The 144179-nt window shown below is 41.3% G+C and overlaps 7 protein-coding genes and 1 long non-coding RNA gene across 14 annotated transcripts; 7 read left to right on the top strand and 1 right to left on the bottom strand.

Moving 5' to 3' along the window:
- The first annotated feature begins 19004 nt into the window (after window positions 1-19004).
- LOC142656664 (uncharacterized) lies at window positions 19005-26044 on the top strand. Its single transcript, XM_075831589.1, has 8 exons — window positions 19005-19276; window positions 21929-22014; window positions 22148-22275; window positions 23026-23172; window positions 23830-24017; window positions 24604-24692; window positions 25676-25788; window positions 25958-26044. The coding sequence occupies exons 1-8, from the start codon at window positions 19005-19007 to the stop codon at window positions 26042-26044; spliced, it is 1110 nt and encodes a 369-aa protein (XP_075687704.1).
- A 253-nt stretch (window positions 26045-26297) lies between these two features.
- Window positions 26298-29186, top strand: LOC142656517 (uncharacterized). The gene is made up of 3 exons (XR_012849705.1): window positions 26298-26407; window positions 28864-28984; window positions 29075-29186. It is a non-coding gene; the product is annotated as an uncharacterized LOC142656517 (long non-coding RNA).
- Window positions 29187-29196: 10 nt separating this feature from the next.
- LOC142656663 (mesothelin-like) lies at window positions 29197-35731 on the top strand. The gene is made up of 11 exons (XM_075831588.1): window positions 29197-29290; window positions 29380-29547; window positions 30473-30610; window positions 30725-30774; window positions 31743-31863; window positions 31946-32031; window positions 32846-32969; window positions 33080-33264; window positions 33527-33617; window positions 33693-33813; window positions 35460-35731. The coding sequence occupies exons 2-11, from the start codon at window positions 29503-29505 to the stop codon at window positions 35729-35731; spliced, it is 1233 nt and encodes a 410-aa protein (XP_075687703.1). The 5' UTR covers window positions 29197-29290; window positions 29380-29502.
- Window positions 35732-36082: 351 nt separating this feature from the next.
- Window positions 36083-44704, top strand: LOC142655909 (mesothelin-like protein). The gene is made up of 6 exons (XM_075830586.1): window positions 36083-36232; window positions 36396-36529; window positions 38361-38497; window positions 38675-38769; window positions 41072-41258; window positions 43638-44704. Exons 1-6 carry the CDS (start codon window positions 36134-36136, stop codon window positions 43733-43735), a joined length of 750 nt encoding a protein of 249 aa, XP_075686701.1. The 5' UTR covers window positions 36083-36133; the 3' UTR covers window positions 43736-44704.
- Window positions 44705-54809: 10105 nt separating this feature from the next.
- CIAO3 (cytosolic iron-sulfur assembly component 3) lies at window positions 54810-65197 on the top strand. The gene is made up of 11 exons (XM_075830584.1): window positions 54810-55021; window positions 56841-56936; window positions 57875-58018; window positions 59222-59354; window positions 59799-59933; window positions 60422-60540; window positions 60627-60756; window positions 60849-60921; window positions 62452-62589; window positions 62718-62875; window positions 63441-65197. The coding sequence occupies exons 1-11, from the start codon at window positions 54956-54958 to the stop codon at window positions 63677-63679; spliced, it is 1431 nt and encodes a 476-aa protein (XP_075686699.1). The 5' UTR covers window positions 54810-54955; the 3' UTR covers window positions 63680-65197.
- A 3183-nt stretch (window positions 65198-68380) lies between these two features.
- On the top strand, window positions 68381-85714 carry HAGH (hydroxyacylglutathione hydrolase). 2 transcript variants are annotated; one of them, XM_075830583.1, is made up of 10 exons: window positions 68381-68465; window positions 74326-74513; window positions 75038-75102; window positions 75641-75758; window positions 76176-76284; window positions 76868-76971; window positions 77047-77148; window positions 78667-78746; window positions 79961-80045; window positions 85366-85714. In XM_075830583.1, the coding sequence occupies exons 2-10, from the start codon at window positions 74409-74411 to the stop codon at window positions 85384-85386; spliced, it is 789 nt and encodes a 262-aa protein (XP_075686698.1). In that variant the 5' UTR covers window positions 68381-68465; window positions 74326-74408; the 3' UTR covers window positions 85387-85714. The 2 variants fall into 2 exon arrangements, with proteins under 2 accessions (XP_075686698.1, XP_075686697.1); XM_075830582.1 differs by lacking the exon at window positions 68381-68465 and adding an exon at window positions 68922-69045.
- A 3791-nt stretch (window positions 85715-89505) lies between these two features.
- FAHD1 (fumarylacetoacetate hydrolase domain containing 1) lies at window positions 89506-95350 on the top strand. 2 transcript variants are annotated; one of them, XM_075831449.1, is made up of 2 exons: window positions 89506-89590; window positions 94283-95350. In XM_075831449.1, exon 2 carries the CDS (start codon window positions 94320-94322, stop codon window positions 94977-94979), a length of 660 nt encoding a protein of 219 aa, XP_075687564.1. In that variant the 5' UTR covers window positions 89506-89590; window positions 94283-94319; the 3' UTR covers window positions 94980-95350. The 2 variants fall into 2 exon arrangements, with proteins under 2 accessions (XP_075687564.1, XP_075687565.1); XM_075831450.1 differs by lacking the exon at window positions 89506-89590 and adding an exon at window positions 89659-89968.
- Window positions 95351-97068: 1718 nt separating this feature from the next.
- On the bottom strand, window positions 97069-136285 carry MEIOB (meiosis specific with OB-fold). Of its 5 annotated transcripts, none has more exons than XM_075830577.1 (14): window positions 136214-136285; window positions 132343-132419; window positions 123825-123882; window positions 121405-121536; window positions 115610-115682; window positions 113965-114160; window positions 111434-111534; window positions 107229-107281; window positions 104810-104905; window positions 103332-103433; window positions 100867-101020; window positions 99516-99702; window positions 99281-99367; window positions 97069-97362 (listed from the first exon to the last, which is right to left on the bottom strand). In XM_075830577.1, the coding sequence occupies exons 2-14, from the start codon at window positions 132409-132411 to the stop codon at window positions 97255-97257; spliced, it is 1416 nt and encodes a 471-aa protein (XP_075686692.1). In that variant the 5' UTR covers window positions 132412-132419; window positions 136214-136285; the 3' UTR covers window positions 97069-97254. The 5 variants fall into 5 exon arrangements, with proteins under 5 accessions (XP_075686692.1, XP_075686693.1, XP_075686694.1 ...); XM_075830578.1 differs by having other exon boundaries at window positions 136217-136279; XM_075830579.1 differs by having other exon boundaries at window positions 136248-136271.
- Between the last annotated feature and the right edge of the window lie 7894 nt (window positions 136286-144179).

Here is a 144179-nt window from a genome sequence, read left to right as displayed (position 1 = left end):
TTGCCAACAAACATTTCTTGCGAGTCCTATCAAGCCATGTAAGTACCATGCACATACATAGACAAAATAGGACATATATTATCTCTTGATCTTTAAATGAATGAAGAAAGCTTTCAAGATTCCTATATTATATCCTGATATAACATTCCAATATTTGATTTGTCACCCAGAATAAATGGATTCACCCTTGCTTCTGACATGCTGGATGATGGCACTGGAAGAGATATCTACAAGTACTTTATCAAGATATACATGACTCAACGGGCAACTTCTACAGGTATGAATCCTCGTGAGCTAGGCAAAATTTGAAGACACAGATACACTATCTTATGCATATAATGTCATTCTTCTTTTCATGCCTAATCTTTGTTCACTTGTAACAAGCCGTGATTTGTTTCCATTCTTCCTTTTCAGATATTGCTTGCGATACAGTTGACTATCAAACCTGGACTTATATCAACTTTGGCTATTTTATCAAATATTCCACAACAGAAGACCTCACCATCTTCAACAAAAACCTTACACAGGTGGGTGAATGCCTAAAGGGAGGTTAACCCCCAAAATGCACCTCCATTTTCTCTGGACATATTTTTCGTATGGTGACTTTAGGGTTCCCCATCATTACCTGTTTTCACTAGGTCCAAGTGTGAGCATTGGAACAAATCTTAAGCTTAGAAGTTTATGGTGTTTGAGGAGGAATTAGTGGCATCTAGATAAATTTACCTCTACATTGATATTGTGAAATAAAAGCAAAGGAATAAAACACCATGTGTTTTGAGAGGAACAGTCCGGTTCAAAGAATTTAACGGTCCAAGAACTAAGATAGTTTTAGTCGGTCCATAGTCCATGAAAAAAAATGATGTAGAACTATATCTCATAAGATATTTTTTTTCATACAGTTATCGATATAAAACATTATATTGAGGCTTTGTCATTCACAAACTCCAAGAGTTGATTCTTGACCATGACTTTTTTTTTCCAGAATGCTCTCACGCCTGACATCACAGCTGACCTTGTGACCAAGACAGATGTTCTACAAAATGAAACCTTGCTCATTTCATATCTAAGTAAAGTGGAACTAGAGAATATCACAGTCTTTTTGACTGCCCTGAAATCTGCAGCAGAAAAGGTAAGCAAATCCGAACCTCAAAAAGATGTCTGTGAAATTAAATATAATTACATTCACAATTCTAGTAGGGGACCAACATAGATTGGATCCGGTTTTGAACAAATCATACTGAAACCTCTATTATTTCCATAGGCAAATGTGTCTCAGGATCAGGTAGACATAGTAAAGGAAACTCTTCTGGCTGTGGAACTTCAACAACTTCAGTCCAACTTCTCTACTTATACCACCAAAGAATGGAAGGTTTTGTTTGAGACCCACTTGACTTTCTTGATCGAGTATTTTAATCAAACCCTTCTTCAGCTCTTGCCAACAAACATTTCTTGCGAGTCCTATCAAGCCATGTAAGTACCATGCACATACATAGACAAAATAGGACATATATTATCTCTTGATCTTTAAATGAATGAAGAAAGCTTTCAAGATTCCTATATTATATCCTGATATAACATTCCAATATTTGATTTGTCACCCAGAATAAATGGATTCACCCTTGCTTCTGACATGCTGGATGATGGCACTGGAAGAGATATCTACAAGTACTTTATCAAGATATACATGACTCAACGGGCAACTTCTACAGGTATGAATCCTCGTGAGCTAGGCAAAATTTGAAGATACAGATACACTATCTTATGCATATAATGTCATTCTTCTTTTCATGCCTAATCTTTGTTCACTTGTAACAAGCCGTGATTTGTCTCCATTCTTCCTTTTCAGATGTTGCTTGCGATACTGTTGACTATCAAACCTGGACTTATATCAACTTTGGCTATTTTATCAAATATTCCACAACAGAAGACCTCACCATCTTCAACAAAAACCTTACACAGGTGGGTGAATGTCTAAAGGAAGGTTAACCTCCAAAATCGACCTCCATTTTCTCTGGACATATTATTCGTATGGTGACTTTAGGGTTCCCCATAATTACCTGTTTTCACTACGTCCAAGTGTGAGCATTGGAACAAATCTTAAGCTTAGAGGTTTATGGTGTTTGAAGAGGAGTGGCATCTAGATAAATTTACCTCTACATTGATATTGTGAAATAAAAGCAAAGGCATAAAACACCATGTGTTTTGAGAGGAACAATCCGGTTCAAAGAATTTCACGGTCCAAGAACTAAGATAGTTTTAGTCGGTCCATAGTCCATGAAAAAAAATGATGTAGAACTATATCTCATAAGATAATTTTTTTCATACAGGTATCTATATAAAATATTATATTGAGGCTTTGTCATTCACAAACTCCAAGAGTTGATTCTTGACCATGACTTTTATTTTCCAGAATGCTCTCACGCCTGACATCACAGCTGACCTTGTGACCAAGACAGATGTTCTACAAAATGAAACCTTGCTCATTTCATATCTAAGTAAAGTGGAACTAGAAAATATCACAGTCTTTTTGACTGCCCTGAAATCTGCAGCAGAAAAGGTAAGCAAATCCGAACCTCAAAAAGATGTCTGTGAAATTAAATATAATTACATTCACAATTCTAGTAGGGGACAAACATAAATTGGATCCGGTTTTGAACAAATCATACTGAAACCTCTATTATTTCCATAGGCAAATGTGTCTCAGGATCAGGTAGACATAGTAAAGGAAACTCTTCTGGCTGTGGAGCTTCAACAACTTCAGTCCAACTTCTCTACTTATACCACCGGAGAATGGAAGGTTTTGTTTGAGACCCACTTGACTTTCTTGATCGAGTATTTTAATCAAACCCTTCTTCAGCTCTTGCCAACAAACATTTCTTGCGAGTCCTATCAAGCCATGTAAGTACCATGCACATACATAGACAAAATAGGACATATATTATCTCTTGATCTTTAAATGAATGAAGAAAGCTTTCAAGATTCCTATATTATATCCTGATATAACATTCCAATATTTGATTTGTCACCCAGAATAAATGGATTCACCCTTGCTTCTGACATGCTGGATGATGGCACTGGAAGAGATATCTACAAGTACTTTATCAAGATATACATGACTCAACGGGCAACTTCTACAGGTATGAATCCTCGTGAGCTAGGCAAGATTTGAAGACACAGATACACTATCTTATGCATATAATGTCATTCTTCTTTTCATGCCTAATCTTTGTTCACTTGTAACAAGCCGTGATTTGTTTCCATTCTTCCTTTTCAGATATTGCTTGCGATACAGTTGACTATCAAACCTGGACTTATATCAACTTTGGCTATTTTATCAAATATTCCACAACAGAAGACCTCACCATCTTCAACAAAAACCTTACACAGGTGGGTGAATGCCTAAAGGGAGGTTAACCCCCAAAATGCACCTCCATTTTCTCTGGACATATTTTTCGTATGGTGACTTTAGGGTTCCCCATCATTACCTGTTTTCACTAGGTCCAAGTGTGAGCATTGGAACAAATCTTAAGCTTAGAAGTTTATGGTGTTTGAGGAGGAATTAGTGGCATCTAGATAAATTTACCTCTACATTGATATTGTGAAATAAAAGCAAAGGAATAAAACACCATGTGTTTTGAGAGGAACAGTCCGGTTCAAAGAATTTAACGGTCCAAGAACTAAGATAGTTTTAGTCGGTCCATGGTCCATGAAAAAAAATGATGTAGAACTATATCTCATAAGATATTTTTTTTCATACAGTTATCGATATAAAACATTATATTGAGGCTTTGTCATTCACAAACTCCAAGAGTTGATTCTTGACCATGACTTTTTTTTTCCAGAATGCTCTCACGCCTGACATCACAGCTGACCTTGTGACCAAGACAGATGTTCTACAAAATGAAACCTTGCTCATTTCATATCTAAGTAAAGTGGAACTAGAGAATATCACAGTCTTTTTGACTGCCCTGAAATCTGCAGCAGAAAAGGTAAGCAAATCCGAACCTCAAAAAGATGTCTGTGAAATTAAATATAATTACATTCACAATTCTAGTAGGGGACCAACATAGATTGGATCCGGTTTTGAACAAATCATACTGAAACCTCTATTATTTCCATAGGCAAATGTGTCTCAGGATCAGGTAGACATAGTAAAGGAAACTCTTCTGGCTGTGGAGCTTCAACAACTTCAGTCCAACTTCTCTACTTATACCACCAAAGAATGGAAGGTTTTGTTTGAGACCCACTTGACTTTCTTGATCGAGTATTTTAATCAAACCCTTCTTCAGCTCTTGCCAACAAACATTTCTTGCGAGTCCTATCAAGCCATGTAAGTACCATGCACATACATAGACAAAATAGGACATATATTATCTCTTGATCTTTAAATGAATGAAGAAAGCTTTCAAGATTCCTATATTATATCCTGATATAACATTCCAATATTTGATTTGTCACCCAGAATAAATGGATTCACCCTTGCTTCTGACATGCTGGATGATGGCACTGGAAGAGATATCTACAAGTACTTTATCAAGATATACATGACTCAACGGGCAACTTCTACAGGTATGAATCCTCGTGAGCTAGGCAAAATTTGAAGATACAGATACACTATCTTATGCATATAATGTCATTCTTCTTTTCATGCCTAATCTTTGTTCACTTGTAACAAGCCGTGATTTGTCTCCATTCTTCCTTTTCAGATGTTGCTTGCGATACTGTTGACTATCAAACCTGGACTTATATCAACTTTGGCTATTTTATCAAATATTCCACAACAGAAGACCTCACCATCTTCAACAAAAACCTTACACAGGTGGGTGAATGTCTAAAGGAAGGTTAACCTCCAAAATCGACCTCCATTTTCTCTGGACATATTATTCGTATGGTGACTTTAGGGTTCCCCATAATTACCTGTTTTCACTACGTCCAAGTGTGAGCATTGGAACAAATCTTAAGCTTAGAGGTTTATGGTGTTTGAAGAGGAGTGGCATCTAGATAAATTTACCTCTACATTGATATTGTGAAATAAAAGCAAAGGAATAAAACACCATGTGTTTTGAGAGGAACAATCCGGTTCAAAGAATTTCACGGTCCAAGAACTAAGATAGTTTTAGTCGGTCCATAGTCCATGAAAAAAAATGATGTAGAACTATATCTCATAAGATAATTTTTTTCATACAGGTATCTATATAAAATATTATATTGAGGCTTTGTCATTCACAAACTCCAAGAGTTGATTCTTGACCATGACTTTTATTTTCCAGAATGCTCTCACGCCTGACATCACAGCTGACCTTGTGACCAAGACAGATGTTCTACAAAATGAAACCTTGCTCATTTCATATCTAAGTAAAGTGGAACTAGAAAATATCACAGTCTTTTTGACTGCCCTGAAATCTGCAGCAGAAAAGGTAAGCAAATCCGAACCTCAAAAAGATGTCTGTGAAATTAAATATAATTACATTCACAATTCTAGTAGGGGACCAACATAGATTGGATCCGGTTTTGAACAAATCATACTGAAACCTCTATTATTTCCATAGGCAAATGTGTCTCAGGATCAGGTAGACATAGTAAAGGAAACTCTTCTGGCTGTGGAGCTTCAACAACTTCAGTCCAGCTTCTCTACTTATACCACCGGAGAATGGAAGGTTTTGTTTGAGACCCACTTGACTTTCTTGATCGAGTATTTTAATCAAACCCTTCTTCAGCTCTTGCCAACAAACATTTCTTGCGAGTCCTATCAAGCCATGTAAGTACCATGCACATACATAGACAAAATAGGACATATATTATCTCTTGATCTTTAAATGAATGAAGAAAGCTTTCAAGATTCCTATATTATATCCTGATATAACATTCCAATATTTGATTTGTCACCCAGAATAAATGGATTCACCCTTGCTTCTGACATGCTGGATGATGGCACTGGAAGAGATATCTACAAGTACTTTATCAAGATATACATGACTCAACGGGCAACTTCTACAGGTATGAATCCTCGTGAGCTAGGCAAAATTTGAAGACACAGATACACTATCTTATGCATATAATGTCATTCTTCTTTTCATGCCTAATCTTTGTTCACTTGTAACAAGCCGTGATTTGTTTCCATTCTTCCTTTTCAGATATTGCTTGCGATACAGTTGACTATCAAACCTGGACTTATATCAACTTTGGCTATTTTATCAAATATTCCACAACAGAAGACCTCACCATCTTCAACAAAAACCTTACACAGGTGGGTGAATGCCTAAAGGGAGGTTAACCCCCAAAATGCACCTCCATTTTCTCTGGACATATTTTTCGTATGGTGACTTTAGGGTTCCCCATCATTACCTGTTTTCACTAGGTCCAAGTGTGAGCATTGGAACAAATCTTAAGCTTAGAAGTTTATGGTGTTTGAGGAGGAATTAGTGGCATCTAGATAAATTTACCTCTACATTGATATTGTGAAATAAAAGCAAAGGAATAAAACACCATGTGTTTTGAGAGGAACAGTCCGGTTCAAAGAATTTAACGGTCCAAGAACTAAGATAGTTTTAGTCGGTCCATAGTCCATGAAAAAAAATGATGTAGAACTATATCTCATAAGATATTTTTTTTCATACAGTTATCGATATAAAACATTATATTGAGGCTTTGTCATTCACAAACTCCAAGAGTTGATTCTTGACCATGACTTTTTTTTTCCAGAATGCTCTCACGCCTGACATCACAGCTGACCTTGTGACCAAGACAGATGTTCTACAAAATGAAACCTTGCTCATTTCATATCTAAGTAAAGTGGAACTAGAGAATATCACAGTCTTTTTGACTGCCCTGAAATCTGCAGCAGAAAAGGTAAGCAAATCCGAACCTCAAAAAGATGTCTGTGAAATTAAATATAATTACATTCACAATTCTAGTAGGGGACCAACATAGATTGGATCCGGTTTTGAACAAATCATACTGAAACCTCTATTATTTCCATAGGCAAATGTGTCTCAGGATCAGGTAGACATAGTAAAGGAAACTCTTCTGGCTGTGGAGCTTCAACAACTTCAGTCCAACTTCTCTACTTATACCACCAAAGAATGGAAGGTTTTGTTTGAGACCCACTTGACTTTCTTGATCGAGTATTTTAATCAAACCCTTCTTCAGCTCTTGCCAACAAACATTTCTTGCGAGTCCTATCAAGCCATGTAAGTACCATGCACATACATAGACAAAATAGGACATATATTATCTCTTGATCTTTAAATGAATGAAGAAAGCTTTCAAGATTCCTATATTATATCCTGATATAACATTCCAATATTTGATTTGTCACCCAGAATAAATGGATTCACCCTTGCTTCTGACATGCTGGATGATGGCACTGGAAGAGATATCTACAAGTACTTTATCAAGATATACATGACTCAACGGGCAACTTCTACAGGTATGAATCCTCGTGAGCTAGGCAAAATTTGAAGATACAGATACACTATCTTATGCATATAATGTCATTCTTCTTTTCATGCCTAATCTTTGTTCACTTGTAACAAGCCGTGATTTGTCTCCATTCTTCCTTTTCAGATGTTGCTTGCGATACTGTTGACTATCAAACCTGGACTTATATCAACTTTGGCTATTTTATCAAATATTCCACAACAGAAGACCTCACCATCTTCAACAAAAACCTTACACAGGTGGGTGAATGTCTAAAGGAAGGTTAACCTCCAAAATCGACCTCCATTTTCTCTGGACATATTATTCGTATGGTGACTTTAGGGTTCCCCATAATTACCTGTTTTCACTACGTCCAAGTGTGAGCATTGGAACAAATCTTAAGCTTAGAGGTTTATGGTGTTTGAGGAGGAATTAGTGGCATCTAGATAAATTTACCTCTACATTGATATTGTGAAATAAAAGCAAAGGAATAAAACACCATGTGTTTTGAGAGGAATAATCCGGTTCAAAGAATTTCACGGTCCAAGAACTAAGATAGTTTTAGTCGGTCCATAGTCCATCAAAAAAAATGATGTAGAACTATATCTCATAAGATAATTTTTTTCATACAGGTATCTATATAAAATATTATATTGAGGCTTTGTCATTCACAAACTCCAAGAGTTGATTCTTGACCATGACTTTTATTTTCCAGAATGCTCTCACGCCTGACATCACAGCTGACCTTGTGACCAAGACAGATGTTCTACAAAATGAAACCTTGCTCATTTCATATCTAAGTAAAGTGGAACTAGAAAATATCACAGTCTTTTTGACTGCCCTGAAATCTGCAGCAGAAAAGGTAAGCAAATCCGAACCTCAAAAAGATGTCTGTGAAATTAAATATAATTACATTCACAATTCTAGTAGGGGACCAACATAGATTGGATCCGGTTTTGAACAAATCATACTGAAACCTCTATTATTTCCATAGGCAAATGTGTCTCAGGATCAGGTAGACATAGTAAAGGAAACTCTTCTGGCTGTGGAGCTTCAACAACTTCAGTCCAGCTTCTCTACTTATACCACCGGAGAATGGAAGGTTTTGTTTGAGACCCACTTGACTTTCTTGATCGAGTATTTTAATCAAACCCTTCTTCAGCTCTTGCCAACAAACATTTCTTGCGAGTCCTATCAAGCCATGTAAGTACCATGCACATACATAGACAAAATAGGACATATATTATCTCTTGATCTTTAAATGAATGAAGAAAGCTTTCAAGATTCCTATATTATATCCTGATATAACATTCCAATATTTGATTTGTCACCCAGAATAAATGGATTCACCCTTGCTTCTAACATGCTGGATGATGGCACTGGAAGAGATATCTACAAGTACTTTATCAAGATATACATGACTCAACGGGCAACTTCTACAGGTATGAATCCTCGTGAGCTAGGCAAAATTTGAAGACACAGATACACTATCTTATGCATATAATGTCATTCTTCTTTTCATGCCTAATCTTTGTTCACTTGTAACAAGCCGTGATTTGTCTCCATTCTTCCTTTTCAGATGTTGCTTGCGATACTGTTGACTATCAAACCTGGACTCATCTAAATTTTGGCTATTTTATCAAATATTCCACAACAGAAGACCTCACCATCTTCAACAAAAACCTTACACAGGTGGGTGAATGCCTAAAGGGAGGTTAACCCCCAAAATGGACCTCCATTTTCTCTGGACATATGTTTCGTATGGTGACTTTAGGGTTCCCCATCATTACCTGTTTTCACTACGTCCAAGTGTGAGCATTGGAACAAATCTTAAGCTTAGAGGTTTATGGTGTTTGAGGAGGAATTAGTGCCATCTAGATAAATTTACCTCTACATTGATATTGTGAAATAAAAGCAAAGGAATAAAACACCATGTGTTTTGAGAGGAACAGTCCGGTTCAAAGAATTTCACGGTCCAAGAACTAAGATAGTTTTAGTCGGTCCATAGTCCATCAAAAAAAATGATGTAGAACTATATCTCATAAGATCATTTTGTTCATACAGGTATCAATATAAAACATTATATTGAGGCTTTGTCATTCACAAACTCCAAGAGTTGACTCTTGACCATGACTTTTATTTTCCAGAATGCTCTCACGCCTGACATCACAGCTGACCTTGTGACCAAGACAGATGTTCTACTAAATGAAACCTTGCTCATTTCATATCTAAGTAAAGTGGAACTAGAAAATATCACAGTCTTTTTGACAGCCCTGAAATCTGCAGCAGAAAAGGTAAGCAAATCCGAACCTCAAAAAGAGGTCTGTGAAATTAAATATAATTACATTCACAATTCTAGTAGGGGACCAACATAGATTGGATCCGGTTTTGAACAAATCATACTGAAACCTCTATTATTTCCATAGGCAAATGTGTCTCAGGATCAGGTAGACATAGTAAAGGAAACTCTTCTGGCTGTGGAGCTTCAACAACTTCAGTCCAACTTCTCTACTTATACCACCGGAGAATGGAAGGTTTTGTTTGAGACCCACTTGACTTTCTTGATCGAGTATTTTAATCAAACCCTTCTTCAGCTCTTGCCAACAAACATTTCTTGCGAGTCCTATCAAGCCATGTAAGTACCATGCACATACATAGACAAAATAGGACATATATTATCTCTTGATCTTTAAATGAATGAAGAAAGCTTTCAAGATTCCTATATTATATCCTGATATAACATTCCAATATTTGATTTGTCACCCAGAATAAATGGATTCACCCTTGCTTCTGACATGCTGGATGATGGCACTGGAAGAGATATCTACAAGTACTTTATCAAGATATACATGACTCAACGGGCAACTTCTACAGGTATGAATCCTCGTGAGCTAGGCAAAATTTGAAGACACAGATACACTATCTTATGCATATAATGTCATTCTTCTTTTCATGCCTAATCTTTGTTCACTTGTAACAAGCCGTGATTTGTCTCCATTCTTCCTTTTCAGATGTTGCTTGCGATACTGTTGACTATCAAACCTGGACTTATATCAACTTTGGCTATTTTATCAAATATTCCACAACAGAAGACCTCACCATCTTCAACAAAAACCTTACACAGGTGGGTGAATGCCTAAAGGGAGGTTAACCCCCAAAATGGACCTCCATTTTCTCTGGACATATTTTTCGTATGGTGACTTTAGGGTTCCCCATCATTACCCGTTTTCACTACGTCCAAGTGTGAGCATTGGAACAAATCTTAAGCTTAGAGGTTTATGGTGTTTGAGGAGGAATTAGTGGCATCTAGATAAATTTACCTCTACATTGATATTGTGAAATAAAAGCAAAGGAATAAAACACCATGTGTTTTGAGAGGAACAATCCGGTTCAAAGAATTTCACGGTCCAAGAACTAAGATAGTTTTAGTCGGTCCATAGTCCATCAAAAAAAATGATGTAGAACTATATCTCATAAGATCATTTTGTTCATACAGGTATCAATATAAAACATTATATTGAGGCTTTGTCATTCACAAACTCCAAGAATTGACTCTTGACCATGACTTTTTTTTTCCAGAATGCTCTCACGCCTGACATCACAGCTGACCTTGTGACCAAGACAGATGTTCTACAAAATGAAACCTTGCTCATTTCATATCTAAGTAAAGTGGAACTAGAAAATATCACAGTCTTTTTGACAGCCCTGAAATCTGCAGCAGAAAAGGTAAGCAAATCCGAACCTCAAAAAGAGGTCTGTGAAATTAAATATAATTACATTCACAATTCTAGTAGGGGACCAACATAGATTGGATCCGGTTTTGAACAAATCATACTGAAACCCCTATTATTTCCATAGGCAAATGTGTCTCAGGATCAGGTAGACATAGTAAAGGAAACTCTTCTGGCTGTGGAGCTTCAACAACTTCAGTCCAGCTTCTCTACTTATACCACCGGAGAATGGAAGGTTTTGTTTGAGACTCACTTGACTTTCTTGATTGAGTATTTTAATCAAACCCTTCTTCAGCTCTTGCCAACAAACATTTCTTGCGAGTCCTATCAAGCCATGTAAGTACCATGCACATACATAGACAAAATAGGACATGTATTATCTCTTGAACTTTAAATGAATGAAGAAAGCTTTCAAGATTCCTATATTATATCCTGATATAACATTCCAATATTTGATTTGTCACCCAGAATAAATGGATTCACCCTTGCTTCTAACATGCTGGATGATGGCACTGGAAGAGATATCTACAAGTACTTTATCAAGATATACATGACTCAACGGGCAACTTCTACAGGTATGAATCCTCGTGAGCTAGGCAAGATTTGAAGACACAGATGCACTATCTTATGCATATAATGTCATTCTTCTTTTCATGCCTAATCTTTGTTCACTTGTAACAAGCCGTGATTTGTCTCCATTCTTCCTTTTCAGATGTTGCTTGCGATACTGTTGACTATCAAACCTGGACTCATCTAAATTTTGGCTATTTTATCAAATATTCCACAACAGAAGACCTCACCATCTTCAACAAAAACCTTACACAGGTGGGTGAATGCCTAAAGGGAGGTTAACCCCCAAAATGGACCTCCATTTTCTCTGGACATATTTTTCGTATGGTGACTTTAGGGTTCCCCATCATTACCTGTTTTCACTACGTCCAAGTGTGAGCATTGGAACAAATCTTAAGCTTAGAGGTTTATGGTGTTTGAGGAGGAATTAGTGGCATCTAGATAAATTTACCTCTACATTGATATTGTGAAATAAAAGCAAAGGAATAAAACACCATGTGTTTTGAGAGGAATAATCCGGTTCAAAGAATTTCACGGTCCAAGAACTAAGATAGTTTTAGTCGGTCCATAGTCCATCAAAAAAAATGATGTAGAACTATATCTCATAAGATAATTTTTTTCATACAGGTATCTATATAAAATATTATATTGAGGCTTTGTCATTCACAAACTCCAAGAGTTGATTCTTGACCATGACTTTTATTTTCCAGAATGCTCTCACGCCTGACATCACAGCTGACCTTGTGACCAAGACAGATGTTCTACAAAATGAAACCTTGCTCATTTCATATCTAAGTAAAGTGGAACTAGAAAATATCACAGTCTTTTTGACAGCCCTGAAATCTGCAGCAGAAAAGGTAAGCAAATCCGAACCTCAAAAAGATGTCTGTGAAATTAAATATAATTACATTCACAATTCTAGTAGGGGACAAACATAGATTGGATCCGGTTTTGAACAAATCATACTGAAACCTCTATTATTTCCATAGGCAAATGTGTCTCAGGATCAGGTAGACATAGTAAAGGAAACTCTTCTGGCTGTGGAGCTTCAACAACTTCAGTCCAACTTCTCTACTTATACCACCGGAGAATGGAAGGTTTTGTTTGAGACCCACTTGACTTTCTTGATCGAGTATTTTAATCAAACCCTTCTTCAGCTCTTGCCAACAAACATTTCTTGCGAGTCCTATCAAGCCATGTAAGTACCATGCACATACATAGACAAAATAGGACATATATTATGTCTTGATCTTTAAATGAATGAAGAAAGCTTTCAAGATTCCTATATTATATCCTGATATAACATTCCAATATTTGATTTGTTACCCAGAATAAATGGATTCACCCTTGCTTCTGACATGCTGGATGATGGCACTGGAAGAGATATCTACAAGTACTTTATCAAGATATACATGACTCAACGGGCAACTTCTACAGGTATGAATCCTCGTGAGCTAGGCAAAATTTGAAGACACAGATACACTATCTTATGCATATAATGTCATTCTTCTTTTCATGCCTAATCTTTGTTCACTTGTAACAAGCCGTGATTTGTCTCCATTCTTCCTTTTCAGATGTTGCTTGCGATACTGTTGACTATCAAACCTGGACTTATATCAACTTTGTCTATTTTATCAAATATTCCACAACAGAAGACCTCACCATCTTCAACAAAAACCTTACACAGGTGGGTGAATGCCTAAAGGGAGGTTAACCTCCAAAATCGACCTCCATTTTCTCTGGACATATTTTTCGTATGGTGACTTTAGGGTTCCCCATCATTACCTGTTTTCACTACGTCCAAGTGTGAGCATTGGAACAAATCTTAAGCTTAGAGGTTTATGGTGTTTGAGGAGGAATTAGTGGCATCTAGATAAATTTACCTCTACATTGATATTGTGAAATAAAAGCAAAGGAATAAAACACCATGTGTTTTGAGAGGAACAATCCGGTTCAAAGAATTTCACGGTCCAAGAACTAAGATAGTTTTAGTCGGTCCATAGTCCATCAAAAAAAATGATGTAGAACTATATCTCATAAGATCATTTTGTTCATACAGTTATCGATATAAAACATTATATTGAGGCTTTGTCATTCACAAACTCCAAGAGTTGACTCTTGACCATGACTTTTTTTTTCCAGAATGCTCTCACGCCTGACATCACAGCTGACCTTGTGACCAAGACAGATGTTCTACAAAATGAAACCTTGCTCATTTCATATCTAAGTAAAGTGGAACTAGAAAATATCACAGTCTTTTTGACTGCCCTGAAATCTGCAGCAGAAAAGGTAAGCAAATCCGAACCTCAAAAAGATGTCTGTGAAATTAAATATAATTACATTCACAATTCTAGTAGGGGACCAACATAGATTGGATCCGGTTTTGAACAAATCATACTGAAACCCCTATTATTTCCATAGGCAAATGTGTCTCAGGATCAGGTAGACATAGTAAAGGAAACTCTTCTGGCTGTGGAGCTTCAACAACTTCAGTCCAGCTTCTCTACTTATACCACCGGAGAATGGAAGGTTTTGTTTGAGACCCACTTGACTTTCTTGATCGAGTATTTTAATCAAACCCTTCTTCAGCTCTTGCCAACAAACATTTCTTGCGAGTCCTATCAAGCCATGTAAGTACCATGCACATACATAGACAAAATAGGACATGCATGGGATAAGAAAGCTTTGAAGATACCAATATTACATCATGATATGTCATTCCCATAATCATTTTTAACACAGAGTAAAGGGACTCAGCCTTGGTTTCGACACACTGGGCGAAGCTAAAAAGAGTGATATCTACAATTATTTCATCAAGATTTACATGACTAAACAAGGATCCTCTTTAGGTATGAATCTCAGTAATTTAATCAGATGTTTTAGTCACTAAGAAATATTTTTTGTGGTGAATATAATAAATTAAAAGTACCTCATATAAAGTATTAAAAGGTATAAGATAGCTGTAAAGCAGCTCTGCATAACTGTTTAAAATATCAGCAAATCTCTAATACCATAGTAAAAATCGAAAATATTTTATATACAATCATGATATTAAATAATAAATCAAAATGATATACAGATAAAATCTTATTGACTTATTCTGGAGTCTCATCAAAGAAGGAATATAAAATTTATTTCTCAGTTGAGGTGCGGTTGATTTGGTTAGGTAACTGTCTGTACTTTTTTTTTTACAGACGTTTCTTGTTCTGCTAAAAACAGAGAGACTTGGGCTGTGATTAACTTTGGGAAGTTTATTGTCTATTCCTCAAGTGAAGACCTTGCTTTGTTCAGTAAATATCTAACTCAGGTGGGAGTTTGTACTGATTGTTTTTTTTTTATTAGTCAAATTAAAAAGATATAAAGTTTAAAAGGATCCGAAAAAAATCGGCAATAAAAAGAAAAAAGTATTATCAATCTTTTTGGACATTGTATGCCATAACTGTATGACTTAGGCTACACCGAATATATAATTAATTATGAACATTGAGTTTATTTATTATAGGGTACTGTGTTTTTGAACTCCATGGCTTACGTTGTAACCAGATCTGAGGTTCTTGCTAATGAAACTCTGCTAATACAATACCTAAGTGAGATAAAACCGGAAAATATTACATTCTTTGTGACAGCCCTGACATCTTCATCAAAAATGGTATGTGTCAACCAGGATTTTCGACCTACTTCAACGTAATGCGATCATGATTTACATATTCTAAAAATGTATTGATGTTTTGCAACTTTACTCATATGAACAATCTTCAAAAATACTTGGTATAAATATTTGTGTATCTAAATAGGCAAATCTAACTGTGGCTCAGGTGACCACCATAAGTACAACGCTTTTGACCGTGCAGCTTCAGCAGCTTCAGTCCGGCTTCTCTTCGTATGGCACACAACAATGGACAGACTTGATTGAGGTCAACTTGGTCGTCTTGATTCCGTATTTTAACCCAACAACTCTTCAACTCCTACCTATGAACATCTCCTGCTCGTCTTTCCAAGCCATGTAAGTATTATAATTAGTTTGTTGGTTAGTAAGACATGAGATATTGAGGAATCTAAAAAAAGTGGCATAAAATGTAACAATACGCCTATATACTATTTTTTGTTCAATACAGAGTGAAAGGATTCAGCATGGTTTTCACATCTCTGCCATCAAACACTCAAAAGGAAATTTATGATTCTTTTATTAAGAAATATATGAGTGATCGGTCCACTCCTACAGGTACATTTCTATGCTATGTTGCTTCTCTGCTGAGCAATCTGGAAAATAAGACCCTTATGTGTTGAATTCATCACCCTAAAAGCAAGTCAAAGGGAGAGGCCTGGAGAATCTTTGTTTTAGAACTCTGTGTTGTGCCGTTCCTCTGTTATTCCTCTTAGAAATTTATGAATAAATTAAGAATTGGGTGTTACCAGTTGGGAGCGTATCACTTCATACTGACACCCTCTAATCAGTGCTGACTGTGCCAGATTGTGTAGGGACATGTTCTCAACTGGTAACACCCAGATATCAATTTATTCATACATTTCTAGGAAGAATAATGCAGGAACAGCATTACGAGAAGAAGAAACGAGAAAGAAAATAAGCTCCAGAATTGTTAGTTCATGGGGAATACAAGTAGCTCCAGAATTATTAGTTCATAGTTCATGGGGAATAGAAGTATCTAATAAAACAGACATGTCAGGAGAGGCGACAGCTCCTCTTCAATTGCTATATTTTTTATGGTCTTAACATTTGTTACTAGAAATGTCAGAAGGTTCTAAACAGATTTTAACTAAGATCCTGGGGTAGGCGAGTCTTTCCTCCCATATTACCATGTCAGGGAAAGAAAGTCACAACCAATTAGAGTTGTTGTAAAGGATCTGCCAGGCACAACTTCTCTGTATACGCCCATAGGTAATCAGTCTGCACCTGAGTCTATGCCTCTGAGACTGACTCCATCTTCCACCACTCAGGATGGCAGGCTTAGGAGTGGGAGAGCCTATCGCAGCCTGGCCAGACGGAGCTAGCTCCCGCCCTCTGTCTATTTATACCTGCCTTTCCTGTTCCTCCTTTGCTTGTGATTCTTCTCGTGTGGTTTCCTGGCCTTGCTACAGCTTCTAACTATTTGATCCTGCTCCATACTGACCCTGACTTACTGACTACTCTCTTGCTCTGCGTTTGGTACCTCGTGCACTCCTGGTTTGACTCGGCTCGTTCACCACTCTTGTTGCTCACGGTGTTGCCGTGGGCAACTGCCCCATTTCCCTTTGCTTTGTGTTCCCTTGTCTGTTTGTCTCGTGCACTTACTGAGCGTAGGGACCGCCGCCCAGTTGTACCCCGTCGCCTAGGGCGGGTCGTTGCAAGTAGGCAGGGACAGAGTGGCGGGTAGATTAGGGCTCACTTGTCCGTTTTCCTACCCCCGTCATTACAGTTGTTGCTTTTTTTTAATCTACTTTGCACTGTTCTTGAATAGTACAGTCTGTATTTGGGTGGGATTGCATTTTATTACAATTTAAGCATTCAGCAAGAACTATGTGCTTATTAATAGTGCCTAATGGAGGCATCATTGCAGCGGGTTTATTTCCACCAATAAAACTCCTGGTATTTCCATCTTTCCCAGGTGTGGTCTGTGATACTGGAAATTATAACACTTGGCTTACACTAAACCTCGGAAAGTTTATTACGGAAGCAACGTATGAGGAACTAAGTACGTTTAATGCAAACCTGACAAAGGTGAGAATGTCTACATATTTTAATAGACATGTATCCATTTCCTTCTTGTTAATTGTGCATCATAGAACATTCATTATTTGGGTTTTTGTTGCGGGGATTTCGTTGCAGAAAATCCACAGCATAATACAGTAGCAAAGGAGTGGATGAGATTTCAAGAAATCCCATCCACACGCTGCGTACGTGATATGCGGAGATTCTGAACACTAATTGACCTGCGGTGTGGCTTTTTAAGCCGCAGCATGTCAATTGTGGTTGTGGAATCGCTGCTATTTTGTTGCGGGCTTTCCCTATTGAATTCAATGGGGGATGTAAAACCCACAACAAACATTCAAGTGTTGCGACATTTGCAGCGAAATTGCAGTGAAAATCGCAACTTAGGAAAAAACAAAAACCTTATACTTATCTCTGACATTCTGCAGGCCTGCCTCCTGGGATGACGTTTTATCCCATGTGACCGCCGCTGCAGCCAATCACAGGCTGCAGCGGTCTCCTGGAATAAAACGTCATCCCAGGAGGCCGCCCTGCTAGCTAAATGCTGCAGTTTTCCGCAGTGGATATTTCGGGCGAAAAACTGCACCACAATTTGGTGCAGTTTTTCACCCGGAAATTCACTGCAGCCACCGGGGTGGATACACTGTGTACCTGCGTATCCCCCCGTGAACTTAGCCTTTAAGTCTAAAAACTCTGCTTTAAAAAATGTCTTGGTCATTACTAGTAAACACTTTAACTAGTAGTACTCAGGCTATTGTCCCCCCCAAAAAATTGTATTGTATTGTGGGAAATTTTCCCCAAAGGAAAATTTCTTGCATGGGATCAAGGAGAAGGTGTCCCGCGTATGGCTAGCTATAGTGAACCGATCCACAAACTAATCAATGTGGAGAAGAGAGAGGCAGATCTTCCGGATTTTCTGCTTCTCTCTTCTCCATGCTGATTCTGGAAAAATTCCTGATCCAGACCGGAGCCTAGGCTGCAAATCTCCAAAACCGACAACTCATCGAGTTAATATACTCTCCGCTCCCAGCACAACACAACCAGGTCAGCAGATTTTACCACCCTTTAACACCTTCACCTTTGTTTCGTTTGATGCACTATGTGCGCTTTCTGTTTCTTTTTTGTTTATATATAACAACCTAATCAATGGCAGAGAGGAGGGTCTACGCTGAGCTAGTAAAAACTGAGCCCAATAATGTTAGGGAAAAGGGTCTAAAATATATACATGTGCAATTGAACCTAGCTCCATCTTATGGCCCAGTGAATCCTATAGGATGATAAAGTGGTAATGATTTCCAAGTCAGGTATTGCAAAGACCTTGACAAATACTGATTTATATTCCTTTTTCCAGCTGGATACTGCTACCACCATAACACCAACCAAACTTGCAGACTTGACGATAACAGCGGAACTCATACACAATGTAACTCTGAATGGAATTGTCATCACCAACATCAATAAATTCAAGTCACTGATAGAGTTAAACGAATATATTGTCCAATTACAAAGCTATGTGTGTGCAGTAAGTATTATCTCACACTATCGGGCTCAAGGATAAACGCCATGCATAGGGGAGAATGAAAAATGACACAATTTTTTCCCCCGAGCAGAGCTCCACGTCATCTTCTGGCACATCCTTGTGTGCAAATTCAGCGGTTCTTCAGGACAGCACCAAGTTGACCCTTTTCTCAGCTGTTTGGCAGCTTCTTCTGACGTACTGGAGTACCAGCAGTGAACCACAATGGCTTGAGAATTTCATAATAATTGCCAATATGTTTGCCCTGGAGATGACAGAATTAACCATCTCTCAGCTCCCTACAAACATTAATTGCAAAACTGCCCAGGGAATGTAAGTAGCAATCGAAGCGGATGGAGTTTACAGCAACATAATGTTGTAGGAACCTTTGGTCACAGACTTAAAGAGGCTCTGTCACCAGATTTTGCAACCCCTATCTGCTATTGCAGCAGATCGGCGCTGCAATGTAGATTACAGTAACGTTTTTATTTTTAAAAAACGAGCATTTTTGGCCAAGTTATGACCATTTTTGTATTTATGCAAATGAGGCTTGCAAAAGTCGAAGTGGGCGTGTTTAAAGTAAAAGTCCAAGTGGGCGTGTATTATGTGCGTACATCGGGGCGTTTTTACTACTTTTAATAGCTGGGCGTTCTGACGAGAAGTATCATCCACTTCTCTTCAGAACGCCCAGCTTCTGGCAGTGCAGACACAGCCGCGTTCTCGAGAGATCACGCTGTGTCGTCACTCACAGGTCCTGCATCGTGTCGGACGAGCGAGGACACATCGGCACCAGAGGCTATAGTTGATTCTGCAGCAGCATCGGCGTTTGCAGGTAAGTAGCTACATCGACTTACCTGCAAATGCTGATGCTGCTGCAGAATCAACTGTAGCCTCTGGTGCCGATGTGTCCTCGCTCGTCCGACACGATGCAGGACCTGTGAAAGACGTCACAGCGTGATCTCTCGAGAACACGCTGTCTGCACTGCCAGAAGCTGGGCGTTCTGAAGAGAAGTGGATGATACTTCTCGTCAGAACGCCCAGCTATTAAAAGTAGTAAAAACGCCCCGATGTACGCACATAATACACGCCCACTTGGACTTTTACTTTAAACACGCCCACTTGGACTTTTGCAAGCCTCATTTGCATAAATACAAAAATGGTCATAACTTGGCCAAAAATGCTCGCTTTTTTTAAATAAAAACGTTACTCTTATCTACATTGCAGCGCCTATCTGCTGCAATAGCAGATAGGGGTTGCAAAATCTGGTGACAGAGCCTCTTTACTGTAGTATTACACGGCCTGACGTGGGCCGTGTAAACGAGCACCGATCAACGAGACAGGACGTTGATCAGCGCTCGTTTGATCCTTCCACAAGAAGCTAATATACACTTCTATCATGTCGGCAGCACGTCTCCGTTTACACAGGGAGATGTGCTGCCAACAACGATAAAAGTTTATGCATTTAAAATTATGCAATCAGCCGATGAACGAGTGTTTGCTCGTTCATCTGCTGATCGTTCTATGAACAATCGTTAGCTCGATAATCGCCCAGTGTAAAAGGGCCTCTAGCTTCTTGTTGTTATCATTTGTCCTCTCTTATTTTCTTATCTTTACACTCTTTGCACTGGGTGGGGATGGAAAATCCTCTTAGTTGCGATGGAAATAATGACAGCAGCAGGAGAGAAGTAAGTTGATCTTGTGACAGTCAGTGACCAGTATGATCAGGGGCTTATGTAACTGAGGATCAGGCCGTGACAGGGTGAGTGTTATGATGTAAGGGGATAGAACACTATTGCTCTATCATTATAATAGTCATGGCAGCATTGTGCCTCATTCTCACAGTGCAGTGTTTTACGCATTTCCTTTCGCCAAAACAGAGATTGGATCAAAAAATTAGAAGATTAAATCTTTCCCATACACTTCTTTGCTTTTATGCTTCAATCCTGGTTTTGGCTAACAAAACTGCAAACAAAAACTGCATAAAAAAAGGCACTGTGTGAGCAAGGCCTTAGAAGAGTGTGTTTACCTTGTAGGAGGCAGTGACCTGTATTCCCATTCGGAGGATTTATTAAGACGCATTTCATACGCCAGTCTTAAACTGAACTGCACTGGCCAAATTTATTAAGGGGGAATGACTCTTAATAAATTTGGCACATCTTTGTCAGAGATTCAAATATAGATTTGCGCTATAATTTATGCCAATTTCTGGCATAAGTGATAGTTAATCTGTCGGCCGGCAGGAGGCCTTACCCCCTTCCGCCAAATGCCACCAACTTTCAAAAGTGGCAAGAGAAGCATAACATGGCAAAAAGTCCCAAATTATTGTGCAAATATGGCCTGTAACCTAATTTACGACGTTCCACAAAAGTGTCCTAAAGCTGTTATTAAATTTCCCCCGTGGACTTATGTTAGTGAGGATGAGGCTGTGACAACGTCAGTGCCATGAATCGAGTCAATGAACACTATGTGACTAATGATTCCAAAATAATAGCAATTGAATACGAAAGGAGTGTGTTGATCTTGTGGGAAGCAGTGACCCATACACTCATGGACTTGTGTTTGTGAGGATCAGGTTATGCCAAGGCTAGTGTTATGATGAGTAAGGGAAAAGTGCATTATAGCGATATGAGTTGGGATAAAAAACGTGTAACTAGTCAGACAATGGTAATGATTACAGCAGTAGAAGGGGAGTATGTTAAATTTGTTTGAGGCAGTGACCTGTCCAATTATGTAACAGTACTGTCAAGGGAAGGACAAGTGAAGAAGGAAATTAAAGCAACTAGAAAATTTAAAAGAACAAAGTATCCCACAGTAGAGCAAACTAGTTATGGCAGAATTTTTTCATATTTCGGTATAATGACTGGGACTTTAAGTACATCTAAATTTGGAGGAGTTACATCCATCTTACAGGGAATATTCTCAGTCACAGCAAACACGAAGTTCTTATGCTGAAATCTACATCTCACTTTGTCTTCTTTCCCTTAGAATCACATCAATGAATTCCTCCTATGGCCTTCTGAAGCCTACTATCCAGAAAGCTATATATCAGTACCTGCTGGATTACCACACAAGTGAGTTAATTTACTCTAATGTCTGCAAAAAGGTAGACTGTAATATACTCAGTTTTATAAGGCTGATCAATGAAACATGAGCAGACTTCTTCTTCATAGAAATGACCCTATTATGTTTTTGTTCTCCTAATAGAGTCCAATTTGACATGTGACACATCTGATGACCTTCAACTATTCATTACCACATACTTTGGGGCTTTCTCAACTCTGATAAGTCCTAAGGACTTAGTGTCTCTTATCCCAAGTGATCAGCTTTCCACAGTAAGTAGGTTTTATAGAGTAGTCCATGAACTTTCTTCTAAAACTATAGACAGGTCGAACACCGAGATGATCTGAAGCATGCTCAGGGACCTAACATGACGTCCCATAGCAGGACAGTAGTGAACATGATTCTTTGCTTTGTGTCTTTTCCTTTGTTCATTGGTTTCTTGCTGCTCCACGTGCCATTATTCACTGTTTTGCTTTCCTTTTGCGCTATATCTCTCTTGATCGTCTCCATCTATCTCTTACTGCCCATCACCTTTGAGGTTTTGTTAACTCTGAAGGCAGGTCATCTCAACTTCTGCTTCCCATGCCAGATGTTATGATTGATACTTTGGTAGTTACCACCTTAGGTATGGTCAACTGGTAATTGCCAATTGTGATTGGATGCCGTTGGAAACAATGCTGCTATTTTTCGAAGACATTATTTGATACCTACCTTTGTGCAACCGAATGTGTTGAAGCTATAAGCAATTAATATGGAAACCATAAATTGGTTGGATGTTTTGGGACCCAAATCGGGTAACCTGTACGTGGTTCGCCGGTATACAGAAAGGGTGATTGCCCACAAATAATGCTCTTTGACACTAAACTCACTAGATTTTCTGTTAACACGTAAAAGAAAACTGTGCCTGAAATTGCCAGTGAAAAGCTCAGAAACAAACTGTTATCGATACAGGACTCCTACACTTACAAACTAGTCTATTTAGGAGACATACTTGACACCTGTTCTGACATCTTTGCTTTCAGAAACTAACCTCGCTTAAGCCGGAGGACATGATCATCTATCTACAGCCTGACACGAATATGAACAGTACTGTATGGTCAATAATGCTTTCACATTACACGAACATTAGCAAGTTGGGACAAGTCATGGATCTCCTCAATATTAAAACGGTAAGGCTATAAACCTATAAATTAATGATAGGTAAAAAAATAAAAATAAATACTCTACAGTATTCAAACCACGTGAACATCTCATAACTTTAGGCAAAGTGTCTCAGTCTCCTAATCAGACTGATGAAACTTAACAGGAATCGTTTACCTGTCAAAGTTTATGGGGTGACCAAAAACTTACATGGTCTATAAATCATTATTAAATAAATGTTTAAGTGATGATCCTTACACCCAAAACTTTGGTGGAAATCGGGTTGAGGGCTCAAAAAGTAAAATATGTTTAGACTGCACCTTGTCACTCTTTCTTACGCTGCGGTTCAGGGTAAGGGGCTTTTCCAAGCCCAACAACATACTTAGCATAGAGATTGTTAACCAAGCGCCTATGGAACTTGTAGAAAGGGGGCTGCAGATTAGGTTGTCCAATTTCCCTTCCATAGAAACCACTATCCCTTCACAGCAACACAACATTGGCAAACAAGGGGAAAGGCGGACTATGGGTCATGCCATCATTCTTTTCTACTGCAACAAGTGCTTGGCCTTCTTGTGCCAGGATGAGATGGTAGGGTGGTACACCAGAACAGGGTGTCCCATTTTGACTAATAATGAATTGATACCTTCAGAATGATTGTTTATTCTGCTATCTTATCTTTGGTGTAGGAGGATATCACTGTAACTGTGTTCAAGACCGTGTGGCCAACCTTCGTGTCAAAGTCCGGTTTCCTTAATGACTATGAAATGGATAAATGGTTTAACGTCAGATTCAACAACACTATAAAACTAATAACGTTGGAGCAGTTGAACATCAATGAAGTTATCACTGCAAACTGTCTCTTCTACCAAAACCTGTAAGAATAATATACTAATCTACATGCAAGAACTTCCTTATAGTATACAATGTAGACCTAAGACCGACACCAATATGAAATGTCACAAAATGAACTCTACATCAGATATAGCAGAGCTCAATATGTAATTGTCAGTATACAGTCATTTTCTTTGAGAAATATTAGGCACATCCATTAATGGAGAGCTTTCGAAATACTGTTCTGAAAGTGTAGGGCTTGGTGTAAAACCAAAGATGATAGCCATGCTTTTGTATGGGCTCCATAACAACTCTAGTGTCCATGTAACGGTCTATCCAACCAGGAGTATTGGATGCAGGTACCTATTACCATCCACACTTTCCATTCTGATATAGATGAGGTTATCACAATTGGCTGACCTAAAGGGGCCTAGCTCGTGAAAAGGGGATGTTGTCAGATTGGGGTTGAGTTTAGCTTTGTTGAGCTTAGGTTTTTCTAAATCCAAGTCAAATTCTGCCGTAGTAAACCGTGCGATTCTTGAGGCTTGCAACAATTGTTAGCATGACGTATAGGTTGCATATTAGTTCATATTCATCTCCATTGACGCCTCTTTTATTTTTAACATCAGAGTGAAAACTCTATCTATACATTATGAAGATTATAGTGGCAACACTCGTCAAGATATCTACAATGTCTTCAAGAATTACCTCCAGACACGTGTGTATATGTGTAAATTAAACAGATACAGATTTACTATCATCTATCTTTCTAACTAAAATATCCAAAATTCCCCAGTGCATGCACCTTTCTTACTGATATCTGTTACTACCCTCTCTATTTTCCAAAAGTGACAACCACTAATGACAGCCATTCAGCTCCTATAGGGGTTGTCATCGGAAGCATACAAAGAGGTGAGGGTGCCCCATTGGAAATATTCAAATGGTGCCCCCTTCTGGTGCTGGATACAACACCCTAATCACATGACACAGGAGGACTAGGTGCGTGTTTGCCCTCTTCTCCTTTCCATGAACCCTCGATAATTCCTCACACCATTGTTTGTTGGACCTGTGGAGAGCGGATCCCTACATAGGTTCTCACCACCTATTAAAATAAGGAATGCAGCCAACCTGGTCTGGGCCCTCTATCTCCAGGGGCCCCATAGTATCTACATGGTTTGGCTCTATGGTATTTACGCCCTTAGTTGTCGCCTTGATTTCGTAGAGTTAATGCATCGATATAGAGAGAAGATGTAGCCCAGCAATATAAGCAGATTTGTTTTTTGGAGTTTGGGAAATTTGGCTCTCAGTCCATGTCGGAGCTGTAATGGAGGTCTTGTTGGTTGTCATCTAGCTTTCCCAGAAACCGATATAACGAAGAACTAACTGAACATAATTTATTGAAGGGGTTTTCCAGGATTAGAGAACATGGTTTCTTTCTTCCAAAAGCGGTGCCACACCATCCATGGGTTGTGTCTGGTTCTGCAGCTCAGCTCCATTGAAGGGTATGTGGATGAGCTGCAAAACTACATACAACCAATGGACAGGTGTGATGCTGTTTTAGTAACAAAGCAGCCGTGTTTTTCTAATCTTGTACAACCCCTATAAAAGCAACGTGACTCGAGTTGGCGACTCTTTGGTTGTAGTTATAAATTTAATCTCAAAATCTTTCTCATATTTACTAGTTGTTTTCTTGTGTCTTAGATCCCCAGCCAAAATGCTATACAGATTATTCGTGGATAGTTGAGAACTTGCAAGTTTATATCACCTTTTGCAGCGCTGATGACCTCAGATCCTTTAGCAGCAACGAAACACTGGTAACTATGAAACATTTGTATTTGTTGAATTCATTATTATTATTATATAAATAACTTATAAATGCCCAAAGATATTAGACCTTCGTTGGGGGATCACTTCAGTGGGATCCACCAACAAGCTAACGTCTGAATGGCTCAACTGGGCAACAAGTGTTTAATTTCCCTGCAGCTCCACCACAGGAGTAATGAAGTATTGCACCATGCCCATATGAATGGTCAGGTCTTCCTCTTTGTAGGCATTCTACACTCTGGCTAATAGATGGGGTTCTCCTATATGGGAACCCTTCTCTATTAATGAATTGTCCAGTAGTTAAAATGGGTTTTCTAAACTGGACGACCCCTTTACGATGGACAGCTATAGCTCAACTCATATGGACCAATACTTCTCAATAAAAGATACAGCTATTTCCTGTCATATTGTACTAAGCTGCTTCGTGAATAAAGCATTATTGAATGTGCATTGAATCACCCTTTATTTTTGTCTTTAACAGTTACAGCATTTTTCAGTGGATTCCAAAACTTTGGCTTTGGTTAATAAAACATTAACTCTTAAAGAAGACCTAAAAGCGTACTATGCACAATTACTAACCACACAGAATCCGGACTTTCCATTAGTAAAGTATGTATCTAACCCAGACTTAAATGGGTTGTCCACTACCGGACAACTGATGACCCATCCACTGGATAGGGCATCAGTTTTACGATCGGTGGGGGTCCAAAACCTGGACCCCGCACCGATCAGCTGCTACAGCTGCTTCCGGGCACCAGATGCCCATGCCAGAAGAGGTTGGCTCTGGTCATGGAATAGCGGCCGAGCTGCAGTATTACAGCTGTGCCCCTATTCAAGTGAATAAAAGCAGAGCTGAAATTCTGCAGCACGGACGCTATGCAATGTACATCTGCTTCCGGCTCTGTACAGTGCAATGACATCCGGTGCCCGCATGGCAGCCGAAGCAGCTGATCGACATGGGTTCCGGGTGTTGGACCCCCACAGATCATATATTTATGACCTATCCGGTGGATAGGTCATCAGTTGTCCGGTAGTGGACAATCCCTTTACATATCTTTCAAGATGCAGCTAGTTGTTACTGAAATAGAATATGTTCAAGCAGCAGTTTATGATCCACGGTGCTATAAAAGGTGACTGGAAGTTGCACCATATTCAGCCATTTTGAAGGCTATGGAGAACTCTGTTTAGTCACCTAGTCACCCAGAATGCATACATGTAAAGTGGATATAAAAAGTCTACACACCCCTGTTATAATGACAGGTTTTTGTCATGTTACAAAGTCAGTACAAGATGGATTATTTCAGAACTTTTTTCCACCTTTAATGTGAGCCATAATCTGTACAATTCCGTTGAAAAACAATCTGAAATCTTTTAGGGTGGAAAAATAAAAAACAAAAATAATGCGGTTGCATAAATATGCACACCCTTAAACTAACACTTTGTTGAATTACCCCTTGACTTTATGACAGCATTCAGTCTTTTTGGGTAGAAGTCTATCAGCATGGCACATCTTGATTTGTTGCCCTCTCTTCCTTGCAAAAGCGCTCCAAATCTGTCAGATTGTGAGGACATCTCCTGTGTACAGCCCTCTTCAGATCACCCAACAGATTTTCAATGGGATTCAGGTCTGGGCTCTGGCTTCGCCATTCCAAAACTTTGATCTTCTTCTGGTGAAGCCATTCCTTTGTTGATATGGAAGTTTGCTTTGGGTCGTTGTCGTGCTGAAAGGTGAAATTCCTCTTCCTCTTCATCTTTTTAGCAGAGGAACTGTTCATAATTCCGATCCACCTTGACTAAAGCCCCAGTTACAGCTGCATAAAAACAGCCCCACAGCATAACGCTGCCTCCACCATGCTTCACTGTGGGAATGGTGTTCTTTTGGTGATGTGCAGTGTTGGCTTTGAGACAAACATACCTTTTGGAATTATGGCCAAAAAGTTCAACCTTGGTCTCAGACCATAACACTTTTTCCCACATGCTTTTGGCAGACTTGATGTAGGTCTCTGCAAAACATAGCCGGGCTTGGATGTTTTTCTTTGTTAGAAAAGGCTTCCATCTTGCCACCCTACCCCACAGCCCAGAAATATGAAGAAAAAAGGGGATTGTTGTCACATTGTCACATGCACTACACAACCAGTACCTGCCAGAAAGTCCTCCATCTCCTTTAATGTTGGTGTAGGTCTACTGGTAGCCCCCCAAACCATTTTTCATCTTGTCTTTTCATCAAGATTTGAGGGACGTCCAGTTCTTGATAATGTCACTGTTGTGCCAAATGTAATCCACTTCTTGATGACCTTCTTCCCTGTGTTCCTTGGTATATCTAATGCCTTGGAAATTCTTTGGTACCCTTCTCCTGACTGATGCCTTTCAACAATCAGATCACTTTGATATGTTGTAAGCTCTTTACGGACCATGGCTTTAGCTGTTACACGCAACAAAGAAAATGTCAGGAAAATCCTAATAGAACAGCTGAACTTTATATGGGGTTACTCCGAATCACTTTAAATAATGGCAGCTGTGTACTGACTACTATTTAACATGAGTTTAAATGTGTTTAGCTAATTCTGAACACAACCACATCCCCAATTATAAGAGGGTGTTCACACTACATTATTTTTGTTTTTTATTTTTATTTTCCCCTCTAAATGATTTCAGTTTGTTTTTCAATGGAATTGTACAGATTATGGGTCACATTAAAGGTGGAAAAAGTTCTGAAATGATTTATCTTGTACTGACTTTGTAACATGACAAAAACTGGCATTTTAGCAGGGGTATGTAGACTTTTTATATCCACTGTATATATGTAGACTCTTCCCTGCTCTCCTCTCTCCATGTTTGTCAATATTGTGTTTGTTACTCCTATGGTGACACTAAATTCTTTGCAACAATAGGTTTGCTAGAAAAATCTTTTGTATTTGTAATGTAACTCCCACCATGCATCTGGACAGAGCAAAGATTTATAAGCTATATCCTCTATGCGCATGGACCCCAAGCCCCACTCCCACCCCCTCTGTTGATATGAAAATTGCCCTAACTGAATATAAATCTGACTTTATTATTTGCAGAATTCCTCAACATATTCTTTGCTATGCTATTGCTAACCTAAACATTGGAAACATCGCTGGTGACCAAGCTAAAAATATACTAAATCTCCTGAAGACATGCAACTCTACTGTGAACAAAGATGTAAGTGCTTCATCGGCAGGGCCGGCTCCAGGTTTTTGCGGATCTTTGATTTCTTTAATATACTAATCTGACATAATATGTTCTTTGCAGGCTTTGTCTGGTCTCCTATCTTCTCTACCAGAGATCACAGCAGAGATCCTTGCATCACTGGACTCTCAAGCTGCTGGACTGTCTACAGCCACAATATTGCAGCATATAAATGGCAGCATCTTAAAAGGTAGCATTAGCACCCTGTCTGGCATCAGTGGCTGGAGCGTCACTCAGGCTTCCGCCATAGTTACCAAAATCCTTGAAAGTAATTATCAGGTAAGACGGATAAGTATGTTTGTAGACATTAGGCAAACATACATGGCATCTGTCAGGACTGACAAGTGATATATGTTTTATACTTGTAGATCACTATTGACAATTTGCAGAGCCTTGGCAGCCTAATTATTGGAGTACCGTCTTCTAAAATAAACAGCTTAAATTACAGTGACATCCTAAAACTGGCTGCTAATTCGAAATTTATCTCCTACATGGAGCAAGCCCCAGTGGCACTAAAACAAAGATTTGTCTTGAGGGTAAGTGTTTCCAATCTTCCCGGTGATATTAGCAAGTTGCCATGTTAAGACGGCTCCCTACAGCATTGTATTGTCTCTGCACGACCATTTGATGTTGCCTTTGACTTAGGAAAATGACTGTGAACATTACACCGCCATTGAGAAGATCCAGCATTTGGCACCTTAGGAGATCATTCTATTTCCACCTATCCAAATCCAGCTGTCATTTCCCAATTAAAGTAGGAGGATCTGGCTCTTAGGGAACGCCACCATCGTCTTGAAAAGTGGCAGCTCAGTGCTGCCCTTCTTCCTTCTCAAATTGGGACCTTTCTTCTTCTCCATGAGTGGTGTGAACTTCTGCAGAGGTCTTCTTCATAAGTCGAGCAACAGTCAAGCCAACCTTGTTTGAGAAATTTATGGCATATCAGAGTTTCGTTGCTGTTCCGATGTTCTAGAGATAATGGTTTATGGTTCAATATTCTTCTTAAACAAGGACCCAGTACCTTCACAGGTATGCCCTGACAAATTTGGGAAGATCTGGTCTAGGTGGTTGGAGACCTTGGACACTGCCATATATTTTATTTGTTTCCTACTGGCTGGAATGGGAGCAATGCGGGATGAATGGAGGGCTTGGTTGAATGGTGTGTGATTGGGTGTACTCTTAGTTGTTTCGAGGCAATGGCTGTGGTCACCTTATTATCTGGATTAACTGCAAATTATATATCGTGATGTGATACTCCTTCTTTTTGTCAACTGCTGTTTCTGCAATGTAAATTTATTATATACCACGGTGACTTGTTATTGCCAACTATTTTTGGTTGGTTAGTATGTTCTGTTTGTATTTACTTGTACTTTTGTACTTTGAAAAAGTTAACAAAATAAAACCTTTTTTTAAAAAAAAAAACAAGGACCCCAGCTCTGACACATAACGTCTGTCTTTTTTTAGCTCATTCAGGCCAGCTCAACTACGAGTATCTTCCAGTCTGTACCGGCCAACTTAGCCAGTGAGATCCCTGCGTCAATGCTACTAACAGCCAACCTTAGTATAACTGAAATAAACCAAATGAAATGGACATCCAGCCAGGTACGTCAACCTTCTACCGTAACGTACAGATGTTTATTTTATATTTCAGACTGGTTAGTTATAATAATAAGAATAGATGCATAATTTTAAGGTAATATATATTTTGTTCTTTAGGCTCAAGTAATTTTCCGGACAGTGCTTATCAAAATTACGGACTACTCAATGTAAGTGACTGGTTCGAAATCCGTAAAACCACATGCCAGTTGTGTATTTGCAGGAGTAAATCTGCTTGAGCGCTGTAAAGTGCATGACCTTACATTAAAGATGTAGTCTCATGAAGACAATCCTATTAGAGCACATGGACCTCTATGAGCGGGTCTTTCTCTGGCGAGCTGTTCCCATCAATGTATCACATTATCGTCCATCATTTCCCATGCAGCGGCCACAGGCATGACTTTCCATGGTCGGGGTTTTCTGAAGCCAGAACCCCAGCCATCCGCTCATTGCTGGGCCGGCTTCTATTTAAAAAGGGGTCATCTGTGGGAGACAACCTTTTTAATACTTCCTTTAAGGAAATTATTAAAATAAATGTGACAATTGCAGTCTTGGCCTGTAGATGTTATTGCTGCAATGGAAGCTGCAAATAAGAATTCCCACTGTGAGGCAATGAAAAAATATTATCCTCATGATTGCAAGTACAAGAGTACAATAACTGGGTGTGTAAGCCATGAGTAGAACCTATTATAGCAGCAGCCTATTAACGTAAAAAAAATAATAGCAGGAGAAAGGTGCAGAGCCATGGTCCCTATTCTGTAGCTCTCCAGCCGTTGCAAAACCACAACTCTCAGCATGACCCTACAGAATACTGGTAGTTGTAGTTTTTCAACAGTTGGAGAGTCTTGAGGGAGGTGGGGACTAGGCCATATTGGCTTCTTTTCCCTTCACCATGGGTGGACTAAATCTGTGGCACAACTCTACAAGCCAGGCAATCGACGATAACAAGGGATGGAGAAACTATAGTCAATAGCCCTGTGACCTGTCACCATGAGGGTATACTGCTCTTCTGTATTACAAAGGATAAGAAGAAAGGGGCAAAGATGTTCAGGCCCTTTCGTCCTAAGATGGTCAGGAGGATGGATAGCTTGAACCTAACCCGGGTAATATTTCATTCATCACTTTATTTCTCTTCTAGATTATCTTCCAACATCCTGCAAGGTTTTACATGCGGAGCTTCAAAAGACCTGAGCAATGATCAGTTTGTTAGTCTCATTACATCAATGACCGGCAAATCAGTGAATCTAGAGAGTAGCCAGGTAAGCGATTCCAGACCAAGAAACGTACAACGTCCACAATGAAGTTGAGGTGTCATCATGTTAACGCTTTATTTTCTTATAGCTGAACTGCTTGGCCAAGAGACTCACAAAGAATGGAGCAGCAGAAAAATTCAGCAGCTATTCCAGTGACGTTCTTCTCTACTTAGGGTAAACGCTATATAATTGATAGTATATAGTGTGAAGGGGCTGTTCCTTCTAAGCCAACTCATTACCATTATGAGAGCATAACATCCACGCATTTCAATGAAGACTGACTACATCTGCACGGTCACCTCTTCATTAAAGGTCAAGACTAACCAGTCACAACCCAGATGCCAGGTCACACGTATATGGCTTCATGATGTGTCCGATTGACATGCCATAAATTCTGTCCTAATATATTTCATAATCTATATATATGGTTTTTTTCGATCCAGAGCTCCAAATGCCCTGCATTATCTTTGAATTACATTTTAAAAATGTTTTTGCCTGTAGCAACCACTAGATGGAGCTGAGGAGCTTATTGCATACTGTTCGTACATGAAACCCAATGATAACACAGTATGCAGTAAGTCCCCAAGCTCCCCCTAGTGATGACTGCAGGTAAACAGAATTTTATCTTTCCTCTCTATGACTGTTTAGGGAATTTAGAGCTCTGTATAAAGAAAAAACGGTGGTCCGACTGCTATAAAAAATATATTATGAAATTAATCAGAACAGAATGTTAGATGTTAAGTTGACTTGGTGTTAAAAAATGGACGTTCACTTTAAGGGATGTCGAGTGAATTGGGTTCTATATAATGAGGTATTACTAATGGATAGGGTGAAGCTTAGGAAGCCAAAATTGTGTGTCCACAGGCTACAGCATTCTCACCTTTACTTCCAATATTAATTGCTTACCTGTATATTATGGGACTTTATGTATGTATGAAGAGTTATAAAATATCACCCAAAATGAACCCAATGTTTTACTTCTTTTTAGACCCTATACCAAATCACCAGAATGTGAGGATTATTTCACGCTTGTAGGAAAGGCCAATATTGACTTGTTGGCCCAGGGATCTGCAAAAAGAGTATCTCTACTGAGCAGTGCAAGAACCTGTCTGGTAAGGCCTTCAATATTAGGATGAGGGTTGTTTATGAGGATTTATTTCATAAAAGCAGTAGGTTTCCCTCAATAAACCCCAATAATGTTGTGTGTTGTTGTCTAATGCAGAAAATCGGGAGCACTGGCAATATTACCAATGAAATGCTACAGAAGCTTGGTAGCCTTGTCTGTGACCTGACAGCCACAGAAATAATAAGCTCAGATGCCTCTATATTAAAAGCGCTTAAATCCTGCTCCTCCTTCACGGATCTGCAGAAGCCGGCCATATTACAGATGCTGGAAACCAAATATGGGTATGTATGTATGTATGTATGTATGTATATGAAACTATATTGGTCATTCACCTTCACCGATTACTAGAACAAAGGGACCCAATACTCTTCTGAGTGCCATGGCCCAAGTAGCTTGGAGATCTCAATGTCTCTCCACATCCAATACCTCAGACCTTATTATTAAGATTGCCCTCAGAGCTGTGAATGGGGGTCATAATGTTGTATTTCTATAGGGTGACTATATAGGGAGAGGTATCCACCAATCTATGTTTCTTTTCTCCAGAGGTACTTCTAGCTGGACAGTCTCGACCATGGTAGAAATTGGAAGTCTCGCCAGCACTATTGACGGCAAAACCATTTCATTGATTGACAAGGTAACAGTAATTTCTAATACCCCCCAAATCTACAATAATATCTAGACCCCACTGGACACTATTTTTACATTGCAGTCTGTAAGGAGGCAGTTCTTCCCAGGATTCCTGACGGTTATGAAGATTCAATATAAGACGGTCTTCACTATTCTGATGAGTCAACTGAAGGTCTCTTCTAGACTCGCCAGTCGAGCAGCACGTAAGTCGTAAAGATTAACTTTATAAATACAATCTGAATTACAGATGTGGGATTAGGATTTGATTGACAGCTTCACAGTACATAAACTCATGCAATAAAGTCAATCACTCCGCGTGGGTGGCATCCTCATTGGCTGGATTTCCACTAATTGTATTTACAGTATGTGTCACTCATTTCTTATCTTATTATAGACAGTCCCGATAGATGCAACTAAATGTGTGCACCAAGTCTGCAAATTTGCGCAGTAATAATATACTTACAGCTTTCCGCGATACTATATTTTCTTCGCATGCGCCAGGGACATTGTTATGTGTCTATGCGCATGCGCGATAATCTTCATCTAGTGTTCGGCACTTCTGAAAGTAGCCCTTGATTGCGTAACTTTTCTGTGCATGCGCTCAAGACACCGTTCCATTGGCCACTGTTGTGGCATTCCAATTGGCCCACTTGTGTGTCCGTCACACAGGGAGGGGCTCAACATTTTTGCATCATTCTGATTGGCCGGAATTCCATCTGTTGTACATGTCCGGTTTATTTAACACCAGGAAATCCGCGGCGCGCCGTCAATAGCCCCAGTACCCATGAGGACGATACATATGTAGCGAAAAATGTCGTGGAGGGGCTCTTTGTAATTTTTTAAAAAACGTGCTCTATTGCTGGATCTATTCCTTGATTCATCTACTGATATATCTCGGTGTCCTGCAGCCGCCGGCATCTCATTAGTACTTTGCATTACATACTATATAGGCATTGTCCTATAGTACTACTTATCCAGCAGCATGCATGTTCCTTTTTAAAACATTTATGTGGTTCGTCTGTTTGCTCTTAGAGCTTAATAAAGATATCAATCATTTAATGGTAGTTGGGAAATGGGTTTTTTTTTCTGCCGGTTGGCTTCCATTCAGTGTATAGGTGGCAGAAGAAGGACTCAAAAAGTTTAGACAGGAGTCCTGGCAAACTTTAAACAGCTTTTTAAATTAAAATACGGAATCAAATCATACAAAACATTATATCCCTGTGCTCAGCATCTCCCCCTCTATTGTATGATGCCTTTAGAGAGGTCAACCAGATGCAAAGAGAACAAAAATATGCACGTGACCTATCTTTTAGTATCCTAGATAGGATCTTCTCGGTGGTCAATTACCCATCACTTACTAGATAAGTAGTAATTGGGCAAATGGAAGAAGCCATGTAAAGGTGGCTAACGTACAGGTCCAGGTGGCAGGATCACTTTAACTTGTACCAATACCTATCAAGGTACAGAAATAGTGGTACCTCGGCAGCTGCCATGGGGCCTGGAGAGAGGGATGACCAAGCTCTGGTCCTTTCCTCTTCCCTATGAGTGGGTTAAATCAGAATTTCTCCCATAGTCACTACCATAAGGGAAAGTCAAACAGTTGGGACGTCACATTGTCCTTCCTATAAATTAGGGGGATGGGGTATAATCAAGTGTCATGATTGGAATGTGGTAGCAGAGATGGGGCCGCCTCTACTCCATGTACATCCCCAAGATCATAACATGTTGGGAATCACTGTGCCGAACTTCTAGACAAAAAATGTCAACAGCACAGTGGAGGGTTTGGTGGACTTGTCTTCATATGATCACGGGGGTAAAGCTTCTCATATCATATTATGTCTCTGTACAGCTGATTGTGATACGCTCACTACTGATATGATAGCCAAGCAGAAGGAGTATATCGTTGTCAACTACACTGCCGGACAACTGGACGCCTGTCTTAGCAACACAACTTTAAAAGATAACTTGGAAATCCTTGGAAGCCTGGCCTTTGATAATGACCAACTCAATATGCTGAAAGTTAAACTGGATACAGTAAGATGCTTAATGATATACGCCATTTTTGTGTTTAGTGGAAAGTATTCTACTCTTCACCCTACTCAGAGACTGTGTAAGAATTAAATGAAAAAGTTATGTCTGCCTGAAATAACCACTAGGGGGAGCTCACTGCATACAGAGGTATACAGCTCCCATTGTACAAATCAGTCTTCTGTAAACTCAGAGCTCCACCTAATGGTGGCAGCAGGCAGCCAGGATTTTATTATTTAAAGGGATATCCCCAACCCAGACATTTATAGCATCCAGGCGAAGACTTAACGGAGACTTATAGAAACAGCTAAGCACACATGCAGGACAAACTCCTTATTCATTCTCCGTCTGGATGTGGCAGCCGGTGGCCATCTCACTAGGTGGGACAGGAGTAGTGGGGCTATCTATCTACTCTGAGGTCCATGTGTTTTCCCACAGATCTTTCCTACTACTGTACCAGAGCAGTATCTCCTCCAGATTGGGAATATTGCCAGAATGTATAGCACAGAGGAAATCAGTCAGTGGAACATCACAGCAGTGGACACTTTAGCAGCTATGCTTGGAGGTGCATCCTGGGAAACAAATGATTTGAAGGTAAGACTCGTGGACCATATACAAGGTCATTGTAAGGTAAACCCCCTTAGCAATATTTGTCTATGGAAATTATTTTATAAAGTAATATTTATAGGCTGTAGACTATAGTTTAGACCCAGTATATTGTTATAATCTTCTAATTCTGTGGCTCTGATACTTACAGATTAGTGCCTTGGTGACACAATATCTAAATAATTCACAAACTACTTTCGATGGAACAGCACTCACAGTCTTGGCCCGTTATATGTGCGGCTTAAATGAAACTCTAATCCACCAAATTCCTTCTAATGAACTTAGGTAAGTACATGCTGTTCTATAAGAAAATAACTTCTATTATATATCATTAGAGGTATACATGCTATAGATGCAGGGCACATTACGGTTATGGGGCCTTAGAAATTGGGGAGTACAGAAAATAAAATGACACCTCTCAAGTAATAAATCCTAGTTTAGAAATTGGCTCCTCCGGGGAGGGGCATTTCAGAATTGCTCTTCCTTCGCTCTGAGATCTGTGAAACACAGCCCTAGCAACAATGTAGCATGCTGGATGTTGTATGAGGGCTTTTAGGGGCGGAGGGAGGGTGTTGAGTAATTGGTCAAATAAGGGACCAAATCAGAAGAAAAGGGCTCAATTCTAATTTGAAATGGGTCCCTCGCTCCTTAGTGTACGCTCCTGAGGATTGTTAAACTGTCATCACAGGAGTGACTATTGACTGACTGACCAGGACAAAGTTCTTATTGCCATATTTTATTTATATATATATATATATATATATATACATACACAGTCGAGTCACATTATTATGACCACCTCCTACTTTCGACGTAGGCAGCCCGTAGCACATGAAGGAAGTGATGTGGCATGGACTAAGGTGTGTGATAGGCTGTCTGAACACATAACACCCGTTGTTGCAATGGGTAAAATGGGCGATTTATCAGAGTTGCAAAAAGGGATGATTATTGGCTTTATTGCCAAGGGTGTCGGTATTTCTCAAACAGCGCAGTTTATGAACTGTTCGCGTGCTGCTGTGGTGACAGTGTATCGTGAGTTGACAAGTGCCACCATTGGGAATAACCAACGTGGAAACTGCGGAGCACCACGTGCCATTGATGTGAGAGGTGAACATCGGCTATGAAGGCGCGCGAGGGCCGCACGACACGCTACAGTGGAGCAGCTCACTGTGAAAATCAACCAGGGGGCTACCGGACGTGTGTCTAAAACATTTCAGCGAACCCTACTGCATATGGGGCTCCGAAGCAGACGGATGGTCACTGTTCCTATGCTAACAAAGGTGCATCTGAAAAAAAAAAGGCTTCAATTTGCACGGCAGTGAATTGGACCACCGATAATCGGCAAAGGGTCACCTTCTCCGATGAGTCATGTTTTCAGCTTCATGGAACGGATGGATGGTGGAGTGTCAGCCGAGAAACATCAGAGGAAAAACACCCGGCAACCATTGCTGGAAGAACACGACCCGGTGGCGGCGGCGTTATGGTCTGGGGAATTTATTCATGGCATTCTCTGGGCCCACTCATCCATGTGGAAGGCACTTTGAAGTGATTTGGGTATGAATCCATCGTTGCAGATCACGTCCCCCCATACATGCTGTTTGTCTTCCCTGGGGCAGATGGAATCTTCCAGCAAGACAATGCGACATGTCACACGGCTAGAAATGTCCGACAGTGGTTGGAAGAGCACGACCAAGACTTCCAAGTACTTCCTTGGCCCCCTAATACGTCAGACTTGAACCCAATTGAGCATCTGTGGGACCTCGATAGTCTTGATCGCTGTATGGATCCTCCCTCACGCACCCTCCAGCAAATGTGGGATGCACTGCAGTCAGCGTGGCTCCAGATACCGGAGACCACCGACCAGCACCTTATTGAGTCACTGCCCGCCCGTCTACTGCTGTCCGTGCTGCACACGGCGGTTACTCTGGATATTCGCTGCTGCTCATAATAATGGGAATCCACTGTGTGTGCGTGTTTGTATATATATATATATATATACACAGGTTGTTGGCTCAGGCCTTATGACCTGTATATAGCCACATACTATAACTACTTTCTGGAATCTAGGTGACATTGGAGAATTTGCTGCATGTGAAATTATTTCTTTTGATTTTAGATATTGTACCAAACCCCTGGATGTATCCAATTGCACTCAAAGCAAAAAGGACCTTTTCTTCAGCAAGATGAAGGGAGCTTATGCATCCTCCGATCAGTCTTCCAATGCTTACTTCCAGATTATGAAGCCAGTTATTGGTAAGACATGGTGCTTTGGACACTTACAAATGTATTGACAATGTTCAGACAAGACGTCAACATTTTGGTGGGGAAGGGGGTCGGCGGGGGTTTTACTAAACTACTTTTCTGTTATTTTTTTTCCAATAATAGTAATAAATATAATTGAAAATATGTATTTCACCATTTCTCCTGCAGTGGGCTCCAAATCTGAGGATTTGATCCTTTTTGCCAAAGGTTTCCCAGAAATGGACCTCACCATGTTTACAGAACTGAATCCTGTTGAAGTTAAGGTAAATGTAAAGATGTGAATGTAGAATATCTGTCCCTGCACACTGTGCAGGAAACCATTCAACGAGCTGAACTCCTGTTCATGACAATTAGTATTATAAATTCCCCAGGAACTAGTGACATCACCAGAATTTCCACCACTTTGGGTGGTTTAAAGGTTTTTTTTTTTAGTTAAACAGTTAGTGTATAAATGATTAAACATTGTTCTAATTTTTTTAATTTTTTCACGAGTCAGGAAATATTATAAATTAGATTCTAATTTATAACATTTCCCAGTGCTGGTCACTAGATGGAGCAATTCCCAAAATTGCAGCATTGGCATGTGGTAAAGCAACCACATGGCTTTATGCTGCAAAATTTGAGAAAACACACTCGCTCTAGTGTCCTCACAGAATCCCCCCTCCTTTATCCTGGCTAGTGCCAGGAGAAAGGAGGGGATTGAACGGTCAAACCTCCTACACTGTGTGTCGCCATTTTTTGAGCTAACACACAGTGTAGTAGGTTTACGTACAGTAGTAATCACACACTAAAACACGTACATACACAGAAATAACTTACCTGCTCCTGCCGCCGCCGCTCCCTCCGGTCCGTCTGCTCCCTCCGCTCCAAGTGCTTGCTTCAGAACACAAGTCCGGAAGCCGCGACCGGAAGTAGTAATCTTACTGTCCGGCCGCGGCTTCCGGTCCACAAGAAAATGGCGCCGGACGTTGCTCGACCGAAGACCTTCAATTTGGACTGTGGCATGCGCCGTTCCCACACAGACGGCGTACAGCATAGTGGATGGAACGGGTCCCGTTCGCATTCACTATGGGGCTGTATGTGCCGTATTCCATGTCTGTATGTGTCGTTAATCGACACATACAGAGATGGAAAAAAAATGGCAGCCCCATAGACAAAAAAAAGTAAAAAAAAAAAAAAAAAAAAAGTAAAACACAAACACACAAATAAATAAAACATTTTTTTTATAAAACACTAAAAGCAAATTGATATAAAAAAAATTTTTTTCGCGACACTCATCCTTTAAGATGGACATTTACGGTTAAAAGAGCATCTCACTATTTTAAATATTTCTGCTTGCTTACAGTGAATCAGCACATTCTTGTTTACACCCAGAAAGACCTAAGGGTATGTTCACAGGAGGGCGTCCGTTACGGTTGAAATTACGGGGATGTTTCAGCCTGAAAACATCCCCGTAATTTCAGCCGTAACGGCATGTGCAGGCGCTTGAACGCCGCGTCCATTACGGCCGTAATTAGCGCTGCTATTCATTGGAGTCAATGCATAACGGCTCCAATTAAGGCCAAAGAAGTGACAGGTCACTTCTTTGACGCGGGAGTCTATTTACGCGCCGTCATTTGACAGCGGCGCGTAAATATACGCCTCGTGTGAACAGACAAAAGTGCTTTCAATGGGCAGATGTTTGTCAGCGCTATTGAGGCGCTATTTTCAGACGTAATTCGGGGCAAAAACGCCCGAATTACGTCCGTAAATAGGCCGTGTGAACATACCCTAATACTTCTGTTTGCTACAGTTGTCTGGAGTCCAGACAATCATCTGTTAGCAGCACACATTTCTATCTTATCCTAACAGTTTGCTGCAATGTATCAAAGCAGGTAAAATGTATCAGAATGGCGTTAAGACTGGATACACTTGTAGCAAACCCTCAGCAATGAGAATTATTAGATCTGTACAGGTTTTCATCCTCTGAATGTAAGAAAGCATGTCCTCATTCACTGACAGAAAGCGGAGCTCTTACACCTTGTGAGAAATTGAAACAAAGAGTATATAAGAAAGTTTCAGAGCTTTTGTTTCACAATGATTAAGCTTTATTTACAAAGAATGCAAACCCCTCTTAAACATGGCATGCTAGACTATAATATTACATATACACATGAATAAGTTAATGGTGTGGACTGGAAAAGTATCTCCATCATGAGCGAATATGTCATGGAATTTTGCCAAAAGTCCCTTTATTTTAGTGACCTCCGTTAATTTGGAGGTTTTGTCTTGAAATATGAATATAGACAAAAGGGTGTGCATTTTTTTCCAGAAACAGTGCCCCTCTGGTGCACAGGCTGTGTTTGATATTGCAGCTCAGTCTCAGTCACGTAAATCCTGCAATACTAGACACGGCCCATGGATAAGAGTGGCGATGTTTCTGGATATAAAGCAGACCCTCTTTTCTAATCTCCTACAACCCCAGTTCAAAGCAGGGACCAAAAACTGTTAATACAGAAGATATATCAAAAGAAAAAAATAATGAATATTACTTTTTAATACTATTTTCTTGTCATTGTCGGATAGAAATTAAGAGCGGAAGATATTAAGGATCTTCTTGGAAATAGCTTAGTCGACATCAACACAATATCCAGCAGTGCTGTGCTCCAAGCCTGGGTGTCGGCGAATACACAAACGGAGATCAACAAACTGGGACTTAATGTAACGAGTGGAGCAAATGGGACAATGCCTGCAGGTTTCTTCACCATTCCAGGTAACTGGTCAGCTAGAAACGATTTTTAACTACAAGGATATATGGAAACATATGAATGTGCCTATAGCGAGACACACAGTCCCTATAGCGAGACACACAGTCCCTATTGCTTCTGCTGGTGACACTTCTTTTAAATGTGAGTGATCGTGATGGATCTTTACAAGTAGGTGGCCATGATCCGGGGGGTTTTACCTACCTGATTGCGCTTCTGTTGGTAAGCGGTGACTTGAACATATTTTCAGGGTTTTCCTAAAGTGTCCCTTTAAAGCTCAATTTGTTTTCATTTTTACAGCTCCAATGCCTCTAAAATGAAGAAACTTTGCAAATAGTCTTGATCAAATATCTTTCGTTTTGTGTCTACAGCTCCTATACAGACCTATGTATCTTCATGGGTACAGACTACAAAGAAACATAGTGTGTAGCCTGATCCTGCAATCAGCTGTAACTCCACTCGCAGAGAGTAGAAGGGAAGACAGATGGAAGAGACTATAACATAACTGCAGGATCAGACTACACATTAAGTTTGTTTGTAGTCTGTAACCATGGAGACACATAGGTCTGAAAAGAAGCTGTATACACAAAACGGTAGGAGAATTTTTTTAATCAAGATTATTTGCAAAGTTGAGGAATTGGAGATAGAAACACAAAAAAATTGGTTGCAAAAGTGTACATTCCCTTTGAGGCGGCAAAATATATCTACATCATTCCAGACTTGAGTTACACAATTTCTAAAGCATGGAAAATTACAAAAATGGAAAGGGATAGGACATAAGTACCTTTGTGAGGTCATGGGTTACTAGTGACCTGGTGTATTCTCTTCATGGATATTTGTTTAATGCATAGTAATGGTGGCCGACGCTCTTTAGAGATGACAGAGGGTGACGGCCGCATTCTGTCTTCGACATCTCTTTACTGACTGTGGAAAAAAGCAGATGACATGTTGTGATTCCTGGTTTTCCGTTACTATTGGAGCTTAACAAATTATAGATAGCAAATATTTAGGCCAATACGACCAATAGCATGGGCTCAGGTCAATATATGAACCTATACAGTGACAACCGTTGTTTCCGACCAGTGAAAATTTCTGTTGTACACGCTTAAAGGGAAGGTTCACCATAAAACATCTGAAATGTCACTGAAACACGTCATCATGAGGGTCTACGCCCTGTGATCCCCACAAATGCTGGTATGACGGGTCCGCAGTACTTCTCTGACCCATAGGTTTTCAAGCTTGAATGAGATTGCAAATTCTCAGAAGACGAAGGGGCACGGAGCTCAGAGGTGCGCCAATGTGTCTTCTTTTTAGCAGTCAGTGGGAGTCGCAGGGTACATGTCTCAGTGAGATGTCACAAGATGTTTTTAGGTGAAACTTCCCTTTAAATTTGACTCCCAGTAATTGAAGCGTTAGGGTTGGTCCACACGTAACGGAATTGCTTCAGAAAATTTTTGCAGCAATTGCGCTGAAAGTAGCAGAAATTCCGCTGCGGAAAAAACGCACCATTTGCTGCGGTTTTTACTGTAGAAAATGGTGCGTATTTTGCTGCGTTTTTCTCAATGCTGGGATATGGTGACATCTCCTCTGAAAAACGCAGCAATCCAGTCCACTTTCCCCAACAGGAGTTGACATTCTGCGGTCCGGAAAATACGCACCGGAGGTCAATTTCTGGTCTGAATTTTTACACAGCGTGTGGATCAGATGTGTTGAATCTCACCCACTTTGCTGCTGCTGTATTCTGCTGCATATTTTCCGTCCGCAATTCCGGATGGAAAATACGCGGCAATTCCGCTACGTGTGGGCGAGCCCTTAAGAGAGATTCTCCAGCTAAATGAACGTAATCTCATTAAAAATTTAATATTCAGCTTTAAAAATAATCTAACACAGACTAGTTGCTGGAGACATATTGCCTGACATGTCATTGACTATAGTTGTTAGGCAGTTTATCCATAGCAACCAGTCTTTCTCAGCTCAAAGCTTTATTAGGGTAGAGCAGCATTCACACTATGTCAATCTTCAATTCAAGCTGCAATATTAATCACATTTTTCTAAAACAAAATTTCGGTGGGGACCCTTATGAGTAAGAAATGGCCAAGAATTTATTTTTAATTTTAAATATTTAACAATACTAATTTCAACTACAATCTGAAAAAAAAAAGGAATTTTCAACATTTATATACAGAGCAGCTATCAGAATTCTGCTGGTCGCCCTTGGAAACAGACAGCAGTTCAGCTCGAACTCGCTGTCAGATGTGATCTAATATGCTGCGTATTTTCTGTCCACAATTCCAGACGGAATATATGGAGCAATTCCACCTTCTGATGGAAAAAAAAATCCTGCACTAACCTAATAACCTAGTTTTATTTTTTGTTCTTTCTTGCAGTCTCACCGACCTCTGGAGCGTCATCCCACAGCTTTGTCTACCTCCTCTACATTTGCACATTGTCTGCCATATTTTATATAAACCACCTCTTTCTGTAGCCGGTCTACCTGACCCATACATGCTGGTCACCTTTCATAGACTTGCTATGGTAGGGGGCATGCGGCTTAGCAGTATTCTCACTTGCTCAGGGCACAGGCTGCCATTTCATTTTCTTATGATACCTAAATGGTAATGTTTACAGGCTAGAAGTCCACAAATTACTCTACAGTCCATCATACACACCATGGTGACCGAGACAAAGAGAGTCTATGAGGTAACCAATGGTATGTCTGAACTACTTGGATCGCTCAACACTGGGGAGTGAAGGATATCCTGTATACACATATCTGCAAGTCAATACCTAATCCTTTCTGATCAGAACCAACAAGTCCAAATAACCAGTTCACTAGAAGAGTCCACCACCCAAAAATTGTCTTTGGCCAGCATAAATCACTGGCTCTCGAAAGGTTCGTAGAAAAAGTAAACCCTTATGAAAATGTGGCCATGTTCTGCTTTGGCCTTTATGAACTGAATTGACGTAAGGCGTGAAGAGTATTGAAGATGAAGTCAACGCATGATGTGACCAAGAGGCCTCCATTGTATCCACTATAATAGCCTTTCATCCCATTGTATCAAGTGGCTTCTTTATAGGCTCCAAGTGAACCACAAAGGCAAAAATTATATACAATAAGATTGTACAGGTATTTATGGGTCTATCTAGGCCTTATTTGTGAACAATTTTAATCCCGGGGCACTCAACGCAATACAGATGACCCTAAAAAGATGTGCCCATCTCTTTCTCTTCCAAACAGAAGCCAGACCTCAGATGGTAGAGGCACAGGGGCGGCCTCTACTTATGTTCTTCACTTAGTTTACACCCTGAAAATGGTATCACTCCCCTTCATTCTCTAGGATAGGCCTGAGTTGCACTGTGTCTGTGGATATATCTTATGTGTTGTTTGTCCATATGCTGCAATATGAAAGCTTCCTGAAATCACTGGATGATATTTTGTATAGAAGAACGAACTGTATCACAAATGTCTCTAATATATTCTTAAATTAATTAAAGCATACATTATTTTGATTTAAACCTGTGTGTTCATTTGACCATTGAGTCTTCTTCATTGTTTAACCCGAACACAAAGCAGAATGTGATCAATGATCTAAGCAACAAGACAAGTCAAGAACTATAAAAATGTGCCAGAACCAGAAAAAGAAAGTAACTCTTCTGAAGCTGCCACAGGCTGGGACCTAATTCTTGAAGGAAAATCTAATTCTAAATACTTGGAGAAAAATTTGGAGCTATATAGATTAAAAAATCAAAAATGTATTTTGTCCAAAAGGGTAACTCCAGTATTATGGTAGTTATATTCTTGTATATAGGAGGCAGTATTATAGTAGTTATATTCTTGTACATAGGTGCAGTATTATAGTAGTTATATTCTTGTACATAGGTGCAGTATTATAGTAGTTATATTCTTGTATATAGGGGCAGTATTATAGTAGTTATATTCTTGTATATAGGAGGCAGTATTATAGTAGTTATATTCTTGTATATAGGAGCAGTATTATAGTAGTTATATTCTTGTATATAGGAGCAGTATTATAGTAGTTATATTCTTGTATATAGGGGCAGTATTATAGTAGTTATATTCTTGTATATAGGAGCAGTATTATAGTAGTTATATTCTTGTATATAGGAGCAGTATTATAGTAGTTATATTCTTGTATATAGGGGGCAGTATTATAGTAGTTATATTCTTGTATATAGGAGGCAGTATTATGGTAGTTATATTCTTGTATATAGGAGCAGTATTATAGTAGTTATATTCTTGTATATAGGAGCAGTATTATAGTAGTTATATTCTTGTATATAGGGGGCAGTATTATAGTAGTTATATTCTTGTATATAGGAGGCAGTATTATAGTAGTTATATTCTTGTATATAGGGGCAGTATTATAGTAGTTATATTCTTGTACATAGGTGCAGTATTATAGTAGTTATATTCTTGTATATAGGGGCAGTATTATAGTAGTTATATTCTTGTACATAGGTGCAGTATTATAGTAGTTATATTCTTGTATATAGGGGCAGTATTATAGTAGTTATATTCTTGTATATAGGAGGCAGTATTATAGTAGTTATATTCTTGTATATAGGGGCAGTATTATAGTAGTTATATTCTTGTATATAGGGGGCAGTATTATAGTAGTTATATTCTTGTATATAGGAGGCAGTATTATAGTAGTTATATTCTTGTATATAGGGGCAGTATTATAGTAGTTATATTCTTGTATATAGGGGGCAGTATTATAGTAGTTATATTCTTGTATATAGGGGCAGTATTATAGTAGTTATATTCTTGTATATAGGAGCAGTATTATAGTAGTTATATTCTTGTATATAGGGGGCAGTATTATAGTAGTTATATTCTTGTACATAGGGGCAGTATTATAGTAGTTATATTCTTGTATATAGGGGCAGTATTATAGTAGTTATATTCTTGTATATAGGGGGCAGTATTATAGTAGTTATAATCTTGTACATAGGGGGCAGTATTATAGTAGTTATATTCTAGTATATAGGAGCAGTATTATAGTAGTTATATTCTTGTATATAGGAGCAGTATTATAGTAGTTACATTCTTGTATATAGGAGCAGTATTATAGTAGTTATATTCTTGTACATAGGGGGCAATATTATAGTAGTTATATTCTTGTATATAGGGGGCAGTATTATAGTAGTTATATTCTTGTATACAGGGGCAGTATTATAGTAGTTATATTCTTGTATATAGGGGCAGTATTATAGTAGATATATTCTTGTATATAGGGGCGGTATTATAGTAGTTATATTCTTGTACACAGGGGGCAGTATTATAGTAGTTATATTCTTGTATATAGGAGGCAGTATTATAGTAGTTATATTCTTGTATACAGGGGCAGTATTATAGTAGTTATATTCTTGTATATAGGAGCAGTATTATAGTAGTTATATTCTTGTATATAGGAGGCAGTATTATAGTAGTTATATTCTTGTATATGGGGGCAGTATTATAGTAGTTATATTCTTGTATATAGGAGCAGTATTATAGTAGTTATATTCTTGTATATAGGAGGCAGTATTATAGTAGTTATATTCTTGTATATGGGGGCAGTATTATAGTAGTTATATTCTTGTATGTAGGGGCAGTATTATAGTAGTTATATTCTTGTATATAGGAGGCAGTATTATAGTAGTTATATTCTTGTATATAGCGGGCAGTATTATAGTAGTTATATTCTTGTATATAGGGGGCAGTATTATAGTAGTTATATTCTTGTATATAGGAGCAGTATTATAGTAGTTATATTCTTGTATATAGGAGGCAGTATTATAGTAGTTATATTCTTGTATATGGGGGCAGTATTATAGTAGTTATATTCTTGTATGTAGGGGCAGTATTATAGTAGTTATATTCTTGTATATGGGGCAGTATTATAGCAGTTATATTCTTGTATATATGGGGCAGTATTATAGTAGTTATATTCTTATATATAGGTGGCAGTATTATAGTAGTTATATTCTTATATATAGGTGGCAGTATTATAGTAGTTATATTCTTGTATATAGGGGGCAGTATTATAGTAGTTATATTCTTGTATATAGGGGGTAGTATTATAGTAGTTATATTCTTGTATATAGGGGCAGTATTATAGTAGTTATATTCTTGTATATAGGGGCAGTATTATAGTAGTTATATTCTTGTATATAGGAGGCAGTATTATAGTAGTTATATTCTTGTATATAGGGGGTAGTATTATAGTAGTTATATTCTTGTATAGAGGGGCAGTATTATAGTAGTTATATTCTTGTATATAGGGGCAGTATTATAGTAGTTATATTCTTGTATATAGGGGCAGTATTATAGTAGTTATATTCTTGTATATAGGAGGCAGTATTATAGTAGTTATATTCTTGTACATAGGAGGCAGTATTATAGTAGTTATATTCTTATATATAGGGGGCAGTATTATAGTAGTTATATTCTTGTATATAGGGGGCAGTATTATAGTAGTTATATTCTTGTATATAGGAGCAGTATTATAGTAGTTATATTCTTGTATACAGGGGGCAGTATTATAGTAGTTATATTCTTGTATATAGGGGGCAGTATTATAGTAGTTATATTCTTGTATATAGGGGGCAGTATTATAGTAGTTATATTCTTGTATATAGGAGCAGTATTATAGTAGTTATATTCTTGTATATAGGGGGCAGTATTATAGTAGTTATATTCTTGTATATAGGAGCAGTATTATAGTAGTTGTATTCTTGTATATAGGGGCAGTATTACAGTAGTTATATTCTTGTATATAGGGGGCAGTATTATAGTAGTTATATTCTTGTATATAGGGGCAGTATTATAGTAGTTATATTCTTGTATATAGGGGGCAGTATTATAGTAGTTATATTCTAGTATATAGGGGCAGTATTATAGTGGTTATATTCTTGTATATAGGGGGAAGTATTATAGTAGTTATATTCTTGTATATAGGGGGCAGTATTATAGTAGTTATATTCTTGTATATATGGGGCAGTATTATAGTAGTTATATTCTTGTATATAGGTGGCAGTATTATAGTAGTTACCGTATATATCGGCGTACAAGACGACGTTTTAAACCCTTAAAAAAATGTCAAAAGTGGGGGGTCGTCTTATATGCCGGATATTGTCTTATACACAGGTTGTGTGTTACCTTGTGAGCCTGCAGTCCGGTACACAGGCTCCCGGGATGCACGGAATCCGCCACGGATCTGAGGGAAGCCGGTATTAGCCGCCAGGGAACATCTCTGTAAGATCCTGTAAGCCTCCGTAGATCTCTCTGGCCTGCCCTTTCCTCTCATTCCCTGCCTCTCAGATCTCGCGCGATGAAGCAGCCTATCTGCGCATGCGCGAGTTCAAAGATACAGAGAGTCCTGGGTCCTGCCGCCGGTGGATGAGTATGGTACTACAGTATACAATGGCCATAGTGAAGCGCTCCTGCACGAAAGGGGGACGACGACATTTGGGTTTGGGGGTTTGAAGACAGCTAATAATGGAGTCGGGAAGGTTTTAGTATTGATACAGGGTATATGGAGGGGCAATGATGCGCTACTGCTATGAAGCGCTCACACATGCTTGGGGGGTGGGGTTTGCAGTGTTAAGAGGGGTATAAGGGCAGGCCAGATGGATGCACTAATGCTCCAAAGTGCTATTACAGTACCGTAGTTACAGTATAAGAAAGAGGGCTGGGCAAGCAGGGAGAGCTGACCAATCTAAACAGGATTTGTACAACAAGCACTCCAATCACTGGTATGGCACTGTACATACCGTACCATAGCTTGCAGTGATTGGCTGGTTGTACAAATCCTGTTTAGATTGGTCAGCCCTCCCTGCTTGCCCAGCCCTCTTTCTTATACTGTAACTACCGTACTGTAATAGCACTGGGTACACCACATACAGTAATATTACAGTACCAGTATTTCTGTGCCTGTTCACACAGTAGCAACAGTACGGTACATACATACAGTACAGTACAGTATAAAAATGTCCAACAGTCAAACCCCCATCATGGCTCAACAAGCAAGAAGAAAGAAATATGAAGCCACTTTCAAACTTAAAGTTATAAATTTTGCCAGGGAGCATAATAACTGTGCTGCTGCAAGACAGTATGGAGTAACAGAAAAGATGGTTCGGGACTGGAAAGTAAATGAAAAAGCATTAAACAATATGCCAAGGGGTAAGTGTGCATTAAGAAAAGGCACCCCACACTGGCCAGAACTCGAAAAACATGTAGCAGATATGGTGAATAAGCATCGCCAAAACGGTTATGTAGTGACACGAAATCAAATACGCCTGTTTGCACTTCAGTGGGCCAAATCTAACCCAGATCAGAGCAACAGATTTAAGGCCACTGCATCCTGGTGTACTAGATTCATGGCAAGGCATAATCTGGTACTGAGGCAAAAGACGAAAATTGCCCAAAAATTACCTGCAGACCTTGATAACAAAATAAATAGTTTCCATCGATACATAATAAAACAGCGCACTAAACACAACTATCCGTTAAGTAGTATTGGAAACATGGATGAAACTCCAATAAATTTTGATATGGTTGGAAATAAAACTGTCCATCAAAAAGGTGAAAAAACAATTTTAATTAAAACAACAGGGCATGAGAAGTCCAGTTTTACAGTGGTATTAGCATGCACAGCTGATGGCGCCAAACTGAGACCAATGATCATTTTTAAAAGAAAAACAATGCCAAAACTCAAGTTCCCTCCTAATTGTTTTGTGCATGTGAATGAAAAAGGCTGGATGGATGAAGAAGGGGTAAAGCTATGGCTTGAGAATGTGTGGAGCAGGCGACCAGGTGGACTTCTTAAAAAATCTAGTCTACTAGTGTGGGATATGTTCAGGGCTCATTTAACTCCTAGCACAAAGCAGAGGCTTGCAAGATTAAACACCCATGCTGCAGTTATTCCTGCAGGATTAACATCGCTGGTACAGCCGCTGGATGTGTGCTTAAACAAGCCATTTAAGGATCGCATTCGAGAACTTTGGAATGAATGGATGGTTAGCGGCGAAAAATCATTCACAAAAGGAGGAAACATGCGTGCTCCACAGCTGGATGTTTTGTGCCAGTTTGTCATTAAAGCCTGGAATGATATTGATGAAGAAACAGTCATCAAGTCTTTCAAGAAGTGCGGCATATCGAATTCATTAGATGGTATGGAGGACGACTACTTGTGGCAAGATGAAGAGGAAGTAGAGGAAGCTGAGAGCTGAGAGCGCACCATCTGACACGGAATTCGATCCATACGATGACTGCCTTACGAATGTATCACAAGATGTCATTGATGTAATTATGATATCAGATGACGAACAGGAGGATTTTGAAGGCTTTTAAAGGGAAACTGTCACGCCAGCAAGACCTGTTAAAATACCGCAGCTTACAGTTATGATCACCAGGGACTTGTCCGGCACTTACTTTCTTATTTGTTTTGCAAAGTTTTAGCTTTACCGTACATGTTTGAAACAGCCTTATGTTTATAAGTGACAGTTTTGCTGCTAAATACAGTACATGTATGTCATATGCATTTGAATTAAAATTATCATGTTGAAATTAAATCTGACTTTTTTTCATTTGGGAGAGGGGTAGTCTTATATGGCGAGTATATCTTAAATTCTATATTTTAAGGGTAAAAGTTGGGGGTCGTCTTATACGCCCAGTCGTCTTATACGCCGCCATATACGGTATATTCTTGTATATAGGAGCAGTATTATAGTAGTTATATTCTTGTATATAGGGGCAGTATTATAGTAGTTATATTCTTGTATATGGGGGCAGTATTATAGTAGTTATATTCTTGTATATAGGAGGCAGTATTATAGTAGTTATATTCTTGTATATAGGAGCAGTGTTATAGTAGTTATATCCCTGTATATAAGAGCAGTATTATAGTAGTTATATTCTTGTATATAGGGGCAGTATTATAGTAGTTATATTCTTGTATATAGGAGCAGTATTATAGTAGTTGTATTCTTGTATATAGGGGCAGTATTATAGTAGTTATATTCTTGTATATAGGAGGCAGTATTATAGTAGTTATATTCTTGTATATAGGGGCAGTATTATAGTAGTTATATTCTTGTATATACGGGCAGTATTATAGTAGTTATATTCTTGTATATAGGAGCAGTATTATAGTAGTTATATTCTTGTATATAGTGGGCAGTATTATAGTATTTATATTCTTGTATATAGGGGCAGTATTATAGTAGTTATATTCTTGTATACAGGGGGCAGTATTATAGTAGTTATATTCTTGTATATAGGGGCAGTATTATAGTAGTTATATTCTTGTATATAGGAGGCAGTATTATAGTAGGTATATTCTTGTATATAGAGGGCAGTATTATAGTAGTTATATTCTTGTATATAGGGGCAGTATTATAGTAGTTATATTCTTGTATATAGGGGGCAGTATTATAGTAGTTATATTCTTGTATATAGGAGCAGTATTATAGTAGTTATATTCTTGTATATAGGGGGCAGTATTATAGTAGTTATATTCTTGTACATGGGGCAGTATTATAGTAGTTATATTCCTGTATATAGGAGCAGTATTATAGTAGTTATATACTTGTATGTAGGGGCAGTATTATAGTAGTTATATTCTTGTACATGGGGCAGTATTATAGTAGTTATATTCCTGTATATAGGAGCAGTATTATAGTAGTTATATACTTGTATGTAGGGGCAGTATTATAGTAGTTATATTCTTGTATATAGGGGCAGTATTATAGTAGTTATATTCTTGTATATAGGGGCAGTATTATAGTAGTTATATTCTTGTATATGGGGGCAGTATTATAGTAGTTATATTCTTGTATATAGGAGCAGTATTATAGTAGTTATATTCTTGTATATAGGGGACAGTATTATAGTAGTTATATTCTTGTATATAGGGAGCAGTATTATAGTAGTTATATACTTGTATGTAGGGGCAGTATTATAGTAGTTATATTCTTGTATATAGGGGCAGTATTATAGTAGTTATATTCTTGTATATAGGGGCAGTATTATAGTAGTTATATTCTTGTATATAGGGGACAGTATTATAGTAGTTATATTCTTGTATATAGGGGCAGTATTATAGTAGTTATATTCTTGTATATAGGGGCAGTATTATAGTAGTTATATTCTTGTATATAGGGAGCAGTATTATAGTAGTTATATTCTTGTATATAGGGGGCAGTATTATAGTAGTTATATTCTTGTATATGGGAGCAGTATTATAGTAGTTATATTCTTGTATATAGGGGCAGTATTATAGTAGTTATATTCTTGTATATAGGGGCAGTATTATAGTAGTTATATTCTTGTATATGGGGGCAGTATTATAGTAGTTATATCCCTGTATATAAGAGCAGTATTAGGGTATGTGCACACGGTGAGAGGCTTTTACGGCTGAAATGACAGACTGTTTTCAGGAGAAAACAGCTGCCTCGTTTCAGCCGTAATTCCTCCTCCTCGCATTTTGCGAGGCTTCTCTGACAGCCGTTAATTTTGAGCTGTGCTTCATTGACTTCAATGAAGTACGGCTCAAATTACGTCTGAAAGAAGTGTCCTGCACTTCTTTTGACGAGGCTGTATTTTTACGCGTTGTTTGAACACGCAGCATCTCCGCACAGAACACGTAGCATCTCCGCACAGAACCCGCAGCATCTCTGCGCAGAACACGCATCTCCGCGCAGAACAAGCAGCATCTCCGCGCAGAACACGCGGCATCTCCGCGCAGAACACGCGGCATCTCCGCACAGAACACGCGGCATCTCCGCGCAGAACACGCAGCATCTCCGCGCAGAACACGTAGCATCTCCGCAGAGAACACGCAGCGTCTCCGCCCAGAACATTATTTTCGGCCGTTTTTCATTGAAAAAAAGCGCTGTTCGTTTGCAGCAATTTTTAGGCTCAAAATTTCAGAAACCTGCCTAAAAAATCCTGAATGATTTTTTCTGCTTGGCAAAAAACACAGTGTGCACATACCCTTATAGGAGCCCTTTTGTCGGTACCGAGTTTTCAGACTTATTTCGGGACATAAACGCCTACAAACATCTGCCCATTGAATTCAATGGGATTAACGGCGTTTAGTTCAGATGGGGCGTTTTTTATGCCAGTTTTAAAAAACAGCACGGAAGAAAAACACCCTGTAAAAAGGAGCATGTCACTTCTTCAGCCATTTTTGGAGCTGTTTTTCATTGTGTCAGTAAAAAAAACGCTCCAAAAACACCTAGAAAAAAATGCCTTAATAAAAACGTTTTCAGCCTCAAAAATGGCTGAAAATCAGAGGCTGCTTTCTCTGAAGACAGCTCCATCATTTTCAGGCGTTCTTGACTCTGCGTGTGAACATAGCCTTATAAGGGCCCAGTTCACACTGCACTTTTTGACGCCGATTTTGCTGTGAAAACCATTGTAATCAGTGCCAAAAAATGCCCAAATCTCTCTCCAAAGGTTATTGACCGTCCACGGAAAACAAAAGCGTTAAACCCTGTCTTGGAGCAGTTTCCACCTCTAAACCCTCATTGAAATCAATGGGAGGCAAGAAAAAAAAGTGTCGTTCGTTTGGAGCAACTGAGTTTTTTGCAGGAAGAAAATCTGCCTCAAAATTCAGTTTGGAAATTTGAGGCAGATTTCCCTCTCCCTGCACGCTGATTTTCGCTGCGTTTTTCGCCCGCGGCCATTGAGCGCTGCGGGCATAAAACGGCGTGAAATACGCTTTCTCTGCCTCCCATTGATGTCAATGGGAGGTCAGAGGCGTAAACGCTTGAAGATAGGGCATGTCGCTTATTTCACCCGCCAGCCGTTTTTCCCGCTCGCGGGGAAAAAAAACGCCTCCGCCTCATATTGAAATCAATGGGAGGCATTTTCGGCCGTTTTTTGGAGCGTTTTTAGGCTCGAAATTTCAAAATCTGCCTCAAAAATCCTGAAGGATTTTTTCTGCTTGGCAAAAAACAGTGCGCACATACCCTTATAGGAGTCTTTTTGACGGTACCGTTAGGTGCACTGTTGCTGTTACTGTTATGGGGGCACTGTGGTTGGTACTTCCGTCAGAGTCCTGTAGCTGTACCGTTAGATGACACTGTGGATGTAGCTGGTACTATTTGGGGGCACTGTGGCTGGTACTGTTATGGGGTACTCTGGCTGTGACTGGTACTTTTATGGGGCACTCTGGCTGTGACTGGTACTGTTAAGGGGGCACTGTGATTAGCTGGCACTAATATGTGTTCAAGAGCATTAGGTTTCGGATGTGACCATAGTGGGGTATAATTCCAAAGTATTTTCTCAAACTAGTCAAGTGTGACAAAAAAAATCCTCACAAATGGCGCATCCGCTGCACAACAAGCCGCATAACGGGGAACTAGAGGATTTGCATTGCTGCCGCCCTCGTTTCACTGTGAGGAAGGATGTGAGAATGGACACTATTGCGTCCATTTATAGTAGGTGAAATTGAATTTCAACTCTTCTGGAAATTCCTTCAATCTGGACTAGAGCTCCCAGAATGCACTTGGCTCCGCAAAACCTCGGCCATTAGAAGCTGTTTTCCCGCGCTTTTCCCGAATCTCTACACTACACCAATCACAGTCTGTGCTGTAATGTACGGAGCTGCTTTACAGCAGTGTGGCACATCGATTTTACCTCAGGTTTGCAGCATAAGCATCCGGACGGTCACTTTACGGCAGTGTGGCAGAAATGGCGTCTCACTTTAGTGGAGTACTGCAACTGACAGACTTGGATGATTATATCGGCCCCTCACAGGTACAGTAATGTTATTGGGGTCGGTAATAACTATCAGCCAGTATATGTGTGTGAGGACGGGGGGGACGACTCGTAGTTACACGGTGACAACAGGCGGGGAATGGCGGAGGGACGTTTGACAGGCGCAGGAGGGCATCATGTCGTGACATTGTCACTGGATGTCGTGGTCACTGGGCTCCAGTCGGGACACTGAGCAGAACAGGGTGTATCACGTCACGCCTCATTTTTAATGTATTGGCCAACTGCATAACCAGCAATCACCCAATATAATATTATTGGATTAGTCCATTTATTGATGGTGTGGGGGGGTGTATATAACTTTCTGTGCTGCCTAGAATACAACTCCCCCTGAACGGGTACTTCAGTGTCTGCAACCTACGGTGAAACTACATCTCCCAGCATGCCCTCACATCTGCAGACTTTCAGGGCATTCTGGGAGTTGTAGTTCTACCACACTGGTATAATTAAAAAGTTCTGCAACTCTCATATACTTGGTTTAAATTCCTCACTATTTTCAAGATCTATGCTTGATGTCAGTGAATGGGAATATTCTCGTTTACGTGAGAAGCTGAAAAAAAAAGTATAAGGGCTTGTCCACGTGTAACGGAATTGCTGCAGAAAATTTCTGCAGCATTTCCGTTGAAACGAGCAGACAATCCGCTGCGGAAAAATCGCACCATTTCCTTTGTTTTTTTACTGCAGAATATGGTGCGGATTTTCCTGCGTTTTTTTCATTGCTGGGTGATAATGACCTCTCCTGTGAAAAACGCAGCACTTCAGTCCACTTTCCGCAGCAGGAATGGACGTGCTGTGGTACGAAAAATAGGCATCGCAGGTGAATTTCTGCTCGGAAATTGTACGCATCGTGTGGATAAGATTTGTTAAATCTCACCCACTTTGCTGCTACTGTATTCCGCTGTGTATTTTTTGTCCGCAACTCCGTTACGTGTGGACGAGCTCTAAATTTAATACTTCTCCCAGCTGAGCGTTTGTTCCAAACTAACAGGCCTAACTATGTTGCTGTTAGTTCGGGTCCTTGGGGTATGTCCACACGGCATATTTTCAGCCGTTTTTCGAGACGTAAACGGCTAAAAATATGGAGACTGAACGCCTCCAAACGTCTGCCCATTGATTTCAATGACAAAAATGGCGTTTTGTTCCGATGGGGCGTTTTTTACACGGTAGTTTGGAAAAAACGCGCGTAAAAAGAAGCGCATGTCACTTTTGGAGCCATCTTTCATGGTCTTATTAGAAAAAACGTCCGTAAAAACGCTTGATGCTTAAACGGTTGACGATCGGAAGCTGTTTTCCCTTGAAAACATCTCCGTATTTTACAGCCGTTTTTAGTCTAGCGTGTGAACATACCCTTTGACCTGCAGCCGAAATACAGACCCAAAAGTGCGGCTGCATTAAGGCCGTCAGACAGAGCTCGGACCCCAAGACTGAAATTAAGCAGAACCCCTGTGGACCTCACCATAAAGTCAATTGGCCTCATTAATCAAAACTGTTGTTGTTGCCTATAGCAACCAATAAGCGTTCAGCTTTCATTTCTCAGACTGCTGTGGAAAAATGAAAGCTGCACTGTGATTGGTTTCTAAGGTTAACAAGGTCCAGCTCAGCTTTCATTTCTCAAACTGCTGTGGAAAAATAAAAGCTGCACTGTGATTGGTTGCTATGGTTAACAAGGTCCAGCTCAGCTTTCATATTTCAAACTGCTGTGGACAAATGAAAGCTGCACTGTGATTGGTTGCTATGGGCAACAAGGTTCAGTTTTAAATAAGGCCCAATATGTTTTATGATGATGTTTTTTTTTCTGCAGGATTGTATAAAACCAGTTAAAGTTGAAAAGAAACCTGGAAAAGGAGCCGCCAAGATCCGCATTGAAGATGATGGGAGTTATTTTCAAATCAATCAGGTGAGAATTATGAGAATAAGAACACGAAATCTGTGGCATTCTACATTGCATTGCTTCTAGGGGAGAATACGGTGCCTCACAATGGGCACCATACAGCGGCTCATGGAATACCTACGGTTCCGTGATACTTGAACCGAGCCCCGGGCACCCCAGTATAGGGAGCAGTGAGGTTTCCGTATGTCATACATCCCACCCGATTACGCCTCTATGGCATGTGCAGGTCACATACCCTGAAGTGCATTGTGTGAAAACCCTTTTAAAGCGGTTTGACACTTCCACCGACTGGTACATCGAACCTTCATAGAGAAATATAGCGACACTACGGATTCACTGTATAGATGTCCCTGTATATGGTGCCACTATGGAAGACCAGACTACGAGTATGGCGGTGGATAAAATGTCAATCCTTTTGAAATTCGACATGGTACGGTGCCGGATTATCAGGGTATGTGCACACGTAGTGTTTTCAGCCGTTTTTACGGCCGTAAACGTCCCTAAAAACGGCTGAAAAATCGGAAGCAGAACGCCTCCAAACGTCTGCCCATTGACTTCAATGGGAAAAACGGCGTTCTGTTCCGACGGGCTGTTTTTCAAAGCAGCCGTGTAAAAAACGGCCACGAAAAAGAAGTGCAGGTCACTTCTTCAGCCGCTTTTGGAGCCGTTTTTCCATAGACTCTATAGAAAAACGGCTGTAAAAAACGTCTGAAAATCAGGTGCTGTTTTCCCTTGAAAACAGCTCCGTATTTTCAGACGTTTTTTATTTTGTGTGTGAACATACCCTCAGAGTTTCGGGATCATTGAATGCTGGATCAAAGGAATTAAAAAAAAAAAAGATATGGAGTCGATAGGGTATAAAAACACAAGGGATGGGCATGAAACGCAGGACACCCCACATGATATGAGCAGAAGTTGGATGGAGGTGTTTTTATGACCTGCAGGATGGAGCTTCCCAGAAACTGGAGAAGGCAAAGATCACCCTGAACGACTGTCTGGCCTGCAGTGGATGTGTGACCTCCGCAGAGACCGTCCTGATCACACAGCAGAGTCACGAGGAGCTGTACAAGATACTGGAGCAAAATAAGGTAAATCCACGGCTGACTGCAGGTAATCCCCAATATCCTTCTCCTTCCATATTCTACCTATAGGGGTCCAGGAAGCTCGGCTATGAGGAGCTGCTGTAGGGTCCATGTCACAGGCAGCTCTGCAATGTGACAATTCCACCATATTGCTCCTTATATCCGAACTTCCTGGATGTGTGACAGGAGGGGAGTGGGATGTTGGGCTTTCCTGCAGGTACGCCTACATTTTTAGCTTTTATGGGGAAGTCAGGCTTTTAATTCCAAACTAAACATCTTACTAGAAAAAATGTTATGCTAGCGCACATGTTCTTATAGCAGGGAAGGAATCTTAGGATAAGTACACACAGGGCAGATACGCTGCGTAAAAGTAAACCGCGTATCCGTCCCGGAAGCCGCAGGGAATTCTATCCGAAAAACAGAACTAAATTGGGGTGCAGTTTTTCGGGCGGAATCTCCAGTGCGGAAACAGTGATAATTTTTTTTTTTTCATATTTACTCCGCTCTCCGTTGTCATAGCCACGCGTCCCTCTGCTCCGAGTACAGCCCGGCCTCCTGGGATGACGCTGCAGCAGTCACGTGGGATGAAACCTCATCCTTGGAGGCCGGGCTGTACTCGGAGCAGAGGATCACTTGGCTTTGACAATGGCCTAGAGTAAGTATTAGTCCTTTTATTATTAAAGAACCAATTCTTTTTTTTCTGTTTTTTGATTTATGCAGCGGAATCGCAGCTTTTCCGCTGCAAAATCATTGCATTTGCCTACATGTTGCGTAAACGAAGAGCAGCGATTCCGCAGCATAAATCGACATGCTGCCGATTAAAAAAAAAAACGCACCGTTTCTCGGCTGAATCTCATCCACTCTGCTGCTGCTGTAATACGCTGCAGATTTTTAAAAATCCTTTGCGAAAAATCTGCAGTGTTTACGCTGTGCGAGTCCCTATTAAAGTGAACCTCCACCCAAAAGCGAAACGTCTTAGTGCTCCAGAATTCTCATGCGCAGTGTGAAGTCTTTCATAGTTACCTCCTCCCTCCTCCCCTCTCACTGCCAGTCACAGCGTGATTTGCTTTTATTTGTCACACCCACAGTCAATGAACTGCTAAACTGTGAGATGACTGTGTGAAAGGTCCAGAAGGGGTTGTAGTGAAGCTTCTCCTGTTACAATTTCTGCAGATTAAAAGTCCTTTATTTCTCCTGCTTCTTCCTCAGGTTGAGGATCCCGTGCAGCAGAAGTTGGTTGTGGTGTCCGTCTCTCCGCAGTCACGGGCCTCTCTGGCTACAAAGTTTAACCTCAGCATCCAGGAAACGGCACAGAAATTGACATCGTTCTTCAAACAGTTGGGTGAGAAGCTAAATATGTCCTTAAAGGCACAGTCTACTTGACACATCCATAAGTCCTATTAGACCATATGGAGGTTATAGAGAGGGAGTCCCCACTAAGGACCTCAGCTGCTCTTGCTCTGTGGGATCTGACCCCTTTGGACCAAACACCATTGATATGAGTAGGTACCGTCATTCTTGATCTCTCCTACAGAAACTCTTATGAGTGAGAAGCGGCTTCCCCCAAAAACTGCTCATCATCAAAGTGAACAACCCCTTTAAGTAACCTCACTTGTGAATGTGCTCTTGTTGACTTGGAAAAGCTGGATAGCAACCAATATGACCACCATTACAGCAGTGGTTGTCATTCAGCCTTCCCAGACTGATGAACGCCAAGACCCCCTTGGCTCCCACCCACCGCTCACATATCCTTGCATAACGAGGTTAATTTGTCTTCACTTTTTAGGGGTTCACTATGTTTTTGACACCAGTTTCTCCAGGAACTTCAGCCTGTTGGAAAGTCAACGAGAGTTTATACAACGCTACAAGAGACAGCAGGAAGATAAGAAGTCTCTGCCCATGATGGCCTCAGCCTGCCCAGGTACGTATATAGATTATATATACATGTATATTGTATAAAAATAATGATGACCAACTGGAGGATCCTTAACAATCTCCTAAAGATGCATAAAGGAGAATTCCCACATCCCACGTCTTATATATCTGCAACAGCGGAGATTGGTGGAGGCCTTTCCTCTCTTTAGGAGCTCCAGTTGTCTGTCCACCATAAATGCAGTGCAGTCCCTGGTGCCCGGTTTTCAGACCTTCCCTCTGGGTCCCCATATCTGTGGGACACCCCTGGACTATGCAGACCACATGATCATTCCTAAACGGAGCAAATTAAGTCTGACAACACAGTTCCCACGCTCCTTCTGCAGACTTCCAAACCTGTCTAGAGAGAAAGACACCCCCGCCCCCCGCAGCACCGCCGGCTTTCATAGCTCTGGTTATACTGGAGTGATGGGACAATATGCTTCCTGTCTAGAATAAAGACCACAATGGCAATTACTGACCTTTGTTCTCTTCTAGGTTGGATTTGTTATGCTGAGAAAACTCATGGCTCCCTTATTATCCCGTACATCAGTGTCATCAAATCTCCACAGCAAGTCATGGGATCGCTGGTGAAGACCTACTTTGCAAAGGAAAAGGTGAAGAATTCTATCTATCTATTTCTTATAATTCTCTATCTTTCTATCTCATAATTTCTCTTACGTTTATTTTCCGATCAACACAGAACCTAAAGCCAAACCAGATCTACCACGTCACGGTGATGCCGTGTTATGATAAGAAGCTGGAGGCCTCGAGGCCGGACTTCTTCAACCAGGAATACGAGACTCGAGATGTCGATTGTGTCATCACCACTGGTGAGAAGTGAGGACACTTATCACCGGGCATCCTCTGGGTGGTGTTGTTGTGTTTTACGAAGGCCGGTGCTAATAAAATTTGTTTCTAAAAGGGGAAGTGATGCGGATCCTGGAGCAGGAGGGAATATCTTTGCCTGATGTGAATCCCTGTCCCCTTGACACACAGTAAGTATTTAGTATTTTTATATTAATTTCTAAGAAGACCTCCTCCTTAAAGGGGTTGTTCAGGTTGGGGGCTGTTTTTTATACTAATGACCCATCCACAGGATAAGTCATCAGTATATGATCGGTGGGGGTTCTGATACCCGGACCCTGCACCGATCAGCTGTCTCGGCTGCCTCCAGGCACCGAAAGCAATGCAGTGGTCGGTGCCAGAAGCAGAAGGCTCCGGTCACAGTATAGCAGCCGTGCTGGGTTACTGCAGCTCTGCTCCTATTCAACCGGAACAGCTGATTGGTGCGGCGTCCGGGTGTCAGAACCCCACCAATCATATACTGGGGACCTATCCTGTGGATAGGTCATCAGTATAAAACCTAGCCCCCAACCTGGACAACCCCTTTAACACTGAAATGCACTCGTGGCTCACTGGTTAGCTCTGTGGTCTTGCAGCATCGGGGTCCTGGTTTCAAAGCTGAGCAGGGGAAATATCTACACCTGAGAGCTGCATTCACAATTCTGCTGATTGTTATGTAGACCCTCCCCCTTTCCCAACAGCAAAGCTGAGCTCCTATAAGACAGTTAGTTTTTCCTACGTCAGATGACTGTACAGTGCCTGGTGTATAGGCGACACTTCCAAGAATGTAAATCACCAGAGCAAGCTCTGTAAACACACTGATCTAAGAGGGAATGCTGGGAGATTGCAGCTTTAAAACTTGGAGTATAATACAGGATGTAACTCAGGATCAGTACAGGATAAGTAATGTATGTATACAGTGACTCCACCAGCAGAATAGTGAGTGCAGCTCTGGAGTATAATACATGAAGTAACTCAGGATCCGTACCAGATAAGTAATGTAATGTATGTACACAGTGACTCCACCAGCAGAATAGTCAGTGCAGCTCTGGAGTATAATACATGAAGTAACTCAGGATCCGTACCAGATAAGTAATGTAATGTATGTACACAGTGACTCCACCAGCAGAATAGTGAGTGCAGCTCTGGAGTATAATACAGGATGTAACTCAGGATCAGTACAGGATAAGTAATGTATGTACACAGTGACTCCACCAGCAGAATAGTGAGTACAGCTCTGGAGTATAATACAGGATGTAACTCCGGATCAGTACAGGATAAGTAATGTAATGTATGTACACAGTGACTCCACCAGCAGAATAGTGAGTGCAGCTCTGGAGTATAATACAGTATGTAACACAGGATCAGTACAGGATAAGTAATGTAATGTATGTACACAGTGACTCCACCAGCAGAATAGTGAGTGCAGCTCTGGAGTATAATACAGGATGTAACTCAGGATCAGTACAGGATAAGTAATGTATGTACACAGTGACTCCACCAGCAGAATAGTGAGGGCAGCTCTGGAGTATAATAAAGGCTGTAACTGAGGATAAGTAGAGGATAAGTAATGGTTGTACACAGTGACTCCGCCAGAAGAATAGTGAATTTGCATGGGCTTTTGAGTTGTTTGGAGATGGGATATGAAGTTTTCTTGGATATTAAGGATTGTCTCTCTGTAGGTTCAGCAGTGCGGTGGACAATGAACCATTGGGACATGAAGGTGGGGGATCCGGCGGATACCTAGAACATATATTTAAATATGCAGCTCAAGAACTCTTTGGCCTCCATGTGGATGAGATCAAATACAAGCCTCTAAAGTAAGATCTGGTCCACTGCTGTATCTCCAAGCTGATGGTCTCCGCATGTTATTGGTGGGGTCACTTGGTGACCCCCTCCTGCACCTGATGAATAAATTCATCTCTGGTCATTTTTTTACTCTGTCCAGGAACAAAGACTTCCAGGAGGTGACGCTGGAGAAGGACGGGGAGGTGCTGTTGCAGTTTGCACTGGCTTATGGCTTCCGAAACATTCAGAATCTGGTACAGAAGTTAAAAAGAGGGCGCTGCGCCTACCACTATGTGGAGGTGATGGCCTGTCCTTCAGGTAACTCCTCTCACAGGGTGTCCTGCCTCAAATAAATGTTCTTAGCAAAATAATAAGGATATCTTGCTTTATCTCAGATAGCGGGCGCTAAATCTTAAAGTAAATTTTTGGAATTTCGTTTTTTAAGAGCGTTTGGATTCCTTATAAGACATTGAGCATCATAATCTGACTCTGGGTAATGCTTTATATCGTGGTAGATTTGTGCTGGAGCTGCTTTGTTAACTAAGAACATGTGTGCTGTAGCTGCTGCCTCACTTTATGGCATTGTGGGTAGCTGCTGTCTCATTTTATGGCATCGCTAGGCTCTACCTGCCTCACTTTATGGCAAAGCTGGGTTCTAGCTCTTCTCTCACTTTATGACATGGCTGGGTTCTAGCTCTTCTCTCACTTTATGGCATGGCTGGGTTCTGAATGATACCTCACTTTATAGCATGGCCTGACTATTACAGCAAGGATGTTCACTTTGGGCATAACTAAAGGCAGACATGTTACATAAAGAGATGTTAGAAACTTGCCAGTGTCCCGATCACTGCCCTCCCCATAACTCTGGTTCATTCTGTTTCAGGGTGTTTGAATGGAGGCGGACAAATCCGAGCAGAAGGCGAGGTCGGGAAGGACTTGCTGCAGAAGGTGGAGCAGCTGTATATGTCGGTGAGGACGGAGTCTCCAGAGCGGAATGACCGAGTAAAAGAGCTTTATGAGCAGTGGCTGGGAGGTGAGGACAGCCCCGGGGTGACGGCCGCTCTGCACACGCAGTACCACGCCGTGGAGAAGATCACCTCCGGCCTCACCATTAAATGGTGATTGACTCAACCCGACATTTCTAAATTAAAAATCCGGACGATATCGGCACCTGGGTTTTATCCTATGTAACCACATCATGGCAGGACTGTCCTAGCAAAATTAGATTTGGGAGGTGGGAATGTATGAGAGCTTACCTTCCTGCCGCAGCTTGTGTAGCGACTTGTGCATTGTCCAATCAACACAGGGAGTTGACAATAATGCTCCTGTAACCGCAGCTTTTCTTTGTCATGTCTGATTTGGTAAAAAGAAATCTGCAGCAGAATTTTCCGCAAGTCGTCAGCGATTCTGCAGCAAAATCTGCATTTGTTACATGCGGATTGTGTTGTGGATTTCACCCGATACGTTAAAGCGGTGAAGTCCGCGTGGATTTTTCTCCACTACATGGGGATGGGGTTTTAAAAATCCCTTCACATGTATTGTACTGTACTTTGCTGCTGATTTGCTGTGTGGAATATTCTACGCCGTATGCTATTAAAAAGGGGTTGCATCAGGCTACAAGACCATGGCTGCTTTCTTCCTGAAACAGCGCCACTCCTTTCCATGGTCTGTGTTTGGTATTGCAGTTCCGCCCCATTCAAGTGAATACCAGAAGTCGCCCATGGACAAGGGTGGCGCTGTCTTTGGAAGAACGCAGTCACGTTTTTCTAATCTCAGTCAAGCCCTTCCACTACTCCCACCACCTCTTCCTCTAGGAAGCCATTTGTGCTTGTGTAATGTATACAGTGATTTGGGTTTGTATTCTCTTTTTTTTACTTTTCTCCTAATACAATTTGCTGCGCACACCCTGTGTTTAATTTGTGGCTTGAATTTTAAATTTGTTTTCAGGTCCAAATTTCTGTGCCGATGAGTTTCTTAATATATTTTTATAGCAGTCAGAGTCCTGTTTTTCTGATACAAAGCTCCAAATCCCCTGCATAGCCATAGAGGTAAATTATAAAATTATGTGTGCCTGCAGCCACCACTAGGGGGAGCTTAGTGTAGATGGATTTATTATTCAAGAGTTTAATGGGAGCTTTATACGTTTTAGTGTTTGTTTGTTTTTATTTTGCACTGATTTTAAAGGGGTTGTCCATAATTAGAAAAACATGGCTGCTTTCTTCTGCCAACAGGTTGTGTCTGGTATTGCAGCTCCGCTCCATTGAAGTGAATGGTGCGGAGCTGCAATGCCACACACAACCTGTAGAGAGATGTGGCGCTGTTTTTGGAAGAAAGCAGACCTGTTTTTCTAATCCTTTAAGCATAACCATTCCTGTGCACTGCAATGACGTTCCGCTCTTTTGACTAATACAAGGTGCTGCTCCTCCCCCATCCTTTCTCTGCCAATCAATGCACTTTGGGAGTCTGGGGGCAACAACTTGAACCCTGGATGTCAAAGAGCACTTACGCCCTGTTGATGTCCATAGTGTGTAGGTGACAGGTTCTCTTTAAATCTCCATGATTACCTCTGATTGTATATGAAATCATTTGTTTCTCTTGTGTTACATTGTTTGTAAATAATAAAATATTTGCATTTCTTTATTTCTTCAATTGCTTCGTCCATAGGACATCACATTACGTGGAGTCAGGCAAAGAGGGTGGTCTACAACCAGTGGCTTACCAGCTGCTGTGACACTACAACTACCAGCATGCTCTGACAGCCGCAGGCTGTTAGGGCATAGTGGGAGTTGTAGTTTCACAACAGCTGGAAATTCATATGTTGTAGATGCTACACTTGCAAGTAGAACTAAAAGGGTAACTAAACTTTTAAAAAAACTTTTCACCTGTCAGAAGTTTTGAGTGGTGGGGGTGCGAGCACCGAGACCCCCACCCGTCGCTAAAACAAAACGGGTGAGCGCTGTGTTGCTTAGTTTCTGATCGGCTTTCCACGGAGCGGTGTTCTGGCTCAATAGAAAGTCTATTAGTCCGCACACTGTTCAGAAACTAAGCGGCACAGCACTCACCCTTTGCCGCTTCGGTTTAGCGATCGGTGGGGGGGGTCTCAGTTCTCGGACCCCCACCGATCAAAACTTCTGACGTGTCACTATGATATGTTAAAAGTTAAAAATAAAAAAAAAAGTTTAGTGACCCATTAATGCCCGCAGCGCTATCATACCCTCATGTTACATTTAAGGCCGGCAGCACGCACGTTGCGATGCGAGGCTAACAACACACGAGACTACACATACGGTATGAATACTTCACTTCTTAGTCTGTGGATCCTAAATAACGTGACGTCATCAGTGTCAGATGTTGAGTAGAGAGCGGCCAAGCAATTCATAGATTGACCAGTCCATAGAATACAATGTACAAATCAATTAGCCACATGTACCCCAATGGCTGGTGATTTGCTGATAGGATCTGCCAACAATCTCATAGTTATCGGGATGGCCCTGCTGTCACCTGTCTCAGTGGACACATGGGTTGGATTTTGTCCGGTCTAATCCTCTGTTGCCACATAGATAAGCGGCGCAGGTCTATAGTAGCTGCTGAGCCAAAGAGTCCTATTAATGGAGGATTCTCTTCTGGCTATGGCCGGATTGTATATTTTATTAACTTTGTTAACAACAGAAGCATCAACTGCAATGGCGACATCTCTTGTATGTTCTTTTATAACCAGATACCTGTAGTTGTCGTCCGAGACCCAAATGATCTTCGCCTCCGTGGTTCATCCACCAATAAATCGTTACTTTTTGTTTGCACGTGCCATAACCTATCACTGTAGGATTCTGTCACTTTGTGTCGTTCTTGCATCCTGACAATTTGTTCTCATGGAGTTGTCAGGGATTAGAAGAAAGGGCCACTCTGGTGGATAGGCTGTGTTTGGTATTGCAGTATTAGACACAACTTCTGGACAAGAGTGGCAATGTCCTAAAACAAAAAACACAACCCATTTGGTCCAAATGCACACAATGCGTATTTCGGACGGATTTGCCGAACGTATTTTCGCGCGGCAAATTCGCAGCGTAATTATAGTAACAGCAAAGTAAGGCGGAGTTCACATGGGACGGATACACTGCGTAAAAGCACGCATCGTATCCGTCCTGTGCACCGCAGGGAATCCCGAATGAAAAACTGAATCGCTCGAGGGAGGAACAGAGATTTCTGGGTAATTATAAGGTGTTTTTTTTTACGGTGGAATCGCTGCGAACGCACTGCAAAAAATGCAACAGCTGTTATTTGTTGCGGGATTTACCTCCCCATAGAATTCAATGGGGAAAACCTGCAACAAATAAGCATTAATTACTCAAATACAATTGACATGCTGCGGAATAAAATTCGGCACCGCAGGTCAATTTCTGAGCGTTTTTTCCGCTTCGTCTTTGCGCAGCGTGTTGAGGAGATTTGTTTTGATCTCATCCACTTTGCTGCTACTGGATTTGCTGCGGATTCTCTGCAATAAATTCCATTGCGGAAAAAACCGCAGTATTTATGCAACGTGAATGGCCGTTACGGAGGTAGCGTAGTATGTGAGCGACGCTGTTTCCATCATTTCTACTCCGTTCTATGGGGCTGACGCAAGCGAGTTATGCTGTTTCCGTAACTCCCGACCATGTAATCAGGAAGTGGTCAGGGGGCAGCGTGTGAACAAAAAGCTAGAACAGGGATTAGGGGCCCCCGTTCTAGGGATAGGTGCGGGTCCCAGAGGTGGGACATTCATGATCTATCCTGTGGATATTTCATAATCGTCAGCTCGCCCGGGAGACTCCCAGATAAGGGGGGAACTGCTGGACCCTGGGAAGAGCTGGCAAATCTCCCAGTTGCCCCACTTTCTGACAAAATACTCACCTCTCCTCGTTCCTGAAGTTTTCGTTACGCTAGCGCCGCTGCAGATGAGGCCCCGACATCGCGGATGGTGTCGGAAATCTTGTCTATAGCAGTGCCGGGAGTGTAGAGGACGAGGAGAAGAAAGTATCTGCACGTCTGATTAGAGGTCTCTGTTACTTTAGGGGGTCTGGCCTGGGATCTCTATTCATTTTTGGGTGTGATGAAGGGGGTCATATGCACTACTTTCCATAAAAGCATCAGATCCTCCTATGCTGAGGTATAATTACTTGAAATTACAGCTTTTAAACCTGAGGCTGCACTACTGAGAGATTCTGATGACATCATGTCCTTCATATATCGGTCGGGTGCAGTGTTGTTACCTTGAGAACTTACATAGGTCCAAATCTCCTAAATCTACATGTTACAAAGATCCACACATGGTCTCCATGACAACACTGCAACTCAGAAAAAAAATCAGAAGTGGACATGTCATCAGAATCTCTCAGTGGTGCAGCCCAGGTTTTGGGCCATATCTCAGCATAGACATAGGCAATTAAAAAAAAGTCTTCACATTTTTAAAGTACACCAAAAGGCCTCTTATTTGTTTTTACAGGCTGTCAGGGCATTCTGGGAGTTGTAGTTTCGCAACAGCTGTAGAGTCATAGAGTGCAGAGTTCATATGTGCAACCCAATGAGTCTGTAGTATGATGACAGGTGACTTTGTGATGACTGGAGTGGCACCAAAGTGACATCATAAAAATATTTCCCAGAATTCGGTGCAACAAAAGCCAGGCCAGGGAAAATGTATCTATCAATTCCAAATATAACCACTGGATGGAGCTAATTCAACTCCATAGGACATGCCTGTCGGTCTACAATCATGTGACGTCACCAGTGACCCTCCCCACCCCCGCCCAATCCTAGGACGCCTGGAATACTGGTCAGAATGTAAATGGTGGTGGCTGGTGGTCTCTCCTCCCTTTTTCTTTTGACGCTCTATTTTAGGTAACATGCAGGAATAATGTCACTTTGACAGATCAAGGTAGGATAAAGCTGATTGGCGGATAAATTATCGCCCCCTTGACTTTGATTGGTTCTTTGAGCCCATCCTTCGGGTCAACGTTTTATAATAAACGGCCGCCATCTTTAACCAGGGCAATTCCCTTCTTACTATACATTCTATGGCGCGTTTCAGTTGTAATAATAAAAGTAAGACTTGTGTGTGAGTCCAGCGCTGTGACACGCTAATGGCGCCTCTTGTTTACAGAACATTGACTGCACTTCCTTTGAGGGCATTTTCCCTCAATGCCAATGGCCGCTTTCCCATCGAGACTGCTGCTTTTTGATTGGCCGCTTATTTGTCAGATTCCTTTCAGGGTTGGCTACTCTGTCTAAGACGTGTTGACGTCACACGTTGGTTGGCAGCGTCCTGTGGTTGGCATAGTAGCATGCTGATCGCTGATTGGCTGTCTGTCAGCAGGTAAAGCAGGCTGTGGGTGCGGGGCCCTCCCTGTAGTGAGTGCACTGTGTAGCCGGCCCCCTCTTCAGGATGATGTTTGGGTGCAGCAGGAGGTTGTGGTGCGCACTGTCCTTCCTGGGAGCTGCGGCTGGCTGCAGAGTGGGTATGTGGGCACACAGGGCAGGAGGTCCAGCCTGAGCTTATAATGTATGTAATGTTAGGGGTGAAAGGTCCCAATGTAGTGTAAGGGCTCTATTTACCCCTATGGCCCTGGGGATTATTTTTTTGCATTAGACTGGGGTGACAGGGCGGCTTGTGCTTCACAATTTGCATTACACTGCGTTATTTTACGTTTCATGGTGACCGCGGGATCGTACAGAAGTTTCGATTAAAGGGGATTTCTGTAAATAAAGTTTAATCTGCGTAAAACGAAAAGTTCTACAACTTTCTCATATACTTTGTGTTTCAATTTCGCACTGTTTTCAAGATCTCAGCTTGCTGTCGGTGAATGTTTACATCCGGAGGCTGAAAACCCGGTACAGACCGTATACTGCTCACAGTTGGGGGTTTGCTACAATTGTATCCAGTCTGGACAATCCTCTGTCGGCTAACGCTGTCCACATCACGTTTGTCATATATACGTTTAGCGTCTACCCCAGGAAAGGTCCGCTCCATACCAGAGTGTCCTTTTGGCCTCCATCGTTCTGGTATATGTCGGCTATCAAAAAAGCCCATACTGTTTGGTTTACGTTTTTAACATTGGAGCCTATGGGTGCAGATGACACGGTATGGCATATGTGACAGTCCGTTAAACATCTAAATTATCAGAGTTTTCATCACGTATACGTTAAACGATGCCATTATAGCCTATTGGTGACGGATGCCACTGTTAGCCACCCGTCCCACCCTAAAGCCACAGTTTAACGCATACTTATTCCTGAGCTATACGTTAAATGCAGGTCAGGCTTGATGTAAATGGAGCCAAATCGGCCTGGATTTAAAGCTGAAACATTTTACCTGCGCTGATACACTGTAACAAACTATCAGCCAGGAGTCTGTTTAGCTTACAGGGGATTGTCTAGTCTGGATACAATTGTAACAAACCCTCAGCTGTGTCTGTACAGGTTTTCAGCTTCTGGGTGTAAACAAGAATGTTCCCGTTCACTGACTGCAAGCAGAGATCTTGAAAATGTTGAGGTATTAAAAACCAATGATCTTAGAAATCATTATACATTATACAATGATTCAGATTTATTCATAGAAAACCCTTAAGGATTCAGCAATGTTTTGTTTTTTTCATCCCGGTTTTCCGAGGGCCATAACTTTTTTTATATTTCGTTCCGGGTTGCTGTATGAGGTCTTGTTTTTTTGCTGGACTAGTCGTTCCATTTTGGGGTACATATAATGTATTGAAAACAAGTTTTTTTATATTTTTGGTGGGGAAGTTGCAAAAAAACAGCAATTCCGCCTTAGTTTTTTTGGGATTTGCTTTTCTGGCGATTACCTTGCGGTATAACTTGCATGATGACTTCATTCTGCAGATCGTTGCGATTATGGCGATACCAAATTCATCCTTTTTTTTTTTTTTTTTATGTTTTACTACTTTTGCACAATTTGAATTTTTAGAAAATTGCGCCGATGGGGTGACAGAGAACTCCCTCCGTCTTAACTACTTAGATGCCGCAGTCCCTATTGATAGCAGCATCTGAGGGGTTAAACAAACCGGATCAGAGTCATCTCCTGTGCTCTCACCATCCCCGCGCCGTACATTTACGGCACTTGGTGCTAACTATATAGCGCCAGCGCCATAAATGTACGGCCAAAGGCGCTTAGGTGTTAAAGGGAACCTGTCACCAGCATTTCACCTCTTGAACTCTCTCACCACTCGCCGGCCGCTGCTGTCAAATGTTCATTACCGTTATCCCCTCTCCTAAACTTCTCCTCCGACCGTGAATAACGGTCTGCAAACATTTTGCGCCTTTTATGGTAATAATCCGGCAGTCTCGTTCGTTCCTCTTCTCATGCCCTCCCACCTCCGAAAACTGGCCTGTCCTGAATGCCAAAATCTTGTCTGAGACGACGTGCGCCCGTCATGTATGGTCCGACACCCTTCCCTGCTTCGTCCGGGCCTCAAATCTAGTTACTGCGCATGCGCCGCTATAGTGTCACATTGCGCGCACACACCAGAACATCGATGCGGCTCTTCAGATGTCCGGAAACTACAACCTCCAGCATGCTCTGACACTTTTTGATTGGGGGATCTGAGGGCCGGGACCAGGGCCGGGACCACCGCCGGTGGCCAGGAGTGCTGCTGTGCAGGGAAAAAATGTAATGCGGTCACTAGGACTGGGCAATTATGACCTAAATCAAAATCACGATTAATTGACCATGTAACCTCGATTACGACTAATAAATGATTATTTAGGCCACACCCCTTTTGCATACCACGCCCCCTATTTGCAGGCTACGCCATTGAATTTATATTTATCCCCTGAGCCTGCCGTATACTACTTTATATAATATACCCCTGACCCTGCCCTCACACGGTATAATGCCCCTAGAACTGCCCCCACACCGTATAATGCCCCTATAGCTGCCCTTACACTGTATACTACCTCCATATATTCACCCACACAGTATAAAGACCCCCATAACTTTCCCCACAGCTGCCCCCAATAGTGCCTGATAAATATAATAACATACATACGCGCCTAATCCCGTTCCAATGACGAGTGGAGGAGATCCCTCTGCCCCTCTGGTCTGTGCGGCTCGGCGCAGACAGGCGCGATGACGTCATTGACTTGCGTCCAGCGATACATGATAGAGCACGGAGCTTACGGCTCCCTGCTCTACCATTGGGTTCAACTGTATCTGCGTCCTGAAGATGCAGATACAGTTTTAACCGGGGAAAAATAATTGATAAATCCAAAATTGGCAAGATGACAAAGATTAATTGCGCTGAATTTAGATTAATTGCCCAGCCCTAGCGGTCACACCGCTGCTTCAAACTCAGGATCGGTGGGGGTCCGACTGCTGGGAAAGTGATGGCATATCCGAACCCTAATTGCACTACAATAACTGGTAGTAGGAAAAAGGAAAACAGCAGGAGGCATAAAAGAGAAGAAAGTGGCGCCATATATTCCTAAGGCATCTGGCTGCCATTTGTTGCCCATTTTCCTAATGTCTTGGTTTCCGGTTCGGGGTTGTTGATGACTCTTGTGGAGTAACGTGACCGTAGAACGCGCGGAGCTGCTGATACGACATGAGGCGTCCTGTGAACGATGACATCACTAGTGACACGCACGTTGTGTCAATTTTAAAGCCACGGATCATACCTTTGAATTCCTGTAATCTGGCATCAATGGGACCTGAGAAGTGCCGGATTATAAAATATACCTGATTATTGGATGGTCCTAGAAAAGTGTATAAGACTCACCTGTAAGGGTAGGAAAGCTTTAGGACGAGAGACTAAAATAATTTAAAATGAACAGAAAATTTCTAACTATAACTTTTAAAATCAGAGAGATTTCTCATCCGTTCTTCAGTCTTCTGATCTTGTGAAATTCTACATTATATGGCTGGAAACAAGTGCCGGACTATTAGACATTCCGGATTATCAGATGGAAAAATAAATAACAAACTTGGCTCTGCTACGTGTGTGTGTGTGTGTGTGTGTGTGTGTGTGTGTGTGTGTGTGTGTGTGTGTGTGTGTGTGTGTGTGTGTGTGTGTGTGTGTGTGTGTGTGTGTGTGTGTGTGTGTGTGTGTGTGTGTGTGTGTGTGTGTGTGTGTGTGTGTCAAACGCAACATTGGCAGGGCAGGAGGTCAGTGACAGGCGTAAAGGCAGGATAAGGTAAAGCTGAGCTGTCATCATGACGCGGCATTTTCTGGAACAAGCAGCAAAACAACCTGTTTGCATGTTCCATTCACTGCAGTCAGGAGAGGTTCCCTTTAAATGACTTCACCCGGTAATTTGTGGCTGGTTTTCTGTCATTAAAGCTTAACTATTGTATAATTAAGTTCTGTAACTTTCTAATATGCTTTGCGTTTCAATTCCTCATCATTTTCAAGATCTTTGCTTGCTGTCAGTGATGAGAAATATTCTTGTTTACATCCAGAGGTTGAAAACCTGTACATATCTAATTCTTCTCACAGCTGAGGGTTTGTTACAATTCAATCCAGTCTAGGCAACACTCTGTGGGCTAAAGGCTTTCACACTTTCCGTAATTCATCGGAACCGAAGTTAGAGCACCATAGGCTTATGGTGCTTTAACTCCAATTCTCATGAAATGTGGGAGATCCGGGTGTTGCATGCGTAACACAAGCGCAAAAAAGCTCTTGTATTACGCTCCTGTGAAAGCGGGCTAACCGTCCGGACTGATACATTTTTCCTGCACTAATACATTGTAACGAGCTGTCAGCTGAGAGGATTGTCTAGACTGGATTCAGCTGTAACAAACCATCAGCTGCGAGAGGAATTAGGTCTGTACAGGTTCTCAGCCTCTAGATGTAAATAAGAATCTTCCTTCCTTTTTGTTGCAGTTTGCCTTAAATTTCTGGGACAGGAAATAGCTGTCTGGCAATTACCATCGTCCGCCCTATTATCTGTTACGGGTCTGCTTGTTTGGTCACTCGGTCACACAGAGGCTCCTCCTCTTCCCTTTCTCAGCTTTGGCCGTCATTCACAGCGAGACCCATCCTCGTCGCATCCGTCCTCGACATGTTTGATTAAAGCTCTACATAGACAGTGAGAAATATATCCAGGACATTTAATATTGGGCCTGTAAGGTTTTGTTTTTTTCTTGCTGGCATATGGTAACTTAATTGAAGGAGGAAGTAGCTAGCTTCTTAGGCATCAATGGAAATGAATATAGCTGCAGCCTGGGACTTTAAGGAATTGAAAGCATATGGTTGTGAACGTACAGAAGTTTTAGTTAAAAAAACTGCGATTTGAACACACCCTTAGGCCCCATGCACACGACTGTAAAAATCGTCTATAATTGCGGTTCGCAATTACGGACTCATTCACTTCTATTGTCCACGGACACCTTGGTGTCCGGGCCGTAGAAGTGTACCGCAAAAGATGGGACATGTCCTATCTTTTGCTTTTTACGGGCCGTGCTCCTATACTTTGTATGGGAGCGCGGGCCGAAACTGCGGGTGGGTCCTTATTGTCTACCCTTTAAGATGTATGGGCTGTATTTGGGGCCGATGTCTATGGTGGACATCACTGACCCCTCTATAAACCCTTTCCCATCAGCCAAGTCAGAGAAAAGGAAAAATGTGCTGACAACATAGGTAAAAAAAACCCCGTCACGGGCAGATCTCTGTGGAGGGTTCACACATCGGGTCACGCTCTGGATTATTCTATTAAATCCCTGGATAGATCTCCTGATTTAGGATTATTATCTGATTTTATTCTCTTTTTCTGTCCTCTCCATCCAGGATTTGCTTATTTAGGGACCAGCGGCATCATAAAGGAACCAGAGTCTGATTCCCGAAGGACCAAGCTGGTCGTTCAGTCCAACATGAAGATTGAGTTGCTTCCTGCCCTCACGGACAACTACATGTACCTCCTGATCGACGAGGAGACCAAGGAGGCCGCCATTGTGGACCCTGTGCAACCGCAAAAGGTAGAACTTCTGTCACCTTGGGGTAAAAGGGAGGCAGAATATTCTGAAGTTATAGGTCCACAAGCCAAAAATGATTCTCTTCTTGTATATAAGGCAATCGCCTACATAGCAATCCCATTACCATATCGGCAGTGCATGTAAACAATGATACACAAGTGGCAGGTCCTCATCTATAGGTGTTGTTCTCTATGCTACTGAACATATGTGAAAAACTATAGAACCACTATAAGGTATTTTGTGAGGGCTGTAGTTTTTAGAAGACAATCTATTTATAACAATTGACAGGTTTTATTGCTGCAATACATTCAAAATAAAAAATGAAGCAACTTTTTAAATAATCTAAAATAAAAATCTCTGTCTCCATGGTTACAGACTACAAACCGCCCCTGTGTAGTCTGATGCTGCAGTCGTGTTTCTTCTACTGTCTGAAGTTTATCAAGCAGCGGATGGAGAGGAGTAACCGTGCAATTCTGTACAAGCGAAGCGTAAAAAAGTGTAACACAAATATCTTGGTTTATTTTTAGGTTGTTGAAGCGGTCAAGAAACATGGAGTGAACCTCACGTCCGTCCTCATCACACACCATCACTGGTAAAGGGCAGTTTACTGTTTTGGTTGCTTCAGCACATATCTATAGGGGGGGGGGGAATATGGCGCATAGTGTGGCTGTGGAGGGTCCGGTGTGGCTGTGGAGGGTCCGGTGTGGCTGTGGAGGGTCCGGTGTGGCTGTGGAGGGTCCGGTGTGGCTGTGGAGGGTCCGGCGTGGCTGTGGAGGGTCCGGCGTGGCTGTGGAGGGTCCGGCGCGGCTGTGGAGGGTCCGGCGCGGCTGTGGAGGGTCCGGCGCGGCTGTGGAGGGTCCGGCGCGGCTGTGGAGGGTCCGGCGCGGCTGTGGAGGGTCCGGCGCGGCTGTGGAGGGTGCGGCGCGGCTGGGGAGGGTCCGGCGCGGCTGGGGAGGGTCCGGCGTGGCTATGGGGAGGGTCCGGCGTGGCTATGGGGGGGGGTCCGGCGTGGCTATGGGGGGGGGTCCGGCGTGGCTCTGGAGGGTTCGGCGTGGCTCTGGGGCGTTCCAGTGTGGATATACAGGGTCCAGCTTATATATAATACGCATACATCATATATTGTTCTATAGGGACCATGCTGGAGGTAATGAAAAACTTGTCAAAATGGTTTCTGGGTTGAAAGTCTATGGAGGAGACAGCAGGGTTGGGGCGTTAACCCAGAAGGTTTCCCATCTGACAACGTTTCAGGTGAGTTTACGTCCGGCAGTGAGCAGCTACTCAGCTCATTGCGTCTTCATTCGTTATTTATTGTCTAATTTAGTGCAATTCCTCAGAAATCTACTAAGAACAGGTAGGAAAATGGCTCTTTACAGAGCTCATCAGGATTCTAGGACCCAGCACATATATGACAGCCCATTGATTTTAATCTGAACTGTGTAATGCTTCATATCTCCTGTGGTGGCGCTGCAGGGAAAATTACCACTTGCTGCCAGAAGTCCCGATCGTCTGAACAGTGGGAAACCCTGTGATCATCTTATCTTCAGCGATCCCTTCTAACAAATAGATTGGACGAACTGTACATCCCCTTTAATTGTAATCTCTGTCTGTTCCCTCTTGAATTCTGTCACTTTAAATGAACTTTAATTAGTTCTTGTATGTTTTTAGGTGGGGTCCCTGAACGTCAAGTGTCTTTTCACCCCGTGTCACACTTCTGGTCATATCTGCTACTACGTGACAAAGCCCAACAGCTCTGAACCACCAGCTGTATTTACAGGTGAGCCAACATCCATTATATCCTCTGTCTACGCAAGTTTATATGTATGTACTCTATGTGTACAGTAAAAGACCAATAATCCAGAAACCCAATAGTTCGGAATCCCTGCTAAACCAGTATCGGGTCAAGTCAAACATCAGCGTTCAGTGGAAATCCGCCCAGAGCCTAACTTCAGTATTGTGGCCTTCACTTCAGGAGTCCATAATTCTCGAGAATCCGTGGTCTCGGTTGTCAGATTATCAGGATTTCACTTTTTTATTTTTCAGCATTACATAATAATGAGTGCACAGTGATCGTGTGAGCGATCACCTGATCACTGGGGGACAAATCATCCCATCTGCCATACCGGTTGGTCTCATCAATGGGTGATCATCTTTATAAGACAAACCCTTTAAGAGACCTGCCAATATACTCTTGTAGTGTCCCCGGTTTGAAAATACTGTGGCTGTATGTAAGCAATACAACTGTGGTCATATATCATAGTATGATGTCGCATGAACTCGTCACATGACCACTTGTGACTCATGTATGTGCTAGTAATGTCTGATTTCGGCTTGTCATGTCTGCATCACTTTCCTCATAGGTGACACTCTCTTTGTGGCCGGATGTGGCAAATTCTTTGAAGGGACAGCGGAGGAAATGTACCAGGCTCTGATCGAGATATTGGGGCGTCTTCCTCCAGAGACAGTAATGACTTACAATGATTTATTTTCCTGGTTGAATATTATTGTGTATTGAATATCATCTACTTCCCTCCTGTAGAGAGTCTACTGTGGACATGAATATACAATCAACAACCTAAAGTTTGCACGGCACGTGGAGCCCAACAACGAGTCCATCAAACAGAAGCTAGCCTGGGCTAAAGTAAGGAGTAGGGGGATTTCTTGGTTTATCTATCCGCAGTAGCGTAGCTGGCAAGGGGGGGGGCGGCGGTGGCCACGGGCCCACTGAGATGGTGGGGCCGAGGGCCGGTCCCCCAGTGGTTTTGTGTCCCAGTTTCAACTGTATCTGCGTCCTCCGTTGAATTCAATGCTGGAGCACGGAGCCGACGGCTCCTTGCTCCGCCATTCACTTTGTAATGCCAGCTGTGAGCGGCTCGACGCAGACAGGTGCAATGTAGTGACGTCATTGCTCTCCACTAGTCGTGGGAATAGGGATAGGTAGATATTTTATTATTTTTTATTAGCCACTATACTATGTGGTGGCAGCTTAGGGGACATTATACTGGGTATGGGGGACCTCAATAGGGAATTTTACTCTTATTTAGTCAGCTATGGGGGCATTATACTATGTGGGGGCAGCTATGGGGGCATTATACTGTATGAGGGCAGCTATGGGGCGTTATACTGTATGAGGGCAGCTATGGGGCGTTATACTGTATGAGGGCAGCTATGGGGCGTTATACTGTATGAGGGCAGCTATGGGGCGTTATACTGTATGAGGGCAGCTATGGGGCGTTATACTGTATGAGGGCAGCTATGGGTGCATTATACTGTATGAGGGCAGCTATGGGTGCATTATACTGTATGAGGACAGCTATGTGGGCATTATACTATGTGGGGGCAGCTATGGGTGCATTATACTATGTGGGGGCAGCTATGGGTGCATTTTACTGTATGAGGACAGCTATGTGGGCATTATACTATGTGGGGGCCTCTAAGGGGTTATTATACTATGTGGGGACCACTAAGGGGTCATTATCCTGTGTGGGGGCAGCTATAGGGGCATTATGCTATGTGGAGCATACTAAGGAGTCATTATACTGTGTGGGGGGCCCAATGGGTTGGGGCCCACTCAGATGTGTTTCGCCCCCCCCCCCCTGTGCTAAACCTCTAGCTACGTTACTGTCCCTCTGTCTTAAAGGAGTTGTCCAATAAAGACCAGCCCTGTCCACATACCCTGTTAGGGTACATGAACATCACAGAGGACCCTCTCCACGAGCTAGAATGGAGAGACGCTCCGTACGAGCAGTTCCCGTCCTTGCGGATTGAGCCTCCATGTTTTACAAGGACGATCATTTATCTGAATAGCCGCCATGTAAAACTACATGCCCAACGGTTCATCAGGGGTGCCAGGAGCAGGACCCGGGGCGATTAGTTCATTACCCTGGGGAACGCATTTTTAAAAGGTTTGTCTCTGAGACTTCCCTCTTTAATGTAGACCGGATCAAACTAGACCAGACAGGCAGAAACTGCGCCAAATTTATTACAATGTCGCACGCTGTATGATTAATTTGGCGCACAATGCTATACATGTTGGACACTTTAGGATCAAGCATTTTGGAAATGGCCTGTCGGATGTAGTAGTAGTCGTAGTCCCGCATTCATTTCTCAGTGTGCCTGCACAAGAACCAACCCCCGGGTTATATATTTTGCCTTTCAGGAAACGTACAGTAATGGAGAACCCACGATACCCTCCACACTGGCTGAAGAGTTTACATTTAACCCTTTTATGAGAGTCAGGTAGGTGACTATCCCTATTCCTGAATTAAAGGGACACTTCAGGCAGCACTGATACTTAGTAGCACAGGGCCTGAGGGGGCGGAGCATGACACAGGGATTCCCACTTTGGTGTTCTTTTAATCCCTGTGTCCTGCTCTGCCGGGTCAGGCTCAGCAGACGGCTATCCTGGCTGAGCATGCATGTATATTTCGGTAGGTACAGGGGATAAGTGGCTACTAGACACCAGTGATACGGTTTATCCCAAGGTAGAACAAAGTATTTTTAAATGGTTTATAGTCACCCAGACACTTAAAGGGGTTTTGCGAGATCGGCAAAAATCTGCGTTGCAGCTCTGGTGATCGCCAGCGCTCTCTGTTCACAGTACTGCAGTGAAGAAGTGCCCCCGTATACCCACATGATCGCTGCAGCCACTCATCAGTCTCGTGACGTATATCACCGAGGAGGCCAGTGATTGGCCGCATCAATCGCGTGGGTATATGGGCATGTCATCACTGCAGTACTGTAGACATAGAGCGCCCAGGAGCACCAGAGCGGCTGCGCTGGATCGCGGGGGTGGGGGAGGGGGGGGATTGTCAGGGGAGTAATCAGTCTTTTATTGCTTTATGGCATGCTGATTTTTGCTGACCTCTGAAAACCCCTTGAAGACTTAATTGTCCCACCAACAAAAATCACATGTTTGCTGCAAACTTAAAGTGCATGACCATCCCTGAACACCATTTATAGAAGTAGATCTGAATTTCTGTGCTGATTAATTTTTTCATATATCTTTATAGCGGTCAGAGCTTCATTTTCCTGATACCGAGCTCCAAATCCCCTGCATAGACATAGAGTTAAATGATAAAGTTCTGTCTGCCTGCAGTCACCACTAGGGGGAGCTTACTGCATGCTTATTCTGCATTGATGTCAATAACAACACAGTAAACAACTCCCCCTAGTGGTGGCATCGGGCAGACAGAAATTTATAATTTCACTGTCTTTGCAGGGGATTGTTGTGTCACTTTAACCTAGCGAGCCGGGTGGGGAGTTGGTCTCAGCTGTTTTAAGCATCGAGTGAGTTTGGACCCCAAAACTTTTCCAGTGCCCATAGTGGCTGAGGAGGGCCCCATTCCAAACGTTGCTGCGGGGGCCTTCTATTACTTGCTATATGATACTATAGCTATTCCTGCCATTTGCTATACACTGTTTTGATTGGATTTGCTGTTTTGCCCCCACAGGGAGAAGTCTGTGCAGCAGCACGCAGGGAAAGACAACCCGATCTCTACAATGGCTGCCATCCGTAAAGAGAAAGACAATTTTAAGGTGCCAAAAGACTGAACTCTGCCGCGCAATTTTTGCTTCCTGATCATTGTTTCGTTTGATTACCACGGGAGGGAGAACCAATCACTTTGCCTTGTCCTGTCCAAACATCTCCCACATTTTTGTTTTCTCCAAAAATGAACTTTCCGTTTATAAGAAAGAACGCGAATGTGAAAAGGATTTGTGACTGCGCAAAATCCAGCCAGCGAGTGCGGCTCATATGTCAGTTCTGATCTCAGCTTTGCTTTATGTCTATCCCGAAGCGGGCAGGCAGAAGATAATAGGGCTCTGTTCACAATGGCGTCATTACGAAAGCCATGACCGCGTGACTGGCGGACCCTATTGATGTATAATGGGGTCCGTCGTGGTCATTTTGAAAGCAAGAATAGCTTAAAATGCTGCGCTTTCTTGCTCTCAAAAGTGATGATCCCCTGACCAGTGTGAACAGAGTCTTAAAAAATAAACAAGTGCAAGGTATGTTTTATTTAATTAATAATAACTCTATCTGTGATTGCGGTTTACGGGCAAATATTCCGAAATTGTCTCTGGGTTTTTATAATCTACAGAATGAGTGAAAAGGCAGGAACGAGTTATGCCCTAATAACAATAAGCTAGTAAATGCTATAGCACCCATTGAATTTCTGACAGCAGGTGTTCATTTCCCCTGCAGCGCCACCACAGGCCACATGAAGCATTACAAAGTTCTCATTGAAGATAATGTAATGCACAGACGTTATGGGCCCTCCAGAGAGAGAAACGTTATTTTTAGCGTTCCGGCTTATAGGTGAGTTTTAATGGGGGACCCCTCTACTCATACAGAATTATCTTATACAGTATTAGGCCCCATGCACACAGCCGTAATTTTGATCCGCAATTACGGACCGTAATTGCGGATCAAAGTGCGGATCCATTTATTTCTATTGCCTACGGACACCGGGGGAAGGTGTCCGGGCCATAGAAATGACCCGCAAAAAATAGGACATGTCCTATTTTTTCATTTTACGGATTGTGCTCCTAAACTTTATAATGGGAGAACGGCCCGCAAATGCGGGTGACTGTCCGCGGCCGGCCGTGTGCATGGGGCTTTAGAGTATGGGTTTTCTAAAACGGACATCCCCTTTAAGGCCGCCCCAAATTGGAGTTTGGGGGCAATTCAGTGTGTGTGCTATTTCATTCACTAGTTTAGTGTTATTCTGGCATATGATGGTAAAGATGGCGGAGAAGAAGGGCAACATGTATCAAACATTGGTTCCAATGAGATCAATCAACATTCTGCATCTTGCCGATACGGGGACGTTCCTGACTTTTGACTCGCCTTTTATTTTTGGTAACATACAACATACTCACCAGCAGAGCCCACAGCAGGGCTTCAGTTTTTTTACTTGAATATACAGTAACCCTGAGGAGGGGGCTACGAACTGCCACCCCTCCCCCACCAAGCTTGGATAATCACTATTGGTCCTTGGTGCACTTTGGTTGCTCTCCTAGCCCTCTCTAGGGAACGTGGGAACTTCAGAAATGCAGAATGTGTCGCTGATGTTTTCTAATTGTTGCAATAATGACTTATGTATATAACAATATAAAAACAGAAATATATATGTATTTATCACTGTTAATGTGCCAGACTGCACCAAGGAAGAATTCAGGGAAACGGGTCAAAGTGTCTCATAGATATAGAAGAATGCTGAAGGATTGGTAGGTGACTATTACATACAGAAATAATAAAGGGTACGTATATTTTTGCAAGCATTTCTTTATTGCTCCAATGAATCTAAAATAACGCAACTTTGTGAATAACCTTGAATAAAAATCGACCGTTTTGTGTCTACAGCTCCTATGCAGAACAATGTCTCCATGGTTACAGACTACATAAAGTCTGATCCTGCAGTCATGTGGTAGAGGGGATAGAGGGAGTGGAATGTCACCTGTTTGCAGTATCAGACTACACAGGGTTTGTTTGTAGTCTGTTACCATGGAGACACACAAGGGCAGTATACACAAAATGGTAGGAGATTTCATAGCCAAACTATTTGCTTAATTATTTTTTTTTCTTTTAGATGCCCTGGAGCAATAACTAAAAAAAACTTGCTTTTGATAAATCTAAGTCACCACATACTACAAACTACTAGTGCACTAACAATTATACCACCGGGGGTGCAGCTTGAATCTCCTGGGCCCCAATGCAAAATCTCTACTGAGGCTCCTAGTAATGCCGTTCTCTGATGTGGTGGCAGAAAAGCCTTTGGGTACCAATGCCCAGGTATGACTGCAACCTATACACCCCTATATATATGCCACTGTATACCACCCTGGAAATGCTAAGGTGAAGTTATTGTTGCGCGATAATAGATGCATTTGCAGTTAAACCTGACTGGGGTTCCCGAATTATAAACATTGATGATATACCGATTAGATATACCATCAATGTCTGGTTGGTGAGGGTCCACCGAGCCCCCCAACGATGCCTAGACCAAAGAGGTAGTGGCCCCTTTTTACCAAACATCAGCTTTTCCATCTTGTATTGAATTGTAACTATATAATGTTTTATTCTCCGTTCAGACAGAAAGATAGAATCTGAATTCTGCTGCATTCCTATTACCAGAGAGCTGTGCATTGTGGTAGGTCAGATGTCAGTCAGAGCTGAGCTGTTAGGTCACATGTCTGGCAGTGGGTGGAGCTAAACCAAATTCACTTTGGGTGTGACAGGAGAAGAGAATGCTTTATAGCTAGAAATCCGTACAAGAGAAGTAAAGGTTTTACAAAATTACTCAATATTTTATGTAAATGTGAAATGTTGGTTAAATGCAGAGTTTTCCTTTAACAGTTTTGAATGACCTTAATAAAAAAAAAAAGTTTTGGCTTTATAGGTTGATATTTGACACGTTCCCCCTTCCCCCTGAGTCTACACTACAGTATTCATTACCATATATATTTACAGGATGCCATATGAATGGCGGATGTGCTTCCATTAGAGCCAAGAAATTTGCCACTGACTCTTGAAAGGGTTACTTCATAAGGACAAACTCTGAGTATTTGTCCTATTAGGGCATATTGGGGGTGGGAGAAAGTAAGAGCAACTCCTGCTCTGGAGGACTTGCCCTGTGCCCTTATATTACATGGTCATCCATATATTAGAATGTGTGTCTTGTAATACTACATTTCACCTGCAGTGGCCGCTACCGGGAGTGGCTGCACCAAGCTTCCCCTGCGATCTCATATGATCAGCGGGTGTTAGAGAAGCCGAACCTGCGGTGATCAGCTGTGATTGCCGGGTCGGCTTATTTTTAAAAGGGGTTATGTTGAGACGAACCCTTAAACTCTTTAGGGTTGTTTTCTTTTGCTTCTTACTTTTGATCTACTAAAACAAGAGGGGATATAAGTGTCCCTTGCCCTCGTTGCTGTATATATATTAATAAATGAATATATGATATGAGGAGTAGACGTCTGATCACTACATCATGGGATTGTATATGAATGTATAGTCTGCTCTAGTCAAGTGGCCCTCCAATGAAATGAATAGGAGTTATGGGCGTGCCCTCACTCAAAGCTCTCGTACTCCCATACATTTCAGCGGCGAGTAACTGCAAATGGGCGGCAACCTCACTATTAAGAATGGGGACCGGGACTGGCTCCTTCTGTTGGATGATGGAAAGGGAGTTCTCAAGGTTTATTTTGCAGACCCCTTTAAGGGCGAGCATTGCAGCTTTGGATGTGGGTGCAGTAAGGCCTCTCTGTTATTACTCTGCTGCTCTATGTAATGATATTCTATACACACGAGCTGCTATCCAGAACAATAAGAGTTCATCTCTTGTCCGTGCGTTGTGGTTTTGTGTCCTGAATCCGACGCTGTGTAAATAACATTGTGAATGTACGTTCTGCAATAAATCACAGATCAGTGACACATTGTTTGCCGCTTCTCCTTCTCCCGGTGTACGGCCGGGAATCTTCAGATGACCATATCCTTTCACTGGGAGCTTCATGGGTGGTGGGATACTGACGTGTGTGTAGTTGACTGTTATAAGGACATATCCAAGCCCCCTGTGCTGCTGTGCCCGCGTATCTAAGCCTATCATGTGTGATACTGTCTTCTGTGCCCCGTCTCTAAGCCTCTCCTGTGCGATACTTTCTGATCAGCTGGTGCATCTAAGCCTATCACGTATGATACTATCTGCTGTGCCTGCGTATCTAAGCCTATCAGGTATGATACTGTCTGCTGAGCCCCTGTATCTAAACCTATCCTGTGCAATAGTGTCTGATCAGCTGGTGTATCTAAGCCTAGCACTTATAATACTGTCTTCTGTGCCCATGTATCTAAGCCAATCATTTATAAAACTGTCTGCAAAGCCCCTGTATCTAAGCCTATCCTGTGCGATACTGTCTGATCAACTGGTGTTTCTGAACCTGTATTGTGTGAGAGTGTCTCCTTGACCACTGTATCTAAGCCCAAGATGTATGATGGTGTCTGCTGAGCTCGTGCATCTAAGCCTATCCTGTGTGATACGGTCTGATCAGCTGGTGTATCTAAACTTATATTATGTGATACTATCTGCTAAGTCTATCCTGTGTAATATTGTCTGCTTAACCGGTGTATCTAATCCCAATGTGTGATGCTGTCTGCTGAGCTCATCCACCTAAGTTTATTCTGTGCGATACAGTCTGATTAGCTGGTGTATCTAAACCTATCCTGTGTACTACTGTCTACTTAAACGCTGTATCTAAGCCCAAAATGTGTGATGCTGCCTGCTGAGCTCGTGCATCTAAGCCTATTCTGTGTGATACTGTCTGCTGAGGTGGGGTATCTAAGCTTATCCTGTTTGATATGGTCTGCTTAAGCCACTGTATCTAATCCTGACGTGTGATGCTGTATCTGAGCCTATCCTGTGTGATACAGTCATCTGAGCTGGTGGATGTCAACCTATCATGTATAATACTGTATGTAGAACACAAAGTGTGTGAAACGGTCTGCGTATCTAAGTCAATCATATGTACTACTGTCTCAAAGTATCTAAGCCTATCATTTGGGATACAGTCTCAGGGAACCAAACCGCTCTACATTCCCCATCACCTTCATTCTGAACCTCCTGTCACTTATCCCATTAAAGAACACAACAGTCGGCCTCACCCCCAGCCTGAAATGGCTGATAACAGGGAGCAATCGACTGCCTTCAACACCTCAGCACATGGGGAGAATAAAGGGTTTGTTTGTGTGATATTTTGATGTCTGATTTACTCTATTTACACTGACCCTCCAATGCATATAACAGCCGATCTCTCTTTTTTTTTTAATGATACCGCCCCTTTAACAATGGACCACGTTTTGCAGCGCTCATCATCCAGGCTGTAGCGGGAGGACACGGAGGTTGCTGGAAAATGACAATCAACTTGAAGAAACACAAATCAATATACAATTAGGAAAATGAAGGGTACAGGTAGAGCCGCGGTGATGTGGGGGCGCCGATACAGAAGCCATGAACCAAGGAGGTAAAGATGAGCGAGGAAGATCCAACATATTCCAAGACATGGCGCGCTTCGGGATCAACCGGCGCTTCCCGTAGTCCTCCTGGAGATGTCGCTATAAGAATGGAAATGACTCTGAATATCCACATCTCCTCTTGTATCTGTACATAGATGTTATATCACTAGATAATAAATATGTGGCAATCACAAAAAAATAGCATTTGTAGTATGAGCATGTGGCCACTAGGTGGCAGACTGTGATCATTGTAGGTGAGCCGGGTTTTGGAACAAGCGCATTGGAATATTAGTAGTTACCAGTTTAAACCATAATCTATAATTCAATGCAGATCACAAAATACACAGTAACATTCCGATAATCCAGCATTAATAGGCGCTGGATTATCAGATGCTCTGGAATTTCCTCGTTACAGTTTTTCTTTATTCTCAGCTCTTGAAATTTTACATTATGTTGCAATTCTGTGCTAGAAGAATTATCAGACTTTCTGGGTTATTGGATGCCGGATCAAAGGAATATCAGTGTGTATAAATTTCTCATAATTATTTTGTCTTCACCAATGTGACAGCTACAAGCTGTCTAAAAAGAGCGGCCTAAGGCCGGGTTCCCACTATCCCAGTATCCGACCCGGAACCCGCAGCACATTCCGTCCGTAAAACCGCACCACGCACGTGGAAAGCAGCACTGGGAAAAAAAACATTTATACTTAACCCCTCCCCCTCTTCTGCGCGTAGCCCGGCCTCCTAAAATGATGATGCGGACCATGTGACGCCGCAGCGACACATGGGATGAAACGTCATCCCAGGAAGCCGGACAGCATTGAGTTCTGGGTAAGTATGATTTTTGTCCTGAATTGCGATTTGTTTATTTTTTTGCCAAGGAATCACTGCGATTCTGGCGCAAAAGTCCCAAAACTTGGCTTTCTGATGCGGTTTTGCATCCCCATTGAATTCAATGTGAAAAACATGCAACAGAAAAGCAACGACAACGCAGCATAAATTGACAGGCTGTGGATTTAAATTCCGCACTGCAGGTCAATTTATTAACATTTACGCTTGCATTTTTTTTCCGCAGTTTGGGCATGAGATTTTCTAAATCTCAATGACTTTGATGCTACTGTAAATGCTGCAGAATTTCCACACAGAATTTCTTTGCGGAGATTCTGCAGCGTTTACGCTACGTGGGAACCCGAAGTATATAACACAGGTGAATCAACCAAGCTGATTTGGTAGAAGGATAGGACTCCCAGTGCTCCATTTTTTTTACATAGACCTTTAGATCTTCAAGCAAATGTTGATGCTGTACACAGTGACTCCACCAGCAGAATAGTGAGTGCAGCTCTGGAGTATAATACAGGATGTAACTCAGGATCCGTACAGGATAAGTAATGTAATGTATGTACACAGTGACTCCACCAACAGAATAGTGAGTACAGCTCTGGAGTATAATACAGAATGTAACTCAGGATCAGTACAGGATAAGTAATGTATGTACACAGCGACTCCACCAGCAGAATAGTGAGTGCAGCTCTGGAGTATAATACAGGATGTAACTCAGGATCAGTACAGGATAAGTAATGTAATGTATGTACACAGTGACTCCATCAGCAGAATAGTGAGTGCAGCTCTGGAGTATAATACTGGATGTAACTCAGGATCAGTACAGGATAAGTAATGTAATGTATGTACACAGTGACTCCACCAGCAGAATAGTGAGTGCAGCTCTGGAGTATAATACTGGATGTAACTCAGGATCAGTACAGGATAAGTAATGTAATGTATTTACACAGTGACTCCACCAGCAGAATAGTGAGTGCAGCTCTGGAGTATAATACAGGATGTAACTCAGGATCAGTACAGGATAAGTAATGTATGTACACAGTGACTCCACCAGCAGAATAGTGAGTGCAGCTCTAGAGTATAATACTGGATGTAACTCAGGATCAGTACAGGATAAGTAATGTAATGTATATACACAGTGACTCCACCAGCAGAATAGTGAGTGCAGCTCTGGAGTATAATACTGGATGTAACTCAGGATCAGTACAGGATAAGTAATGTAATGTATGTACACAGTGACTCCACTAGCAGAATAGTGAGTGCAGCTCTGGAGTATAATACTGGATGTAACTCAGGATCAGTACAGGATAAGTAATGTAATGTATTTACACAGTGACTCCACCAGCAGAATAGTGAGTGCAGCTCTGGAGTATAATACAGGATGTAACTCAGGATCAGTACAGGATAAGTAATGTATGTACACAGTGACTCCACCAGCAGAATAGTGAGTGCAGCTCTAGAGTATAATACTGGATGTAACTCAGGATCAGTACAGGATAAGTAATGTAATGTATATACACAGTGACTCCACCAGCAGAATAGTGAGTGCAGCTCTGGAGTATAATACTGGATGTAACTCAGGATCAGTACAGGATAAGTAATGTAATGTATGTACACAGTGACTCCACTAGCAGAATAGTGAGTGCAGCTCTGGAGTATAATACTGGATGTAACTCAGGATCAGTACAGGATAAGTAATGTAATGTATGTACACAGTGACTCAACTTGTTATGTAGATCTATTCTATAGATAAACTGTAAAATGGTGTCTGAAGGTGAACATATGCTGTAAATATTAAGACATTATTTTCGCTTGGTAGATTAATGACTAACCAGCTGCCATCCTCTCTCTCTTACGCAGTTCAAAGTTCAGCTCAATTATCCCCTTAAGAAATGTACAGCTTGTAGTGAAAGTATTTATAAGTGTTAAGTCCCAGACATCTGACCTGTCAGAGTAAACAAAATTTCCTCGCATTATCTTCTTCTGTCAAGTAGTCAGTATTCTGTTGAGCCGTTTCTGAAGTCTATACGTAGGGCCCCATTAACCCGACGTAGGGCCCCATTAACCCGATGTATGGCCTCATACCCACTTCAGGGTGCTATCCGTTTTTGTCACTGATAGCACCCTGAACCCATTCATTTCAATGGGCCCATGCACACTTCCGTTATTTTGACGGATTCGTTGTTCCGTTCTGTCAAAAGTAGAGCATGTCCTACTTTGGTCAGTGATTCTGTGACCGTGGGGCTCATAGACGTCAATGGGTCCGTCACAAAAAGGCTTCCGCGTGCCGTCCGTTTTTTGACGGATCCGTTGCCCTAGCATCGGCAGGGCGTGCCAAAGTTCACAGACTGGGACATGTGACAAGTTCAAACAAAGTGCAATACCTTCCGTTTTCTTAACGGAAACACGTAAGCGAAACGGAAGCACAATGTCCGTTTAAAACAGAAACACAGAACGGACACTGAGTACACACGGAAACCACACGGATACCAAAACGGACACACGGATCCGTCAAAAACTGATCCTTTTGGCATACGTCGTGGCGGTATGTGTCACCCTACTTTTTTTTGTATTGTATGGAATTGTAAAGTCGACCACCCCATTCTATACAGAGGCATGCAGTAAAAAAAGTTTTTTTACAATGGGACCTTCTGGATGCGGTATGAATATACAGTGGAGGTATATGGTGATAAATACGCCTACCTCCTACTCATATACCTCTGACAGAAGGCTCAAATGCAGTGTGAATAGAGCGTTAAATATCTTTTTTTTTTTTTTTCTAGGAAAGCTGCGTGACCACCAATATGGCTGCGATCACGTCCCCCAGAGGTTGTCACCCAGCTTTCTCAGACTCCTGAATGTCAGCTTAGTTATACCATGATATGTGGTGAACCCCTGTACAACTGCGGATCTCCAGTGATTTATTTTTTCTTTTGGTGCAGAAGATCTCCGCTATGGTTAAAGAACTGAATTGGGGGGCATTTATTATCTTCAAATTCTCTAATAGGGGATATGGGGAGGAGTTGGCGTCTACGTGTGGACTGTAACATTCTGCACTGTGGCAAAGGGGTGACACTGATAGCTCAGTGCTGTACTGCATGCTGCTCAGCTGTTGTCACCAGTGAATGACAGCCAGGGTTAATGATACATAGGATATATAGTGTGGAGACACTGCAGCACACTCCTCCTGCATCCTCCCCCTCAGACACTTCCTGTTCCTGCATGTGCACAGGAAGGTAAGGACTGCACTATGCGCTGCCGGGTCTTTGACTTTATATAAGGCTTTATTCTATCAGGTGGATGGAGCAGATGTGCAGGGAAGGTCACATGATAGGCGTATACTGCAAGGTCACCTTGATAAAGCTGCACGTCCTTGAGATTTGTGACATAGAAGCATGGCATCATGGGACTTGTAGTTTTACAGCAACCTGTTAGTCTGTAATTATCTGAAGCTGCTGCAAATTTAAGGGAAAACTCCTGGAAGGAGTTCGATGTTCCCTGATGGATCCTCCCCTCCCTCTACTGGTCCTCTTCATATCTGCAGGCCTAAGAAATAAGATATCAGGATATCCACGACCAAGTGATGGGTCCTGTCTACCATATTTCTTTCCATGGTGGGTGATGGTATATAGAAATTCACTCCTTAAGCCTTTCTTAAAGAGGTTGTTTAATCAGGACCCCCGCTATGACATCCATATGTCTTAATAAAGCAGGATAGACAACCCCTTTAATGAGAGTGACTACTTCAGATCTCTATGCAAACATGGGGATCCAATGTTGTCACCCTCGGATAATGTCTTTTACTACTTTGCAGTTTCCTGAGCATATTCCAAACAACGCAGATAAAAGAGATAATTCATTAGGTGGTCCGAAACAATGAAATAAGTGATTAGTGGAAATTCCCCGATCCACATTCCTATAACATGGGGTATAGGTCATAATGTTCCTATGTCAATGGGAGGTCAGAGACGTAAACGCCCGAAGATAGGGCATGTCGCTTCTTTTTCCCGTGAGACGTTTTTGCCGCTCGTGGGGAAAAAAACGCCTCCGCCTCCCATTGAAATCAAAGGGAGGCATTTTCGGACGTTTTTTGGCGCGTCTTCCGACGCGGTTTCTGTGTAAAAAAACTCAGTGTGAACTGACCCTTAGAAGATAGAAAATTCCTCAGCACAACTGTAGAATATATGGTAAAAAGAGCTTTATTAGGTCATCTTAAGGCTGGGTTCACACAACCTATTTTCAGGCGTAAACGAGGCGTATTATGCCTCGTTTTACGCCTGAAAATAGGGCTACAATACGTCGGCAAACATCTGCCCATTCATTTGAATGGGTTTGCCGACGTACTGTGCAGACGACCTGTCATTTACGCGTCGTCGTTTGACAGCTGTCAAACGACGACGCGTAAATTGACTGCCTCGGCAAAGAAGTGCAGGACACTTATATACATTATATGCAGGACACTTATATACATTATATGCAGGACACTTATATACATTATATGCAGGACACTTATATACATTATATGCGGGACACTTATATACATTATATGCGGGACACTTATATACATTATATGCGGGACACTTATATACATTATATGCGGGACACTTATATACATTATATGCAGGACACTTATATACATTATATGCGGGACACTTATATACATTATATGCGGGACACTTATATACATTATATGCAGGACACTTATATACATTATATGCGGGACACTTATATACATTATATGCGGGACACTTAAATACATTATATGCGGGACACTTATATACATTATGTGCGGGACACTTATATACATTATATGCGGGACACTTATATACATTATATGCGGGACACTTATATACATTATATGCGGGACACTTATATACATTATATGCAGGACACTTATATACATTATATGCGGGACACTTATATACATTATATGCGGGACACTTATATACATTATATGCGGGACACTTATATACATTATGTGCGGGACACTTATATACATTATATGCGGGACACTTATATACATTATATGCGGGACACTTATATACATTATATGCGGGACACTTATATACATTATATGCGGGACACTTATATACATTATATGCGGGACACTTATATACATTATATGCGGGACACTTATATACATTATATGCGGGACACTTATATACATTATGTGCGGGACACTTATATACATTATATGCGGGACACTTATATACATTATATGCGGGACACTTATATACATTATATGCGGGACACTTATATACATTATATGCGGGACACTTATATACATTATATGCGGGACACTTATATACATTATATGCGGGACACTTATATACATTATATGCGGGACACTTATATACATTATGTGCGGGACACTTATATACATTATATGCGGGACACTTATATACATTATATGCGGGACACTTATATACATTATATGCGGGACACTTATATACATTATATGCGGGACACTTATATACATTATATGCGGGACACTTATATACATTATATGCGGGACACTTATATACATTATATGCGGGACACTTATATACATTATATGCGGGACACTTATATACATTATATGCGGGACACTTATATACATTATATGCGGGACACTTATATACATTATATGCGGGACACTTATATACATTATATGCGGGACACTTATATACATTATATGCGGGACACTTATATACATTATGTGCGGGACACTTATATACATTATATGCGGGACACTTATATACATTATATGCGGGACACTTATATACATTATATGCGGGACACTTATATACATTATATGCGGGACACTTATATACATTATATGCGGGACACTTATATACATTATATGCGGGACACTTATATACATTATATGCGGGACACTTATATACATTATATGCGGGACACTTATATACATTATATGCGGGACACTTATATACATTATATGCGGGACACTTATATACATTATATGCGGGACACTTATATACATTATATGCGGGACACTTATATACATTATGTGCGGGACACTTATATACATTATGTGCGGGACACTTATATACATTATATGCGGGACACTTATATACATTATATGCGGGACACTTATATACATTATATGCAGGACACTTATATACATTATATGCGGGACACTTATATACATTATATGCGGGACACTTATATACATTATATGCGGGACACTTATATACATTATGTGCGGGACACTTATATACATTATGTGCGGGACACTTATATACATTATATGCGGGACACTTATATACATTATATGCGGGACACTTATATACATTATATGCGGGACACTTATATACATTATATGCGGGACACTTATATACATTATATGCGGGACACTTATATACATTATATGCGGGACACTTATATACATTATATGCGGGACACTTATATACATTATGTGCGGGACACTTATATACATTATATGCGGGACACTTATATACATTATATGCGGGACACTTATATACATTATATGCGGGACACTTATATACATTATATGCGGGACACTTATATACATTATATGCGGGACACTTATATACATTATATGCGGGACACTTATATACATTATATGCGGGACACTTATATACATTATATGCGGGACACTTATATACATTATGTGCGGGACACTTATATACATTATGTGCGGGACACTTATATACATTATGTGCGGGACACTTCTATACATTATGTGCGGGACACTTCTATACATTATATGCGGGACACTTATATACATTATGTGCGGGACACTTATATACATTATATGCGGGGCACTTATATACATTATATACGGGACACTTATATACATTATATGCGGGACACTTATATACATTATGTGCGGGACACTTATATACATTATGTGCGGGACACTTATATACATTATGTGCGGGACACTTATATACATTATATGCGGGACACTTATATACATTATATGCGGGACACTTATATACATTATGTGCGGGACACTTATATACATTATATGCGGGACACTTATATACATTATGTGCGGGACACTTATATACATTATATGCGGGACACTTATATACATTATATGCGGGACACTTATATACATTATATGCGGGACACTTATATACATTATATGCAGGGCACTTCTTTGCAACGTAATTTGAGCCGTTCTTCATTGAACTCAATGAAGAGCAGCTCAAGATATACGAGCGTCACAGACGCCTCGTATATTACGAGGAGGAGCATTTACGGCTGAAACGACGCAGCTGTTTTCTTCTGAAAACAGGCTGTCATTTCAGCCGTAAAAGCCAGCTAGCGTGTGAACATACCCTAATAAAGCTCTTTTTATACCATATATTCTATCTAATTCAATTTCTTGCCCCCGTTCCAATTGCACTCCATTGAGGAACTACAGATCTCAGATACGGTGAGCACACTTGTGGCTTTTTTGCTGCTTTTTTTCCTCCTTTTTAATATGCAGTAATCTCCTCAGCTCCCCCTAGTGGTGGCCACAGCGGATTTAGAACTGTGTATCTGATTCCTATACAGATATATTAAGAAATTAATCAGCACAGCGTTTAAGGGTGGACAAGTTACCTATTGTTTCTATAGGTGTCATAGCAGCAGCACCCTCCCTTCCATACTATTGGTACTCTATGTTCCATAACATTACTACGTTGCCTATAGGTAGCTGTATATGGTCACACCGCCGCCAATGTTTATAGAAACATCTGCTCGTTATCGTAAGGAGGTGGCTTAGAGGAGGCCCAATCCTTGCGATTTTCTTGCGAAAAGGATAAGCTAAAAATGAGCGTAGCTTAAAGCAGAAGTAATGGGGTGGGGGTGAACCACATAAACCCGGAGCCGGCCCTGATATTACTTTTTATGTCGATCATGCTTGAATCTGATGTTTATACAATTATTACATTCATGTTTATATGTTGTAGTTTCACCTAAAGTCCAAAGAAGATTCCTTGCCCCAAGATGGCCTCCTCCAAAAATCTCAGCCGGTTTTGGGAATGGGGTAGAAAAATAATTTGTGTTGGAAGGAATTATGCGGAACATGCCAAGGAGCTGAAGAACGCGGTGCCCACAGAACCAGTGCTGTTCCTCAAATCACCTTCGGCCTATGTACGGGAGGGCGCGCCTATCCTCCTGCCTTACTACACCAATAACCTTCACCATGAGGTTGAACTCGGAGTAGTGATTGGCAGAGGAGGTAAAGATATAGCACAGTCAAGCGCCATGGACCATGTGGGGGGCTATGCCCTGTGCCTGGATATGACCGCCCGAGATATACAGGACCAGTGCAAGCTGAAAGGACTTCCGTGGACTTTAGCAAAAGCGTTTGACACGTCTTGCCCTGTGAGTGACCTGATCCCCAAAGAAATCATAAAGGACCCTCATAATATAAAGATCTGGCTAAAAGTAAACGACATCCTCAGACAAGAGGGCAGCACGTCTTCCATGATCTTCTCCGTTCCTTTTCTCATCAGCTACATCAGCAGAATCATCACCTTGGAAGAAGGAGACCTAATACTGACCGGGACCCCAAAAGGAGTAGCCGCTGTGCAGGAAGACGACGAGATGGTGGCGGGAATCGATGATATTATCAGCATGAGGTTTCGAATTAAGAAACCGTGATAAGGCCCGGCCGTGTTTACGTCAAGTTTGTGATGTACGTTTAGCGCGCTACACGCTAAACGTGTCCGTGGAGCTCCATTTGCCTGGCAGTTTGACCTCCGTTGGGCTGGTATAAGTCGGTACTCCTTTTTTTTTAAGTATGGAATAGCGTAATAGACTTCACTGCTCCATACAACGGGATCCTGCAAATTTTTTTTAACATGGGAGCCTATGGGTGACGTTTGCCATATATGACATATTTCAAAGGCATCCGTTAAACGTAAAGGTCATGAGCTTTCCAAAAGTTTTTCATGACTCGTACATTAAATGGATACCATAATAGTCTGTTGATGACGGATGCCACTGTAAGGCTGGGTTCACACGAGCGTGTTCGGTCCGTAAAGGACGGAACGTATTTTGGCCGCAAGTCCCGGACCGAGCACACTGCAGAGAGCCGGGCTCCTAGCATCATAGTTATGTACGACACTAGGAGTCCCTGCCTCTCCGTGGAACTACTGTCCTGTACTGAAAACATGATTACAGTACGGGACAGTTGTCCCGCACCGAGGCAGGGACTCCTGGCGTCGTACATAACTATGATGCTAGGAGCCCGGCTCTCTGCAGTGTGCTCGGTCCGGGACTTGCGGCCAAAATACGTTCCGTCCTTTACGGAACGAACACGCTCGTGTGAATCCAGCCATAGGCATCCGTCACAGACTATGTTTAACATATACGTCAGGAGCTTTTCCCGCCGTATACATTAAACGTAGGTCAAAAATGTGATGTGACTGGGGCCTAATAAAGAAGGTTGATTTTTGCCATTGTTAGGCGCTGTTCACATCCCTTTGTGACCTGCGTTTGCTGTATGCGATGTGAGAGCTCCAGGTGCATATACCTAACTTATCCATAATGCCCCATTCACCCGGCCTATGCCAAAAGAGTGTCCTATTGGCATACACCAGGCATACACCAGGCTGGTGTGGGTGGGCATATTTTTTTGTTTTTTGCTGTATAGATAAGTGTATGATTACGCTACAGAGGGATACATTAGAAAAACGTATACAGTGTGGTATAAAAAAAATTCAATTGGAGCCTATGGGCAGCCTACGCCACTGTATGTCTATACAGTGGCATACATCGCAAGCCTTTTGACGGAGATTTACGACGGAAGGTTCAAACGCAATGTGAACACAGCCTTAAAATTAACTGGGACTGGAATTGTACTTTTAAGGTAAATGATAGAGAAATTGTTGTAAAATTACATGGAAAATAAGTTTTTTTTTAAATCTGTTTTGTTAAAAACCTTTTCTACATTCTGAATATCACTCCCATCATGCCTTGGATGGAGCACCGTTTTCAGATCCTTTATATCGATCAGTGGGAGGAGCCTTTTCTTGTGCTCATTGTCGCCACCTGCTGTTCAATGTATTTGTATGAGCTGCAAAAAGGAGCAAATGACAATTGCTCAGAAAAAGTGTCCCTTTCCAATCCTCTATAGCCATTGGCCATATAAAGTAAGCGGACTTATCTTGTGGGAATAAGTAATAGATCGAATAACTCTGTAACGTCTGTTCATCACCATCTTCTATGGGTACCTTTATTCTTTGATAATTCTCAGCCGTTTTGCAATCAGATGACCAGAAGATGGTACAACAGACTCACTGATGGATGACAGACATCTTGGAGGGGTTCCCTTCTTTGGACAATGCCTACTTCTTAGGGTCTCTCTACATTAAGCTGATCAGAAAGTGTCCCCACTGCTGGGACCCCCCCAACGATCAGCTGTAATCTTTGGGTAAACCTGGCAGTAAGTGTTAAAGTTCCGTGCAGAGCCGCGTTCTTTCACTGGCGTTTGCGATCACGGTTTGTATCTTGATCGGTTTCTTATAGAAACCATTCCTAATATTTTCTGGAATTGTTTCTTTACAAAATAAAAATGTGTCTATCTATAATTGCGGCGAGAATACTACAACAAAAAATGGGCCATTACTTCAAAGTGTGGCCTCCAAGAATATTACGGGTGGATTTCTATAAAGGTGGAGTCGCTTTTACTTTCATACATTCTATAAAGATTTATATTAATAATCCAAAATAATTGACGCTATGTAAATAACTTGAAACAAAATTTTTTATTTCTGATTTGAAATTGTCTGAACGAAAAATAAAAATCGTCATCTTTTCTTACATCTAGAACGGTAGATTCGTCTTAATTTTAGAGGCTGATTTTAACACACGCAGACATTGTGTGACTGCGGTAAACACAACATGTAGAGGTAAGGGTTAATATTAAAGCTGCTTATACCATTGTGGTTTTGATGTGCTTTACGGCTTCATTGGGGTCTGCTGCTTTGCAGGACAGAATGGTGACGCGCAGCCCGATCTTTGAGTTGCTCGCTATAGAAGCCTAAAATGGTAGAAATATATCGTTAGCTGCTTTATCAAAGTATCCGGTAGGACTGTAGTGCTGGGATGGACCAATCAAAGTGTTCATGACACCTAAACAGAAAGGGGATAGTCATTGTATGACCATCTAAATTTCTGGAATATGTAAGATATTGACAGGGATGACTGGTGGAGTACTGGGAATAGTTTCCTGTGTTTCTTTAGATATAACAGGCCTCAGAAAGTATTTTGGAATCTCTTCCAGTACTACCAATGATGGACTGTTCACTACAGGAAGTCACGGCCGCCAGGGTTGGACTGGTGCTTTGGGGGACCAGAGGATTATTTTTACAGAAAAATGTAGAGAAACGTTTCTGTTACGTCCCCATTTATTTTAAAGCGTCTCTGTCACCACATTATAAGTGGCCTATATTGTACATGAAGTGATTGGCGCTGTAATGTAGATAACAGCAGTGTTTTTAACGTTTGTGTGAGATTTACAGCAAGGCAAACATAATCTCGCGAGATTACGCTGTAAACTGTCATTTAAAACGAGATTACGCTTGCCTTGCTGTAAATCTTACACAGACGCTACAGAAGTGTCGGGATTATGAATAGACATCACATCCTGGCTGGAGGTAATGTCTATTCATTGTCAGTGACAATGCAGTAATGTTATAGTGTGTTTATGTGGCTGCATATAGTGATCTAGTAAGAACACTATCTGCTGTGTAAATGAATGGAGAGAAGTGTATGACGCTGATTGGTCACTGATTGGTCAGCGTCATACACTCCTCTGTACAACACCCACTTGGTCAAAAAGTAAAACACGCCCAGTTGTCCATTAAGAAAGTCAGTAGCATAAAGCTAAAATAGGTCATAACTCCGTCAAATATTATAGTTTTTCTAAATAAAAAACACTGCTGTGATCTACATTACAGCGCCGATCACATCATGTACAAGAGAGGCCACTTATAATGTGGTGACAGCCTCTTTAATGAGATTTTCACCGGCAGGTCACTGCTGGCCGTGGCAGTTCTCCTCCCTTCAGTAACTGGCTGTGCCGCCATGGGTCCCTACCTACAGTTGGCTGCCACTTCTTTGGGTTACCATAGAGACCAGCACCCACCAATGATGTCAGGTCTATTTAACACTAAGCCCTCGTCTGTGAATTCAGGTATATCCTTGTGTTTCGTATTGTTCCCGAAATACCTCTTCCCTCCGTTCCTGATAACTTTTCAGCTACTCTCAGCCAATCGTGACCAGGGCATCCAACTGATAAAGTCAATACCTGCTTGCGGAGATTAATGGTGAAGAACGGGTCGATTCTTTGGGCTCTGCTCTCCTGATTAACTTGCGCCAAACCGATTGTGGCTCAAAGGATTCACATTTCCTTTGTTTTCACAGGGTACAATAGCATAGTCTAGTCTTCTGCAAAATTCTACTATCTTCTAGGGTTTTCCCACTAAGCATATTTATTCCCTATACACAGGAAAGGTGATAAATGCCTGATCGCTGGGGGTCCCACCACTGGGACCCCCTACCGATCACTAGATAGGGGGTCCCGACTTCCGAAGGATTTTGAAGGGTCTGAGCAGTCTCAATTTTCAGGTAAATAGGGTTGAGCTGCAATTCCAGACACAGTCCACGGACAAGGGTGGTGCTGTTTCTGGAAAAAAGAAAGCAAGTCCTTTCTGGTAATTTCATACAACCTGTTTAGGTGTCTTGATGAAAGGCCAGAAATATTACATTTGTGGATGTGGTAGTGCAATACAAATACCAAGATGGTGAATAGTAGTATTGCTCACTTCTATGACTATGATAAAGTCATCAAATTAAATTTGGTCAATATTTTAACTGCGGTCAATGCCAGGTCTATGACGATGTGACTGGAGGGAGATAGAATCTTTTATGTGACAAGTCTGTGCAAGATTTCTCACCTTCAAATAGATTTTGCAGCGTTCCAGTAGAAAATTCCATTTCAAAGATGTCTTCTGGTCTTCTGTTAAATTGAAAAATCCATCTACCTAAATCAAACATATGGAAATATGCCATGAGAAATCATTACTAGTCCTCCGACGGGAAACGGCGGCAATTATTCTTTCTGGCAAGGAATTAGAAGTGATGTATTATGCGGAGTCATTTTAATTGTAAAATAAGTTAAGCAAAACTTACGGTGCATGATAATGTATCCTCTGCCGCACTGCCGGATAAGTTACCAGACAAAGTCCCGGTGTGATCAGTAACGTCCACTTGTAAATCCAGAGTTGTAAACACAGATTTAAGGTCTGCGGACGTTTCACTGCAGAAAGTATAGGAGCAGCCTTTTGATAGATCTGTGACTGGGTAATGGCATCGTGAGCTGGGCGAAAAATGATGGTAGTAAAAATTAAAGCTGAGAAATAAAATGTCCCCCTGTCATCCTATCCGGACCCTCCAAAGCCACTGTACTGAAATAAATAAACCGATCCATTAGGGCAGGATCACGGACTCTATTTTTGTCTCCTTGACAGATGCGCTGGCAGAGTGTATTGATATGGGTCAGTTAAAGAGAATATTTGAGTCAATTAAAGGAGACCAAGGGTGTATGTACCACAGAGGCACACCAGGCAGCTGCTATGGGGCTCTGGGAGAGAGGGGGCCCAGTCATGGTTGGTCCCATCCTGTGCTGGACTTCCTACTGCATTGTTAGCAAAGTAGGGGGGTGGGCAATTGGTCCATGGAAGAGGAGTGAAGAGGGAAGCAAACATCAGACTCTCCTGTCTTAGATGGCAAAACCTGGTTGCCCAATTTGATCTTGCTATGGGGCCCACTCTCTTCTATGTACGCCACTGCAGAAGAGCATTCTAAAAAAAGGGCATTTGGTGAACATTAAAATGTAAAGACGATTCATAAATCTCTTAATTCTACACTGAGATATGATTGATTAAAGTTACAGGCCCAAAGCCTGAGGCTGCACTACTGAGAGATTCTGATAACAACATGAACTCTTCTGTCAGATGCACACTTGTCGTCATGGAGACTTTAACGTATCTAAATGACCAAATACAACAATAGCTACATCCTACCTGGCTAGTTATGTGTGTGTGTGTGTGTGTGTGTGTGTGTATGTGGGTACATCGATGATATATTTGGTGATTTCGATTTACACAAATTCTCCATGACAATACCACAGAGAATAGAAATCAGTAGGGGACATGATTTCATCAGAATCTCTCAGTAGTGCAGCCTCAGGCTTTGGGCCTCTAACTTCAAATAATCATATCAGCATAGAAGTAAGATATTTAATAAATTGTTTTCACATTTTAATGTACTAAAAGAAATTTTTTTGTAAGGTCTTTTTGCTGAATCCCTTAAAATATTCCCAGAGTCCCTGATACACAGGAGTCTTAGCTATAGCTGACAAGCAGATTGGCCAATATACTGCACATGCCATGATATAAAAAGTATATGTAGTGTATGCATGTAAAAAAAAAAAACAGACGGCATCAATAAAAGTAATGTTGAGCTAGGATATGGTACTCACCACTTATTTCTTACTATTTTTTCAATGGTGGAATCAATATTCAGCTTGGAAATGTAGGCAAAAACAATTCCATAGACAGGATTATTTTTATCAGTAGACTGAAGAGCTCGGTCTTTTATTTGCTGCACTGTATATACATCCTTTATAGTCTCCACTAAAAAAAAAATGTCATGTTATACTTTCTGAAAGATCAGCACCACAAAAGACCGTGTTATCGTTTTTACGGACGTGCGTGTCTGTGAAAATGATGTTTTACAGAGATAATGGAGACCTGTCAGCAGACCAAGGTTTTATTTTAGATCGAACGCCCCCCATTATATCAGTAGGGGCATGGAGATTGGCAGCGATCAGACCCGGAAAACAACAGGATTAGGCAGGATGAAACTCAACCTTTCGGATGCTTGTTTCCCTCCAGACTTTAGGGGATAATGTGGGTCCGTCCCCACAGACATTAGATTGTCTGCGGATCCTGTCGAAATCGCCAGCATCTCCAGAAAGAAATCTGTCTATGGCCAGTAAAAGTAATTTTTTGGATCACTGTTTGGGAATGAGGATTCTTCCAGAAAGACAGGCCGGGGGTCGCTTTTAGAAGTGATTTTATATTAGCAGCTCCGATCACTAGTGCCAAGCACCGATTGGCTCTCCTTCCATGTGTTCCCGCTGTTTTAACCCTATATGGACATTTAATAGATGGCCTTATTTAAAGTGCCACTGTCTAATTAACTTTCATCTAATGAAACCAAAGAGAATGTAAACATACAAGATATGTATGTGTGTATGTATGTATATGTATGTATATATATATATATATATATATATATATATATACACACACTACCGTTCAAAAGTTTGGGGTCACCCAGACAATTTTGTGTTTTCCATGAAAACTCACACTTATATTTATCAAATGAGTTGCAAAATGACTAGAAAATATAGTCAAGACATTGACAAGGTTAGAAATAATGATTGGTTTGGTCTTGGAATTCTCCATTTGCAGCAATTACAGCATTGCAGACCTTTGGCATTCTAGCTGTTAATTTGCTGAGGTAATCGGGAGACATTTCCCCCCATGCTTCCAGAAGCCCCTCCCACAAGTTGGATTGGCTTGATGGGCACTTCTTGCGTACCATACGGTCAAGCTGCTCCCACAACAGCTCTATGGGGTTGAGATCTGGTGACTGCGCTGGCCACTCCATTACAGATAGAATACCAGCTGCCGGCTTCTTCCCTAAATAGTTCTTGCATAATTTGGAGGTGCTTTGGGTCATTGTCCTGTTGTAGGATGAAATTGGCTCCAATCAAGCGCTGTCCACAGGGTATGGCATGGCGTTGCGGAGTGATAGCCTTCCTTATTCAAAATCCCTCTTACCTTGTACAAATCTCCCACTTTACCAGCACCAAAGCAACCCCAGACCATCGCATTACCTCCACCATGCTTGACAGATGGTGTCAGGCACTCTTCCAGCATCTTTTCAGTTGTTCTGCGTCTCACAAATGTTCTTCTGTGTGATCCAAACACCTCAAACTTCCATTCGTCTGTCCATAACACTTTTTTCCAATCTTCCTCTGTCCAATGTCTGAGCTTTTTCCCATATTAATCTTTTCCTTTTATTAGCCAGTCTCAGATATGGCTTTTTCTTTGCCACTCTGCCCTGAAGGCCGGCATCCCGGAGTCGCCTCTTCACTGTAGACGTTGACACTGGCGTTTTGCGGGTACTATTTAATGAAGCTGCCAGTTGAGGACCTGTGAGGCGTCTATTTCTCAAACTAGAGACTCTAATGTACTTGTCTTGTTGCTCAGTTGTGCAGCGGGGCCTCCCACTTCTCTTTCTACTCTGGTTAGAGCCTGTTTGTGCTGTCCTCTGGAGTGAGTAGTACACACCGTTGTAGGAAATCTTCAGTTTCTTGGCAATTTCTCGCATGGAATAGCCTTCATTTCTAAGAACAAGAATAGACTGTCGAGTTTCACATGAAAGCTCTCTTTTTCTAGCCATTTTGAGAGTTTAATCGAACCCACAAATGTAATGCTCCAGATTCTCAACTAGCTCAAAGGAAGGTCAGTTTTATAGCTCCTCTAAACAGCAAAACTGTTTACAGCGGTGCTAACATAATTGCACAAGGGTTTTCAAGTGTTTTCTAATCATCCATTAGCCTTCTAACACAGTTATCAAACACAATGTACCATTAGAACACTGGAGTGATGGTTGCTGGAAATGGGCCTCTTTACACCTACACATGTAGATATTGCATTAAAAACCAGACGTTTGCAGCTAGAATAGTCATTTACCACATTAACAATGTATAGAGTGTATTTCTGATTAATGTTATCTTCATTGAAAAAAACTGTGCTTTTCTTTAAAAAATAAGGAAATTTCTAAGTGACCCTAAACTTTTGAACGGTAGTGTGTATATATATATATATATATATATATATACTGTATATAAAACAGCGCCATTCTACTTACATTTTATGGGATCTCCAAGAATATCCTCATTCTCTTCCACCAAAAGTCCATTCTCAGTGCAATCTCTTGCATATTTTAATAAGGCATACACCTCTGGCATGTCTGAAAATGGAATGTAAAGGTTGCGTACATCCGTACAAAATTCTGCAGAATTTAGTAACTTTTAAGTTCTTATATGAACCTTTGCTGTAACATAATATGAACATGCACAAATCGCGGCTTTTCTTTGACTTTAGCTGCCAATCACTAGCTACATGAAGACGGACATGAATTTAGATTGAGCTCAGTTTGGATCTTGGCATCCTTGGCTATAACAATTGATTAATTAGAGAATTACAACCGCTGAAATGTGATGACTGAGATAATAACCTCGGTGTCATGGGTTATTTTTAATTGTGTTATTCTGGTACCCGACACAAGTATCTGTACACTGAGCTTGAGAAGACACTGACTCTATACAATATCTGCATCATATTATGCCACGCCTCCATTTGTCTTAGACCACGCCCCTTTATTATATATACAGCGCTTGTTGGAACATGGCCCGATTTTTTTATTTTTCGTTGAAAAAAACCTCTAAAATTGGAGGCCTACAAAGGTACATTTTGGATCCATAGACTTCTACGGGTCCTGAATTTAAGCTTCTTGACTTAGAGCTGTAAGTGTGTGCCTCAGTCCCAGACTACATATGCACGCACACAGTGGCGTAACTACCACCGTAGCAGCCATAGCCGCTGCTAATGGGCCCACGACATAAGGCGGCCCGTGCCACCCACCGACACGTGCCCCCCTTTGCTTAGTGGCGCCGCTAGCAGAAGGTTTGGCTGCTACAGCGATAGCGACGCCACATTCAATAGTATCTGAGTCCTTAGGACGCAAATACTATTGAACACTATGACAGAGCAGGGAGGCCTACAGCCTATCAGACGCAGGGACAGGATCCCTGCACAGGCCGGCGTGATGACGTCACTGGATCGTGCCCGCCTATGCAAGATTCCCGTCTGCATTGTGGAGCAGCTCTGTTCGTCGCGGGGAAGCGGCCTAGGTGAGTATACTTTTTTGGTTTTATTTGATTGGGGGGCACGGTCTACAAGGTGGAGGTTGGGGCTGTATCTACAAGGGGAGGTGGGGAGCACTATCTACAAGGGGGGCACTATCTACAAGGGGGGCTGTGTGGGGAGGGGGGCCCAGTCAAAAGTTTGCTATGGGGCCCAGTCTTTCCTAGTTACGCCCTAATACACACCCTATTGAAAAGGGGAATAGTCACAACCAGTTGTGAATTTGTTCCTACATTTCCAGGAGGAATAACAGAGGAATGACACAACAAACAGTTCTACTAACAGATGCGCAAGGATTGTTTTTTTTTTTACTGGGAGTATTTACTAAAACAGAGATGTCAGCGTTGCCCTTCCTTGAGGGGTTCCATCAGAGGTTTCCGCTGATATGAACACAGCCTTAACCCACATATAATCACTTACCTGGATTTGTCGTAAAAATAGTCTTTGACACAACAGTTGCGACCATTGAGTTTCGGAAGGAGTCGTAATTTATGCGTATTTCTGATGCAAATAAAACTAATCCAAATGAAATAGACTGGCATTATTATCTCACCAGCAATGTTTGATGTATCACAGAAATTTGACATCAGCTAACTGCAGAGATTTGATGACTTGGTAGGGATCTGTGTCAGAATCATGTACTGTGGACCACAGTCAGCCCCAGGTTTGGTGATTTAAAAGGGTTTTCCAGTTTTATGTAAATACAGTTTAATTGTTAGATAATGAAGAGTTCTGCAACTTTCTAATAAACTGTGTTTCAATTCTTTACCATTTTCAAGATCTCTGCTTACTGTTAGAGAGTGGAAACATTATTGCTTACATTCAGTGGCCCATAACTGTTCCTGATTAGAGATGACAAAAGAAATTCAGCAGGTTCAGCATCATTCACATCCGCATTTCGGAGAATCCGTGAAAAGAAAAGACATTTTAAACATTCACCCATCTCTGATAATGGACCAGGGCAGCTGCTCGGCTCATAACTAACAGAAAGGGCTCTGACACACCTACACAACTGAGCAGCAAAATATCAGGATGGATTTTAAGCTTCTGGATATAGATGAACATTTTCCATTCACTGACAGCAAGCAGAGATTTTGAAATGGCTAAAAGAGAGCGTGTGTATCTGTCACTACCTAAAAGTGATGTTTACATGCTGTTGTTACTCAGTCCCTCCCCCATGATTTACACTTCAGCTCTCCCTGTACAGATTAGCTGCTAGAGATTACTTCCTGTGCAACAAGAATAGATTGATAATTAACTACAAGAAACTTAACTTTCAGTGAAAAAAAAGATTAAAATTATTTTGTTATAAATGTAAAATTATTTTCGCCACCACTAGAGGGAGCTCACTGCATATGAGTTTATTATAGAGGTCAATGGGAGCTGTTTGAATCCATATGCAGTGAGCTCCCCCTAGTGGTGGCTGCAGATATGTAACTCTGACTGTGGGGGGAAGCAGGGGATTTGAAGCTCTGTATAATAAAAACAAGACTTTAGCCCCCACAAAGCTGCAGGTACCTTTTCCAGTCCGAGATCACTTCCATTAACCCCTTCACCATCCCATTCATGGATACCAGGTGTACTTAAATTCCTGTACCATCTGTAAAACTGTGGAGGGGGCATTGTGCCATCTCCAAGGTAGGCACCAACATGCTTGGAAACCCTCCTTAAAAAATAATTTTGTTTTCTGCATTGCAAGTTGCTCCTTAATGGCATGTTCACATGTAGCAGATTTGCTGCAGAAATGTCTGTGACTGAAAATCTGTTCCATACCTGGACGGCCTAGGTGTGCACGACATAAGGGTATGTTCACACGATAACGGCAAATACGTCTGAAATGACGGAGCTGTTTTCAGGAGAAAACCGCTCCTGAATTTCAGACGTAATTGCTCGTACTCGCGTTTTTCGTTGCGTCCACTACGGACGTAATTGGAGCTGTTTTTCAATGGAGTCAATGAAAAACGTCTCCAATTACGTCACAAGAAGTGTCCTGCAGTTCCTTTGACGAGCCGTCTTTTTTACGCGTCGTCTTTTGACAGCAACGCGTAAAATGACAGGCCGACGTATTGGAGCCGTCTTTTCAGGCGTAATTCGAGGCGTAAAACGCCTCCATTAAGTCTGAAAATAGGTCGTGTGAACCCAGCCTTAGGGTGCATTAGCCACAACTGCTTAAGAAGGCGCCTCAGGGGCATTTTCGACCACCAGAAATTATTATTTATTATTATTTACGAATATTAAGTGTATAGAAATCAGCGTTTGGTTTCCGTTCATGGGTTCCCTCGGGCCTTTCCGTCCGAGGAACCCATCAGCTGAAAGGCAAACGGAAACCATAGCTTTCCGTTTGCGTTACCCTTGATTTCAATAGTAATACTTCCGTTGCTAATGGTTTCCCTTTGTCTCCGTTCAGTAAGGTTTTCCATTTTTTGGGCGGAAACAATAGCGCAGTCGACATGTGGTGGTATTTTCTTAGGCTTTGTGTGGCACTGCTACTTAGGCGCTGTACAATATATTATTTTTGCAGAGTATGGTAATGGCGGCTGCACTGTATAGCATTGTCATTTGGCCAACATATGGCACTATATGGTACTTATAATTAGAACTGTTTGGCATAGTTATTTGTACACTGTACCACAACACATCATATAGAATCCAAAATAAAGACGGCTCTGGTTTGATACATCTAATTGGAGGTTGTTTCTGCAGCATGGGATTTTTTACAAACCCTGTTCAGATGTATGGAACCGTTGCATAAATTTCTGCAAAAAATCTGCCATGTGTGAACGGAGCCGAAAACTATGATGCAGCAGAATACAGATGTGAAATGTAAATATATACCAACCTGTTTCTCTTGGTATCCAGGTCTGTGCCTCTTGGATGGACACATTATCCCAGCTGTAGATCAACAAAGGGAGAAAATAATGAAAATCATATAACAATGTTGGCTGTATGTGGTAAGAGTAAAATCATTTATAAATATGGCAACCAATTAGATTATCCTACACTAGAGAAGTGACAGCCAAGTTCATGTTTTCTTGAGGACGCGGCATGCTCTCGGTGTGGAGTTCTGGCGTTTTTTCCCCATTGACGTCAGTGGTCAAATAAAACACGTAATAACTTTCAGTAAAACAAATACAATTTACAATTTTCTCGGAAAGGTTTCTGAAAACTCTTTCTTTAAATCAAAAATTCTCCAAAAATCACAGCTAACCTACAAAATGTACCATATGTTGCTGAGACATAGGGGACAGAGCGGTGGCAATATGTGGCTGGAGGATCAGACTATAAAGGGTTTGTTTGTAGTCTGTAACTATAGAGACACATAGGTCTGCAGAGGAGCTGTAGACACAAAACAATAGGAGATTTTTCATTAAAGGCGCTATGTACACCTTTTTTTTTTTCATTTTATTAAAATTGTCTATCAGTGTGTTTAGTGCAACTTCCTGAATACATTTTAATATAAATATTTTTTTGAGATACAGCTGCTCTGTATCCTGTATACAGAGCAGCTGTATCTTACGCTGCATCCTGTATTTGTCAGGTCTGCGTGACAGCGGGTTCTGTGTCTCTGACAATCGCATCTAAGTTCATGACTAAGCCGCCTGCACAGGGCCGTAGCTGTAATCCCGGTCTGTGTTTATGGCTAGGGCCGGCCGCTGACACTCACCCGCGTTTGCTGGCCATGCTCCCATTATAAAGTATGGGAGCACGGTCCGTAAAAAAAAAAATTAAGACGTCCTATTTTTTGCAAGTTATTTCTACGGCCCGGACACCTTCCCGTAAATATACGGGAAGGTGTCTGTGGGCAATACAAATGAATGGGTCCGTACTTTGATCCGCAATTACAGCCGTGTGCATGGGGCCTTTGATGTGATAGATTATAGGGGGACCCGCCCCGCTGTCACTGAACCCGTCAGTGCCTGCTTCAGGTCCTAGCGAACGATACAGCTGCTCTGTATACAGAATACAAAGCAGCTGTATCAAAAAGTAAACACAATTTTTAATAAAATGTATTTAAGAAGTTGCACCAATCACACTGATGGACAATTTTATTTAAAAAAATAAAACAAAATTATGTCAAAGGTGTATATGTTGCTTCCTTTTTCATTTTGTAAAGGTGGATTTTCCCTTAAAGGGGCTTTCCAAAGCTGATTCGTTGTATAATGAAAAGTTCTGAAACTGTATACTTTGTGTATCATTTCCTCTCCATTTCATCTGTTTTTGGTGTCAGTGAATGGAAACATTCTTGTTGCCGTCCCCCAAAAAACTTTTCATGTCTAAGGGTATGTTCACAAGCAGTAGCAGAATACGTCTGAAATGACGGAGCTGTTTTCAGACGTTTTTGTAACTACTCGCGTTTTTCGCAGCGTATTTTACGGACGTTATTGGAGCTGTTTTTCAATGGAGTCAATGAAAAACGGCTCCAAAAACGTCCCAAGAAGTGTCCTGCACTTCTTTGACGCGGGCGTCTTTTTACGCTCTGTCTTTTGACAGCGACGCGTAAAATTACACCTCGTGGGAACAGAACATCGTAAAACCCATTGCAAGCAATGGGCAGATGTTTGTAGGCGTAATGGAGCCGTTTTTTCAGGCGTAATTTCAGGCGTAAGACGCCCGAATTACGTCTGAAAACAGTGCGTGAGAACATACCCTAACTGACACAGGTGCAAGGCTCGTTTACCTCTACTCTTCTTTCACGGCCAGCAGCTGTGTCAGCAGGACATAGTGTTTGCATTTCATGACAGCAAGCAGAATGATGAATTAATACACAAAGTACAAGGTAAACTTGCAGAACATTTCATCATATCACGATTAAAGGTGTTGTCCAGGATTAGAAAAAAATTACTTTCCTCCCAAAACAGTATCACATCTGTCTACAGGTTGTGTGTGGTATTGCAGCTCAGCCCATTCACTTCAATGAAGTTGAGCTGCAATACCAGACACAACCCATGGACAGATGTGGCGCTGTTTTTGTAAGAAAGCGGCCATGTTTTTCTAATGCTCTACAACTCCTTTTAGCTTTATTTACAAAAAAGTGGAAAACCCCTTTAAGTTACGCATCTTCATTCATTTTAAAATAAATTCTTACAAAATTTTCTCTGTCATCCCAGTTTCACTTTTCTTGCTCGGGAAGTGACTGTTGCTGCATTGACAACGATCACAAATAGTAGCAGCAAACTACAACTGTTAGCAATTACCGCAGTCGCACGAGCCACTATGCAGCACATTTATATGTAGCCCCAACCTCAGCCTTTATTTCCCACATTATACAGGTTCCTGCTGCTATAAACACATTTCACCTGTGAGTAATTCTTATGGTTGTGTTATTTGCAGTGTTTTATTGAACTCCGATCAATAAAATTTTGAAAATACACTTAATAGAAGATTTTGCATTGTTCATTTACATGCAAATAAACTTTGTTTTCAGGCACTATTATTAGTTTTACAACCGCACATTGGAGAGAAATGGACTCCATAACGTAACAGTTATTTTTTATTAGTCTTATTCCTTCTGATTTGACGAGGGCTGTGGCACAAAATGCTACTGCTGTAACTTCTAAAAACTATTTACTAGTTCTTCCCTATTTTCATTGGCTGAAACTTTTCTAAGGGCATCCGGCATCTCATGGTTATTATTGATTTGCTTTACATTTTCATAAGGAGTGAGATCATTATATTTCCTGCATTGTTGTTAGGATAGATTCACACGAGCGTGGGGAAACTCGGAATGTGAAAAACATGACATTTTTCACTTCCGAGGTGCCCCATGCGGGTCCAGTTTTCACGGAACAGCATAGACTTAAGCCTGTGGAGGGATCCGTGAAAACGGAAGATAATAGGACAGGTTTTATTTTTCAACGGACCCTTCACACGGCCCGTTGAATCAACGGATGTCTGAACGGCCCCATTGAAATACCTGCGTCCGTATGACGGCCGTTGTTTTAACGGCTATCACACGGACGTATTCAACGCTCATGTGAATAAGGCCTTACTTTTACAATTCGCAGCAGTTGTGTCTACTATATTCCAGATTGAGGGACACAAAACGAGAGTAATAACGCTACTTTCACATATTCTAAACTGTTCTAAAATATTCTCTTTATAAAATGTCCTCACTGCTTTCGGGTCCTAAATATGGGCCGTGACAATGAGCACCGACCAATGAGACAGCTCGTTGATCGGCGCTCGTTTGCTCCTTTCACAAGGAGCAATGATTTGTTATATATTGGGACGAGCGATCATTACTACGATCGTTCGTCCCTATACATTTCCATTATGTCGGCAGCGCATCTCCCTATTTACACATGGAGTTGTGCTGCCGACAACAATAATATTTCTTGTTGCATAAACGAGCAGATCAGACGATGAACGAGCGTTTGCTGATCGTTGCCCTGTTTTCACTTGAACGCTCGTTTGCCCAATTATTGGCCTGTGTAAAAGGGCCTTTAATTGGGGTGAGTTCAGTACAATCTGGTTATCAGAATCGTAAGATCCGCGGCCAGGTCAACGCGTGCACAGGCTCCTGGACAATCATGCATTTTTGGAAGGGAAATAAAGCATAATACCGCTATAAGACAACCTCATAGTGGCACAATAATAGAACCACAGTGCCAAATAGCGGTATTATATAGTGCTCACATAATGCTGCCATATCGTGCCCACAGTGAATACACAACAGTGTTGTAGTACCGTTTCGATGTAGTGCACAAATAAAAACATTCTAAGTTCTTATATACCAAAGCTAGCACCATTATGTATGTATAGGAAGCAGGATGGTGATGATGGTGGTGGCTCAGGGATATTGCCCAATTTGCTCATGCTATAATCTGTTCCTGGTCAGGACCGATCATTTGACATTTATAAAAATCTTACCTTCTCTATCAACATGGTCAGAAAGGAATCCTCATGTCCGACTGTAAACTCTGACCAGGGGTCAGAGTTTACAGCCAGTGGTCAGATGTGTCTCTGCAATGCTCAAGGTACAGTGTGCGTGTTTTGTAATGTAGAAGACCAGCCATAATGTAGTGTGTAGTAAACTGTACTCACCAGATCATTGCAAATGAGTCAACGGTGTCATCAAACAGCTTCACCTCACACCTCTGGCCTTTTCTTTTATCAGAAGTGGTAAAAGACTTCATTTCTCCCACCTAGTTGAAATCAAAAACACACCACAGGGATATTTTTAATGGGGGTTTACTACAATTGAATTGTTGCTGTGGGGATGGTGGAATAATGCCTCCCCTTCCCCCCGCTTATACAGACTATCCATGAATTAAAGACGTTTAGATTAGTAACCCTTATTATCACCTCATATTTCAGGCGTTTTTAGACATTGCAGGGGTTAACGGAGGTGATTTATACCCTAAGGCCTCATTTACACGAGCGTAATATACGCGCGTGCGACGCGCGTGCTTTTCACGTGTGTCGTACGCACCTATATTACTCTATGGGGGCATGCAGACAGTCCGTGAGTTTTGCTCAGCGTGAGTGCGCTGAAAAAAACTCACGACATGTTCTATAAATCTGCGTTTTTTGCGCATCACGCACCCATTGAAGTCAATGGGTGCGTGAAAACCACGAAGGTCGCACGGAAGCACTTCCGTGCGAACTGCGTGATTCGCGCAAGAGCTGTCAAACTGAATGTAAACAGAAAAGCACCACGTGCTTTTCTGTTTACAAACATCCGAACGGAGTGTCTTACAGATGACCGAACCCTAAGTTTACCGGGTTCGGCCGAACTTGTTTTGACCGAACCCGGCAGGAGACAGTCACTGTGCAGGGTGCTGAAAGAGTTAAACTGGTTCAGCGCCCTGGACAGTGACTTCCGATTCCAATATACGTGAACGTGTAAAAAAAAACAAAGTTCTGACTTACCGATAACTCCCGGCTTCTTCCTCCAGTCTGACCTCCCGGGATGACAATTCAGTCCAAGTGACAGCTGCAGCCAATCACAAGCCAAGCACAGGCTGCAGCGGTCACATGGACTGCCGCGTCATCAGGGGAGGTGGGGCCAGATGTCAAGAGAGGCGCGTCACCAAGGACGCGTCACCAAGGCAACGGCCGGGAAGTTCTCGGTAAGTACGAACCTCTTTTTTTTAAACAGGTTACTTGATACGGTGATCGGAATGCACTGTCGAGGGTGCTGAAAGAGTTACTGCCGATCAGTTAACTCTTTCAGCACCATGGACAGTGACTGACATCGGCTAGCCTCATCTCTATGATTGCGGCTGCGCGAAAATCACGCAGACGCGCATCATACACGGATGACACACGAAGCTGTCAAGTGCCTTTACGCAAAACGCACACGCTCGTGTAAATCAGGCCTAAACCATAATTTATAGGACCAAAATTCTTTACAGGGGTCTGAGCTCTGGTTTTCTCATACAGATTTCAAATCCACTACTTCCCTTCACACAGCCAATGAGTTACACTACATGATAAAATTCTGTCTGCCTGCAGCCACCACTAGGGGGAGCTTACTGTGCAGGGATTTATACAGCTCACATTAAGCGCTATAATAAATTTATATGCAGTGAGCTCTCCCTAGTGGCAGCCAAAAGAAACGTATAATTTAACTCTGCTTCCCATGAATGGCTCAGAGAAGGTTTTCCAGGTACTAGGCCTCTAGGTGGGACCCTGTAACAAAAGATAATTCTTAATATTAATGCATCAGATGTTGGATCCTCCATGAAGATCATAACATTCGTTAAATGTGATATGGGCAAAAGGATAAAATACAGAATTATGTATGCAGAGGACACTAGTGGAACTAACATAGCTATAAACCGGTAGCACATGAACCTACCCTCATATAGCCCTGCTGTTTGCTTAGCAGCAGTCTGAATATATTTGAGTGGCTGCTCAACAATGCTGGGTCCAGCCAGCAGGAGACACAGATCTCTACAAGATTTTTGGAGATCTTAGGCTTCGTTCACATCTGTGTCAGGACTCCGTTCATGGGTGCCGTCAGAGCTTTCCGCCATGGGAACCCCTGAACGGAATCAAAACTGAAAGAAACGGAAACCATAGGTTTCCATTTGCATAAACATTGATTTCAATGGTGATGGATCCGGTGCAAATGGTTTCTGTTTGTCATCGTTGTGCAAGGGTTACGTCATTTTGACGGAATCAATACCGTAGTTGACCGCGCTAATCATTCCATTAAAACGACGGAACCCTTACACAAGGCTGACAAACGGAAACCATTTGCAACGGATCCCACACTATTAAAATCGATGGTGATGCAAACGGAAACCTATGGTACCCGTTTGTTGACGTTTGGATTCCGTTCATGGGTTCCCCTGACGGAAAGGTCCGACGGAAGCCATGAACGGAACCCCGACCCAGATGTGAACGAAGAATATTCAGCCGAAGTTCTGTAAGGAGATGGCCGCCATTTCCCAAGGTCGTTATCAAGGACAACTTGATATGTAGTTACATACTTGTCACATAGGACTTTAGGTCTCACAACCACAATATGTGTTAAGCTGCGATTTTACTATAACTGGCGTGTGACCAAAAGTCGTCTTGGAGATCTAGTCTAATCCCTTTCTACACATCACTTTTTATTAACGTACCCATCGTACTGCTGCAAGGATGTTGATGATTTTTCCATTCAGGCTTTGTCCGTTTGCTACAATGTCTCCCAATGAATAGTAATCATTTGGATCTTTAGGAGGAATAGGCAATAAAGTCAGCAGGGAGTTGTCAGCGTCATGTTTGGAGCATATCTTAACCAAGGAATGGACTTCACTGACAAGCAACTTGTAGTAACTAAAAAAAAAGAAAGACAATTCAGACCATTTTTGACACCTATATATAAATATGTTCTATATTGTTTACACTTATATATACACATTTGCATCCAAATTTAGTCCTCCACTAACGCTGTGATTACGCAGCGTATCTGCCCCGAGTGAAGACAGCCTATGTCTTTGGGTATGTTCACACGAGGGCGTCCGTTACGGCTGAAATTACGGGGATGTTTCAGCCTGAAAACATCCCCGTAATTTCAGCCATAACGGCATGTGCAGGCGCTTTAACGCCGCGTCCATTACGGCCGTAATTAGCGCTGCTATTCATTGGAGTCAATGTATAATGGCTCCAATTACGGCCAAAGAAGTGACAGGTCACTTCTTTGACGCGGGCGTCTATTTACGCGCCGTCATTTGACAGCGGCGCGTAAATATACGCCTCGTGTGAACAGACAAACGTCAGCCCATTGCTTTCAATGGGCAGATGTTTGTCAGCGCTATTGAGGCGCTATTTTCGGGCGTAATTCGGGGCAAAAACGCCCGATTTACGTCCGTAAATAGGCCGTGTGAACATACCCTTTCCTTCCTCTTAAATCGACTTCCGGCTTTGGCTCAAAAAATGGAACCAAAAACTGTGTGTGATCCTGGCCTTAAAGTGTTGTTTATTGCATTACACCCGTCAAACATCACTTAGGTATAGGAAATAAAGCAATAAAGGGCAGCAGTAACATTCAAAGCTATCAAAGAAATGTTCCAGCAAGTATCACCGGTGTGAACATTTTCTGTTAGAGCAGAACACGAATTTGGTGTATACGGCTGGGTTTACATTGTGAGTTTTTCTTGCATTTTTTTCTGTTTTGGTTAATGAACTCCCATTGAGAGACAAGAGATTTTATCTACTAAAACTAAAGAAAACCCGTATTAAAATCTAAAAAAAAATAGCACAGTGTGAACCCAGACTTAGGCCGGTTGCACACATTTGCAGCGTTTTTAGTGGCTTTTTTCACTGTGTTTTTCGCCCGCTGCCATTGAGCGCTGCAGGCAAAAACCGCCATGAAAAACGCGATCTCTGCCTCACATCCCACGCGGCTTCCGAATCAAAAACAGCGCCAAAATACTCTGTGTGAACTAGCCCTTATACGTTATGGTGACAGATGCCACTGTTTTGTCACGGCCTATGTTTAACGTATACGTCTGGAGTTTTTCCCGGCGTATACGTCAAATTTAAGCCATAAAACGTGGTGTGCACAGAGCCTAAAAAGACTAAATGGAAAGTAAAAATTTCAATGCTTGAAAGCGGCTGGTATCAGTCAGAGATGGGAAGTAATGGTAGATACGATCTATCCCTCTCTAGTGTCTGCATTGAAGAGAGACACTTGTCATATGTTTTCAATCTCCACCATTTTATAAAAGGACGTTAAACCTTTACGGCCCCTGTGGGAGAAGGGAGAGGAAGTTTACACATTACCTTGGTGTTGAAGGATTAAATTTTTCTTCTCTCTCGACATCTTTTGTTTGCACAAGGGGATTTTCAATTATAACTAAAAGAAAAATGGGAATATTGTTTAGAATCGCTTGTATTCCTGAAATGATAAATATAGATAATCAAACTGTGCGGCGTACAAGTAAAACAGATGTCCTCATTACCATCTAAACAAAGTAAAATTGCGCTGCGCTGTACTAATCGGGGTTGCCGTGCACGCTTTGAACAGTTGTGACATAGCTGGATGATACATGTACTTGCAAACTCATTTTCTTGATGTATTTTACCCCAGGCAAGGTGGCAAGTGTTCCCGAAAAAAAAATAAAAAAAAATAGTGAAACATTAGTCATACTTAAAAAATAAACATTGTGTGAATCTTTACTGCCGTGAATCACGCATACATTGTATTTTGCATTTTTTTTTCTATTTATTTAGATTCCACGTGCATCGTTCATTTGGGGGAAACGCAGTTTATTTTGATAAAGTAGACACTTTATTTTCTTTACTTTGTGTCTCCGGTGTCGTTTTGGAAAATACGGCACAGAAATCGAACTCGAATGCAGCACTAAATCTTTTTTTGTATTTTCCAGTTCGCAACTCAATTCAATCTACGAGAGAGGCCTTCTATATCAAATTAATATTCTGATCTGTATAATTTCCACATAAAGCTGAGTGATGAGGGTGTGAATATTTTTTCATTGTTTAGGCCCCCTTAAGGGCTCGTCCACACGTAGCGGAATTGCTGCGTATTTTCCATCCAGAATTGCAGACGGAAAATACGCAGCGGAATACAGCAGCAGCAAATTGGGTGAGATTGAACAAATCTCATCCACACGCTGCGTAAAATTTCCGTGCAGAAATTGACATGCGGTGCGTATTTTTCGGGTCGCAGCATGTCAATTCCTGCTTTGGAAAGTGGACAGAATTGCTGCGTTTTTCAGAGGATATGTCACCATCTCCTAACATTGAGAAAAACGCAGCAAAATACGCACCATTTTCTGCAGTAAAAAACACAGGAAATGGTGTGGTTTTTCGGCAGCAGAATTGTTGCTAGTCTCTGCGGAATTGCTGCAGAAATTGTCTGCAGCAATTCCGTTACGTGTGGACAAACCCTTACACGGAATGACGTTTTAAACCACCAGGTGTTTAATAGGGAGGTGATGGTCACTTTCATCAGGAAGACCCCCGACTGCCGGTGGAGCGAAGACTTCTTATGAGCAGCTGCTATTGGTCCCTGGAAGAAAGGTGGCCCAGCTCCGGCTAGTCCCATCCTCTTTGCTAATGGGTGGCGAAAACCTGTGCGAAAAACTGAATTGGGAAATTGGCCCATGTTAGATGTTTTTTTTAAAGCCCAAGGGACATGAAAAGGACCTGGAGGGGAGAACAAATACCAGGCATTAGGGTATGTTCACACGGCAGCGTCCGTAACGGCCGAAATTACGGGGATGTTTTCAGGAGAAAACATCCCCGTAATTTCAGCCGTAACGGCATGTGCAGGCACTTGAACGCCGCGTCCATTACGGACGTAATTGGCGCTGCTTTTCATTGGAGTCAATGAATAACGGCTCCAATTACGCCCAAAGAAGTGACAGGTCACTTCTTTGACGCGGGCGACTATTTACGCACCGTCATTTGACGGCGGCGCGTAAATATACGCCTCGTGTGAACAGACAAACGTCAGCCCATTGCTTTCAATGGGCAGATGTTTGTCAACGCTAACGAGGCGCATTTTTTGGACGTAATTCAGGGCAAAAACGCCCGAATTACGTCCGTAATTAGTGTGTGTGAACATACCCTTACTGTCCTGGGTGGCAATACCCGGTAATGTTATGGAGTGCCCACATTGATCATTGGTATTGGCCCCCCTGTCTGTATATGTCACTGCATGCTCCTCTATGTAGGTGAATTATGGTAGAAGATGGTTTCGTTTGAGGTACCCTCACCATTTCCAAAGGGATTACTTACAAAAGAGACAGTTTCTGTGACAACTATGGGGCCCAGTTCTGGCTGGCCCCATCCTCTTTGCTACTAGGTGGTGAAAATCTCTATAGGACTCCTCTCTACAGGGTCATGGAAAGTACTTGGAGGGGGTAAACAAATATCAGGTTCTCCTGTCCTGGGTGGCAAAACTTGGCACCATAAAAGAAGGCTCCTTTTGATTTTTGCTATGGGGCTCACTCTCTTCTACGTACGTCAAAGCCATTTACTTAATTTAAGTAGGTTCTGGTTTGCCTGATTTTCATTGTTCAGGAGCGCTCATAGAAAGCAGCAGGACTCATCATATACATTTTGAATACTGGAGAAAGTGTAAACAGGGTTTTCCCATAATCATTATTTATCACCTATCCACAGGATAAGTGATAAAGATCTGATTGGCAGCGGTCCGACTGCTGAGTCCCCCACCGATCACGAAAAAGGGCTTACCTTGACATTCCTGGGAGCCCCATAGAAATGGAGCGGTGGCCGCTGTACACTACCGCTCCCAGGAACGGCAAGGTAAGCCCTTTAATTCAGAAATGAATTGGGGATCAGATGGCTTCCTGGCTTTATGGATATAAAACTTGAATTATTGTGCAATGAAAAGTTCTGAAACTTTCTAATATACTTTGCATTTCAATTCTGCACAATTCTCAATATCTCTGCTTGCTGTCATATGTTTATATCCATAGGCTGAAAATCCATCCTGATTATGTCCAACTGACACAACTCATTACAAGAAATGCGTCTGATACACTGTAACGAGCCTGCATGTTGAAGTATGTCTGATACATTTCCATCATAGAAATGATCATGGAACAGATTTCCATCAAGTGTCATCATAGAGACTCAGATTATCAGTAAAAGCTCTCGTAATTGGTCATATAAATATTATTGGTGAATCTATTACCAATTCTAATGGGGTTTTATTAAATTACTGTCATTTACCACAGCACTATAAGTGCAGATACCTTGTAATTTATTAGCTGTAAACATTTGATTACCAGCTGGAAAAAAATCTTTTTTTATATTAAAACTGGAGAAACCCTTTTAAAGGGGTTAGCTGCAGCTTGTGTAGTGACTTGTGCATTGTCCAAACAACACAGAGGGGTGAAAATAATGGTCCTGTAACCACAGCTTTTCTTTGTATTGTCTGATTTGGTAGAAAGAAATACGCAGCTGAATTTGCCACAAGTCTGTGGTAATTCTGCAGCAAAACCTGCATGTGTTGCATGCGGAATGTGCTGTAGATTTCATCCCAAACATTAAAGGGGTGAAATCCGTGCGGAAATTCCATGGCATAACTGACATGCTGTGGATTTGCTACCAATCTGGTACGTCTTAACTCGGCCTTCATGTTATCAAAAAGGGATTGCATGTGGTTAGAAAGTATGGCTGCCTTCTTCCTCAAACAGCACCACTCTTGTCCATAGGCTGAGTTTGGTATTGCAGCTCCGCCCCATTCAAATAAATACCAGACACAGCCCATGGAGTGGCGCTGTTTTTGGAAGAAGGCAGCCATTCTTTTCTAATCTTAATCAAGCCCTTCCATTACTCCCGCCAGCATTTCTTCAAGGAAGCCGTTTGTTCTTGTTTAATGTATTGAGTGATTTATGTTTGCATTATTTTTTACTTTTCCGCTAATACATTTTTCATTTGCTTCACAGACCCCGTGTCAATTTGTGGCTAAAACTGTAAATCCAAACATGAACATAATTTTGTGTTTTGGTCCAGATTTCCGTGCCAATAAATTTCTTAATATATCTTTATAGGGATCAGAGTTCTGATTTTCTGATACAGAGCTCCAAATCCTCTGCAAAGCCATAGTTAAATGATAATATTCCTGAATCCACCACTAGGGGGAGCTTAGTGGAGATTGATTTATTTTTCAAGAATTTAAAGGCTATGTACACCTTTTAAAAAGGCAACATTTTTTATTATAAAAATGTTAATCAGTGTGATTAGTGCAACTTTCTAAAAAGTTTTTATTAAAAATCCTTTTTACTTTTTTTAGATACAGCTGCTCTGTATTCTCTATACAGACCAGCTGTATCTTTTTCTATCTCTTGTTCCTGTCAGGTCAGCGGGACTGACGGGTTCAGTGACAGCGGGTAATGCTTGTCTCTGACACGCAGGATCCACCTGTAATCTATAATATCTAAGTTCATAACTTAGATGTGAGTTTACAGGTGGATCCTGTGTCTCAGAGACACGCAGGACCCGCTGACACTGAACCCGTCAGTCCCGTGGACCTGACGGATTCAGGTCATAGCGAACGATACAACTGCTCTGTATAGAGAATACAAAGCAGCTGTATCTAAGAACTATTTAGAAAGTTGCACTAATCACACTGACTAAACTTTTTATTAAAAAAATTTCCATTCTAAGGTGCTTTATACATCCATATACATTGTAGTGTTTGTTTTTATTTTAGTTTTGTACTGATTTTAAGGGTTTGTCCGTGATTAGAAAAACATGGCCGCTTTCTTCCAAAAACAGTGCCACACCTACCCAGAATTGTGTGTGATACCAGACACAACCTGACATACTGACATATCTGACAAACTACAATACCGGACACAACCCATTTACAGGTGTGGCGCTGTTTCTGTTCGAGAACAGCCATCTTTTTCTAATCTTGGACAACCCCTTTAAGGGCAGATTCACACGAACGTTGCGTTTTTGCGCGCGCAAACAACGCAGCGTTTTGCGAGCGCAAAAACCATTTGACAGCTGCGTGTGTCATGCGTGTCTGATGCGCGGCTGCGTGATTTTCGCGCAGCCGGCATCATAGAGATGAGGCTTGTCAACGCCCGTCACTGTCCAAGGTGCTGAAAGAGCTAAATCTTTCAGCACCCTCGACAGTGAATGCCGAACACAACAGCGAAAAACCTGTAAAAAAAAAAGATAAAGTTCCTACTTACCGAGAACTTCCCGGCCGTTGCCTTGGTGACGCGTCCTTGGTGACGCGTCCTTGGTGACGCGCCTCTCTTGACATCGGGCCCCACCTCCCTGGATGACGCAGCAGTCCAAGTGACCGCTGCAGCCTGTGATTGGCTGCAGCCTGTGCTTGGCCTGTGATTGGCTGGAGCTGTCACTTGAACTGAAGTGTCATCCCGGGAGGTCGGACTGCAGGAAGGAGACAGGAGTAATCGGTAAGTTAGAACTTCGGTTTTTTTTACAGGTTAATGTATTTTGGGATCGCAAGTCACTGTCCATGGTGCTGAAACAGTTTAACTCTTTCAGCACCATGGACAGTGACTATCTCCTGACGTCGCGTACCGATAATTTTTTTGCCGGGATCGGCCAAAACGAGTTTGGCCGAACCCGGTGAAGTTCGGTACGCTTGTCCGGCTTCGCTCATCGCAAAGACACTCCGTTTGGATGTTCGGAAACAGAAAAGCACGTGGTGCTTTTCGGTTTTCATTCATCCTTTTCACTGCTGTTGCGCGAATCACGCTCGTCCCACGGAAGTGCTTCCGTGTGGTGCGCGTGATTTTCACGCACCCATTGACTTCAATGGGTGCGTGATGCGCGAAATACGCAGAGTTATTGAACCTGTCGCGCTTTTTGCGCAGCAGACAAACGCTGCGCAAAAAGCACGGACTGTCTGTACTGCCCCATAGACTTGTATTGGTCCATGCGTGCCGCGTGAAAACCACGCGGCCCGCACGGACCGAATACACGCTCGTGTGAATCCCCCCTAAGTCTTGAGAAATCAGTTTACAGTTTAGACACGGTTTCAGCCCATTTGCTTTCCATGAATAACAGAATAACATGGTAGCTGCCATATTTTAACCTACCGCAGTCACCGACCCGGAAACTTTCAGACAGCGATTTAATATAGTCTTCTCTACCCCAACACGAGGCGTTTATGAAAGCGGATGGTGAATCTCTTACTGTAAAGCTGAAGGTGTACCTCTCTGATCCAATATCTAGATGGAATAAGAGGGAGTAATTCCTGCATACGGTGACATTTCAATTAACTTTTGCCATATCTCAAAAATTATACTTAATTGATTCTGTCAATTGGAGTCAGTACAGTTGCGTTACGTTTTCCTGGAAAACTCCCAAAAGTTATGAGAGGCAGATAGCTTACTATATGAGTGGAGAAGAAGAAAACTAGAACAGTACAATTATTGAACACCTAGAAAAGAATCACTGTGTCGAGTTGCACTGCGCCAACACTATGCTAGGCATCACACAGTGCATACGTTTTACTCGGAGTGTTCCTTTAAATAAAAAAATAAATGGAAACCTGTGAGTATGAAGGACAAACACAGACACATCAGACTGATTATTACTGTTATTATATCTTAGAATATACTTAAGAATTCATTCACTGAGTTCATGAACTAATAATTCACTTGGTGCCCTCAATAGCCATATGACCTAACCTTAAAGTGAATCCCCACCTTTCAACACCATGACATTTTTAGGTCCAGCATTCTGTGCTGATTGATTTCTTAATATATCTTTATAGTGGTTGGTGCTTCGTTTTTACACAGTTCCAAATCTTCTGCATAGACATACAGTTATAGGGGTTATGTGGGTACCGAAAATTATTAGTACACTCGCTAATATACATTACGCTCCCCCGTCGCTCTGATTCAGAGATTTTCATAGATTTTTATAGCGCTATAGGGGGGACGCAAGTCTATCTGCACAGCCTTTTTGTTGACTATACGATTCTTGGTCATGTGACCGGCCCCACTGTACTCCATGTACTCGCTGTACTACTGCTCCTGCTTATACATGGGGTACAGCGGGGCCAGAAGTGTCGTCTCACATGACGAAGAGTCATATCGTCATCAAAAAAGATGGTGCAACTAGACACCCGGTCCCCCGGCAGCACTATGTGAAAAAGTCAGAATCAGCGCAACCGGGGAATGGAATGTATATTAGCGAGTGTACTCACATACTGCAGGGACTACACTGATGATAATTTTTGGTCCCCACATAACCCCTTTAAATTATAAAATTCTCGCTTTCTGCGTCCACCATTAGGGGGAACTAACTGCATACAGTTTTATTATTGAGTTCAATGAGAGCTATATATAGTATGCTCTTAAGCTCCCCCTAGTGGTGGCTGCAGGCATCAAGAATTTTGGATCCATTTAAATTTTTTAAAAAAAAATGGTTTTCAGGGATGTCCACATAAGTAATTTTTTGTTAGAAAAAAAGTGTCAACGGCGCTAGGAAATTGCTATGGCATCCTGTCTACTGTTGACGTCCCTCATGTTACGTGCAGATGTCACCCTTTCTACATTTAGGCTGGGTGCACACGATCTATTTTCAGACGTATTGGAGGCGTTTTACGCCTCGAATTACGTCTGAAAAAACGCCTCCAATACGTCGGCAAACATCTGCCCATTACTTTCAATGGGTCTTACGATGTTCTGTGCCGACAACCTGTAATTTTACGCGTCGCTGTCAAAAGATGGCTCGTAAAATTACAGCCTCGTCAAAAGAAGTGCAGGACACTTCTTGGGACGTTTTTGGAGCCGTTTTCTCATAGACTCCAATGAAAACAGCTCCAAAAACGGCCGTAAAAAACGCTGCGAAAACGCCTCCAAAACGCAGCGAAAAACGCGAGTTGCCCAAAAAACGTCTGAAAATCAGGGGCTGTTTTCCCTTGAAAACAGCTCCGTATTTTGAGACGTTTTTGACTCTACGTGTGAACATACCCTAAGGCCTTGTTCACACAGTTCAGTTTGGTGCAGTTTTTTAATGCAGTTCTTGAAGCCACAACCAGGATTGGATCGTGAAGGTAGGAATAGTATATAGAAAAGATTCTATATCACCTCCTTTTTTTTCCGCATACATTCCTGGTTGTGGCTTTAAAAACTGCACTATAAAAACTGAACTGTGTGTGAATAAGGCCTAAAAAGGATGAAATCCAAAGTAAACATCCAGAACAGAAAGAGCAGGCTGCAATTTTGAAAAAAATCTGCAGCATTTCCATCCCGTGAGAATCCAGCCTTTATATCTTAATGAATTAATTTTTTACAGAATTTGCCGACATGAATTCTGTTCCGTAGGTTAAACAGAAGGGGGAAACAGAACTGATTTCCTCCAATGTATTAAGTAATTTGTTCACATGAATTAACATTAATCATTTACAAAGCCCCTAAAATAAAAATAAATCATAAAGGGAAAAAAAAAAAATTCTGACTTTCACGCAACTCTCCGAGCTCTCAAGAAATAATAAAGCAGGCTTAACTTTTTCGGTCTGGAAATCCTTTGACATCTGTTTTCCCAATTACGATGCCTATTATGCTCTGAAAAATAAAAATGCTATGCTGTACACAAATAAAACACAGATGTAGTTTGCAAATTACATTTCATGCTATTATACCCCACCACCCGCTAAAGCAAATGTTACCATTTTTAAATTAAAAAAAATTTTTTGAATACCAATTACACAACGATGTTTGTTCCCCACCACCCAGTAAATCTGTACAATGAGCTATTAGATTTTATAGAAACTATGTCAGCGCAAGAGCTGACATGTGCGGAACATAATACCCCCCTGACAATGTTTCTCCTCATTCCACTTAATCATTAAATTGGACAAACGAACGAACCTTCATTGGCCGTAGTTTCCTTAAGTGTTTGAATTTCCTGTAATCCCTCGTAATTTGGACTCTCACATGTAAGATTTTTGTATGACATTCTAAATTATTATACATTGCAAAATTCCTCACGCCCCTTCCTCCCCCGCTAGGAGTGCAAGTGTATTTAAATGTGATTATCTTATTATGTTTCACTTATAAAGAGCCGGCATGCTGAAAGCATTAGGGGTTCCGCTCCTCACACTGTAAACATTAACCGGCACATTGATTATATATGTCACAGGCTAATTGAAAGTATGGCAACGCTGTCCTGAACTGTATGACAACATATTGGATTTTGTAAAATATGTGCGAAGGTATATTAACAAACCTGGCGTGCGGCTGTGTTACTGCAATAGACCCGTTACTGTACTGTTTGTATGAATAATCTCCAGAGGGAAGGACACATACACATCGAAGGGGAAATACAGCAAAAAGCGATCTTCAGATACCACAATGTAAGCAAATCATCAATGATTTCTATGGCACTTTTCATAAAATGTTATGTGGAAGATTTCGTAAAAAACACGCAGCGTATCCGACCTGGAACTCGCAGTACAGTCCGTCCGAAAACCACACCACATCATGTTGCTTTTTCTTGGACAGAAATTTTCGCTGCGGAAAGCAGCGCTAAAAAACACTGATACTTACGTAGGCCGTTGTTATGGCGCTGCATTCCTCCTGTGCAATCCGGTCCAGCCTCCCTGGATGATGCTGCAGCCCATGTGACCGCTGCAGCCTGTGATTGGCTGCAGCAGCGGTCACATGGGATGTAACGTCATGCCAGGAGGCCGGACTGGACGAAGAAACACAGACTTCTGGGTATGTTTTGTTATCTTTTTCTGTAGTTGCAATTTTTGCGGCATAAACGCTGCGATTACACCGCAATAGGGAAAACCCGCAACAGAAAATCAATGAAAACGCAGCATAAATTGACATGCTGCGGAATTTAATAAACGCAGCGTAAGCATTATTTTTCCGCCGCATGGGCATGTGATTTTCTAAATCTTATTGACTTTGCTGCTACTGTAAATGCTGCGGAATTTCCGCACAGAATTCTGTTGCGGAAATTCCGCAGCGTTTACGCTACGTGGGAACCCGGCCTTAATGGGGTTGACCTAAGATCCACAGGATAGGTGATAAATGTCTGATTGTTTGGGGCCCCACGATAGGTGATAAATGTCGATCTTGGGACAACCCCTTTAAGGTTTTGGTGCATTTGCTATGTACATACTTTCATTAAGTGTCCACAGGATATGTCATAAATGTCAGATAGATGCGGGTCCCACCTCTGCAACGGATACGGCTTTGGTTTCAGCTATAAATGGAACCCACAACACAAGTGTGAACAGTGCTGAAACCCTCAAAACGAGCTTTACCCAAAAATCAAGTGACTAGACCTGTTCCGATTAAATTGACATCGGCCCTGTCATTTAGTGAAGAGCAACAGGATCACCTTGCATAGTAGGATTTTATTAAGTGCACAATGTAACAACTTGGAGGGGGTTGCCCCCTTTAGGAAACACCTTTCCATATACCAAGTTAATAGAGGTAGGGTCTCCTGATCAGGACATCCCCTTTTAATAACCAGAGCAGAAAGCCGCAGCAAAGTGCACCTCTTTCTCTCTCTGGAGGACCGGTCTATGCATTACAATGACCCGCCACTAATTTTAATAGGGACGCTGTGTAATGCTTCACTTTTACCCGTGCTCCAGGGAAATTGATCACTCACTGAGTGATCCTCCAGCAATAAGAAACTCCCCATAGGGGCCAACAGCAGCACATCTGCTCTGATCAGTTAGTTGCCAGGGGACCTGATCAATAAAAAGGGTCAGTTTTAGGCCTCATGCACACGACCGTAATGGTTTTTCTGTCCGCAAATACGGATCCGACGGCTATGGATACACATCCGTAGCCATCCGCAATTGTGGAAGCGCCTATAGACCTCTATGGGAAGTCTGTGCCGCAATTGCGGACAAGAATAGGCCATGTTCTAGATTTTGCAGATTATTTCTACCGCACGGAGACACACATCTGTAAATATACGGAAAGGTGTCCGTGGCCAATAGAAATGAATGGGTCCGCAATTTCACGCATCTGTAATTACGGATGAAAATGATGGTTGTGTGCATGGGGCCTTAGGAAACCTGTAGCTTTCTAGCCAGTGTGTAAAAGTATGGATTTGCTATTCAGGATCCTAGGAAAGCCACGTAATGGACCCTGTGGGCTCTATAGTGATGGTTTCAATGGTGGTCACCCAGCTTTTCCCGAAACAGGCTGAACTTTTTGACAGGACACACCAATGACTTCCACTAGGATTTTTTTTTTTTTTTTGTAATTGAGGGTGAAGGTCTCTAAATGTAAACAGGTCTTGGAAAATGTCTGCAAATGCAATAAAAACATGAGTAAATTGTGTTCGATTAACCCCTTCCCGACATTTGACGTACATGTACGTCATGGAAAGTACTGACTTCCCGCATCTTGCCGTACATGTACGTCAAACGTTTGGCACCGGCTCAGAAGCTGAGCCGGTCCCATCATCACCGGATCTCAGCTGTATCTTACAGCTGACATCCGACTGTAACGGCGGGGACCGAAATTAGCTTCGATCCCCGCCATTAACCCCTTAAGTGCAGCGCTCAAACGCGATCGCTGCACTTAAGGTGTTTGCAGCTCATCGGAACCCCAGTAATGAAATTGCCGGGGTTCCGGTGGCTGCAATGGCAACCGGAGGCCTAATACTGGCCTCCCGGTCTGCCTAGCACCGAAGCCGGTCAAGATCCGCCCGGCGGCGGAGCCTGATCGGCTTCCGTAGCTGCCGGCAAGATGGCGCCGGGTCAGGAGCTGATCCGGCGTCATCAGCGGTGGAAGTCAGCTGTACTGTACAGCTGACATCCACCTGTAACGGCAGGAACCGGAGCTAGCTCCGATCCCTGCCATTAACCCCTTCGATGCAGCAATCGAAAGCGATTGCTGCATCGTAGCGGTTACAAGCAGATCGCCAGCCCTGACAGGCAATCGGGACTGGCGACTGCTGTTATGGCAACAGGAGACACAATGGTCTCCTGCTCTGCCATTACGGAAGCCGATTTAGGCCCCGCCGGGAGGCGAAGCCTAAACGGCTTGCTGTCAGTGAATGACTGACAGATCTAATACATTGCACTACATAGGTAGTGCAATGTATTAGAAAAAAAAAAATCTGACCGTTGGACCTTCAAGTCCCCTAGTGGGACTTGAGAAAAAGTGTAAAAAAAGTATAAAAAAGTGTAAAAAAAAGCGCAAAAAATAAAAGTTTGAAAACAATAAAAGTTTCAAGTAATCAAATAACACACAATCCCCCTTTTACTCTTATCAAGTCCTTTATTATTGAAAAATAATAATAAACCATATGTATTTGGTATCGCCACGACCGTAACGACCGGAGGTATCAAAATATTATATTATTTATTGCACGCGGTGAACAGCGTAAAAAAAACCCGTAAAAAACGTTACCAGAGTTTCTGTTTTTTAGTCACTTTGCCCTACAAATATTACAATAAAAAGTGATCAAAAAGTCGCACGTATCCAAAAATGGTACCTATAAAAACTATAGCTCGTCCCGCAAAAAACAAGCCCTCATACAACTCCGTCGACAAAAAAATTAAAACGTTATGGTTCTCACAACTTGGCGACAGAAAAAATACATTCTTTTTACAAAAGTAATTTTATTGTGCAAAAAGTTGTAAAACATAAAAAAGTTCTATAAATGAGGTATCGCCGGAATCGTACTGACCCGCAGAATAAAGGTAACATGTAGTTTATAATGCGTGGTGAACTCTGTATAAAAAAAAACCAAAAAAAGCTGTGCCAGAATTGCGTTTTTTGGTTTACCTGGCATCCCAAAAAATAGGATAAAAGGTGATCAAAAAGTCACATGTACCCCAAAATGGTACCAATAATAACTACAGCTCGTCCCGCAACAAACCAGCCCTCATACCGCTACGTCTATGAAAAATAAAATTAGTTATGGCTCCAATAAGTCAGGAAATAAAAAAATATGCAGTTGTGCCCGAGGAGAACATTTCTTCTGTTTCAAGAGGCGATTTATCAAGGACCTAAAATTAGGGAACCAGGAAGGGAGGGCCCAATCATATCCGATGGAAGCGACGGTGCCCGTATTATACCAGGATAATACTTTCCCAGCAAAATTCCCCAAACTACAAAGGCGCGGAGTGTGGACCAAAAGGGGGATAAGAAATGACACCATTTATCAGTGCGACACCGGCCTGTGCAGAAAGGATTGCTTCACAGCGTAACACACATCTATGGATTATTTTTATTTTTTTATACCACCTGACTATGCCCCTTATATACTCCGCCCCGCTTACATGTACCCCCACATTATAAAACACCAGCAATACTCAAACAAATATAGTACCAAGCAAAATCCGCTCTCCAAAAGCCAAATGGTGCTCCCTCGGCCCTGAACCCTACAGCGTGCCCAAACAGCAGTTTCCTTCAACATATATGGCACCGTCATACCCGTGAGAACCCTTTTAACAATTTTTGTGGTGTGTGTCTCCAGCGTCATAAGCTGGGCATGACATATTTGCCACTGAATGGCATATCTAGGGAAAAATATAAATTTTTAATTTGCACCATCCGCAGCGCATTCATTTATGGAAAAGACCTGTGGGGTGAAAATGCTCACTACACCCCTTAATAAATGCCTTGAGGGGTGCAGTTCCATAATGGGGTCACTTATCAGGGGTTTCTTTTTATTATTTCACATCTGAGCCTCTGCAGTTGTGAACCAATACTTTGTAAATCGCCAAATTAGGCCTCCACTCCGCATGGTACTCTTCACTTCTGAGCCCTGTCATATGTCCAGACAAAAGATTAGGGCCACATGTAGGGTGTTTCTAAAACCGGGAAACACCGCATAATAATTAGAGAGCTGTCTTGTTATGGTGGCACAAGCCGGGCACCACATATTGGCATATCTATGGAAAAAAATCCCATTTTCACTCTGCAACATTGAGCGCACACTAATTTCTACAAAACACCTGCAGGGTTAAAATGCTTACTACACCCCTTGGTAAATGCATTGAGGGGTGTAGTTTACAAAATGGGGTCACTTCTGGGGGGTTTCCACTGTTTTGGGCCCACAGGTGCCCAGAAACCAATCCAGCAACATCTGCACTCCAAATGGCGGTCCTTCCCTTCTGAGCCCTGCCGTTTGCCCAAACAGCAGTTTATGACCACATATGGGGTATTGCCGTACTCGGGAGAAATAGCTTTACAAATGTTGGGTTCTTTTTTTCCTTTATTTGTTGAGAAAATGAAAAAATTTGCGCTAAAGCTACGTCTTATTGAAGAAAAAGGACTGTTTTTATTTTCACTGCCTAATTCTAATAAATTCTATGAAACATCTGTGGGGTCAAAATGCTCACTACACCCCTAGATGCATTCTTCAAGAGGTGTAGTTTCCTAAATGGAGTCCCTTTTTGGGCGTTTTCATTGTTTTGTCCCCTCAGGGGCTTTGCAAATGTGACATGGCCTCCGCAAATCATTCCTGCTAAATGTGATCTCAAAAAGTCAAATAGTGCTCTTTCCCTTCTAAGCCCTGCCGTGTGTCCAAACAGCCGTTTATTACCACATGTGGGGTATTGTTTTACTCGGGAGAAATTGCTTTACAAATTTTGTGGTGCTTTTTCTCCTTTAGTCCTTCTGGAAATGAGAAAAAATTAGCTAAACCTACATTTTCTTTGAAAAAATGTAGATTATTATTTTCAGGGCCTACTTCCAATAATTTCTGCAAAAAAACTGTGGTGTCAAATCGCTCACCATACCCCTAGATAATTTCCTCAATGGGTGTTGTTTCCAAAATGGGGTCACTTGTGGGGGGTTTCCACTGTTTTGTCCCCTCAGGGGCTTTGTAAATGTGACCTGGCCTCCGCAAACCATTCCTGCTAAATTTGAGTTCCAAAAGCCAAATGGCGCTCTTTCCCTTCTCAGCCTCGCCGTGTGTCCAAACAGCCGTTTATTACCACATGTGGGGTACTGTTTTACTCGGGAGAAATTTCTTTACAAATTTTATGGTGATTTTTCTCCTTTAGTCCTTGTGGAAATGAAAAAAAATTAGCTAAACCTACATTTTATTTGAAAAATTGTAGATTTTCATTTTCACAGCCTACTTGCAAAAATTTCTGCAAAAAACCTGTGGGGTCAAAATGCTCACTATACCCCTAGATAATTTCCTCAAGGGGTATAGTTTCCAAAATGGGGTCACTTGTTTGGGGTTTTCACTGTTTTGTCCCCTCAGGGGCTTTGTAAATGTGACATGGCCTCCGCAAACCATTCCTGCTAAATGTGAACTCCAAAAGCCAAATGGCGCTCTTTCCCTTCTCAGCCACGCCGTGTCTCCAAACAACCGTTTATTACCACATGTGAGGTATTGTTTTACTCGGGAGAAATTGCTTTACAAATTTTGCGGTGCTTTTTCTCCTTTAGTCCTTGTGGAAATGAGAAAAAAAATCGCTAAACCTACATTTTCTTTGAAGAAATGTTGATTTTAATTTTCACGGCCTACTTCCAATAATTTCTGTAAAAAACCTGTGCGGTGAAAATGCTCACTACACCCCTAGATAATTTCCTTGAGGTGTCTAGTTTCCCAGATGGGGTCACTTTTGGGGGATTTTGACTGTTTTGGCACCGCAAGAGCCCTTCAAACCTGACATGGTGCCTAAAATATATTCTAACAAAAATAAGGCCCCAAAATCCACTAGGTGCTCCTTTGCTTCTGAGGCCGGTGTTTCAGTCCAGTAGCACGCTACGGCCACATGTGGGATATTTCCTAAAACTGCAAAAACTGGGCAACAAATATTGAGTTGCATTTCTCTGGTAAAACCTTCTGTGTTATAAAAAAAATTGTATTAAAAATGTATTTCTGCAGAAAAATATGAAATTTGTAAATTTCACCTCTACTTTGCTTTAATTCCTGTGAAATGTTTAAAGGGTTAAGACATTTTCTAAATGCTGTTTTGAATACTTTGAGGGGTGAAGTTTTTAAAATGGGGTGACTTTTTTGGGGTTTCTAATATATAAGGCCCTCAAAGCCACTTCACAACTGAACTGGCCCCTGTAAAAATAGCCTTTTGAAATTTTCTTGAAAATGTGAGAAATTGCTGCTAAAGTTCTAAGCCTTGTGAGGTCATAGAAAAATAAAAGGATGTTCAAAAAACGATGCCAATCTAAAGTAGACATATGGGGGATGTTAATTAGCAACAATTTTGTGTATTATAACTGCCTGTCTTACAAGCAGATACATTTAAATTGAGAAAAATGCTAATTTTTGCAATTTTTCGCTAAATTTTGGTGTTTTTCACAATTAAATACTGAACATATCGAGCAAATTTTGCCAGTAACATAAAGTCCAATGTGTCACGAGAAAACAATCTCAGAATCGCTTGGATAGGTGAAAGCATTCCGGAGTTATTACCACATAAAGTGACACATGTCAGATTTGAAAAATGAGGCTCTGTCAGGAAGGTCAAAAGTGGCTAAAGAGGGAAGGGGTTAAGAGCACTGGCCTTGTTTATGACAAGCAATTTTTGTTTTTGAACCCACGGACACAGCGGGACAAAGCCTATTTCCCCTCCTGTGCACTTACCAGCCTTTGAATAAAAATAAAATGAGCCAAAGGGGAATTTAATGGGGCTGTAACACACAACTGTTGAGGCAAATTGCTAGGGACAGCTAGAACGGCTCAAATTTTGCCGTCAAGAGAGGAAAATACCAGACGTCCCTCGCTGCATTATGATTTTTACTTTGCTGGGTCTCAGCAATTATCTATTCAGCGGGCGATCAGGCAGATACAAAAGGGTCTCTCATACGCTCCAACAAAGACTTGGCTGGCGCATAAGTGCAGGGCCGGGCACCATGACACATCCCTGGACAGCACCAGCAGCATCAGTTTACATCTCCTGCAGTGTAAATAAAGGACGGAGACAATTAGAGTATTGTGGTAACAGAAACGTGGGTATCGCGGTGGGGAAATACGGTGACAATGAGGTCGTTTGTAGTGGGGGTTGAGGCGGATGGGACATTGGCGGAGCAGAGCAAGATAACAAAGTCACTGATACTTACTGGGCGAGAGAGATTAGGGTGTAGGTCGGAAATGTTGACAAAATCTTGACGGAAGGTGCAAGACGCCATCCTCTAATCTACAAGGTCAAGAGAGTAAGAAAATACTTATTAGACCTGGTGTCCAACATTCGGTGTTGATCAGTTTTTTACTATGTGTTTTCCTGATACAGAGCTCCAAATACCCTGCTTAACGTCACACAAACAGACAGTGACCTCTCCTGACGTGTCTGTTTTAGTAAATACTTGTATTCCCTGTGAAATTAAAATTCTGGAACGTATTTTTTTCCGAACTCTGCGTTGTGCCGTTCCTCTGTTATTCCTCCTAGAAATGTATTAATAAATTGATAACTGGGTATTACCATTCCTCTTGTCAAAGGGGTGTGTCCCGACGCAGTCTCACTCTGCCAGCACTGATTGGACAGTGTGAGTCTGTGTAGGGACACACCCCCAACTGGTAGCACCCAGATGTAAATTTATTCATACATTTATAAGAGGAATAACAGAAGAACGGCATACTGTAGCTTTAAGAAAAGACGCTGCAGAATTGTTATTTAAAGGGGAATATTATTATTTACTAAAATAGATATGTCAGGAGAGGTGACAGGTCCTTTTGAAATCTTAAAATTCTTGCTGCCTGCAGTCACCACTAGGGGGAGCTTACTTAGTTCAATAGGAGTTGTATAATTCTGTATGCAGTGAGCTCCTCCTAGTGGTGTTAGGTGATGTTACCTCAAACTGATGATTTTGAAGTTGTGGGGAGCAAAAAGGGCACCGGCCCCATGGCTACCAACTTATAATATGGGCTCTAATGCCTAGGTTCTCAACCTGTGGACATATAGGGTGTAAGGGGTACTTGCACTGTCCTCATTCTGTTCTTTAATGGGTGCAGCTGAATGTATGATCATGGCCTTGGGGGTAATTTCATGTTATGTATTTGAGTAGGGGGTACTTAGAAACATTGAGAACACTGATCTACTGCACTTCCATGTAAACCCCAATATTCACATGGGGGGCACATGGAAGTTTTTTTCTCACTGATTCCGAGCATCGCTTCTAGGTCAGAAAATGGTGACTCATGGAGACACTACACAGACGAAGGGACGGGCTCCCATCACCTATTATTCTGCCTGGAGAGATAGAAAGAGAGAGAGAGAGAGAGAGAGAGAGACCCACCAGCAGAATAGTGAGCTCAGCTCTGGAGTATAATACGGGATGTAACTCAGGATCAGTACAGGATAAGTAATGTAATGTATGTACACAGTGACTCCACCAGCAGAATAGTGAGTGCAGCTCTGGAGTATAATACGGGATGTAACTCAGGATCAGTACAGGATAAGTAATGTAATGTATGTACACAGTGACTCCACCAGCAGAATAGTGAGTGCAGCTCTGGAGTATAATACAGGATGTAACTCAGGATCAGTACAGGATAAGTAATGTAATGTATGTACACAGTGACTCCACCAGCAGAATAGTGAGTGCAGCTCTGGAGTATAATACAGGATATAACTCAGGATCAGTACAGGATAAGTAATGTAATGTATGTACACAGTGACTCCACCAGCAGAATAGTGAGTGCAGCTCTGGAGTATAACACAGCATGTAACTCAGGATCAGTACAGGATAAGTAATATAATGTATGTACACAGTGACTCCACCAGCAGAATAGTGAGTACAGCTCTGGAGTATAATACAGGATGTAACTCAGGATCAGTACAGGATAAGTAATGTAATGTATGTAGACAGTGACTCCACCAGCAGAATAGTGAGTACAGCTCTGGACTATAATACAGGATGTAACTCAGGATCAGTACAGGATAAGTAATGTAATGTATGTACACAGTGACTCCACCAGCAGAATAGTAAGTGCAGCTCTGGAGTATAATACAGGATGTAACTCAGGATCAGTACAGGATAAGTAATGTAATATATGTACACAGTGACTCCGCCAGCAGAATAGTGAGTGCAGCTCTGGAGTATAATACAGGATGTAACTCAGGATCAGTACAGGACAAGTAATGTAATGTATGTACACAGTGACTCCACCAGCAGAATAGTGAGTGCAGCTCTGGGGTATAATACAGGATGTAACTCAGGATCAGTACAGGATAAGTAATGTAATGTATGTACACAGTGACTCCACCAGCAGAATAGTGAGTGCAGCTCTGGAGTATAATACAAGATGTAACTCAGGATCAGTACAGGATAAGTAATGTATGTACACAGTGACTCCACCAGCAGAATAGTGAGTGCAGCTCTGGAGTATAATACAGGATGTAACTCAGGATCAGTACAGGATAAGTAATGTATGTACACAGTGACTCCACCAGCAGAATAGTGAGTGCAGCTCTGGAGTATAATACGGGATGTAACTCAGGATCAGTACAGGATAAGTAATGTAATGAGATAGATAGATTTCACTATTGTTTGCCAAATACAAGTCTGCAGTTTCTTTATATCAAAGCAGGTTAATATGTCTCCCTCTTATGATAACAATATACTAGACAGCGCGATCTCACTATACAAATGTATATATATATAATGTATGTGGATTCTATTTGACATGTCATTATATGCAGTGGCATGTGAAGTCATAGGCGGTTATGTGGACGGCCCTGGTATAGGATTGCACCGGTATGAATCGGGCATAATGAATGTTACTCCTGCGCAATCAGGATATGTCCATTCATATCACAGCATGCTCTATCCTACGCCATTTTGTGGCGTTTATTCAGCGGTTTTTCGTCATCGGTAAAAAACGGTGACAAAACCTGCTTAATCCGATCATGGTGGTGCCCAACTATGTGCCACGCCGCTACCGACATAGGCAGTGCTGCGCAGAGTGGGCGGACACCATCAAGGGCAGAGCCGTGCCAATCACTCATGCCCATTTTCCATTTTTTTTTTTTCAATCAACATTATAAACAATCTTTAAGACTATTATCGTTCCCGCTGTGCCATTACGCCACCCTAGCTAGATACGTTACCCTCATGTGTGGGACTGATGCCGCTGTGCGACAGTCCAGTCGGTTACGTCACATGACGTCCGGGACTAGTGAAAGTGGATCATAATCTTATATATTATTTATACAGTTTATTGATGTATTATCATATCGTTATTAGCGAGGGGCAAAATTATCCTGCCCAGAAATTCAATGGACATCCCTGGTTACAGGCGATTAGAGATGGCGGCAATACCCTGCCTTATTTCCAGCGCTTACAGCGAATCGTTTCTATTGGTTCGACAGACAACAAAGGGTCAATGGATGGGCCTGTTGCTCTCATAAATTTGCCAAAAGCGAATCTCAATCCTCATTCAAAATAGCGATGAGGATATTTTCGCCAAATTTAAATTTCAACGTCTAGTGAATTGGTTTTATGCTTCAACGCATGTGTCCTTACAGGGATTGTAGGAGGTTAGAAAAAATGGCTGCTCTCTTTTAAAAACAGCGCCACACTTGCCCTTGGGCTGTGTCCGGTATTGCAGCTTCAAATGAATACCAGACTCAACGCATAGACAGGAGCGGCGCAGCTTTAAGAAGAAGGCAGCCATGTTTTTAATGTTTTCTAACCAAATATAATCCCATGAGGTGAATTGGCCAGGTTTGCGATTCGGTGATTCGGCCATTGTACTCTATAGACCAGGGAATTGCGTGAAGCGATAATCTCATCTGTAGCGCAATACAATCTAATGGCGGTAAAATTAACGAAACTGGAATAGGGAGGAATATTACACCTATGTTTTACATGAACCTGTAGGGAACAGACATTGCTGTGAGGGAAGAAAAAGAGGATAAAGTGGCTGCCATGTAGAAAGTATCAGTGTAATGTAATTACTTCCAGCAAATCTATAAATACAGGAAGGTTTTACCACAAGAAACAAAGTACTCAGCCCCTGTGCCCACCTCCTGCAGACACCACACACCTCTGAGGAGGGGCACAGAGAGGCGGGTGTATATAGAGAGGAGAGGAGTCAGTGCTGTCCTTCCACTGCCCTCTGGTGGCAGGGATGTAATCTGCAGCCTGTGTCCCTTTACTGATACAAATAGTCATAGAATGTGATTCAACTAAACTTTGAAGTGAAGTATTATAGTAGTTATATTCTTGTACATAGGGGCAGTATTATAGTAGTTATATTCTTGTATATAGGGGGCAGTATTATAGCAGTTATATTCTTGTATATAGGAGCAGTATTATAGTAGTTATATTCTTGTATATAGGGGGGCAGTATTATAGTAGTTATATTCTTGTATATAGGGGGGCAGTATTATAGTAGTTATATTCTTGTATATAGGAGCAGTATTATAGTAGTTATATTCTTGTATATAGGGGGCAGTATTATAGTAGTTATATTCTTGTATATAGGAGCAGTATTATAGTAGTTATATTCTTGTATATAGAGGGCAGTATTATAGTAGTTATATTCTTGTACATGGGGCAGTATTATAGTAGTTATATTCTTGTACATAGGGGGCAGTATTATAGTAGTTATATTCTTGTATATAGGGGGCAGTTATATAGTAGTTATATTCTTGTATATAAGGGCAGTATTATAGTAGTTATATTCTTGTATATAAGGGCAGTATTATAGTAGTTATATTCTTGTATATAGGGGGCAGTATTATAGTAGTTATATTCTTGTACATAGGGGGCAGTATTATAGTAGTTATATCCTTGTATATAGGGGGCAGTTATATAGTAGTTATATCCTTGTATATAAGGGCAGTATTATAGTAGTTATATTCTTGTATATAGGGGCAGTATTATAGTTGTTATATTCTTGTATATAGGAGGCAGTATTATAGTAGTTATATTCTTGTATATAGGGGCAGTATTATAGTAGTTATATTCTTGTATATAGGAGCAGTATTATAGTAGTTATATTCTTGTATATAGGGGGCAGTATTATAGTAGTTATATTCTTGTATATAGGGGGCAGTATTATAGTAGTTATATTCTTGTATATAGGGGGCAGTATTATAGTAGTTATATTCTTGTACATAGGGGGCAGTATTATAGTAGTTATATTATTGTATATAGGGGGCAGTTATATAGTAGTTATATCCTTGTATATAAGGGCAGTATTATAGTAGTTATATTCTTGTATATAGGAGCAGTATTATAGTAGTTATATTCTTGTATATAGGGGCAGTATTATAGTAGTTATATTCTTGTATATAGGGGGCAGTATTATAGTAGTTATATTCTTGTATAAAGGGGCAGTATTATAGTAGTTATATTCTTGTATATAGGGGCAGTATTATAGTAGTTATATTCTTGTATATAGGGGCAGTATTATAGTAGTTATATTCTTGTATATAGGGGGCAGTATTATAGTAGTTATATTCTTGTACATAGGGGGCAGTATTATAGTAGTTATATTCTTGTATATAGGGGCAGTATTATAGTAGATATATTCTTGTATATAGGGGGCAGTATTATAGTAGTTATATTCTTGTATATAGGGGCAGTATTATAGTAGATATATTCTTGTATATAGGGGGCAGTATTATAGTAGATATATTCTTGTACATAGGGGGCAGTATTATAGTAGTTATATTCTTGTATATAGGGGGCAGTTATATAGTAGTTATATTCTTGTATATAGGAGCAGTTATATAGTAGTTATATTCTTGTATATAGGAGCAGTTATATAGTAGTTATATTCTTGTATATAAGGGGAGTATTATAGTAGTTATATTCTTGTATATAGGGGCAGTATTATAGTAGCTATATTCTTGTACATAGGGGGCAGTATTATAGTAGATATATTCTTGTATATAGGAGCAGTATTATAGTAGTTATATTCTTGTATATAGGGGGCAGTATTAGGGCATGACCACACGTGGCGGATTTCCTCCGCAACTGTCCGCATCAATGCCGCACAGAATCTGCGTTGCAGATTCTGCTGCGGATCTGCACGAAATGTGCAGTACATTGATGCGGACTAGCTGCTGCGGACTGCGGGAAAAGTGCTTCCCTTCTCCCTATCAGTGCAGGATAGAGAGAAGGGACAGCACTTTCCCTAGTGAAAGTAAACGATTTTCATACTTACCGGCCGTTGTCTTGGTGACGCGTCCCTCTTTCGGCATCCAGCCCGACCTCCCTGGATGACGCGCCAGTCCATGTGACCGCTGCAGCCTGTGCTTGGCCTGTGATTGGCTGCAGCCGTCACTTAGACTGAAACGTCATCCTGGGAGGCCGGACTGGAGACAGACGCAGGGAGTTCTCGGTAAGTATGAACTTATCTATTTTTTTACAGATACATGTATATTGAGATCGGTAGTCACTGTCCCGGGTGCAGAAACAGTTACTGCCGATCGCTTAACTCTTTCAGCACCCTGGACAGTGACTATTTACAGACGTCTCCTAGCAACGCTCCCGTCATTACGGGAGCCCCATTGACTTCCTCAGTCTGGCTGTAGACCTAGAAATACATAGGTCCAGCCAGAATGAAGAAATGTCATGGTAGTAAAACCAATACGCTCCGCAGCACACATAAGATCTGCGGACTTCATTGCGGAATTTTGACTCTCCATTGAAGTCAATGGAGAAATTCCGCCATGAGTCCGCCACTGCTCCGCAACAGACAGAGCATGCTGCGGACACCAAATTCCGCTCCGCAGCCTATGCTCCGCAGCGGAATTTTACGCCTCGTCTAAACGAACACTGCTAAATTAAAGTGTAAGTCAATGGACAAACGGCTCCGCTGCGGATTAACGCTGCGGAGTGTCCGCAGCGGAATTTAAGTGAAATTCCGCCACGTGTGAACCCAGCCTTATAGTAGTTATATTCTTGTAGATAGGGGCAGTATTATAGTAGTTATATTCTTGTATATAGGGGGGCAGTATTATAGTAGTTATATTCTTGTATATAGGGGGCAGTATTATAGTAGTTATATTCTTGTATATAGGAGCAGTATTATAGTAGTTATATTCTTGTATATAGGGGCAGTATTATAGTAGTTATATTCCTGTACGTAGGGGCAGTATTATAGTAGTTATATTCTTGTATATAGGGGCAGTATTATAGTAGTTATATTCTTGTATATAGGGGCAGTATTATAGTAGTTATATTCTTGTATATAGGGGCAGTATTATAGTAGTTATAGTCTTGTATATAGGAGCAGTATTATAGTAGTTATATTCTTGTATATAGGGGCAGTATTATAGTAGTTATATTCTTGTATATAGGGGGCAGTATTATAGTAGTTATATTCTTGTATATAGGGGCAGTATTATAGTAGTTATATTCTTGTATATAGGGGCAGTATTATAGTAGTTATATTCTTGTATATAGGAGCAGTATTATAGTAGTTATATTCTTGTATATAGGGGCAGTATTATAGTAGTTATATTCTTGTATATAGGAGCAGTATTATAGTAGTTATATTCTTGTATATAGGGGGCAGTATTATAGTAGTTATATTCTTGTATATAGGGGCAGTATTATAGTTGTTATATTCTTGTATATAGGAGGCAGTATTATAGTAGTTATATTCTTGTATATAGGGGCAGTATTATAGTTGTTATATTCTTGTATATAGGAGCAGTATTATAGTAGTTATATTCTTGTATATAGGGGGCAGTATTATAGTAGTTATATTCTTGTATATAGGGGGCAGTATTATAGTAGTTATATTCTTGTATATAGGGGCAGTATTATAGTTGTTATATTCTTGTATATAGGAGGCAGTATTATAGTAATTCTATTCTTGTATATAGGGGGCAGTATTATAGTAGTTATATTCTTGTATATAGGGGCAGTATTATAGTTGTTATATTCTTGTATATAGGAGGCAGTATTATAGTAGTTATATTCTTGTATATAGGGGCAGTATTATAGTAGTTATATTCTTGTATATAGGAGCAGTATTATAGTAGTTATATTCTTGTATATAGGGGGCAGTATTATAGTAGTTATATTCTTGTATATAGGGGGCAGTATTATAGTAGTTATATTCTTGTATATAGGGGGCAGTATTATAGTAGTTATATTCTTGTATATAGGAGGCAGTATTATAGTAGTTATATTCTTGTATATAGGGGGCAGTATTATAGTAGTTATATTCTTGTATATAGGGGGCAGTATTATAGTAGTTATATTCTTGTATATAGGTGCAGTATTATAGTAGTTATATTCTTGTATATAGGGGGTAGTATTATAGTAGTTATATTCTTGTATATAGGTGCAGTATTATAGTAGTTATATTCTTGTATATAGGGGGTAGTATTATAGTAGTTATATTCTTATATACAGGAGCAGTATTATAGTAGTTATATTCTTGTATATAAGAGCAGTATTATAGTAGTTCTATTCTTGTATATAGGGGGCAGTATTATAGTAGTTATATTCTTGTATATAGGGGGCAGTATTATAGTAGTTATATTCTTGTATATAGAGGGCAGTATTATAGTAGTTATATTCTTGTATGTAGGGGGTAGTATTATAGTAGTTATATTCTTGTATATAGGAGCAGTATTATAGTAGTTATATTCTTGTATATAGGAGCAGTATTATAGTAGTTATATTCTTGTATATAGGGGGCAGTATTATAGTAGTTATATTCTTGTATATAGGGGGCAGTATTATAGTAGTTATAGTCTTGTATATAGGGGGCAGTATTATAGTAGTTATATACTTGTATATAGGGGGCAGTATTATAGTAGTTATATTCTTGTATATAAGAGCAGTATTATAGTAGTTATATTCTTGTATATAGGGGGCAGTATTATAGTAGTTATAGTCTTGTATATAGGGGGCAGTATTATAGTAGTTATATACTTGTATATAGGGGTCAGTATTATAGTAGTTATATTCTTGTATATAAGAGCAGTATTATAGTAGTTCTATTCTTGTATATAGGGGGCAGTATTATAGTAGTTATATTCTTGTATATAGGGGCAGTATTATAGTAGTTATATTCTTGTATATAGGGGCAGTATTATAGTAGTTATATTCTTGTATATAGGAGCAGTATTATAGTAGTTATATTCTTGTATATAGGGGTCAGTATTATAGTAGTTATAGTCTTGTATATAGGGGGCAGTATTATAGTAGTTATATACTTGTATATAGGGGGCAGTATTATAGTAGTTATATTCTTGTATATAAGAGCAGTATTATAGTAGTTATATTCTTGTATATAGGGGGCAGTATTATAGTAGTTATAGTCTTGTATATAGGGGGCAGTATTATAGTAGTTATATACTTGTATATAAGAGCAGTATTATAATAGTTATATTCTTGTACATAGGGGGCAGTATTATAGTAGTTATATTCTTGTATATAGGGGGCAGTATTATAGTAGTTATATTATTGTACATAGGGGGCAGTATTATAGTAGTTATATTCTTGTATATAGGGGCAGTATTATAGTAGTTATATTCTTGTATATAGGGGGCAGTATTATAGTAGTTATATTCTTGTACATAGGGGGCAGTATTGTAATTATTATATTCTTGTACATAAGGGGCAGTTTTATATAAGGTTTAGGATTAGACATGTCCTGAAATGAAACAATCCTTTATCCAGCGCAGATAATAAGCCATTATGCAAAAACAATTTTGTTGCTGAATCTTAATGAGTTGACCTTAAGACTTCAGATGTGGAGTTTGCATAATTCTGTATTTCATCGCCATATGATGCATCATTTATTACCACACTTTAGGAGCTGAAATAGCTTCCACCTGTATTTCTACATATGTTCTCTACATAAAGCCTTCTGCAATTATTATGCTGATGACAAGTGGACGGCCGTGATGGTGACAGAAATTTTCATATTAAAGACCCAATGAAAGCCTTATTTATGTACGTGCACAGCTCTAATGCCATTACGTATGTTTTACCACCAGGACTGCTGTAAGATTCCTGTTTTACTTGTTACATCTTGTGTGTTACATGTTACATTATACAGTACTTGTATATTCAACTTAGCACACGTTCAAGATCTCTACTTCCTTTCAGTGAATAGGAATGTTCATAGTTTACATGCAGGAACTTAAAACTTGTGCAGACCTAAAACTTCTCACAGCTGAGGGATTGTTACAATTCTATCCAGTCTAGACAATCCTCGGTTTGCTACACTATCTGGACTCCAGGCTGGTACATTTTACCTGCATTGATACATTGTAACAAACTATCAGAATAGGTGAAATTTGCACTGCTGATGTATTTCGCCAGAGATCTAATTTGAAGCCTCTGGGACTTAATGCAAAATTTTAGGCACATTAGAATCTTTTTATACATTTCTATGAATTAAGTTAACCCTTACTGCTCCCACATCAATATTAGGGAATTGCATAAACAGCAATGTGTATGTATGTATATATATTATAAAATTAATCAACACAGAATGTTGTACCAAAAAATTGAGGCATATTACATCTTAAAAAATGTATTTTTTGGTACAAAATTCTGTGTTGATTAATTTTATTATATATTTATAAAGGCAAACTGTTTTTCTGACTTAATAAACTATATAATTTTGTCTGTCGGCAGCCACCACTAGGGGGAGCCCACTGCATATAGATTAATACATCTAGTACTGAACTCAGTGGGAGCTGTATAAATCTGTATGCAGTGAGCTCCCCCTAGAGGCGGCTGCAGGTAGCTGCTATATTCCCTTTCACCACTGTCCCTATAGCAGTTGCATGTCCGGTACAGATGAAATCCTGAAACTTACAAGTGTGGGTTTGCGGTAGATCACACTCACATCCTGAAGTTTTGAGGTCTACTAATAAATCTTCCTTTAAGTATTCCATAACTGTTTCCTATCTCTTGTTAATTATAGGCAGATGGATGGCATGAAACGACTTGAGCGGTGCTGTAATTTCATTTCATTACCCTGACATGGGCTATTCAGATATTGGAGGCGTATAATGCCCACTGCTGACACACGAGCTTGGTGGGAAATCAACGGTGATGACTGAGTAATGAAGATATTTTACACAGCAGCGTTACAGGTGCTGAGACACTGAAAGAAATCGCCATTGTGTTCAGCGCTATTCCCTTTCAGGACTCTATTCATTGAGTTGGTGAGTAGGACATTGTGCGGATCTCTCATCGGGGTTTAGTGTTGTAGCAGCAATTGGCACCAAAACCAGATAAATGAGACAACAGAGGGAGCTGGACCAGTGAAGCGCGGGCTTGGAACCATTTTAAATATTGGGGAAGTGTATTATGAGCAATTTTCTAATATAAAGGTATTTTTATAATTGTCCCTTTATAATTAGGATATAAAAAGCATTTAGAACCCTTAAAGGGGTTATCCCATAAATCGTTTTCATACCAATATTCCAGAAATGCATTTCATAGCTCTTATAGGTCATTTGCAGTGTTATTTTTTTTTGCTTCCCTGTGTCCCCCTTGGTGCTGCTGCTAATCTGTGCTGCTGGGTGACGAGCTCTGAGCAGAATGAGTCTGCTTCCCCCTCTGGCTGCTGACAATATAGTCCCTTCTTATTTTCCCTGCAGATAGGTAACATGGGATCCAGAGTAGAAAAAATATATACTGTGTGACATCCACAATATGCATTCCCTTAGAAAGCAAAGAAAATCTAATGAAATAAAACCATAAAGACTAATTAGGTAAGTGCAGGGTTCAGACATCTGCTGTCAGGATGAAGGAGTCTCCACAGCTGTATGGCCATGCTACTGCAGAGGTTCTGCTACTTCCCTGACAAGCGAGCGGAGAAGAAGGCACCTCCTCAGCTATACGGCCATGCTAATGTAGAGCTCTGCTCCTTCCCTGACAAGCAGGCTGAGAACAAGGCGTTTCCTCAGCTATACTGTCATTCTACTGCAGAGAAAAAAATGTACACAGCGCCACATGGTGCA

Source organism: Rhinoderma darwinii, chromosome 6 (genome assembly GCF_050947455.1).
Source record: "Rhinoderma darwinii isolate aRhiDar2 chromosome 6, aRhiDar2.hap1, whole genome shotgun sequence".
NCBI classification, from domain to species: domain Eukaryota; kingdom Metazoa; phylum Chordata; class Amphibia; order Anura; family Rhinodermatidae; genus Rhinoderma; species Rhinoderma darwinii.
This window is presented reverse-complemented; position numbering and strand designations above follow the sequence as displayed.

Coding starts and splice junctions, on each gene's coding strand:
- FAHD1 (XM_075831449.1), top strand. CDS start 94,320: ATGGCCTCCTCCAAAAATCTCAGCCGGTTTTGGGAATGGGGTAGAAAA.
- LOC142656664 (XM_075831589.1), top strand. CDS start 19,005: ATGAAAAATGACACAATTTTTTCCCCCGAGCAGAGCTCCACGTCATCT. Junction 22,015..22,147: donor CCTGCTGGATTACCACACAA/GTGAGTTAATTT, acceptor TTCTCCTAATAG/AGTCCAATTTGACATGTGAC. Junction 24,693..25,675: donor CAAGAATTACCTCCAGACAC/GTGTGTATATGT, acceptor CTTGTGTCTTAG/ATCCCCAGCCAAAATGCTAT.
- LOC142655909 (XM_075830586.1), top strand. CDS start 36,134: ATGTATAGCACAGAGGAAATCAGTCAGTGGAACATCACAGCAGTGGAC. Junction 36,233..36,395: donor GGGAAACAAATGATTTGAAG/GTAAGACTCGTG, acceptor TGATACTTACAG/ATTAGTGCCTTGGTGACACA. Junction 41,259..43,637: donor AGGTTTCTTCACCATTCCAG/GTAACTGGTCAG, acceptor TCTTTCTTGCAG/TCTCACCGACCTCTGGAGCG.
- CIAO3 (XM_075830584.1), top strand. CDS start 54,956: ATGGCGTCTCACTTTAGTGGAGTACTGCAACTGACAGACTTGGATGAT. Junction 58,019..59,221: donor AGATACTGGAGCAAAATAAG/GTAAATCCACGG, acceptor CTTCTTCCTCAG/GTTGAGGATCCCGTGCAGCA. Junction 62,590..62,717: donor ATCAAATACAAGCCTCTAAA/GTAAGATCTGGT, acceptor TACTCTGTCCAG/GAACAAAGACTTCCAGGAGG.
- MEIOB (XM_075830577.1), bottom strand. CDS start 132,411: ATGGCGTCTTGCACCTTCCGTCAAGATTTTGTCAACATTTCCGACCTA. Junction 111,535..113,964: donor TCCTTGCAGCAGTACGATGG/GTACGTTAATAA, acceptor GATTTCAACTAG/GTGGGAGAAATGAAGTCTTT. Junction 101,021..103,331: donor TCTTGGAGATCCCATAAAAT/GTAAGTAGAATG, acceptor TTTTTTTTTTAG/TGGAGACTATAAAGGATGTA.
- HAGH (XM_075830582.1), top strand. CDS start 68,973: ATGATGTTTGGGTGCAGCAGGAGGTTGTGGTGCGCACTGTCCTTCCTG. Junction 74,514..75,037: donor ACCCTGTGCAACCGCAAAAG/GTAGAACTTCTG, acceptor GTTTATTTTTAG/GTTGTTGAAGCGGTCAAGAA. Junction 75,103..75,640: donor CTCATCACACACCATCACTG/GTAAAGGGCAGT, acceptor ATTGTTCTATAG/GGACCATGCTGGAGGTAATG.
- LOC142656663 (XM_075831588.1), top strand. CDS start 29,503: ATGGAGCAAGCCCCAGTGGCACTAAAACAAAGATTTGTCTTGAGG. Junction 29,548..30,472: donor AACAAAGATTTGTCTTGAGG/GTAAGTGTTTCC, acceptor GTCTTTTTTTAG/CTCATTCAGGCCAGCTCAAC. Junction 33,265..33,526: donor ATGCTGGAAACCAAATATGG/GTATGTATGTAT, acceptor TCTTTTCTCCAG/AGGTACTTCTAGCTGGACAG.